Genomic DNA, 128,975 nt, shown 5'->3' with positions numbered 1-128,975 from the left:
AGTAGCTGGGACTACAGGCGCCCGCCACCACGCCCGGCTAGTTTTTTGTATTTTTAGTAGAGACGGGGTTTCACTGTGTTAGCCAGGATGGTCTCGATCTCCTGACCTCGTGATCCACCCGCCTCGGCCTCCCAAAGTGCTGGGATTACAGGCTTGAGCCACCGCGCCCGGCCTACAAAATATTTTTAAAAATGAGTGGGGAATGGTGGTACAAACCTGTAGTCCCAGCTACTCAGGAGGGTGAGGCAGGAGAATTGCTTGAACATGGAAGGCGGAGGTTGCAGTGAACCAAGATTCTGCCACTGTACTCCAGCCTGGGCGACAAAGCAAGACCCTGTCTTTAAACAAACAACAAACAAACAAAATTAGAAACAGATTGACTGCACTGTTTAGAAAACGAAGGTATTATATTGGCTTAGCTTCATTCCAGAATATACTTTTTTTTTTGGATAACTCATAAATGCTGGCATAATTCTTATGAAAACATTTGTATTCAGACAACCTCTGGGCTCATAATAATGGAGTCACAATATCCTTTATATGAAAATGGGGTGGTCACTGAGAACAATAAATAAGAGTAATAAATGTGTTTATCTGAAAGGATTGCAAAATAACCAACTTTGTCTTATTCTTATTCCACTCCGGATGAAGGATCTTGAAGCAGCCTATCACGTTACAGATATCCACGAAGCTTTGGCATTATCTGAAGTGGGAAATGACAGGAAGATGTTCTTGTTTGGAACCCACGTGACTAAGAATGGCTCAGAGATACCATCCACCATGCAAGATGCCAAAGACTTGATTGCACAGCTGGCTGCAGATGTGCAGTGACCAGGACTCAGCCCACTGTGCGGCTCACGACTGAAATGTCATCAGTGTTGAATGGCAGGCTTGAAGCCAAAGGTTTCCACTTTCAAATAAAAATTAAGCCATTTCCTATTTTCTCAATGCATGGGATGTATATAGTCAGCCCTCCATATCCATGGGTTCCACATCTGCGGATTCAAGAACTGTGGATCAAAAACATTCAAAAAGTAAACCCACTAAAGAATAATAACACAACAATGAAAATAATACATATATAATTTTTTTTTTTTTTTTTTGAGACGGAGTCTCGCTGTGTTGCCCAGGCTGGAGTGCAGTGGCCAGATCTCAGCTCACTGCAAGCTCCGCCTCCCGGGTTGATGCCATTCTCCTGCCTCAGCCTCCCGAGTAGCTGGGACTACAGGCTCCTACCACCTTGCCCAGGTATTTTTTTTGTATTTTTTAGTAGAGACGGGGTTTCACCATGTTAGCCAGGATGGTCTCGATCTCCTGACCTCGTGATCCGACCGTCTCGGCCTCCCAAAGTGCTGGGATTACAGGCTTGAGCCACCGCGCCCGGCCTAATAATACACATTTTAAAACACAATATAACAACTATTTACATAGCATTTACATTGTATTAGGTATTATAAGTAATCTAAAGATGATTTAAAGTACACGAGTAGATGTGTGTATGTTATATGTAAATACTATGCCATTTTCTATCAGGAGCTTGAGCATACACATTTGCCTGTGCGGAGCTTGGAATGAATATCCCTGAGATTACCAATGGACAGCTGCACAAAGATAGTGCTAACATATTAACAGCATCTCTATTGGATTTTGAATGTTAAAAATATTTGTAAAACAGCGTATTGAGGGGATTGCAATTTTTAATCAACAAAGGTAAAATGAACATTAGCAAGCATTTGTCCCATTTATTGTATTGCAATGGCATGAAATTTATATGAAATTTTTTTTGGGTGGGTGGATAGGGTCTCACTCTGTTGCCCAGGCTGGAGTGTAGTGGCGTGATCTCAGCTCAGATGATCCTCCCTCGTCAGTCTCCCAAGTAGCTGGGACTAGAGGTGCATGCCACCACGCCCGGCTAATTTTTCCATTTTTAGCAGAGACGAGGTTTCACCATGTGGCCCAGGCTGGTCTTGAATTCCTGAGCTCAAGCGATGTGCCCACCTTGGTCTCCTAAAGTGCTGGGATTACAGGAATGAGCCACTGCACCTCGCCTTGAATATATTTTAGTATGTTTTCTCTTTTCAAGTAAAAAACCAGGTGTCTTTCTGTTAAGTTGATCTGTTTTTAACACTATAGGAAAGAAATATCGGGACAGGACAATGAGGAACGTGAACTTTGTCAAACCCCCAGAGAAATAAACATTAACAGTATTCAGAAAGAGTTAGGAAGGGTTTCTTTTCCAGGAGTTTGTTAGACTAGATGAGGAACATTGTGGGGATTTGTTTTTAAAATTCTTAACATTTTGCTTTTACATAGATAAACTTTCTTCACTAGAAAGAGTGATAACTATATTTGCAGACACTCTGTAAATCCAACTTGTAACTATAGTGGCTTGCTTTGGTTTTAAAGCAAATTGGCAAGAGAGTTTGCTCTATAAATCCTTCCTTTTAAAATTTGGAATCTGTGGTGAAATAATGCAAATATGGGATCAGGTGTGGTGGCTCACACCTGTAATCCCAGCACTTTGGGAGGCCGAGACGGGCAGATCATGAGGTCAGGAGTTCAAGAGCAGCCTGGCCAACATGGTGAAACCCTGTCTCTACTAAAAATACAAAAAGTTAGCCAGGGGTGGTGGTAGGCACCCGTAATCTCAACTACTCGGGAGGCTGAGGCAGGAGAATCGCTTGAACCCAGGAGGCGGAGGTTGCAGTGAGCCAAGACCACACCACTGCACTCTAGCCTGGGCAACAGAGAGAGACTCCGTCTCAAGACAAATAAATAAAATAAAATTTGGAATCTATGGTGAAATAATACAAATATGGGGTCAGGCGTGGTGGCTCACACCTGTAATTCCAATACTTTGGGAGTCTGAGGCAGGAGGATCATTTGAACCTAGGAGTCTGAGACCAGCCTGGGAAACATAGTGAGACCCTGTCTCAAAAAAAAAAAAATCCAAATTTGGTGAAGACAACCCCTCTCAATATTAGCACATAACTGTCTCTAGTTTTAGGTTAAAATAGAACACAATTTAATTTATGCATGTATGCGCAAAATGATGATTGCCTTCTGAGAGATGAGACATCGGAGAGTGAGCCTTTAAGATCATTACCTTTCTCACATCACCGCTGCGCTGTCATGTTTAATGGTGTCTTATTACAGCAGCCACTCAGGTGTCTAATGTTAAACCTTCTTCTTGTCTGGCCTACGGAGGGTGGATCACACAATGATTCGGAATTGTCAGAAATGTTGGATTTTAACCTCTGCCCCAAGGATTACCGTGAATGGACCCCTGGACAAATTCCTTGACTGTCTTGGTCTTGTCCTTGTAAAAAGATCAAGTGAGATGCAGACCACTTCTAGCCCTAAACTCTGATTCTATGTGTTTGTCCCTTCCCTAGGTTTTCTAAGGTGATCAGGGACATAGACAAGTTTCTGGATGCTTATTTCAAAGAAAAGGCCAAAAGCTTTCAGGATGGGGAACAATATCTCTGTTCTTCCCTCTTTGGTCTTTTTATTCTCAGATTCTGATTTTAGATTCTGCATTTTGGCAACAAGTATTGCGGCTGGAGTTTTTCTTTCAGTGGACAGTTACGGAGTGCCAACATGGCAGTCATTGCTTGACACCAGGGTGAACAAAGCAGGGATTCTGCACTTGAGATGCTCTCAGGCAGGGACTCTGTACTTGAGATGCTCTCAGGCTAACGATGAGGGTTTGTGTCATGGGGCTTTCTAACAGAAATGGCACTAGACAACAAGACAGATCGGTGTATTGTCAGAGAGGCTGCCTGGCTGGTAGCCTGCACAATGGGCCTAATAGGGTGGCATACAACCTTGGAGAATTTACCAGAATCTGGTGTCTGTTGCCAGCCTTCCAGGCTTGAGAAGCTGAGTCATGTTAGAAAGTAGGTTTACTTAGCACATCAAGAGTGGATCTGCCTTTTCATTCAGTAAACATTTTGGGAGCACCATGTGCCAGAACTCTTTCAGTTAAAAATAAATTCAGTTAAAAGGAAATTCAGGCTGGGTGCAGTGAATCACGCCTGTAATCCCAGCACTCTGGGAGACCAAAGTAGCCAGATCATTTGAGCCCAGGAGTTTGAGACCAGCCTGGGCAACTTGGTGAAACCCCATCTCTTCAAAAAATACACACCAGAAACAAACAAAAAACTAGCCAGATGTGATGGCACATGCCTGTAGTCCCAGCTACTCGGGAGGCTAAGATGGGAGGATCACTTGAGCCTGGGGAAGTCAAGGCTGCAGTGAGCAGTGATTGCACCACTGCACTTCAGCTTGGATAATGGAGTGAGACCTTGTTAAAAAAAAAAAAAAATGGCTGGGCACAGTGGCTCAGGCCCATAATCCCAGCACTTTGGAAGGCAGAAGCAGGAGGACTGCTGGAGGCCAGGAGTTAGAGAGCAACCTGGGCAACATAGAAAGACGCTGTCTCTACAAAAAAAATTTTAAATAAAATTCAACTCGAATTTGTGCGTGCCCCCACAAAAAAGAATTTTTTTCCCCTCATCATCCTGGAAAATCTGGGCATGGGTGGATTCAGGAGTTCAGAAGTTCAAAGATAAGACCGTCTCTCCGTATCCTGGCCCTGCCAACTTCTGCTTGGTTTGATTCTCAGATTCTCTCCTTAGAGTAGCAAGATGACTGCTGTCAACACAAGCCATTCTTATAGCTCATGATCTCAGAGTAAGATGGACCCTCCCTTTCTCAGCAGACTTCCATTAAATCTCATGGAGGGATACCAATTGGCTCTTCTGGGGTTGCATATTCATCCCTGAATCAATTACTGTGGCTGGATTGGTCAGACCTGGGTTAGAAGGAAGGATCAGCCCCTTAAACTATATTGAATGAGTTCCTTGCAGAAAGGAGGGGTTCTGCCTGCCAAAGAAGAGGGAAGGGATTCTAGGCAGGAAAACAAAATGATGACAGCTATTCACAGTCGTTCACTGTGCTTGGCACAGGGAATATACCAGTGACCAGGACAGAGAATGCCACTGTCTTTAAGGAGGTTACATTCTAACTGGGGAAGTACACAAAAATAAAAAAGCAGATGAAATAATTATAAATTATGTTGAAGCAAGGAACTGAAATAGAAAATAATGGTGGGAACATTTTTAAAATTAATATGGGCTAGAAAGACCTCTTTGAATGGGTAATTTAAACTGAGCCCTAGAGGCTAGAAAAAAGCCAGTATGTAAAGAGTGGGAAGAAATGGGCTCCAGGCAGTGGGAACAGGTGTGAGAAGAGACTGAAATGGGGAAGAGCTTGACACTTTAGGGAAGAGCAGGGAGGCCGGAATGTAGTGGAGTGGCTCAAAGTAGACTAGAGAGAGAAAAAAAGACCAGAGTATGGAACACCTTATAATGCAAAGCTTGAGGATTTTAAAAAATGGTTTGGAGTGTCACGATTGGAGGTGATCAAAAGTAAAAGTCAGAAGTTCCACCAGTTCAGAGATCATTGTAGAATCCAGAGAGATGATGATAGGCCTGGGTGGCCTGCCATGACATGGTGGGAGTGGTTGTTATAAAGTGAGTCCAGCCCCTGGTGCCTCTCTGTCTTTCATGTTCATTTGCCCTTCCACCATGTTATGATGCATCAAGAAAGCCTCACCAGATGCCAGAGCCATGCACTTGGATGCTCCAGTCTCCAGAACTAAGAGAAATAAGTTCTTTATAAATGACTCAGTCTCAGGTATTCTATTACAGCAACATGAAATGAACAGACTTGGAAAAGAATTCATTCTGTGTGATCATTACTAATCTTTCCCAATAAGCAGACTCCTTGAGAAGCGAGTCATGTCAGAAAGCTGCCTGTGCCGGGTGCAGTGGCTCATGCCTGTAATCCCAGCACTCTGGGAGGCCAAGGTGGGTGGATCGCTTGAGCTCAGGAGTTTGAGACCATCCTGGGCAACATAGCAAAACCCTGTCTCTACAAAAAATACAAAAAATTAGCCAGGTGTGGTGGCCTCTGCCTGTAGTCCCAGCTACTCAAGAGGCTGAGGTGGGAGAATGGTGTGAGCTCAAGAGGCAGAAGTTGCAGTGAGTCAAGATCGCTCCATTGCACTCCAGCCTGGACAACAGAGCCAGACCCTGTCCCAAATAAAAAAGAACGAGAGAAAGCTGAGCATGAATATTTTGATGTATAGTGGTACAACATTCATAGCAAGTGGACCTAAAAGATAGGCTGTAACAATTGCAGTCTGTTGGCTTAGATCCCCTTCTTTCTGCAGTTTTTGAAAAGGCACACCCTCTATGATGCTCCTTCTGTACATTCACAGTGGGCTGAATCCCCCTCTTTCAATTGATGCGTTCTTTGGACTTTTGAAGACATTTCATGTAGCCAGGGACTACTTTTACTGATTTAAGGGCCATCCTGCCTCTTTAAGGTGGATTTACATAACTCCTACCTGATTGGTTTACAGGTTGAGTTAAAACTCTCTGAGAGTAGCTTTATTTCTCCTTGCAAGTTTTGGGGGATATTTCTTGAATTTCCATACAATATTACACACATCTATATCAAAGCAAGGTTGAAGGAGATTCCCTGATTCATATATGCATATGCTAGAATGAATCTCCTAGTTCCATTCCAGATAACATTCACAATGCAAAATATTTCTCTTCTAACTTTTCTTAGCATCTATGAGATTAAGTACATACAAGGAATACCCAGTAACGAGCCAAAGGGGTACTTGGGTTTACTATATATTTTGACAGACAACTTATTCCTTAACACCTCTAGTCCCTTCCCTTGGAAATAAACACATCAGTAAAACTCCACCACTTCTATTCCCCTCTACCAAACTGTCACCACCATGAAAATTAGCTGAAAGCACTCCTCAAGGATTGAGAGAGGGCCAGGCCACCTACGTTTTTAAAGTCTCTTGGTATTATAAGCGATAAAAAAAAAAAAAAAAAAAGAGGATGCCAAAAACAGGATTACAAGAATTGTGGTATATTTAAAAAATACCACAGTTACCAAATTAATGGACGCACCCACAAAACACGGCACACAGTTGTATTCTTCACAAGATAATTACAGCCCTTTATAAAAAGTAGCTTATAGCATACTTCAGTAGATAGTGAGCCTTGTAATGAGACACAAGTTGTAGATGAATATATTTTTCTTTTAATCCGGTCAGTGTTTCTTTGTGACTGTGTGAAGAACTTCATGTGGAGATAAAGTAAAGCATTCAAGTTTGAGACTCTTCTTGAATGTAAGCTTATGTCAAATGTTGCACTGGTGGATCCACCTCCCCCGCACCCCCCGCACCCCGCACCCACTCCATTCTGATTGTCGTGTGTTTAACTAGAAATTGATGGAAATCAGTGTTAGCAACTGAGGGCCTTAGAATATTGTCAGTCTCGGCATCCTCTCCCAGTATGATTAGGGGACAAAAGTCTGTATAGAGATTGTGTCCAGGAACCTCTGGGCACAAGCTCTATACAGATTGGCTCTGGGGTCTGAGGGGCGCCCTAACTAGATTAGAAACTGACATGTTCTACCCCAGGGCCTCCCCGAACGACAGCAGGCGAGAATCCTCGCGCCGGACACCGGCAACAGGGTCAGTATCTCGTCTCCTATCTCCACCGACGTGTCTCTGGCTTTTCCGCGCCCCGGGATGCGTCCAGAAGGTCCTGGAGAGCTGTGCGTCCCCTTGGCAACCATACAATGCGCAGGAAGGCGACGTGAGATGGGCTGAGTCCGGCCGGGGCTGGGCTGTGCGGGACTAGGGCGGGACTCGGGAGCGAGACCGGGGCGGGGCTCGGGGGCGAGACCGGGGCGGGGCTCGGGGCGGGGCTCGGGGCGGGGCTGGGAGCGAGCGGCCCTGTAGTATCGCGCAGAGAACAAACTGCGCCTAGGCAACCAGCCGGGAGGGTGAGTGCCGCGCGCCGCAGAAGCTTCTGGCGCGAATGGAGAACCAAGAGTTTCTGGATTCGTCTGAGCCGTCCGAAGTGACCGATGGGCAGGTCTCAACAGAAATATCCACTTGCTCCGAAGTCTTTCAGAAGCCCATTATGCTCAGGATTCTCGACACTCACAGCGAGCTTGGAGAGTCGGAGGATCCCGAGAAACACGAGAATCCCGAGGAGCCAGAGGAGGTCAGGGAGCAAGACGAGTCCGAGGAATGTGATGAGCCCCACGAGTCCTATGAGCCCCACGCGCCCTATGCGCCCCATGAGTCCCGGGACTCCTATGCACCCTACGAACTCCATGAGCACCATGCAGCCCCCAAACTTCGCAAGGCCAGTGAGCCCCGACAGCTCCGCCAAGCCCGTGAGCCCCGCAAGCCCCGCAAGCCCCGCGAGGCCAAGGAAACCGAATTACTTCCCAGTGCCGCAGTAATGATCTCCCCATCTCTGATCACCAGAGCCCCGCCACGGCCTCAGCTGTCTTTCCTGGGAGGTAGGTGTTCCCCTTCCCTCATCCCCTCTCCTGCTCCTCCCTTTCCCTTATTCCCCACGCGCTGAGCAACCACGCCCCATCTAGAACCGGGGGTCCTAAGTTGGAGGTTTGCATGCAAGAGCTTGCCATATTGAAAGGAACTCGTGTCATTTACCTGTTGCTTCGCAGTCATCAGCCCTTGCGTTTCAAGGGACTCAGATGGGAAATTGACACCTAATAATGAGAGAAACTGAATCTCTTCTCTTCCACTGCCACCTAATGAGCTATTGTTACCTCCTTTTGAAGCCCTTTTTCATTTGCCTCTACAGTTAGTCATTGCATTCCTCTGGGTTGCACTTTGAATGTTACCCTTGTTAGAGCACTTAAGATCTTGTATTTCACCATTCCTCTTTCTCCTTCACTAAATTTTCGTCAGTGTTTGGCATATGGTCACATGTGGAAACAAAGCATTCATTGAGCAAGTATTCAGAGTGTGCATCTACAAAGTGCTCACGATATGCTCAGTCCCCACCACCTTCACAAGGTAACAGGGCAGATGGGACTTGGGTATAAACATCCTTCGTCTGACCCCACCAGCTCATTTATGACCCCTCACTAATGACCCAATCCAAAGCAATTATTTGTCCTCATTGGACCGCCAATCTTTTGGGAAACCAATTTTTATCTCATGTTCTCACTGACTCCTCCTTACCCAGCCTGGATTCCATGGTCTGCCATTGCAATTACTCTCTTACCTCTTCCAACATTCCATTGGCTCTCTGGTTATCCACGATACTTCTGACAAAACCCCAACTCTGATTGAACCCAGCCATCGATCTTCCTACACCTCAGCAGTTGACTCTTGCTGTGCAAAATTGCGCAGTCATACTGTCTGGTTTATTTCAATTTCATCTCAATTGGTCACTTGGCACTGCCTGGCAAGCTCACTTTATTCCCCTAGTAAGTTAGTTTTCCCAGTCTCTGAAGATGACTAACTGCCTTACTCTCCTCTAAAGTTCACACCTTTGACCCCCCACCCAGCTGAAGACTTTGCCTCATTCTTTATTGAGAAAATAGAAGTGATCAATCACGAAATCCCTTATTTTCTTACAATGGACCTATTGCTTTACCTGCATCTGTACCCATGAATTCTGCCTTTTCTCATATTTCAGGGAAGAATTGTGCCTTTTTTTTTTTTTAAATGAAAAGCAAAATCCTTCACTTATGCTTTAGATAGCACTCTCATTTCCTGAAGAACTTTCTTCCTGCAGTTATCCTCTCTCTCCTACAGCATCAGTTTCTCCCTAATTAATCAGTTCCATGAGTATACTCATACTCTAGAATCTTCCATCTTGAAATAACTCTTGACCCCATGTCATTTTTCAAACTCTCCCCTTCCACCAGCATCACCACCATTTCTCTGTTGTTCTTCATTGCAGAACTTGTCAAAAGAGTTGTCTATACTCACTGACTCAATTTCTTCACCTCTCATTCGCAACATATTTGGTTAGGCTTCTTTTCTCTACTCTCCCAAAACTGCTCTGGTTTACTGCTTTTCTCTCTGCCACCACTACTATCGTCATGCATGGAGATTTCATATCCACTTGGATGATCCATTTGGCTTCTCAGTTCTTTGACCTCCTCACTTGGAAAGATCTTGTCCTTCACCCCATTGTAGGCACCCACTATCAAAGCCATTGTTAACTGCTGTACCATTTCCAGACTATTTCAAGCACTCTGATCTCTAACCATGTCTTAGCTTTCCAGTTCACTCCTCCATGAACCCTCTATCAGATTTTCAGCTTAAGGGACTTCTAATACATTGATCCTACTAACTTTTCATTATATATCACTATCTTATGTCCTGCCGTCTCTCCTCACCTTATATTCCATGGACCAACAATGGAATCACTCCCTTGATTCTCTCTCCCTCTGTCATTCTTGCCTTGTTAAATCCAACTCTTGCTTGCACTTGGAATAACAGATAATGGCAAGAGAAAGGCAAACAACTATGCCAACTATGCTAACTGACCTTTAAATCCGTGGTCTTGAACTTCAAGTGGGCTCTCAGTGCTGCTTGCCAGTCATACTGTATTTCCCCAGTCAATTTATTTTCCAACTGTCCCAGAAATTATGGTGAGTGCTCTCATTCCTCAACCTTCTGCATCCTTTCCTCCTCGCTCTTAGCTGATGATTTCACTGTTTTTCTTCACTGAGAATAGAAGAAATTCTGAAAGATCTTCATATCTTTCCACCATGAAATCTACCAAAATGCCAGCATCTATATGTATGTACTCTACTTTTTTTCCTGTTAATAATGGATGAACTGTCCTTGCTCCTATTAAAGGCCATTCCATCAATCTATATGTTGGATTTCAATCCCATCTTTCAATTCATCTAACTTCTTTAAGCTTTTTGTTCCTAAAATTAGCCTCTCTCTCCTGCATCATTGTATTCCTCCTCTACTGGATCATTCCCATCAGCATACAAACATGTGCAATGCACTGGGTACGGTGGTTCACACCTGTAATCCCAGCACTTTGAGAGGCTGAGGTGGAAGGATCACTTGAGGCTGGAATTCAAAATCAGCCTGAGCAACATAGTGAAACCTCGTTTCTACAAAAAAAAAAAAAAAAAAAATTATTAACCATGCATTGTGACACATAACTGTAGTCCCAGTTACTGGGAGACTGAGGCAGGAGTATCACAGATCACCTCAGTCTCAGCAGTTCGAGGATACAGTGAGATATGATCATGCCGCTGCACTCCAGCCTGGACAACAGAACAAGACCCTGTCTCAAGAACAAAAACAAAAACCAACTAACCAAACAACAATGACAACAGCAAAATGCACAATAACTCTTGTCTTTAAAAAAACCCCAAACCTTCCCTGAACCCCATGTGCCCATCCAGGTATCATGATTTCCTTGCTCTGCTTTAGAGGAAAAATTTTGCAATTGAATTACCTGCAAGTCGTTATCTACATGTCCTCTTTCCCCCTTTTTCCCCTTCTCTTGAGACCCACTTACATTTTCATCCCCTCCACTTAGCTGTGGTGGCTTTTGCTGAGGTCACAATGATCTCTGTCTTGTCAAATTCAATGGCTAATTCTTGATCTTCATTTTACTCATCTGACACATTAACCTCCTATTTTCTTAGAAGTCTTCTTTACTTGACTTCTGGGATGCCTCTACCTCTGTGGTCCTACCTCATTGATTGTTCTTTAGTCAGTTTCCTTTGCTGAATCCTCCTCTTCCCAGCCTTTAGGTTGAAGTGACCAATGGCTTAGTCCTCTCAGATTCATTCTTCTAGAACTTTCCTTATTCCTTGGGTGAGGTCATCAGTTCCATGGCCTTAACTATATTCTGGTAACTTCCCAAATTATCTCTAGCCTCAGTTTTTCCCCTAAACTCGAGTTTTATAACCAGTCGTTGACTTATCATCCCTGCTTGAATATCAGTTTGGCATGTAAAACATAATGTGGGCCAGGCATGGTGGCTCATGCCTGTAATCCCAGCACTTTGGGAGGCTGAGGCGGGTGGATCACCTGAGGTCAGGAGTTCGAGACCAGCCTCACCAACATGGTGAAACCCCATCTCTACTAAAAATACAAAAACAATAGCCAGGCATGGTGGCACATGCCTGTAATCCCAGCTACTTGGGAGGCTAAGGCAGGAGAATTGCTTGAACCCGGGAGGTAGAGGTTGCAGTGAGTCGAGATTGCACCATTGCAGTCTAGCCTGGGCAACGAGTGAAACTCCATCTCAAAAACAACAACAAACAACAACCAAAAAAACCATAATGTGCTCACCACTGAAGTCTTCCTGCAACACCCATACGTGCTCTTCCCTTGTTGTTTCCCATTTCAGCAAATGGCACCACCGTTCATTTATCCAGGTGCCCAAAAACCTTGGCATCATTCTTGATGCCTGTTTTTCTCTTACACTCACACTTTAAACCATTAGCAAATTGTAGCTTTGAGCTATATCCTGACTATGGCTGTTTCTTAACATTTAAAATGTCATCATCTTTGTAAGCCACTATCATCTCTTGCCTGGTCTAAGGGAGGAGACCACCCCTCATAGTGTCTTATGCCCAATTTCTGCCTCCACAGAAAGAAGTAAAAACTAAAAGGCAGAAATGAAATCCACAGACAGACAGCCCGGCGCCACACCCTGGGCCTGGCAGTTAAATATCGACCCCTGACCTAATCGGTTATGTTATCTATAGATTACAGACATTGTATGAAAAAGCACTGTGAAAATCCCTGTCCTGTTCTGTTCCATTCTAATTACTGGTGCTTACAGTCCCCAGTCACGTACCCCCTGCTTGCTCAACCGATGACAACCCTCTCACGTGGACCCCGTTAGAGTTGTAAGCCCTTAAGAGGGGCAGGAATTGCTCACTCGGAGAGCTTGGCTTTTGAGACATGAGTCTTGCCAATGCTCCTGGCCGAAAGCTGTTCCTTCTTTAACTTGGTGTCTGAGGGGTTTTGTCTGCGGCTAGTCCTGCTACAGGTCCACTGCAGTAGCCTCCAGCTGGGTTCTTGTCTTGCCCCATCCCTGGTTCATTGTACCTACAGTGGTCACAGAAGTCCCTTAGAACATAAATTATATGCAGTTCTCTTGCTCTCCAGAATGGGTTCTCACCTCAGGTAGTATGTCCTCTGAGGCAGGGATCCCCAACTTTTTTGGCACCAGGGATGGGTTTTGTAGAAGGCAATTTTTTCACTGGGTCGGGGTAACTGTTCCACTTCAGATCAATCTATCAGGCGTTAGATTCTCATAAGGACCACGCAAGCTTTACATTCGCATGCCCAGTTCACCATAGGGTTTGTGTTTCTATGAGAATGTAATGCCACCACTGATCTGACAGGAGGCGGAGTTCAGGCTGTAACGCCTGCTCGCCTACCACTCACCTCCTGCTATGCAGCCTGGCTCCTAACAGGCCACAGACCAAACCAGTCCACAGCCCGGGGGTTGGAAACCCCTGCTCTAAAGTCTTTAGCAGGCCTCCAAGGCCCCACTTGATCTGAGCCTGTCACTAACCTCACCTTGAACTTGACCTGATATGTCCATGACATCATGTTCTACTACTCCCCTGTCAGTTTTTGCTCTGCAGGCACATGGGCATCCTTGCTCTGAGCTCAGGATCATTTCACTTGCTTTTTCCTCTGCCAGGGCACTCTTCTTTCAAATACTTGTCATCTCCTTTTCATGGAGTACCAAAAAGAGCATTATTTGGCCTGCTCCTTTTCTTTGAGACACTTATCTGACTGTATATCTATTTGTTTACTTGTTTACATTAAGCTCTTATGGAGGCAGGACCTTTGTCTTTCATCCTCAGTGCCTCAAGCTTGCCTGGAACAAGTCAGGAATTAATTGTTGTTGAATGAAAGATCTCTTCATTTGACCTCTGTGTTACCAAATCCAGTGGTTTCTTCTCTATCCTTAGCATTGTCAAAGAAAGTCAAAGAGTTAATACCCATAAAGGTCTTAGAACAGATGTGGTACATTTTAAGTGCTCAGTAGATGTTAGCTAGTAGTAGTAGTAGTAGTAGTAGTAGTAGTGTAGTGTTATTATTATTATTGTTACTATTTTGAGATGGAGTCTTGCTGTGTTGCGCAGGCTGGAGTGCAGTGGTGCAATCTTGGCTCACTGCAACGTCCGCCTCCTGGGTTCAAGTGATTCTCCTGTCTCAGCCTCCAGTGTAGCTGGGATTACAGGTGTGCGCCACCATGCCTGGCTGATTTTTGTATTTTTAGTAGAGACAGCCTGGCCATGTTGGCCAGGCTGGTCTTGAACTCCTGACCTTAGGTGATCCGTTCACCTCAGCCTCACAAAGTGTTAGGATTACAGGCATGAGCCACCACGCCCGGCCAATGTGTTAGTATTATTATCTCATTAAACCTCTTGGCAGCATCTAACACAACTGGCTACTCCCTTCTTGTGGCCTCTGTGACACCATAGTCTCCTAGTTTAGCATCCACCTGACTGGTTGCTCCTTCTCAGGCTCCTTTGCTGAACCCTCTCTGAATTCTCGAATTCTAACAGGCTCTATCCTGACCCCTTTAAAAAATATTTACACTTTTACCCCTAGGTGGTCATAACCACACGCAAGAGTTTAGCATTTCTATGCTGCTGCCTTCTAAATTTTTATATTCTCTCTTCTCTGAGTCTGACACTTATATATTCAACTGCCTCCTGGACATCTCCATTTGAATATTGATATATTGCTTGATATATGCTTCTCAAATTGACTATACTTTCAAACGGAAGTCTTGATTTCCCTTCCAGCCTTGTTCTTCCTTCAGTTTCCCCCATCTGAGAAAATATCGTGAAGTTGCTCAAGCTAAAGAAAATCTACTCTTCTTCGATTTTTCTTGCCTCACCTTCAAGTACAATGCACCCAGTGAAAGTTCTGTGTTTTATCTCAAGAATATTTCCTGAATTTATTCATTTCTGCTGCTAACACACTCACTCCAGTTGTCTAGTTGTGGTCACTTCTTACCTGGATTTCTTTTTTTTTTTTTTTTTTTTTTGAGACGGAGTCTTGCTCTGTCGCCCAGGCTGGAGTGCAGTGGCACAATCTCGGCTCACTGCAAGCTGCGCCTCCTGGGTTCATGCCATTCTCCTGCCTCAGCCTCCCCAGCAGCTGGGACTACAGGCACATGCCGCTGCAACTGGCTAATTTTTTGTATTTTTGGTAGAGACGGGGTTTCACCATGTTAGCCAGGATGATCTCAATCTCCAGGCAGGCAGATCACCTGAGGTTGCAGTTCAAGACCAGCCTGGCCAACATAGTGAAACCTCAGCTCTACTAAAAATACAAAAATGAGCCATGCATGGTGGCGCAGGCCTGTAATCCCAGCTACTCTGGAGGCTGAGGCAGAAGAATCGCTTGAACCCGGGAGGTGGAGGTTGCAGTGAGCCAAGATCATGCCACTGCACTCCAGCCTGAGAAACAGAGCGAGACTCCATCTCAAAAAAACAAAACATAAGAAAAGACTACTTTAAAGCCTTCTACCTTCTCAATTTGTCTTCTAGATTTTCCTTGTCAATTCCAGTAAGTCTTCACGTTAATTCCTATAGTAAAGCTCAACAAACACTAAGTATTTTATATAATATTTACAAAACGTAGTGTAAACTTTGGGCGACAATTAGCACATCCCTGTGCCTCTACTCACTCAATAAGATTTTTTTTCACCCAACATTTATTGAGTGACTACTAAGTCACTCTTCTGTGTCCTATGGAGTGCAAAGATGAGTAAGACATGGCATTTTGGTTGTGTGCCAAATTTTTTTTTTTTTTTTTTTTGAGACGGAGTCTCGCTCTGCCGCCCAGGCTGGAGTGCAATGGCCGGATCTCAGCTCACTGCAAGCTCCGCCTCCCGGGTTCACGCCATTCTCCTGCCTCAGCCTCCCAAGTAGCTGAGACTACAGGCACCCGCCACCACGCCCGGCTAGTTTTTTGTATTTTTTAGTAGAGACGGGGTTTCACTGTGTTAGCCAGGATGGTCTCGATCTCCTGACCTCGTGATCCACCCGTCTCGGCCTCCCAAAGTGCTGGGATTACAGGCTTGAGCCACCGCGCCCGGCCGTGTGTGCAAAATTTTTAAAATTTATAGAATCAGTTCTATTATTCTGTCACCTAACAATAGTATCATCTAATCATCACTGTTATTGCTGAACTTTATTCAGCACATGCTATGTTCATGGTGTAGGTACTGAGCTGTAGATGAATAAGACGTGGATTCCTTCCTTGAAGAACTATTTATGTGGTTGGGAGGCTGAACACATCCACAACAATAACACATCCATAGCATACACAGTAAAATGTACTGGAGTATCCTACAGGACAAGCACTTCATTTTTCTGAGTTAAGTGGCAACAATAACCTCTTTTTATTTTTTACTTATTTATTTTTTGGAGATGGAGTTTTGATCTTGTTGCCCAAGCTGGAGTGCAATGGCGCAATCTCAGCTCACTGCAACCTCTGCCTCCCAGGTTCAAGGGATTCTCCTGCCTCAGCCTCCCGAGTAGCCAGGATTACAGGCCTGTACCACCACACCTGGCAAATTTTTATATTTTTAGTAGAGATGGGGTTTCACCATGTTGGCCAGGCTGGTCTCAAACTCCTGACCTCAAGTGATCTGCCTGCCTCAGCCTCCCAAAGTGCTGATGTTACAGGTGTGAGCCACCGTGCCTGCCTTAAAGTAGTGTTTTCTAAAGCAGAGTCTGAATACATTTTAGAGAGAGTCTTGTGACCATGCTACTTCAGGAAGGCCCTGACTTATCTCCCTGAAGTAGGCACCCCCTCCTTCTGCCTTACCAGCCACATCACACTGATTTATTTCCTTCTCAGCGCTTACCACTATCTAAGTTAGTTACTTGCTTGTTGTCTGTCTTTCCACCTGAAAGGTAAGCTGCGTGACCTTGGACAGGGATTTAAGTTTCTTTATCCTTCTCTATTCCAAAGCTTAAAATGAATGGGTAAACTCAGCATAAAAGTCATTCGTGGCCGGACGCGGTGGCTCATGCCTGTAATCCCAGCACTTTGGGAGGCCAAGGCGGGCGGATCACGAGGTCAGGAGATCGAGACCATCCTGGCGAACACGGTGAAACCCCGTCTCTACTAAAAATACAAAAAAATTAGTCGGGCGTGGTGGTGAGTGCCTGTAGTCCCAGCTACTTGGGAGGCTGAGGCAGGAGAATGGCGTGAACCCGGGAGGCGGAGCTTGCAGTGAGCCGAGATCGCGCCACTGCACTCCAGCCTGGGGGACAGAGCGAGACTCTGTCTCAAAAAAAAAAAAAAAAAAGTCATTCATATGGCCATTCCTGAACACTTTCTAGATTCACTCAAGAGTTACTGAGCTCATATTAATAGTAGCTTATGTTCATTGAGTGTTTTAAATATTTAATATAATCTCATTTTATCCTTAAGACAACCCTTTGAAGTAAGTACTATTTGCGTCCGCATTTTACAGATGAGGAATGTGAGACTTGGTATTTTGTCTCCATGCATATAATGGAGGACCGGCATTCAAAGCCATATCATGGGCCAGGCATGGTGGCTCACGCCTGTAATCCCAGCACTTTGGGAGGCTGAGGCAGTTGGGTCACCTGAGGTGGGGAGCTCAAGACCAGCCAGGGCAACCCATGCCAAAACCCCGCCTCTGCTAAAAATACAAAAATTAGCCGAGCGTGGTGGCGTGCGCCTCTAATCCCAGCTACTGGGGAGGCTGAGGCAGGAGAATCGCTTGAACCTGGTGGGCAGAGGTTGCAGTGAGCTGAGATCGCACCACTACACTCCAGCCTGGGTGACAGCGAGACTCTGTCTCAAAAAAAAATAACCAAAAAAACAATATAATACCTCCTGATCAGTGGTGAATGAAAAAGAGAGAGAGAGAGCGAGAGAGAAAGAGAAAGCGAGAGAGAGAGAGAAAGAAAAAGAGAAAGAAGGAAGGAGGGAAGGAAGGAAGGAAGGAAGGGAGGGAGGGAGGGAGGGAGGGAGGAAAAGGGAAAGAGAAACAAAGAAAAGAAAGAAAGACAGACAAAAGCCATATCGGTTCATCCAAAGACTGTGAACTAGTGATGAGATAGGTCAGGCCCCTTAAATGGGAGAAGAGAAGCACGTTTGCTATTTTCTCTGGAAGAGCGGGCTGGGAAACATTTTGGGGACAGAGAGTGATACTGGAATTGTATTACAGGAAAATCAGCCAATGAGGATGGATTGGAGGTGTCAACTCCTCCCTACTGCCCCCAAAGAAATGTCAGTGTTTGAACACTGCTGTACCCAGGAGTCATGGCTCCAGTTGCACCCTGGGGATTTCAATGTATGTTGCATTTCAATGTATGTTTCAAATGTATGTTGCAGCATACATTCAGTAGAGAGGAAACTTGATTCTGTTGTGAAGAACACTGGACTAGGAGTTAGGAAACTTGGGATTTACTTTTGGTTATGTCATAGCTGTGTGTCTGTTTCCTTTCTAGTGAAATGAGGTGGCTAGACTGGCCAATCACTATGAACGAATGTTGGGAGTCTATGTTTTAATACAACTGCTTAATCTGATGTAACAAGATATTGCCAAAGTACAATTACTATATATTCTTGAATATAAGGACATTTAAATGCTTTTGCCAATTTGAATATGTAAACTTTAAAAAGTAGAGCTAAAATAGACAAATGTTTATAATTGTATTACAAAAATTTAAATTAAAAAATAAAAGTAACATATTAACATAAATGGTATAATTTAGAAATATTTATCCCTAATGTCATATTTCATGGAAAACAGTTTTATTAATTTTTTCACATGCATATTTGACATCACTAGAGTCATGTTTTGAGTAATTTAACACACTTTTGAGGGCACATTATTTTTATTTCTAAGTTATTTGAGATAGAAAACATAAAATTTTTTTTATTATGGAAATTTCTTAACATACACAAAATAGAGAATATTATAATAAACCCCTATGTACCCATTACGTAGTTTCAATTATTAACACTGTTTTTGCATCTTGTTTAATCTAGGCACCCCCCAACCCTAAATTTTGGGCATCCTATAGGACAAATTTGTTTTAAAGAAACTGCCAGATACCATGTCATTTTACCCATAAATACCTCAGTATGCATCTCTAATTGCTAAGGATTTTTAAAAAGCCACATAATTATCATGTCATAATTACACCAAACAAAATTTACAATTATTCTTTCTTTCTTTTTCTATAGAGATGGAGTCTTCCTAGGTTGCCCAGGCTAGTCTTGAAGTCCTGATCTCAAACAATCCTCCCACCTCAGCCTCCCAAAGCGCCAAGATTACAGGCATGAGCCATCATGCCCTGCCACAATTATTCTTTAATGCCCACTAAATACATGTTTCCCTAATTGTCTCAAAAATGTATTTTTACAGTTGATTTGTTCAAATTAGGACTTAAACAAGAGCCTCACATTGCATTTGGGAGTTTTGTCTTGAAGGAAACCAAAATACTAATGAATGTTAAGTAAAAGACAAAGAAAACAGAGAGGAATGCTCTGCCTCAGGCTCCATTTGCCTGGCGGCGGGGATATCAACCCTTCCTTAGAGAAGGCACCAGCAGGCAACAGAGAAATCTGGGAACAGATTTTACTATCTTCCCTCATTTTCCCGACTTTAAAAAGACCAAAACTGCTTTCTCCTTTCTCTGGTCACTGTATAGCGTGTATGGCTCTTTGTTAAAATATGATTTAAGCAAAGCCCCTAAGCCACTGCCTTGAGAGAGAAATACTTTTGAACTGAGACCTCTCCCGCCCGATGGGTACAGCTCATGTTCATAAACTTCTGCTTGTTTTTCTTTTGTAAATTAAACTTTTTTTTTTTTTTGGAGAGTGTCTCAACTAAGATCCCAAAAAGGGGAAGAAAATAACTTAGGTTTTCTCCCCTACAGTCTCTATGTCTCTGTTATTCTTCATCAATAGACCTTGTCCTCTCTCCCTTTTTGAAACACCATCTATTTGTTAGGAAAATTCGGTAAAATAGCCCATATTCTGAATTTGATGCTTCTTTGTGATGTTTTTAACTTGTTTCTCTAGCTCCCCTACTTCTTGCGAATCACAGTTACAGATTATGAGGCTCTCCTCAACTCAGAATAAATTATTTTTGGCAAGGCTCTTTGATAGGTGGTTCTGAACGTGCTTTTCCTCTAACATCACACTTTGAGTAAGGTGGATGCTTCTGGCTCTCCCACTTGTGGGGAATGTAAGATTGATGAGTGGGTTCAGGTGAGGTCAGCCCTGATCCCTCAACATTAGTTCTCATCCACCTTTCACCTAATGGTTTTAACAACCAGTTTTGTTCATTGCCTAGATACCATTATTTTATTAGATTCCATTATTTTATTAGGAGTAAGACATGGTCCCTTTGAACCTGTGTTTGATGCTGTCACTGGAAATTATCACAGGCCATCAGAACTCATTCATGTCATGTAAAAGTAGGAACTATAAAAAAAAAAATTCATCCTGTAGGTGTACTTTTACCTTTACAATACAATCACTATGTGGTTTATTGTGTGTGGTTTATTGTGTTTTGTGTTTATGTTTTGCTTTATTTTTTTTGAGATGGAGTCTCACACTGTCACCCAGGCTGGAGTGCAGTGGCGCCATCTCAGCTAACTACAAGCTCCGCCTCCCCAGTTCACACCATTCTCCTGCCTCAGCCTCCTGAGTAGCTGGGACTACAGGCGCCTGCCACCATGCCTGGCTCATTTTTTGTACTTTTAGTAGAGACGGGGTTTCACTGTGTTAGCCAATATGGTCTCAATCTGCTGACCTCATGGTCCGCCTGCCTTGGCCTCCCAAAGTGCTGAGATTACAGGCGTGAGCCACTGCGCCCAGCCATGTTTTGCTTTTTAAGGTTTAGGGCTGGGCATGGTGGTTCACGCCTGTAATCCCAGCACTTTGAGAGGCAGAGGCTGGTGGTCACTTGGGGCCAGGAGTTCAAGACCAGCCTGGCCAACATGGCGAAACCCCTTCTATACTAAAAATACAAAGATTAGCCAGGTGTGGTGGTGTGCACCTGTAGTCCCAGCTACTTGGGAGGCTGAGGTATGAGAACCACTTGAACCTGGGGAGCCAATCGCACCACTGCACTCCAGTCTGGGTCACAGAGTGAGATTCTGTCTCGAAAAAAATAAATAAAATAATGTTTAAAGCTTTAGAGCAATACCCAGCATTTAGGATTATGAGATTATATGTGGGGAAAAGAAAGAGATCAGACTGTTACTGTGTCTATATGGAAAGAAGTAGACATAAGAGACTCCATTTTGTTCTGTTTTTGAGATGCTGTTAATCTGTGACCCTACCCCCAACCCTGTCCTTGCAGGAGACGTGTGCTGTGGTGACTCAAGGTTTAATGGATTTGGGGCTGTGCAGGGTGTGCTTTGTTAAACAAGTGCCTGAAGGCAGTATGCTTGTTAAAAGTCATCACCATTCTCTTAATCTCAAGTACCAAGGGACACATACACTGTGGAAAGTCGCAGGGACCTCTGCCTAGGAAAGCTAGGTATTGTCCAAGGTTTCTCCCCATGTGATAGTCTGAAATATGGCCTCGTGGGAAGGGAAAGACCTGATCGTTCCCCAGCCTGACACCCGTGAAGGGTGAAGGGTCTGTGCTGAGGAGGATTAGTAAAAGAGGAAAGAAGGCCTCTTGGCAGTTGAGATAGAGAAAGGCATCTGTCTCCTGCCCGTCCCTGGGTAATGGAACGTCTCGGTGTAAAACCCGATTGTGTGTTCCATTTACTGAGATAGGAGAAAACCGCCTTAGGGCTCGAGGTGGGACGTGCTAGCGCAATGCTGCTCTTTATGCACTAAAAAGGTTTATGGAGATGTTTGCATATGCACATCAAGGCACAGCACTTTTCCTTAAACTTATTGATGTTACAGAGATCTTTATTCATATGTCTTTCTGCCGACCTTCTCCCTACTATGATCCTATTGTCCTGCTACTTCCCCTTTTCTGAGATGGTAAAGATAATGATCAATAAATACCGAGGGAACTCAGAGACCGGTGCCGGCGTGGGTCCTCTGTATGCTGAGCGCCAGTCCCCTGGGCCCACTTTTTCTTTCTCTATACTTTGTCTCTGTGTCTCATTTCTTTTCTCAAGTCTCTCATTCCACATAACGAGAAACGCCCACAGGCATGGAGGGTAGGCCACCCCTTCAATTATATTCCCAAGAATGATTACTAAATCTGTTTTGAATTTCTTATTCCTTTCCCCTGCTTAACCTACTAATTTTGGTAGGGAGAACTCTGTATTTTTCCCATTCTAGCATATATTGAGTGTGTGTGTGTGCGTGTGAGAGAGAGAGAGAGAGAGAGGGATGGAGTCTCGCTCTGTCGCCCAGGCTGGAGTGCTATGGCCCTACCTAGGCTCACTGCAACCTCTGCTTCCTGGGCTTAAGTGATTCTCGTGCCTCAGCCTCCAGAGTAGCTGGGATTACAGGTGCCTGGCACCACGCCCAGCTAATAGTTGTATTTTTTGTAGAGATGGGGTTTCACCATGTTGGCCAGGCTGGTCTCGAATTCCTGAGCTCAAGTGATCCGCCCGCCTTGGCCTCCCAAAGTGCTGGGATTACAGGTGTGAGCCACCGTGCCCAGACCCAATACATTTTCCTTGCCCAGTTCTTTGTTGAGGAAAAAAAAGCAATTGAGAAAGTACCTCTTAAGATGGGTTCTTTTAAGAGCTTGCATATAAGGTAGACTTTACTGAAGAATAAATTTTGGGGGAAAATCATGCCTTATATTCAGTCATTTATAGTACTTCACTGGAAACTTTCTTTTTTTTTTTTTTTGAGATGAGTCTTGCTCTGTCGCCCAGGTTGGAGTGCAGTGGCACCATCTTGGCTCACTGCAGGCACCACTCCCGAGTTCATGCCATTCTCCTGCCTCAGCTACTCAGTAGCTGAGACTACAGGCGCCTGCCACCACGCCCAGCTAATTTTTTGTATTTTTCGTAGAGACAGGGTTTCACCATGTTAACCAAGGTGGTCTCGATCTCCTGACCTCGTGATCCGCCCGCCTCGGCCTCCCAAAGTGCTGGGATTACAGGCGTCAGCCACCGCGCCCAGCTACTTTCTTATGTTTTTAACTTGTTTTCATGCAATACAAATCAGGAGTAAACTTCGAAGGGAGAAAAAACGTAAAAAAAAATCGGGTTCTATTTGGCTTTCCACCGTCATCTTGTAATTTATGTTGCTCCCTGTATAACACCGGTTAAGACCTCATCCGAAAGATTTTTTTAAAAGATTTCAACATGTGTCGCAGTTCCAGTTGCTGGGCGCTGCTAGGCCAAGCCCTGCTGCCCTCCAGCCGCTGCCAACCTGCGCCCCCTGGTGACCTGGACGCCGGTGGCCTGCGCTCTGGCTCCGCAGTCTGGTGCGCCACGAGGGTGGGAGGGAGACTGTGGAGCAGTTCCAGCGCGGCTTGTGGATCTGCACAACTACCCCATCCCCTACAACACTGACCAGAAGGCTCAGCAAGGGCAGCATTCTCAACAGGAAAGCCCATCGCCGGCCTACCTTCTGTGTCCCCGAGACGATTGTCTGCAAGGTGGTGGCCAGCACGCCCGGGTCCATCAAGCCCAACCTGTGCCACTGAGGAGGGCACTGTACATGCAGACCCGCCCAGTGCAGCCGTGTCAGTGTAAATCCTACAGTCTGCGGCTGGGCTACAAATGTCTGTTGACATTTGCATGTGATTGACTAATCTATGAGAAAGAAAACAAACACAAGAAAGCCCCTCCTCCACCCTCCTCCTGAAAGATTCCAATGTTAGGAACAGCTGGTGTCTTTCTTACCTTGGTAGAATGCTCAGATACGACTATTCTAGGCATTATTATATATGCTTCCCTTATTTTTCTTTCTCTTCTCCTGACACTATTTTTCTCTTTCCTTGAGTTTTTCTTCTAAAAACAGACATATCCTATTGTAGTCTGTTTATGTAAGCAACCTCGAATCCTTCTAGAAATGGAGGGTAGAAACACATAAACCAATGAAAATACATGTGAGTACATGTTTACAAAGTAGGTTAAACATTTTAATAATTTTCATGGCTAGGCGTGGTGACTCATGCCTAGCACTTTGGGAGGCCAAGGTAGCAGGATTGCTGGAGCCCAGGAGTTCAAGACCAGCCTGGGCACCATAGTGAGACCCTGTCTACAAAAAATAAAATTAGCCTGGCATGGTGGCACATACCTGTAGTCCCACCTACTTGGGAGACTGAGGCATGAGAATCGCTTGAACTGGGGAGGTGGAGGTTGCAGTGAGTGATGATTGTGCTACTGCACTCTAGCCTGGGTGACAGAGAGACCCTGTCTCAAAAAAAAAAAAAAAAGCAATTGGAACCCTTAATAGTAAACACTTCCTTAACAATTACTTAAACATTTTTGTTTATGTTTGTTTGTTTGAGACGGAGTTTTGCTCTTGTTCCCCAGGTTGGAGTGCAATGGCACGATCTCGGCTCACTGCAACCTCCGTCTCTTGGGTTCAAGCGATTCTCCTCCCTCAGCCTCTTGAGTCGCTGGGATTACAGGCGCCTGCCACTAGGCCCAGCTAATTTTTGTTATTTTTAGTAGAGATGGGGTTTCACCATGTTGGCCAGGCCGGTCTTGAACTCCGGACCTCAGGTGATCCACCCGCCTCGGCCGCCCAAAGTGTTGGGATTACAGGTGTAAGCCACTGCACCCGGCCACATTTTTTAATTCTCAGAAATTTAAGCAGAATCTTAATTCCTAAATTCTTAGAATTAATAATGTAAAGGTAAACTGAAGCTGGAGCCAAACCGGGAACAAAGACACAAGGCAAATGGCAGTGAGAATAGCCTTTATTAGGACTCGCGGGCGAGGTTCCTCGGTCCAAAGGTACAGGCCGAGGAAGTCGAGCTGAGGGAGGAGGGTAGGGGCTTTTTTATAGCCCGAGAGGTAGGGAAGCTGGTTGTACAAACAGGGCCTGGGGGGTCTTGAAACTACTAGGGCAGGAGTCGAGTAAGGGTCATGAGGAAGGGGTCTTTGGAAACTGTTAACCGAAACTGCTGTTTACGAACTTGTGGAATGAAGGTGAGCTGCAGGTCATGGAGGAGTGTGGTTGCCCAGCCGGAACCTCTGACATATGCAAGTCTGCGGGTGTGTTCAAAGAGGAAGGGAAGTCTCGAACAAAGGGCCTGCTATGCCAGGTGGCGCCGCCATGTTGGGTCTAGATCCCTGCCTAACATTCCGACCTCTTTCTAATAAGAAAAAAGCGGCGACGTGTTCATCTGGCTGCTTCCTGCTGGTATGGGTCGTCGTGGGGTTCTTCGGAGGTCGGAACTCGGGTATAGGGGTGGAGCAGCATCTGATTGAAAGTGACCCAGGAGACTTCTTTCATGCGGTCCTGGATGAAGCGGAGGATACAGGGAGCTATGAGTAGTAAGAAGCCAGTGATTAGTAAGGGGCTTAGGAAGGGTAGGACCTACCCAGCCATGGATGACTGCCACCACCCGAGTGGGGACTCTAATCCCGAGGTTTTTTTGTGGAGTCCTTCTTGCACTTTTTCTAGAGTGAGGAGGTTGGTTTCTACTAGTCCTGACTCATTGATGTAGTAGCAGCATTCTTCATTAAGGAACATACAGGTCCCGCCTTTGTCAGCCATAAGGAGGTCGAGTGCCCTGTGATTCTGGGCTGCCCCCTGGGCAACTGAGGTGATCTGTTGTTGGAGGGAAGCCAGGGATTCTGCCGAAGCTTCAATTGCTACCTGTAATCGGGCCGTAAGGTCTTGAGAGGATCAGACAGAATGAGTTAAGGCTCTAGTTCCAAGGCCAGAGGCCACGAGGGATGCAGCTAAAGAGACTCCAATCATTAGCGGAAGGAATACTGCCCTTGCCTGGAGGGGGCGGGCAAGGGACAGAAGAGAGGATAGCTCGGCTTCACTGTACAGGGTGAGGCTGGGGACTAGGGAGATGGGAACGCATAGGGTAGTGTTGGAAGCCTTGAGAGTTTTTGACAGGGTGGAGTTGCACCAAAAATACCCGCCTGGGGTGGGCAGTGAGATTTGGAAGCGCCGATCCTGTCCGGTTGCACCAGGAAGCATTAGGGGTGGAGTAGCAAAAGGGGAGTTGTTGTTTAAGCAGGTCTTGGAACAGAGGAACTTCCCCCAGGGTTCGGCTGGGAAGGGGAAAGGAGGGGGCTAGGTTAGAGGAGTAAAAAGGGCTAGGTAAAAGTACCGCAACCAGTGGGGGCTTACTCAATGCTGCACGCAAGGAACAATGGGAGATGTTGTACACCCCGGCCATATGTACTACCTGGGCCCCTTCTCTGACTAGGGTTAGCCAAGAAAAAGGGTTACTGCTGCCCTGAGGCTCGTTGTCTGAGTTGGCTGTGTTGTCTGGGTTGGCTAGAGCTGAGATAACCTCTTCTTGTTGTTTGATATCAGAGGCCAGGCTGACGAGGCTGCTTGTGACCCTGACGTAGGCTCTATAAATCTTGAGTTGGGCTACGGGATAAGACTTGTAGCCGTGCCGGTAAAGGCGAGCCTCTATACCTGATGCCCACTGAGGGTCCCATGGGTCAGGAATGGTAAGGAAGAATGTAGGCACTTCTCCTCGTCCGTATGATCTGACTAACTGAACTGTTGATGCCGGTTGCTGCCACTTGGTGATGACATGTCAAGGTAAGTAAAATGCATGTTACAATAATGATATGGACACCCGCCATTGGTTTCTACCCAGTAATTGAGACAGTTATATTCTACCTGATCATAGAGAAAGCATATGACCGAGTTCCACCAGTCAGGGCAACTGTTAAAGGTGAAGAAGTTAAAGGTAACTTGACTCTGGCACCCTTGGGGCCGGCAGTCAACTGTGGCTAAGATGTGGGAACTTATGTGATTGTTTTGGGTCCAGGGCTCTGACAGAATCTCCAGTGGAATGGGTTGACGGGGGGAGTTCGGGCAGGAGTCTTACCTAGGCTCAGGAGAACTGGATAGCTGAGGAAGGTTAGGCAGAGGGTCGTTACTGGCATGCGTAAGTCATAGTTTAGTAGGGGCAACGGCCTGAGCCGTCCATCTGGAATCATGCTGGGTGGGTGCCTTTTTCAGCTGGGACAGATGATACCAGGAGGGAAGGCCGAGGAGCTTGGCAGCAGTGAGCGTGGTAAGGATTACAGTGTATGGTCCTTCCCACCGGGGAGATAAGGCTCGGGGCTGCAGCTGCTTGACCAGTACCAGGTCTCCTGGTGCTACAATGGCAGGATTTTTAGGGTTTAGGGAAGCGGGTGTGGGAAGACACCTGTCCGTGTGTTTTCTTAGAAGCTCCTGAAGGAGGGTTAAGTAAGGGAGGTAGGAGCCTAAGGGAGGGGAGAGGGCTGGCAGCTCCTGGAAGAGGAACGGGCGTCCGTACAGCAGCTTAAGAGGGCTGAGCCCTGTGGGGGCCCGTGGAGCTGCCCTGAGACAAATAAGAACCAAGGGAAGGAGAGTTATCCATGACAGGCGGGTTTCTAGAGTGAGTTTGGTTAGATGCAGTTTAAGGAGGCCGTTTGCAAGTTCTACCTTACCAGACGACTGCGAGTGGTAGGGAATGTGGAGCTTCCAGGTAATCTGGAGTGCGGCTGCCACCTGGGGATGAGTTTGGAAAGGAAAGCTGGACTATTGTCTGATTGGATGGTTTCTGGGAGACCAAACCTGGGGACGATGTGCTCTAGGAGAGTAGTTGCCGCGACTTCTGCAGTCTCTCGAGTGGTGGGGAAAGCCTCAATCCATCCTGAGAAGGTGTCAACTAAGGTCAGCAGGTAGCGAAATTTTTTATATCGGGGCATGTGGGTAAAATCAAGTTGCCAATCTTCTCCTGGCTGGTGGCCTCTTAGCTGATGAGTAGGCCCTGGGTGTCTGAGCCTACCTTGGGGGTTAGTGGCCGAACAGGTGGCACATTGCTGATGTACTTTCTTAATTTGGGCCTGCAGTGAGGGAAGGTGAAAGATGGGTTCTAGGAAGTTATACATAGCCTTGGGTCCTATGTGGAGAGAGCGGTGTATGTCGGTCAGTATATGTACTGCCTGAGTCTGAGGGAGCGCTATTTGGCTGTCAATGAACACCCACCCATCCTTGTTTCAGGTAACACTGGGGTGGGCCATCAGGGTTTGAAGTTCCTGGGAAGAGTAGTTGGGGGAATATGCGGGGGAAAGAAAGAGTAAAGACGCTCGGGGAGGAGAGGAAGTGAGGGCAGTGGCCCATGCAGTGGAGTCAGCTAGGCTGTTACCTTGTGACACAGGTCCTTAGAATGCTGGTGGCTTTTGCAGTGGATGATCGCTACCTCTTTGGGGGCCTGGAGAGCATCAAGCAACCTCTTTATATGTGGTCCAGTGACTACTGGCGTCCCTTTGGTGGTAAGAAACCTGCGCTCTTGCCAGAGAATAGAGTGAGCATGTGCAATAAGGTGAGCATATTTAGAGTCTGTATAGATATTAACCCTCTGCCCTTTGGAGAGAAGTAAGGCACGAGTAAGGGCAGTGAGTTCAGCCTTCTGAGAGGTGGTGCCTAAAGGCAAGGGCCTGGTTTCAACCGTTTGGGTTGCTGTTACGACAGCATATGCTGCCTGTCGGCGTCTATTGGGGATTAAGACAGAACTCCCGTCTACGAACAGGGTACGGTCTGGGTGTTCTAATGGCTGTTCGGAAAGACCAAGGCAGACGGGTGGCAGGGTGGTGAGAACTTCTGGGCAGGAATGTGTGGGGGCGGAATCGTATCCTAGAGTGGGCAAGAGGGTAGTAGGATTTACAGCGGGTGAGGTGGTGAGAGTGATGTGAGGGTTTTCAATGAATAGCAGGTGGAACTGTTGAAGCCGGGACGGGATGAGATGGCTGAGACACTTACGTGTGATGAGATCTGACAGTCAGTGAGAAGAGTAGACTGTGAGAGGATGCCCTAGGGTAAGCTTGAGGGCCTCTTGGGTAAGTTCTGTGGCAGCCGCCAGGGCTCGCAGACAAGGTTGCTAGCCCTGGACTGTGGGATCTAACTGCTTGGAGAGATAGGCCACATCCTGGTATGTGGATCCAACCGGCTGGGCTAGGAGGCCAGTAGCTACCTTCTGGCGCTCCTCAATGAACAGATGAAAGGGCCGAAGGAGGTTGGGGAGAGAGAGAGCAGGGGCAGAAAGGAGACAGTCCTGAAGCTTCTTGAAAGAGTTGGCAACCAAAGAAGGGTCGGACAGTGGTCCGGTGGGTGTCTCCTTGGCAGCCTGGTAGAGGGGCTTGGCTAAGACCTCGAAGTTGGGAATCCAATGCCTGAAATACCCTACCAGTCCTAGGAAGGACAAGATCTCTTCCACATCCTGAGAAAGCTGGAGAGTTTTGATGAGGCTCATTCTATCTGCCGTGAGGCTTTTCATAGTAGGTGTGAGGAGTATACCTAGGTAGGTGACAGTAGGGGTGCAAAGTTGAGCCTTAGCCGGGGTAACCCAATAACCTCGGTCGCCTAGAAAATTTGAAAGTGTAGCAGTGTCTGCAAGGGAGCACTCTCAGGAAGTACTACATAGCAATAGATCATCTACATATTGTAGAAGGGTGCTATGGGTTGGGGGCAGAGGAGGATGTCCCATGCCAGTGCCTGTCCGAAAAAATGGGAGCTGTCTCGGAACCTTTGAGGCAAGACAGTCCAGGTCAGCTGGGAAGAAACATGAGTGTCTGGGTCCTCCCATGTGAAGGCAAACAGAAAGTGGCAGTCTGGGTGTAGAGGGATGGTAAAGAAGGCATCCTTCAGGTCAAGGACAGTGAAATGAGTGGTGTCAGGGGGAATGCGCGAGAGGAGTGTATAGGGATTAGGAACAACTGGAAAGGTAGGGACTAGTGCCTCATTGATGAGGCGTAGGTCCTGTACGAGGCGATAGGCCCCAGAGCTTTTCTGTACAGGCAGGATAGGAGTATTACATGGTGAGTTGGCGGGAACTAGAATGTGCTGCCGGAGCAGGTGTGTAATGGTGGGTTTTAGTTCTTGTCGGTGTTCAAGGGAGATAGGGAACTGGGGTCTAGAGGGGAACTTGGAAGGGTCTTTTAGCCGGATGCGGACCGGAGTGTGGTGCTGGGCAGTGATCGGGGTGGAGGTGTCCCACACCTTAGGGTTAATGGGGACTGGAAACAGGAGTGGGGGGTCAGCCTGGAGGGGTTTGTCAGGTGAGAGAAGGTGGAAGAGGAACGCGAGGTGTGAGGAGGGGTTGGGTCGGAAGTGAACTGAGGCCCTTAGCTTGGAGAGGAGATCTCGTCCTAACAAGGGGACTGGGCACGAAGGAATGATAAGAAATGAGTGCAAGAAGAGGGAGCCATCCAGGCGGCAAGATAGAGGAGGAGTCTGGTGGTAGGTGAAGGGAGTGCCGTCAATTCCCATGACTGTGACAGTGGAGGGGTGGCTGGGGCCACTGAAGGAAGGCAAAACAGAGTAGGTAGCCCCCGTGTCCATAAGGAAGGATATGGACTTACCCGTTACCTGGAGCATAACCCTGGGCTCGGTGAGAATGAGATGGTTCCCCGAGTCTGGGCCTCTTCAATCTTCGTCGGTGTCGAGGAGCTGGAAGTTGCCTCCAATACCTAGAGGAGGGTCGTCACATGGAGGCGCAGCGACCGTCCTTAGGTTGGGGCAGTCTGACTTCCAGTGGCCCATCTGCCGACAGTTTGGACAGGGGCGAGTTGGCTCCTTTGGGTTATGGCACTGCCTGGCCCAGTGGCCGTCGTTGCTGCACTTGAAGCAGGCACCAGGTGGCGCTCAGGTAGTACCTCTTTTCTGGGAGCTCCTGGAGCCAGCCGGCCTCAGCGCTGCTACCAAGGCCTGGGTTTGGAGTTGTACCTTCTGTTTTAGCCTGGCCTGTCGTTGGGCCTCAGCTGCTTCCTCCCTGGAGTTGTAGACCTTGAAGGCCAGTTTGACTAAATCCTGGATGGGAGTTTGAGGGCCTTCCTCCACCTTTTTAAATTTTTTTTGGATATCAGGGGCCGACTGAGAAATGAAATATGAGGCCAAGACGGTTCCTCCTGCGGGGGAGGCAGGGTCAAGGCAGGTGTACTGAATAAGTGCCTCAGTCAGCCGGTTAAGAAAAACAGCTGGATTTTCATCTGCGTCTTGGACAACCTCTTTTAGTTTGTTAAAGTTGACTGATTTGTTAGAGGCTGCCTGCATGCCGGCAAGAATGCACTGAACCATTATGTCACGGTGGCAGTGACCTGCCTGCCGTACCTGGTAGTCCCAGTCGGGCTCAGCCGAAGGCACTGCCTCGATGCCGACTGGCATGGCGGGGTCAGTTAAATGAACCTGGTTAGCGTGCTGCCTGGCTGCCGCTAGGATGCGCTCCTGCTCCTCAGGAGACAGGGTTGAGGTCATAACGACATGGAGGTCATGCCAGGTGAGATCATATGCCTGGCATAGATACCTGAACTCTTTGATATAACGAGTCGGATTGGCCAAAAAGGGGCCTGCACACTCCTCAACCTTAGACAAATCTGCCAATGAAAATGGCACATGGACCTGGACTACTCCTTCGGCGCCTGCCACCTCTCGCAAGGGACACAGGAGGTCGGTCCTGGACCGAGTATGGGCTGAGACAGGTGAGGAAGGGGAGGAGGTGGAGGTAGGGGAGACAGAATCTGTCAGGTTTGGTAAGGACACATGCGGGGTGGAAGGGAGGGGAGGCATTGACGAGGACAGGGATAATGGCGGGTCAGGGTAAGGAGGAGGTTAGGCGGGAGACTGGAGGGGTGGCCGGAGTAGGGTGTCAGGAGGCTCAGAAAAAGAGGAGGAATCATCCCTCTCCTTGCTCGAGGGAAGAGACTTTGCGAGTAGGACCTGAGCTAACGAGCATTGGGCGCAGAGATCTGGGCGAGAACGCAAGTCCCAAAAGGCTTGAACATAGGGTATCTCGTGCCATTTGCCTAGTCTCTTGCAGAAGTTGTTCAGATCCGTGAGGATGTTAAAGTCTAGAGTGCCTTGTGCAGGCCACTGAGACTGATTATCCAATTTATACTGCGGCCATGCTACTGTGAAGAAGAAAATGAGCCGCTTTTGTTTTATGTCTTGGCTGAGACTTAAAGTCTGGAGATTCGCCAAGAGGCACCCCAGAGGGGATTTTCGGTCTGGTTTGGACTGGGTAGTTCCCATGGTCCTAAGACGGGCAGTCCGGAGGCAATGGGAGCGTCCTCCTACTGCCACACGGAGTGCAGGGTACGGCGGCTTCCGGGGAGGTTGGACGTCTTCTTGTCCCCGGTGCCAAGGTCACAGTTGACTGGAGGGAGCCCTTGACGTGGCCACGCCTTTCGGACAGGGACTTCCTGGAGGGGGCCTACAGGACAGGGGAAAACTTACCCAGCAGTGATCAAATTGAGTCTTGGATTTGGTGAAACGGCTCCCGGCTTGGAAAGAAGGTCCTGGCTCGGGGAGAGGGGAGCCTGCCCGACCCAGCAGGGGTCTGGGGGAGGGGGTCTCCTCCCAGTTTTCGGCACCAAATGTAAAGGTAAACTGAGGCTGGAGCTGAACCGGGAACAAAGACACAAGGCAAATGGCAGTGAGATTAGCCTTTATTAGGACTCGCGGGCGAGGTTCCTCGGTCCAAAGGTGTGGGCTGAGGAAGTCGCGCTGAGGGAGGAGGGTAGGGGCTTTTTTATAGCCCGAGAGTTAGGGAAGCTGGTTGTACAAACAGGGCCTGGGGGGTCTTGAAACTACTAGGGCAGGAGTCGAGTAAGGGTCATGAGGAAGGGGTCTTTGGAAACTGTTAACCGAAACTGCTGTTTATGAACTTGTGGAATGAAGGTGAGCTGCAGGTCATGGGGGAGTGTGGTTGCCCAGCCGGAACCTCTGACATATGCAAGTCTGCGGGTGTGTTCAAAGAGGAAGGGAAGTCTCGAACAAAGGGTCTGCTACGCCAGGTGGCGCCGCCATGTCGGGTCTAGATCCCTGCCTAACAAATAATGCCATTTATTGTGTATTTACTGTGTTTTTGGACACTATGCAGAGTTCATTCTTCGCATTATTTAACTTTCCTCTAACAACTTTTTGAAGCAAGAACTCAGTGGTGAAAATACTGAGTTGCAGAGAGCTTAAATAAACTTGCCCTAGATCATAGGTTAGAGCCAAAATTTGGTTCCAGGAACTCTGATTCCAGAGCCAGTGGTCTCAGCCATTAAATGCAGTTCCCAAACTTGTCTGCTTCAAAAAATGCTGATGCCTGTGTCCCTTCCCCAGAGATTGTGACTAAATTGGTCTGAGATGTGGCCTGGGACTTGTAGTTTGTAAGAGATCTCCAAATTTGCGGACAAATTTGGAAACCACTGTAACACTGCTTTGCTTGGGACATTAGCTAACAACAGCCACCTGAGAGCTATTTCATCCTGCCAATTAATGAGATAACATCAAAACTGTGTTTTCTAAAATAGAGGTAAAGCTTTACCTATGGGAGAAATTATAGCACAAAAGAACAATAGCAAGTTATTCATTCACATTATCAGTACTTATAGATGGTCTTTTAGGACTGATTCAGTTTTTTACTGACTTCAACCTGTGTCAGGTCATAAAGCTGAAAGGCAAGGTTGGTAATACATAAAAAGCCTATAGAATAAGTGCTGCAACTTTCATGGGTGACAGCACGGCTGGCCACGAGGGGCATTTTTGTGGACTACTCTCCCTTTTCCCTTAGGTCTGGAACAACAGAAAATATCTGAATTTAAAAGTTCCATTAACTGTTTTTGTTGAAATTCATAGCCTGCCTCCCACTGGAGCGTAAACTTTTTGAGAAGAGAGACCTTCCTCATTTGTGTTCTGTCCATACTGGCACCATGCTTGCCTATGGGAGCCAAATCACAAGTTGGCTGAATAGTTAATTGTGTTTCCTACAGTGCTCTATTTAAGCCATTGATACACTGAAGTTGTAACCAATAATTGTAACTACCATTCATCTACTATATGCAAGATTCTTTACATATATATGTAAGTGATATACATATATACACTAATCTTGTTTTGTTTATCACTAATCTTGTTTTTTTTTTTTGAGATGGAGTTGTTTCACTCTTGTCGCCCAGGCTGGAGTGCAGTGGCGTGATCTCGGCTCACTGCAACATCTGCCTCCCAGGTTCAAGCGATTTTCCTGCCTCAGCCTCCCGAGTAGCTGGGATTACAGGTGTGCACCACTATGAGCGACTAATTTTTGTATTTTCAGTAGAGATGGGATTTCACCATGTTGGCTAGGCTGATCTCGAACTCCTGACCTCAGGTGATCTGCCTGCCTCGGCCTCCCAAAGTGCTGGGATAACAGGCCTGAGCCACTGTGCCCGGCTGTTTATCACTAATCTTTACACAGACCTATTAATCCTCCTATCTGAGAAGGGGGAACTAAATCCCTGAGAAATTACCCAAGATTGTACAGTGGAGTAAGCAACAAAACTGAGGTTTGAGCCATGTCTGTCTGATGCTGTAGCACACCCACTTTTCTTTACCAAAAACATTCTAGACTCTTAGATGGGATTAAAAACTCCTAAGAAAAGACTCTGGAGTAATCCTTCATTATAAAGCCTATGGGATCACCTACATTTTTCCACATTAAAATAAAAAACAAAACAGCTTCTAAACAAGATTTTTCATTAGCTTAACCATTTCTTCTGTTTTGGACATTTCAGGATTACCTAATTTCCCACTGTTAAAGATACCACAATGAAGATTTTTCTGCATAAATCTTTGCCCACACTTGGAATTATTTCTTTAGGGTCCATTTCTATAAATAGAATTGGACTAAGGCATGTAAACATTACTGACTTACACTATCAAATTATTTTTCATAAAATATACTAATTTAGACTTTTACCAGCAGTGCACAAGAGGACTCATTTCATCCCTGCCAATATCTTTATACTTTGCAAAAAATTTTTGCCAATTTGCTAGTTTAAAGAAAAATCTCATTTTTTGCGTTGTTTTGATTACAAGCAAGTTTGAGCGTTCTCTCTCTTTTTTTTTTTTTTCCTTTCCTGTAGTGCTGATGAACTTTTACTTAACGTTTATTAGCCCTTTATATATCTTCATAATTCTGTTCTCATCCTTTGTCTATTTAATTTTGACACTTACCTTAGTGTTTTCTTATAATCTGTACATTTTTACTCTTCAAATGTTAAGACTATTAACCCTGTATCGTATTTATTGCCAAATATTCCTCCAAAGTTTTCTATCATCTTTAAGTTTTAATTGTTGACACAGAAATTTTAAGTATTTTAATCTATTTATATTGTCCTTTATATGTTTTGCCACCTTTAACTCTAGAAGATTAAAATCCAGGGATCAAGTAAATATTCTCTTATTTCCTCTAATTCAGTTTTTAAAATATTTAACTCCTTGATTTACCTGTGGTTTATTTTGGTACATAATATGATGTATGTCAGTTGGCCATTTCCTCAAATATTTCTTTTTCTAACTCCTTTCTCTTTTAATTTGTGATGCTATCTTGATCATATTTTTGATTCCTGTTGAATCTAATTTTTGCTTTTACTTTTGTTTCCTTTTAGCAAATCCTGTTTCCTGTGACTTTGTAAGGAAATGGTAAGATGTAGTTACAGTACTATTTTCACAGACCTAAACTAATAGGCCAGCCAATCTGGATGGGGCAGATTCATTTGACGTGGGTCTACCTTGGAGTTTTCAAAAAGAACATTCCTAGGCTTTCTCTTTGCCATAAGGCCCTTTTCTTTCTTTCTTTCTTTCTTTTTTTTTCTTGAGACAGAGTTTCACTCTGTTCCCCAGACTGGAGTGCAGTGGCGTCATCTTGGCTCCCTGCAACCTCTGCCTCCTGGATTCAAGTGATTCTCCTTCCTCAGCCTCCTGCGTAGCTGGGATTACAGGCATGCACCATCACGCCCAGCTAATTTTTGTATTTTTAGTAGAGATGGGGTTTCACCATGTTGGTCAGGCTGGTCTCAAACTCCTGACCTCGTGATCCATCTGCCTCAGCCTCCCAAAGTGTTGTGATTACAGGTGTGAGCCACCACGCCTGGCCCATAAGGCCCTTTTCTAATCACAGTTCCTATGGGAAGAGGAATGAAGGAAGACAGAATTACTAAGAAGTTACACTTCTGGTCCCAAGCATCTTGGATAAGAGATATTCATCCTATAGAATCATTAGGGAGAAATACGAAGGGTTCATATAGGTGAAAAGTAAATAATACCAGATTTTATTTTTATCCACTTTTTAAAGAAATGGGTAAAAACCATTCATATTTATTGTTACTGATTAGCTCATTTATATGTATGGCTATTATTTAGACTTATTAAACAGTGGGACAGAAGATTGAGATGTAGGAGAACACTTCCTTTTTCTTTTCTTTTTTTCTTTTTTTTTTTTTTTTTTGAGACAGTCTCGCTCTGTTGCCAGGCTGGAGTGCAGTGGCACGATCTCAGCCCACTGCAACCTCCGACTCCCTGGTTCAAATGATTCTCGCCTCAGCCTCCTGAGTAGCTGGGATTACGGGCATGCACCACGACACCTGGCTAATTTTTGTATTTTTAGTAGAGATGGGGTTTCACTATGTTGGCCAGGATGGTCTCGATCTCCTGACCTTGTGATCCGCCCACCTCGGCCTCCCAAAGTGCTGGGATTACAGGGGTGAGCCACCGTGCCTGGCTGGAGAACACTTCTATTCTCTGAGTTTTTCACTTGTTTGCTAGGTACTTGATTCATTACTTAGTAGATCTGAACTTTTAAGCGATTTGGGATTCTGCATTGACAATCTCGAATCACAGATTTTGTGAAGTTCCAGTTCAATGTATCCCAGTCTTCCTTGCCTCTAATTCAAATACGGTAGCTAATGACTTTTCAAGAAAGTGCCCTTTATGAAAAAAAGAAAAGAAAAATGTATATGTGTATATGTGCATATAATGCACAACAATAAATGCCTCCTGAAAACCGATGCTTACCCTTTGTTAGGCTAAGATACAGTTAGAAGAGGAGACAGAATATAGGTTGAGCATCCCTAATCTGAAAATCTAAAATCCCAAATGCTCCAAAATCTGAAACTTTTTGAGCATGGACATGACACCACAAGTGGAAAATTTCACACATAAGTACTTACCACAAACTTTGTTTCACACACAAAATTATTTAAAATATTATATATATAATTACCTTCAGGCATGTGTGTAAGATGTATGTAAAACATAAATGAATATTGTGTTTAGACTTGGGTCTCATCCCCAAGATACCTCATTATGTATATACAGATATTTCAAAATCTGAAAATATCCAAAATTCCGAATACTTCTAGTCCCAAGCATTTTGGATAAGAGATACTCATCCTATAAAATCATTAGGGAGAAACACCAAGGGTTCATATCAATGGTTCATGTAGGTGAAAAGTAAATAATACCAGATATTATTTTCATCCACTTTTTAAAGAAGTGGGTCAAAACCATTCATATTTATTTTTCATTTACATGTATGGTTATTATTTAGACTTATTTTGTATTTTATGTTTTAACATTTAGTTTTAAAATTTTATTGTGGAGATAGATCTCACTTTGTTGCCCAGGCTGGTCCCAATTTCCTGACCTCAGGTGATCCTTCTAACTCAGCTTCGTGAAGTGCTGGCATTATAGGCGTGAACCACCACACCTGGCTGTATTTACCATGCTTTCCAGTTTTTTCCCCCCTTCCTTATTCAGGCAGCAAATACTACTACCTTATTTTTGTTTAATGGTTTTCAGTTAAAAAATAGGTTTTCTCACCAGAATTCTGAAAAGTAGATAGGACAGATATATCAACTAGATTTTACTGAGAGAAAATGAAAGTCAGCAAAATTAAGTCACTTTCCCAAGGTTGTCAGGTGGCTGAGGAGTAGAGCAGGTAGAATTAACATCTACTGAATAGTACCAAGTATCCACTCAAAATACCACAGTACTTAAAATAAATAATGTATGCTGAGTGAACAAGCTTTCCTGTGACTGGATAGTTTGTGTCTGGTAAAGTTTTATACTTAAAAAGGCTGTGAGGAGTGTGGTTCCAAAAAAGTTTTTCATTATTGTTATTTCTTACTGCTTCTTGTTTCTCTCTGCTCTGTTAATTTGGAGTCATGTGAGGAAATTGTGCCATTTCTATCTGCATTATCTACCCCTGTATCCTTCAAAAAGTTTGCTTTTATGCAAATATGCTGTGCCTAATTAGCCCGGTATGGTGTCTGTAGTCCCAGCTACTCAGGAGGCTGAGTTTGGGTAGTAGTCCAAGGCTGCAGGGAGCTGTGATCATGCCATTGCACTCCAGCCTGGGTAACATAGACCCTATCTCTAACAAAACAAACAAACCAACCAAACAAATGCTGAGAGGTTATACAAGTGTGCACCCTTGGGAGCTGCTGACTATTGAGCCCACTCTCCCCTGCTGCCTCCTCCCACGGTGCATCAGTCACCACTTAATTAGGAAGGCCATTTCTTCACATAATGCCTTGTATGTGCTGTGTCAGTGACTGAATCCTACCTGACACCAGGGCTAGGGCTTATTCTAAAAGAGTTTGGAGCCTATTAAAGAGCTCAGTCAAGTGTTAGGGGGATGCTTTTCCTTATCACCTCCCTCATTATACATTGAAGCATTTCCGTTGAGGAATTCTCCTGGCCTCTTGCCTCATTCTTTAGTTAGACTTTCCATGGAGTAGGAGTGACATCTGTTTGATAGGTTTGGGAGAGAGCATTGGTCCCTTCTGGGACCCTTTTTCTTTGGGGCCTGCCTTTCCACAATGATCTGTAAGATGGTGCATCAATCTGTACAAGGATCTTTGTGATCTACTTTCTATCACATAGCAAGTTTAGCCCCTACAGGAGGAGGCCTGCAGCTTTGGGATGTCAGTTCAATTTGGGGGTGTCAGGGATCCAAACTACTCATTTCAATATGGTTTTATCAATAACAGATAGTATTTTTATTCTATTTGTCTGACTCCTCTGCCTATTTTTCAGTTGGTTTCCAAAGATGGTAGATCAAAAGAGTTGTTATATATTGGGCCCTTCAGACTCCAATCAAGGCCATTACACAGTTGTAATATGAGTCCCCACAACATAGGTGGTGTATTAGTCTGCATAGAATAGACAATGCTACATTAACAAACAAGATACAGAACTCTCAATGACTTAACACAATAAAAGTTTATTTCTCCCTCCTGCCAGAGTCTAGTGTGAATTGATTGGCCCTTCTCAACCTTGTAGCTCTGCTATCTAGGATATGTGACTTCTAGGTCCCTGCAACAGGGAAAGAGAAAAGTGGAAGAGACACACTAGCCCATATGTGATACCCAGTACTCTTGCTGAAATTAGACATGACAGTTATGTCACTCCAAACACTGCAAAGGAGGCTGGGAAACGTAGGGGAACACATAGACGCTTGGAGGGCACAAACTCTCTCTGCTACAAGTGGATTAAGAAAAATGAGGGAAGGTTCAAGGGAGCAGAGTGAGGCACAGAGGGGGTTGAGTGGTACCAAAAGTGTATTTTGCCTATTTCATAGTTTTTCCAAAGCCAGATATTCTGTCTGAAATTTGTCTGTACAATCTCTTCAGAATCCAGTGCTACAAAGCCATCTACAAATGACCTTAATAGGCTGATTGAGGTTTTTCCTGTTAAAAAGTGTGCATTTTACCTCGGGTCTTCTGGAGACAATATGTTCATTGTTTGGTTGCATAATTTATTGTCTTAATTTTATTATGTGTTATATTAGTAATTCTAGAAGTGAGAATGTTGGGTCCAAAGAATGTTTGGGTACTTTGAGCCTTTCAGTACTCTTCAAATCACATCAAATATAGCATTGGTTTTAGTTCTTCTTTTTTTCCCCCTCATATGGGATTTGAGTAGGAGTCATCTAATGTAACCATATTTCTTAAGCATTCTCTTTGAATTAATCAGCTGATATTTGTTAGTTTTTCTTCTAGGAAGAGAACCCCAAATCTTTCAAAGCCTAAAAAGCAATGGGGAACTCCAGACAGGTAAGGCAATATTATATGGTCTTGTTTGTGATGATTGTGTTCATTACATCAAATAGGTAAGTATTATTTATCCATCCACCTCTACAGATCCTCTGAACCAATATTATCACCTCATTGTAGTCAGCATGTAAAAAGCTAACCCTTGGTCAGTGGTTCTTAAATTTGGCTGTACATTGGTATCACCTGGGGAACTTTAGTAATGGCTGAGTGCTTTCCCCAAAAATCCTGATTTAGTCGATATGGGGTGTGCCATAGACTTTGGGAGTTAAAAGCTCCCCAGATGATTCTGTAGGCAGACAGACTTGAGAACCACTGCTCAAGGGTGTGACTCCACACCGCTTTGAAACTTTTTGTGCATTTTCCAAGTCCAGCTTTGCTGCCTGTATCTCTAAGGCTGCTATTACTAATCTTGATACCGCTAAACCTCTTATTAGAGCACACCTGTCCTCTGGGTCTCCAGCAAGCTAGACCCTCAGTCCTTTCATACTTGGCCAAGGGACTCTTCTTTTTCTTCTTTGGCTCCTGAGTCAAGCTTGAATATTTTTTGGATCTCCTACTGCTTTTTTTTTGAGGCAGGGTCTCACTGTGTTGCTCAGGCTGGAGCGCAGTGGTGCAATCATGGCTCACTGCAGCCTTGACCTCCCAGGCTCAAGTGATTCTTCCACCTCAGCCTCCTGAGTATCTGGGACCACATGTGCCCAGCTAATTTTTAATTTTTTTTTGTGGAGACAGGGGTCTCCCTATGTTTCCCAGGCTGGCCTCAAACTCCTGTGCTCAAGTGATCCTCCCATCTTGGCCTCCCAGAGTGTTGGGATTACAGACGTGAGCCACCATGCCTGTCCTATTGCTTTTTAAACAAAATTAATAGACTTTAATTTTTAGAGCAGTTTTGGGTTTACAGAAAAATTAAGCAGAAAGTACAGAGTTCCCATGTTTACTACCGTTCCCCCTAGTTTTCCCTACTACTAACATCTTGCATTATTTTGGTACAATTGTTAAAATTGATGAGCCAATATTGATACATTGCTACTGATTAAAGTCTGTAGTTTACATTAAGGTTCACTTTTTGTGTTGTGCGGCTTTATGGGTTTGATAAATGCATAATGTATCCACCATTATAGTATCATACAGGATAGTTTCACGGCCCTAAAAATTATCTGTGTTCCAACTATTCGTTTCATCTTTCCTCCCTTTCCAAACCCTTGGCCACTGCTAATCTATTTACTCTCTCTATAGTTTTGTCTTTTCTAGAAAGTCATATAGTTGGAAGTGTACAGTATGAAATCGTTCAGATTGGCTTCTTTTACTTAGTAATATGCATTTAAGATTCCTCCATTTTTTTTGGCTTGATAGCTCATTTCTTTTTAAGATTATATTCTATTGATGTGGTACTATTTAGTTGTATAGGTGTATCATATCCATATATACCATGGATATAGGTATATCCATTCATCTATTTAAGGGCATCATGGTTGCTTCATAATTTGGCAATTATGAATAAAGCTGTTATAAACATTCATGTGCAAGGTTTTTGGTACATATAAGTTTTTAGTAATTTGGGTAAATTGCTGAGTAATATGGTAAGAGTATATTTAACTCTGTAAGAAACTGCTAAGCTCTTGTAAGATGACTGTACCATTTTGCATTTTCACAAGCAATGAAGGAGAATTCCTGTTGCTCCACATCTTTGTCAGCATTTGGTGTTGTCAGTGTTTGGATTTTAGCCATTCTAATAGGTGTGTAGTGGTATCTCATTGTTTTAATTTGCAATTCTCTAATGAACTGATGTTGAGCATATTTGCTTATCTGTGTAAGGTATTTGTTCATATCTGCCCATTTTTGCTATTTGTTATTGTTGAGTTTTAAGTGTTCTTTGTATGTTTTGGATGCCAATCCTTTATCAGATATTAGTTTTGCAAATATTGTCTCTCAGTCTATGGTTCAGCTTTTCATTCTCTTAGTGGTGCGTTTCACAAAATAGAAATTTCAATTCTTATGAAGTTCAACTTACTGGTTTTTTCTTTTGTGAATCATGCTTTTGGTGTTGTTTCTAAACTCATTGCTAAACCCAAAGTTACCTGGATTTTCTCCTGTGTGTTTTTCTATAAAACTCCTGAAAGTTTTATATTTTTGTATTTTATGTTTACATCTAGACACATTTTGAGTTAATGTTTATGAAAGGTGCAAGGTCTGTGTCTAGATTATTTATTTTTGCATGTAGATGTCCAGTTGTTCCAGCACCATTTGTTGAAAAGACTATCATTTCCTTTTTTTTGGAGATGGGATTTCACTCTTGTTGTTCAGGCTGGAGTACAATGGCGCAATCTCGGCTCACTGCAACCTCCGCCTCCCGGGTTCAAGCGATTCTCCTGCCTTAGCCTCCCGAGTAGCTGGGATTACAGGCAGGCACCACCACGCCTGGATAATTTTGTATTTTTAGTAGAGATGGGGTTTCTCCATGTTGGTTAGGGCTGGTCTCGAACTCCCGACCTCAGGTGATCTGCCCACCTCAGCCTCCCAGAGTGCTGGGATTACAGGTGTGAGCCACCACTGCACCTGGCTGAGACTATCCTTTCTTGATTGGATTGCCTTCAGTCCTTTAGCTATATTTGTGTGGATCTACTTACAGGATCTGTATTTTATCTCACTCATCTGTCTCTTCTTTCACCAATACCACACTGCCTTGATTACTGTAGCTTTATAAGTCTTGAAGTAAGATAGTGTTAGTCCTCTGACTTTGTTCTTGAATATTATGTTGACTATTCTGGGTCTTTTGTCTTTCTATATCAACTATAGAATCAGTTTGTCAATATCCATGAAGTAACTTGCTGGGATTTTTACTGGAATTGCATTGAATGTATAAACCAAGTTGGGAATAATTGATATCTTAATATTGATTCTTCCTATCCATGAATATTGAATACCTATCAATATTTATAACTCTTTTTTGATTCTTTCATCAGAGTTTTGTAGCTTTCCTCATGTAGATCTTATATGTATTTTGTTAGAATTATGCTTATGTATTCCATTTTTTTCGCAATGCTAATGTAAATAGCATTCTGTTTTTTATTTCAAATTCCAATTGTTCCTTGTTAGCATATTAAAAAATCAGTAGACTTTTGTATATTAATGCTGCATCTTGCAACTTTGCTATACTCTGAAGACTAAGTTTTAAGAGGCTTAAAACTAAAAATATAGTATGCATTGAATTCTCTCTTACTCGTGGATAGGAACACACACATATATATTGAGTAGAGGTATACACTGATAAGAGATACGTTAATGAATATTACTAGAACTGTCAAAATCTTGGAACACTCAACCCACCCTATTTGCAACCAATAGAAAAATTGGAGACATTATTTGATTAGGGAATAAAGTTTAGAAAAGTTAAGTAAGTTACCCGATTCAACTTGGATTTGAATCTATATCCGTTGCCCACAAAGCCCATTTCTTTCCATTATATCATCCTGTCTATTTTAGAAAGGCACAGTTCCTTTGATGGCATGGAATACCAGAGGCAAGAAGATAATTTGGGGTTATTGAAATAATGCAGGAGAGAAATAATGATAGCCTATCCTAAAACATTGGCCTTAAAGGTTGAGACAAAGGTTAGAGTCAAAACATAGATGGACAGAACCTAGTGACAAATGAATTGTAGAAGTCTGAGGAAGGAGTAAAATATGATTTCTAGTTTTGTGTCTTTAGAAATAAGGTAGAGAATACTATTATAACTGCGAGGGAAAATACAAGAGGGAGATAGGTTTGGGAGGAAGATACATTAGATCATGCAGATGATTTTCAGACATTCAATAAGTATCTGGAAATACGGATTTAGCACTCAGGAGACTACTTGAGAATAACTGGAGAGACTTATTCGGGAATTGCGTTTAGTAATAATAAAATAATATTGAGGATGGGCGCAGTGGCTCACGCTTGTAATCCCAGCACTTTGGGAGGCTGGGATGGGTGGATCACTTGAGGTCAAGAGTTTGAGAAAGCCTGGTTAACATGGCGAAACCCCATCTCTACTAAAAATACAAAAATTAGCAAGGCGTGGTGGCACACACCTGTAATTCCAGCTACTTGAGATAGGTTGCGGCAGGAGAATTGTTTGAACCTGGGAGGTGGCAGTTGCAGTGAGCCGAGATTGCGCCACTGCAATCCAGCCTGGGTAACTGAGAGACTCCATCTCTAAATAATAATAATAATAATAATAATAATAATAATAATATTGAAGAGATTGGAAGCCCGGAGCACGTGCCATTGTTTGAGTTGTAAAAGAAATGCTACCTAAAGAAACAGAGAGAGGCCGGGCGTGGTGGCTCATGCCTGTAATTCCAGCACTTTGAGAGGCCAAGGCGGGTGGATCACTTGAGGTCAGAAGTTTGAGACCAGCCTGGCCAACGTGATGAAACCCTGTCTCTAACAAAAATACAAAAATTAGCCGGGCATGGTGGCACGTACCTGTAGTCCCAGCTATTTGAGAGGCTGAAGCAGAATCGCTTAAGCCTGGGAGGCTGAGGTTACAGTGAGCTGAGATCATGCAACTGCACTCCAGCACTGGTGACAGAGGTGACAGAGGGAAACTGTCTCAAAAAAAAAAAAAAGAAAAAAAAAAACAGAAACAAACAAACAAAAAAGAAACAGAGGAAGCTGCTAGAAGAGAACCAAGAAAGAGAGAGTCTCAAAGGCCAATGAAGAAAATTATTAAAAGAAAGATGGCTCCTATGAGGAAACATTACAAGAATTTGTGGTTGGCTAGACTAGACTGGCAAAGAAAGTTTGAAGACTGATTTCTAAATTCAAAAAGTCCATAAAGCATTTTAAAGAGATAAAAGCTAAATAAGTATTTGTTATGATGGGAGAGATTATAAGAATTTCAGAACAATACAACTCTGGAAATGGACTGATGAGAGCTGTTTGGTGTTTTCTAAATCTGGAAATCTGAAACAGACTAGAGTTTTAGCTGTGCAGAATGGGGTGATTGAACACTGAACCCCCCAGAATCCTTCTAGTTCCATTATTCTAGAATTCTGTGGGTAATTGTGATGGTGTCAGACTTGGTTCTGTTTCATGGATACATCAGACAGGTGTGGTATGGATAAAGATCCTATACTCTGTGGTCAAGTTCTGGATATGGACCATAGAAGATTACATTTTTATTTTCTTGATATTACTAGCCATGTAACTGCTAAACAGGTAATTTCTAAAATGCTGGCAGTACAGTGGTACATTATCTGTATATAATACGCTACTTTAGCCTGTTGGTTAGCCTCCCCGCTTCCTGATGAAGTTTACCTCCAAATTTTTCTTTTTTTTTTTTCTTTTTGAGATGGAGTTTCTTCCCGTCGCCCAGGCTGGAGTGCAGTAGTGCGTTTTTGGCTCACTGCAACCTCCACCTCCTAGTTTCAAGTGATTCTTCCGCCTCAGCCTCCTGAGTAGCTGGGATTACAGGCATCCACCATCATGCCCAGCTAATTTTTGTACTTTTGTAGAGACAGGGTTTCACCACATTGGCCAGGCTGGTCTCGAACTCCTGACCTCAGCAGGTCCACCTGCCTCGGCCTCCCAAAGTGTTGGGATTACAGGCGTGAGCCACCATGCCCAGCCACCAAATTTTTCTTGACTGTGGAGTCTCTGCTCTTTCTCATCCCACTGGTCTTTTCCTTCTAACTTTAAGCCAAATATCCTGCTTTATATATTATCCTCAATGCCTTTTGTTCATACTCTGTTTTCTAGTTCTTGTGGCCAAAATTTTTGTTTTATTTTTTTAAAAAATATATTGTGGGTACATAGTAAGTTTATATATTTACTTGTGGCCAAAATTTTTAAGCAGCTATAATCTCATGAGGGTTCAGTTCTTGGAGCGCATCATTCGGACCATATTTTATGCACTTAATTTCATTGTTGTTTCTAAGGTAATTTTTGCTCTGAATTTGAAACTGGGTGCAAACCCAGTATATATATACACATCACCTCAGCTTCCTAATCCCTGACTCTTCTAGCCTCTCTCCATCTGAGCTGTTATATTTACCCCTATCCAAAGACATGTTTTTCACTCTGTTATTACCACTGATAATGGCCTGGCCAAATCCTATTGTCTTTTGATTTTTTTCAGAGCTTATCCTTTTATGATATCTAAGTTATATTTGATGCTTTTTGATATATTTTATTGTTTATCAAAATATACTTGGTTTGATATATTTTATGCATCCTTCTTTCAAACTCTTCCCCTCTTTGTCTTCTATTACGTGGTTCTCTCACCTCTACCCACTACTTCTTTCTTTTTTTTGAGATGGAGTCTCGCTCTGTCACCCAGGCTTGAGTGGAGTGGCGTGATCTTGGCTCACTGCAGCCTCCACCTCCTGGGTTCAAGGGATTCTCCTGCTTCAGCCTCCCAAGTAGCTGGGATTATAGGCATGTGCCACCATGCCTGGCTAATTTTTGTATTTTTAGTAGAGAAGAGGTTTCACCATGTTGGCCAAGCTGGTCTCAAACTCCTGACCTCAGGTGATCTGCCCGCCTTGGCCTCCCAAAGTCCTGGGATTACAGGTGTGAGTCACTGCACCCAGCCTGCCCACTACTTCTCTCTTTGGGAGCCTAGTTACTGTCTTCCCCATGTGGATCTCCCTCCTGTGGCCCTCTTCACTTGAGGTCTAAACATCGGCATTTGCTTTTTATTCTGCCTGTGGTTATTCTTTCCTCTCTAATATGTGCTGCATGTCACCATCAGGTGGGTCCCCAGTTTTCACCATTCATTCATTCATCGAACCACTATGTGATTTTTCTTATAGTTTTTTTTTTTTTTTTGACAGTCTCACTCTGCCACCCAGGCTGGAGTGCAGTGGTGCTATCTTGGCTCACTGTAACCTCCACCTCCCAGATTCAAGCAATTCTCCTGCCTCAGCCTCCCGAGTAACTGGGATTACAGGTGCATGCCACCATGCCCGGCTAATTTTTGTATTTTTAGTAGAGACGGGGTTTCACCATGTTGGCCAGGTTGGTCTTGAACTCTTGATCTCAGATAATCCACCTCCCTTGGCTTCCCAAAGTGCTGGGATTACAGGAGTGAGCCACCGCACCCGGCCTTTCTTGTGGCTTTTAAAAAAATTGATCTCATGTACAAGGAACTAGCATGGTTTCTTTCACTGTGTAGATGCCTCACATAATCCATTCAAGGAAGATCACTTAGTCAATTTAACAAAACCGATATCCTTCGCATACTGACGGAAACACTGACAGTATGTATGGAGGCCATATTTCCACATCAGGCCGTGCTGGCTTGAACAGACTCGATGAGAGCAAGATCCCTGCCCAAATTTTTGCAAGTGGCTCCAGTAGAGTTTGATGAGACAAAAGGCCATCAAACAATATTGAGTACCACTTCTGTACAACACTAAACTATGCAAGGAAAAATCCCCGAAAGACTAAGACATGATCTGAAAGAATAGATAGGCTGGAGTGGCAGACACTCTTGACTTGATCAAGTTTGCTTTTAGAAAGATCACTCAGGCAGTGGCGTAGAGAAAGGCGTGGACATAATGGGAGTATGGACAAAAGAAGGAACAGTGGGAATGAGGAGAGATGGACAGATTTGAGCCGTATTTAGAAAATGGATTGGGAGGCCGAGGCGGGAAGATCACGAGGTCAGGAGATCAAGACCATCCTGGCTAACACAGTGAAACCCCGTGTCTATTAAAAATACAAAAAAAATTAGCCGGGCATGGTGGCAGGCACCTGTAGTCCCAGCTACTTGGGAGGCTGAGGCAGGAGAATGGCGTGAACCCGGGAAGCGGAACTTGCAATAAGCCGAAATCGTGCCACTGCACTCCAGCCTGGGAGACAGAGGGAGACTCCATCTCAAAAACAAAACAAAACAAAACAAAAAAGAGAAACAAAAAGAAAATGGAATCAGCAGAAGGTAGGGAGCAAGGATATTAATTCTTGTTACTAATAATAATTCTGACTGATGTTTACAGAGCAGAGAAAGAAAGATTATATCTAAAAATATAAGCAAAGCTGAAAAAAGAAAACCAGGGGTCTTTTTAAAGGGTTGACTCAATTAGTTGGGCAAATTTAATTATGTGTGAAGTCATAACAAGTGTACGGAGGTTTTTGTTTGTTTGTTTGTTTTTTGAGACAGGGTCTTGCTCTGTCACACTGACTGGAGTGCAGTGGTCTGATTGATCTTGGCTTATTGCAGCCTCGACCTCTCAGGCTCAAGCAATCTTCCCACCTCAGCCTCCAAAGTAGTTGGCACTACAGATGCTGCCACCATTGCTGGCTAGTTTTTTGATATTTTTTTGTAGAGACTAGGTTTCACCATGTAGCCCAGGCTGGTCTCTAACTCCTGGGCTCAAGTGATCCTCCTTCCTCCTGCCTCGGCCTCTCAAAGTGCTGGGATTACAGGCGTGAGCTACCACGCCTGGCCTGTATCTTTTCTTACTCCTCCATCTCAAGGCCTTCTCCTGCCCTCCTTACCCATTTCAGCAATGTTGCTTCATTACCTCCCAATGTGACATTCTACTTCCCCCTAAATATTCCTGGTTCAAGCCTTGGTCATTTCCATTTCCCATTGTTATCCCAACGTGGAATGTACCTCATTTCTGGCAATCTGTGCTTTTTACTTTCTTCCATGAAGCCTTTTCAGGTTAATTCCTTAATGATTTCTCCTTTTCTGTTCATCCCATGTTCAGTAATCCTCCCAATTTCACAGGGCTGTTGAGACTAAATGAACTGATATCTGTAAAGTACTTAGCACAATGCCTGGCAAAGGTTAAGTATTCCACAAATTATAGCTATTAATACTATTCTGTTACTATTTTATTTTCTAACCACCCGGTACAGGACTTCACCCAAAACAGGAGGCTAGTGTAGATAGTTAGAATGCTCATTTTATGCCAACCTGAGTATAAACCACAGGGTTTACTTGATGGCAGAAACAGAACTATCTCTAGTGGGTTCATTTTTGGTCACCTCATTTTAAGACAATAGGTTAAACAGTAATAGTTTAACTTCCATAAATATTATATTCATTTCAGATCCTTGAAAATAATAAAATTCTGTGATATAGTTCTTAAAATGAAGTAAAGTCAGTATAAAAGCCATCAAGAGCCATTTCTGGCCAGGCGCGGTGGCTCACGCCTGTAATCCCAGCACTTTGGGAGGTCAAGGCAGGTGGATGACTTGAGGTCAGGAGTTTGAGACCAGCCTGGCTAACATGGTGAAACCCTGTCTACTAAAAAATTAGCCAGGTGTGGTGGTGCGTGCCTGTAATCCCAGCTACTCGGGAGGCTGAGGCATGAGAATCACTTGAATCCGGGAGGCAGAGGTTGCAGTGAGCCGAGATCGAGCCGCTGCACTCCACTCCAGCCTGGGCAACAGAGCGAGACTCTGTCTCAGAAAAAAAAGAGTCAATTTTTAGATTTTCATTAGCAATCAATTTTTTTTACCATTTTATTTGTATGTTTCTTAACAGAAAACTGTTTTGGGGAAATCAAGATCCTATTCGCCCTGTTTCCCAGGGTGCTTTGAAGGCTCAACTGACCAAAAGACTTGAGAACCTTGCCCAGCCCAAGCAAGTTTCCTGCCTCTATGTACCTAACAGGTTAGTGTCTGTGTGTTATCATGTTACTTTATCAGGAGGTTTTTTTGTTGTTGTTTTTTGTTTTTGAGATGGAATCTCAGACTGTCACCCAGGCTGGAGTGCAACGGCGTGATCTTGGCTCACTGCAACCTCCACCTCCCAGGTTCACGTGATTCTCTTGCCTCAGCCTCCCAAGTAGCTGGGATTACAGTCACACACCACACCAGGCTAATTTTTTGTATTTTTAGTAGAGACAGGGTTTCACTATGTTGGCCAGACTGGTCTCGAACTCCTGACATTGTGATCTCTCTGCCCTGGCCTCCGAAAGTGCTGGGATTGCAGGCGTGAGGCACTGCGCCCGGCCTTTATCCTGAGTTCTTAGGGAAAATGGACATAGAACTTTTATCTAAAAGCCACAAATTGTTCAACGTGCAGTCAAAATTCACTGAGAATTAGGGATTCTATATCTGTTTCCAATCTGATGCTACAAGTAAGCTTTTCCAGAGCAAAATCTAGTATTTAACTATTGCAGACTTGTAATCTATTATAATGCTTTGATTTATGAGGATTAAAAAAATAATAAAGTGAAGGTGTTATACAAGGATACTTCCAGAGTTAGGAAGACATATCTTCAAGATATCTTTGAAGAATTCTACAGAAGCCATTATTTTTTCAAGTTAGGGTCTCCAATTTTAGAATGAAAGACACTGTAGAAGTTCAGGGGATACTGAAATCACCTGTTGCGACTCTTGCCGAGGACTGGCCACTTCCTTCTCTAAGTTCTCCTCCTCTTGGCTTCAGTGATACTCTCCGCCCTGGCTTCCCTCCCATCTTCTTCACCTTGCCCTCTCAATATCCTTTGTGGGTTTCTGTTTCTTTGCCATTGTTGCCCACTGTCTTGTCCCTGGATGCTTTCTCTTCCTGCTCTAAACTCTTCCCAAAGGTGGAGTTGTCCTCATAGGAATTTTGCTTCCATTCCTGTGGTGGTGACCTCCAACTCCTGTTCCCAGCCTAAACCTCTCTCCTGTCTCAGAATTATTGACTTCCCCTGTAAGAAGGTGCTACAGGAATCTCCAACTCAACATGTTTGTATCATTTTTTTTTTTTTAATTGAGATGTTGTCTTGCTATGTTGCCCAGGCTGGTCTCGAACTCCTGGGCTTAAGCAGTCCTTCTTCCTTAGCCTTCCAAAGTGCTGGAATTACAGATGTGAGCCACTGTACCTGGCCAGCATATATGAAACTGAATTACTTTTTATTTTTTTGGAGACAGAGTCTTGCTCTGTTACCCAGGCTGGAGTGCAGTGGCCTGATCTCAGCTTACTGCAACCTCCACCTCCTGGGTTCAAGTAATTCTCTTGCCTCAGCCTCCCCAGTAGCTGGGATTACAGGTGTGAGCCACCATGCCCAGCTACTTTTTGTGTTTTTAGTAGAGAGGGAGTCTTGCTATGTTGGCCAGGCTAGACTCAAACTCCTGGTTTCAAGTGAGCCCCCCACCTGGGCCTCTCAAAGTACTGGGATTACACACATGAGCCATGGCGCCTCGCCAGACCTGCTTTTTAATCTAATGTTGAGGTGGATACTTGCTTCAGAATGATATTTACAGGCTACAATCATTGTTGTATTTGTTTACTTGTAAAAGTTTGTTCAAGAAGATGAATTCAATAATATTTTCAAATTTCTTAGTGAAGATCACTTCATTTTTTTTAACACAAGAATACCAGTTGTACATGATTAATTTTATCTTCTTTCTAGAAAATACAGAAATGATCTTTGCATGTTTGGTGACATTTTATCATTATGTTTGGTGGCATGTTACTGTTAAATTTAATTCAGCAAATATTTTGCTACAACAGAATACCTGAGGCTGGGTAATTTACAAAGAGAACAGGTTTATTTAGCTCACGGTTCTATAAACAGAGAAGTATAAGAAGCATGGTGCTGGCATCTGCTGGGCTTCTGGTGAAGGCTTTTCATGCTACTTCATAACATGAAGAAGAAAGTCAAAGGGAAAGCAGACATGTGCAAAGAGGGAAAACTGAGGGGCATCTGGTTTCATAACAACCCATTCTCATGGGCACATTCCTGTCAAAACTAATCCCGGCTCAAGAGAGTGAGAACTCACTCACTACCGAGAATGGCACCAAACCATTCATGAAGCATCCGTCCCCATGACCCAACACCTCCCATTAGGCCTCAACTTCCAACACCACCACACTGGGAATCAAATGTCTTTTTCTTTTTTTTTTTTGAGATGGAGTCTTGCTCTGTCGCCCAGGCTGGAGTGCAGTGGCGCGATCTTGGCTCACTGCAACCTCCGCCTCTGGGTTCAAGCGATTCTCCTGCTTCAGCCTCCCGGGTAGCTGCGATTACAGGTGCCCACCACCTCGCCCAGCTAATTTTTGTATTTTTAGTAGAGATGGGGTTTCATCATGTTGGCCAGGCTGGTCTCGAACTCCTGACCTCAGGTAATCTGCTTGCCTCGGCCTCCCAAAGTGCTGGGATTACAGGCATGAGCCACCGCACCCGGCCTGGGAATTAAATTTCAGCATGAGCTTTGGTGGAGGCAAACAAACATATCCAAATTATAGCACAGGGGCAAAGGCAAGTAAGACACTATTACTGCTTTTAAGGAGTTTATCATCTATTATGGGGGATATACAAGGTCGATTAAAGTAATAACTAAGAAGCCTTTGGAGTTCAATAAAGAAGAGATTATATTTAGTTGGGAGGGATCAAGGAGGAGAAAAAAGCTGAATTTTTCCTTTCCCTAGTCTATCTTCCTAAAAGTGGCCTAAATTTTCTCATGATTTCTTCCAGAAAAAATAAATAAAATTATGCATATATGTATCTTTTGCCCTTTAAAAAAAAAAAAAAGCAAAAGGAATCTTTTGTGTGTGTGTATGTTTATATGTGGTTTCTTTCTGGTAAAATCCTTGATCTTCTCTCCTTTAAAATGTGTTCCCCAGACTTAAGCCATCAATATATTATCTTCACAAGCTGCCGTATTTGTGTATCATTAAATTATTTATTCAGTATTTGTATTTAAATGACATGTGTCTAGTACAAGTCTTAAAATACCACTCATTCCCTCTAAATTCACTCAAGTGCTACCTAACACCATTTGCAATACCATTTGCGGTATGTGTGCATCACATTTGCTTCATATTATTTTAGACTTTTCCCTTATATCTTTATTTTACTTAATTCTGTACTGTATAATAAGAATATATTTTAAAAGGCAACAAAAATCTACTGTAGGCTTACAACTCAGAGAACTAATTTTGTCATATTCTAGTCTGTTTTTTTTTTTACTATGGGTGTATTTACATATATAGCCTACTTAAAGAGTTAGAGATAATAAATATATAATTTATATAGTGCTTTTTGCGCTTAAAAATCTTTCTAAACTTTTAAGGAAGAGTAGATAATTTATTAAGCAGGTAATTCTTCTATTGTTAGAGATACAGTATATTTCCAATTTTTATAGCATATGTAACATTGTTGTGAATGAACTTGTTCGTGCATGAAATTTTCATGAATTTTTAATTATATACATGGACTTGATTGCATGAGTTAATTACTGCATCTAAAGCTAAGAATGTTGTTAAGGCTTTTTTTTTTTTTTCTTTTGGAGGCTGGAGTGTAGTGGTGTGATCTTGGCTCACTGCAACCTCTGCCTCCCGGGTTCAAGAGATTCTCCTGCCTCAGCCTCCTGAGAACTAGGACTACAGGCACACGCCACCATGCCTGGCTAATTTTTTTCTTTTTTTTTTTTTTTTGTATTTTTAGTAGAGATGGGGTTTCACCATGTTGGCCAGGCTGGTCTCAAACTTCTGACCTCATGGGATCTGCCTGCCTCGGCCTCCCAAAGTGCTGGGATTACAGGTGCGAGCCACCACGCCTGGCCTGCTGTTAAGGCTTTTGATGCTCGAATTTGCTTTTGGTGCTTGCTGGTTGGATGATTAAAGCTTTCTGCTAAGTTAGCTCTCTGAGGAAAGACTGTTGGAGGAGGGGAAGGAGACGGGTACAGGCAGTGAGGGAGTTTAAAGTAACAAGAAAAGGATGAAGATACTATTATTTACCTGAAGTCTGGTTTTAGATAAAATACTAGTTTAAGGTGGCCATTTCTCTATCTCTTTCAATATATAACTTTAACAAAAAGTTAACGAACTTTTTCTGGAAAGGGCCAGATAGTAAAGTTAGCCACACAGTCTTTGTTGCAACTACCCAGCTCTACCATTATAGCACCAGAGCATCCATAGACATTATGTACATTGAACATATACACATTGTATGTGATGCAATACAGCTTTAGAATTCTTGCATCTATGTCCATGAGGGATATCGGTTTGTAGTTTTCTTGTATTGTCCTTGTCTGGTTTTGGCGTTATGGTAATGGTGTCCTCATAGAATCACTTGGAGAGTATATAGACTTGGTATTTATTGGTATTTATATAGTGGAATTCTCCAATGAAGTCATCTGGGCCTGGAGTATTTTGGTGAGGTGGTTTTTAAACTATAAATTTATTTTATAGATACAGGGCTATTCAGATGACCTATTTCTTTCTGAGTCAGCATTGGCAGTGTGTGTCTTTCAGATAATTTATTAATTTTGTTGAAGCCGCAATCTGTGGAATTTTTTTTTTTTTTTTTTTGAGACATAGTCTTGCTCTGTCACCCAGACTGGAGTGCAGTGGCATGATGTCTGCTCACTGCAATCTCCACCTCCCAGTCTCAGGCGAACCTCCCACCTCAGCCTCCGAAGTAGCTGGGACTACAGGCATGGCACGCACCACCATGACCAGGCTAATTCTTCGTATTTTTAGTAGAGAGGGAGTTTCACCACGTTGATCTGGTTGGTCTTGAACTCCTGACCTCAAGTGATCCACCCACCTCAGCCTCCCAAAATGCTGGGATTACAAGCATGAGCCACTGCACCCAGCTCATTTATTAATTTCATCTGTTTTAAAATTTATTGGCATAAAGTTGTTCATACATTTTCTTACTTTTGATAGCTATGCAACCTCCTGTGATGATCCCCCCAACCCCTCGTTTCTGGTATTAGTAGGTTGTGCCTTCTCTCTTTTTTTGCTGACATTCTGGCTAGAGATCTGTCAGTTTTTGGTTCCATTGATTTTCTCCATTATTTTACTGCTTTTTATTCATTGATTTCTCCTCTGATCTTTATTACTTCCTTTTTTCTGCTTACTTTTTATTTTATATGCTTTTCTTTTTCTAGTTTCTTATGATGGAAACTGAGATTGTTGACTTGAGACCTTTCTTATTTTTTCTAATATAGTCATTAGTGGGGTACATTTTCCTCTAAGTGTTGTTCTAGATGCATTCCACAAATGTTGATACATTGTGCCTTAATTTTCATTTAGTTGAAAATACTTTCTAATACCCTTTTTGATATCATGTTTCAGCCATGTATATCAGATGTATATTATTTAGTTTTCAAAACATATGGGGGATTTTCCAGATGTCTTCCTATTGATTTCAAATTTAATACCACTATGGCTAAAGAACATATTTTGCATTATTCTAGTCCTTTCGAAACTTCTTTTATGTCCCAGAATATGATCTATCTTGATAAATGTTCGATGTGCACTTGCAAAGAATGTGTATTTTGCTCTAATGGGTAAAGTGTTCTATAAATGTCACTTAGGCCAAGTTGGTTGGTAGTCTTGTCCAAGTTTTCTACACCCTTACTGATATTCTGTTTACTTACTTGTTCTATCAGTTATCATGATGGAATATTGAAATTTCTGACCATAATTGTGGATTTGTCTATTTCTCCTTGCAATTCTATTGGTTTTTACTTTATGTACTCTAAGCTCTGTTATTAAATGCATAAAACTTCAGAATTACAGTTGAGCATCCCTAATAAAAAAAAAATCTGAAATCCAAAATGCTCCAAATCCAAAACATTTTCCATGTTGACATGACTGGAAAGTTACACACCTGACCTCGTGTGATGGGTCATGGTCAAAACACAAGCACACAACCCATAGTTTATTCATCATCCATAAGGGAAAGTAGACGCATTCCTCTTTCTGCACTCCCATGCAAGGACATCCATGAAAGTTAATCAAATGGTTCAGTGTATACAAAGTTTGTTTCAGGTAGAAAATTATTTAAAATATTCTATAAAATTACCCTCAGGCTATATGTATTAGGTAGATTTGAAACATAAATGAATTTTGTGTTTAGACTTGGGACTCTTTCCAAGATATCTCATTATGCATATACATATTTATTCCTCAATCCAAAAAATTAAAAATCCGAAACACTTCTAGTCCCAAGCATTTTGAATAAGGGATACAGTTAACCCCTTTATTATTACAAATTGACCCTTTTTATCATTGGTAACATATGTTTTACTCTGAAATCTACTTTGTCTGTTGTTAATACATCTATGCCAGCTTTCTTTTCATTATTGTTAGCATGACATATATTTTTTATCCATTTACTTTTAACCTATTTGTGTCTTTACATTACAAGTACATTTGTTATAGGCAAATGTTGTTTTTTTATCCAATCTGATAATCTCTGTTTTTAAATTGAGGTATTTAGATCATTTACATTTACTGTGATTACTAATATGTTCAGATTTAAAGCTACCAACTTGCTGTTGTTTTCTGTTTAGTCCATCTTTCTTTCGTTCCCCTTTCCCCTCTTTGTTGCCTTCTTATGTATGTATGTATGTACATATGTATGTATGTACATACGTATGTATGTATGTATGTATATATTCGAGATGGAGTTTTGCTTTTGTTGCTCAGGCTGGACTGTGGCACAGTCTCGGCTCACTGCAACCTTTGCCTTCTGGGTTTAAGCAATTCTCCTGCCTCGCCTCCTGAGTAGCTGGGATTACAGGTGCCCACAGGTGCCTGGCTAAATGTTGTATTTTTAGTAGAAACAGGGTTTCACCGTGTTGGCCAAGCTGGTCTTGAACTCCTGACCTCATGATCCACCTGCCTTGGCCTCCCAAGGTGCTGGGATTACAGGCATTAGCCACTGTGCCCGGCCTGTTGCCTTCTTTTAAATTAATTGATTTTTTATTATTCCAACTTATCTTCCTTGTTGGTTTATTCACTATAAATTTTTTTGTTCGTTTTTTAGTAGTTACTTTAGAACTTATAATGTACATCTTCAACTTGTCACAGTCTATCTTTCTATCTTTAATTAATTAATTAATTAATTAATTTTTTTATTATGCTTTAAGATCTAGGGTACATGTGCACAATGTGCAGGTTTGTTGCACATGTATATATGTACCATGTTGGTGTGCTGCACCCATTAACTCGTCATTTACATTAGGTATATCTCCTAATGCTATCTCTCCCCTCTCCCCCGACCCCACGACAGGCCCCGGTGTGTGATGTCCCCCTCCTGTGTCCAAGTGTTCTCATTGTTCAATTGCCACCTATGAATGAGAACATGTGGTGTTTGGTTTTCTGTTCTTGCGATAGTTTGCTGAGAATGATGGTTTCCAGCTGCATCCATGTCCCTACAAAGGACATGAACTCATCCTTTTTTATGGCTACATAGTATTCCATGGTGTATATGTGCCACAATTTCTTAATCCAGTCTGTCACTGATGGACATTTGGGTTGATTCCAAGTCTTTGCTATTGTGAATAGTGCTGCAGTAAACATACGTGTGCATGTGTCTTTATAGCAGCATGACTTATAATCCTTTGGGTATATACCCAGTAGTGGGATGGCTGGGTCAAATGGTATTTCTAGTTCTAGATCCTTGAGGAATCACCATACTGTCTTCCACAATGGTTGAACTAGTTTACAATCCCACCAACAGTGTAAAAGTGTTCCTATTTCTCCACATCCTCTCCAGCACCTGTTGTTTCCTGACATTTTAATGATCGCCATTCCAACTGGTGTGAGATGGTATCTCATTGTGGTTTTGATTTGCATTTCTCTGATGGTGAGTGATGATGAGCATTTTTTCATGTGTCTGTTGGCTGCATAAATGTCTTCTTTTGAGAAGTGACTGTTCATATCCTTTGCCCACTTTTTGATGGGGTTGTTTGTTTTATTCTTGTAAATTTGTTTGAGTTCTTTGTAGGTTCCAGATACTAGCCTTTTGTCAGATGAGTAAATTGCAAAAATTTTCTCCCATTCTGTGGGTTGCCTGTTCACTCTGATGGTAGTTTCCTTTGCTGTGCAGAAGCTCTTTAATTAGATCCCATTTGTTAATTTTGGCTTTTGTTGCCATTGCTTTTGGTGTTTTAGACATGAAGTCCTTACCCATGCCTATGTCCTGAATGGTATTGCCTAGGTTTTCTTCTAGGGTTTTTATGGTTTTAGGTCTAACATTTAAGTCTCTAATCCATCTTGAATTAATTTTTGGATAAGGTGTAAGGAAGGGATCAGTTTCAGCTTTCAGTTTTCCCGGCACCATTTATTAAATAGGGAATCCTTTCCCCATTTCTTGCTTTTGTCAGGTTTGTCAAAGATCAGATGGTTGTAGATGTGTGGTATTATTTCTGAGGGCCCTGTTCTGTTCCATTGGTCTGTATCTCTGTTTTGGTACCAGTACCATGCTGTTCTGGTTACTGTAGCCTTGTAGTATAGTTTGAAGTCAGGTAGCGTGATGCCTCCAGCTTTGTTCTTTTGGCTTAGGATTTTCTTGGCAATGTGGGCTCCTTTTTGGTTCCATATGAACTTGAAAGTAGTTTCTTCCAATTCTGTGAAGAAAGTCATGGGTAGCTTAATGGGGATGGCATTGAATCTACAGATTACCTTGGGCAGTATGGCCATTTTCACGATATTGATTCTTCCTATCCATGAGCATGGAATGTTCTTCCATTTGTTTGTATCCTCTTTTATTTTATTGAACAGTGGTTTGTAGTTCTCCTTGAAGAGGTCCTTTACATCCCTTGTAAGTTGGATTCCTAGGTTTTTTTTTTTTTTTTTTTTTTTTGAGTCAGAGTCTTGCTCTGTAGCCCAAGCTGGAGTGCAGTGGTGTGATCTTGGCTCACTGCAAACTCTGCCTCCTAGGTTCACGCCATTCTCCTATCGCAGCCTCTCAAGTAGCTGGGACTACAGGAGCCCACCACCACGCCCGGCTACTTTTTTTTTGTATTTTTTTAGTAGAGAGGGATTTTCACCATGTTAGCCAGGATGATCTGACCTCACGATCCACCCGCCTTGGCCTCCCAAAGTGCTAGGATTACAGGCGTGAGCCACCGTGCCTGGCCAGGTATTTTGTTCTCTTTGAAGCAATTGTGAATGGGAGTTCACTCATGATTTGGCTCTCTCTTTGTCTGTTATTGGTGTATAAGAATGCCTGTGATTTCTGCACATTGATTTTGTATCCTGAGACTTTGCTGAAGTTGCTTATCAGCTTAAGGAGATTTTGGGCTGAGACGATGGGGTTTTCTAAATATACAACTATGTCATCTGCAAACAGGGACAATTTGAATTCCTCTTTTCCTAACTGAATACGCTTTATTTCTTTCTCCTGCCTGATTGCCCTAGCCAGAACTTCCAACACTATGTTGAATAGGAGTGGTGAGAGAGGGCATTCCTGTCTTGTGCGAGTTTTCAAAGAGAATGCTTCCAGTTTTTGCCCATTCAGTATGATATTGGCTCTGGGTTTGTCATAAATAGCTCTTATTATTTTGAGATACGTTCCATCAATACCGAATTTATTGAGTGTTTTTAGCATGAAGAGCTGTTGAATTTTGTCAAAGGCCTTTTCTGCATCTATTGAGATAATCATGTGGTTTTCGTCTTTGGTTCTGTTTATATGCTGGATTCTGTTTATTGATTTGTGTATGTTGAACCAGCCTTGCATCCCAGGGATGAAGCCCACTTGATCATGGTGGATAAGCTTTTTGATGTGCTGCTGGATTCAGTTTGTCAGTATTTTATTGAGAATTTTTGCATTGATGTTTATCAGGGATATTGGTCTAAAATTCTCTTTTTTTGTTGTGTCTCTGCCAGGCTTTGGTATCAGGATGATGTTGGCCTCATCAAATGAGTTAGGGAGGATTCCCTCTTTTTCTATTGATTGGAATAGTTTCAGAAGGAATGGTACCAGCTTCTCCTTGTACCTCTGGTAGAATTCGGCTGTGAATCCGTGTGGTCCTGGACTTTTTTTGGTTGGTAGGCTATTGATTACTGCCTCAATCTCAGAGCCTGTTATTGGTCTATTCAGGGATTCAACTTCTTGTTGTTCTTTGTTTTTTAGTAGTTACTGTAGAACTTACAATGTACTTCTTCAACTTATCACAGTCTATCTTTCTATCTTTAATTTATAATACTTAATGTATCGTGTAAGAGTTTTTTTGTTTTTTTTGTTTTTTTTTTTGAGGCGGAGTTTTGCTCTGTCATCCAGGCTGGAGTGCAATGGCGCAATCTCAGCTCACTGTAACCTCCGTCTCCCAGGTTCAAGCGACTCTCCTGCCTCAGCCTCCCAAGTAGCTGGGATTACAGGCATGCGCAACCACACCCAGCTAATTTTTGTATTTTTAATAGAGTTGGGATTTCAGCATGTTGGTCAGGCTGGTCTCGGACTCCTGACCTTGTGATCCACCTGCTTTGGCCTCCCAAAGTTCTAGGATTACAGGCACGAGTTATCGTGCCCGGCCTAGTGTAAGATTCTTATAATGGTATATTACCATTTCCTTACTTCTGGCCTTTGTGCCACTGTGATCATACATTTTACTTCTATAAATCTTACAATATATTATTGTTATTTTTGCTTTAAACAGTCAAATCTTTTAAGGAGATTTTTAAAATAAGAAAAAGTGTTTTATATTTACCTGCGTTCTTACCATTTCCCATACTCTGCATTCCTTTGTGTAGATCTATTAAATCTATACATTTCATTTTGTATTTTTCTTCTTCCTCGAGGGCTTTCTTTAATAATAATTTTTTTTTTAATTGAGATGAAGCGTCGCTCTGTCACCCAGGCTGGAGTGCAGTGGTATATTGGCTCACAGCAACTTCTACCTCATGGTTTCAAGTGATTCTCCTGTCTCAGGCTCCCAAGTAGCTGACATTACAGGTGTGCACCACCATGCCTGGCTAATTTTGGTGTTTTTTATTTCATTTGTTTATTTATTTATTTCAGTAGAGACAGGGTTTCACCATGTTGGCCAGGCTGGTCTCGAACTCTTGACCTCAAGTGATCCGCCTGCCTCGGCCTCCCAAAGTGCTGGGATTACAGATGTGAGCCACCATGCCCAGCTTATACTTTTAGTTCAGGCCTGCTGCTGCTGAATTCTTTCAGCTTTGCATATCTTAAAATTCTTTATTTCACTTACATTTTGAATTGTATTTTTGGTGGGCGTAGAACTCCAGATGGACAAATACTGCCTCACTATCTCCATTATTTTTGATGAGACTTCGACTGTTATTTTGCTTTAATTATTTTTCTCTTTGTCTCTGTTTTTTAAAAATTTGATTATAATATATCTTAATGTTTTTTTCTTAACGTTTCTTCTGTTCAGGGTTCATTAACATTGGATCTTTAAATTTATGATTTTCATCTAATTTGGAAGACTTTCAGTTATTATTATTTTAGATGTTTTTTTCTGGGCTCTTTCCAGGCTCTAGTTACACATATTAGACTGCTTGAAGTTTTCCCACAGCACATTGAATGTGTTTCCTCACCTCTGTGTTTTATTTCTCTCTATGTCTTCATTAATCTTTTCTTCTACAGTGTAATATTTGTCTCACCCAGAGTATTTTTCATCTCACCTACTGTAGTTTTTAATATCTAGAGGTTCATTTGGGTATTTCTATATTTTATCTCTACTTAACATGCTTAATCTTTTCTTTGCCTTCTTGAAAACATGCAATACAGTTACAATAGCTGTTTTAATGTTCTTGCCTACTAATTTTATAATATATCATTTCTGGGTCTGTTTCTAATAATTGATTTTTCTCATTATGGGTCATAATTTACTGCTTCTTTGCATACCTGATAGTTTTTGATTGGGTACCAAATATTGCGAATTTTACCTTACTGGCTCCTGGATGTTTTTGTATTCCTATAAATATTCTTGAGCTTTGTTTTGGGATGTAGTTACCTTATTTCTAAACAGTTTGATCTTCTGAGGTTTTCTTTTTTTAAAAAAATTAGCTTTATTGTGATTAATCCACTTACCAAATAATTTGCTCATTTAAGGTATATAATTTAATATAAAAGTATAGTGGCTTATGCCTATAATCCTACATTGGGGGGCTGAAGTGGGAGAATCGCCTGTGCTCAGGAGTTAAGACCAGCCTGGGCAACATAGACCCCATCTCTGTACTGAAAAAAATTAAAAATGAAAAATTAAAGTGTATAAATCAGAGTTTGGTAGTATATTCACAGGACTGTGTAACTATCATCAAAATCTAATTTTAGAACATTTTGTCTTCCCTAAAAGAAACATTAAACTCATTAGCAGTCAATTCTTATTCCAACGTCTCCAAGCCCTAAGCAACCACTAATCTATTTTCTGTTCCTATAAATTTACCTATTCTGGCAATTTTATATGAATGGAATCTTACAATATGTTGTTCTTTGTGACTGTCTTTTTTGCTTAGCACAATATTTTCAAGATTCATCTGTGTTGTAGCATGTATAAGTACATTTGTTTTTATGGCTAAGTAATCTTTAATTGTATGGCTTTGCCACATTTTATTTATCAATTCATCAGTTGTTAGACATTGACCTCTTTTTACATTTTGGCAAAAGTAATGCTGCTATGATCATTTGTGTACAAGCTTTTGTGTGAATTTATGTTTCATTCCTCTTGAATATATAGCAGCAGTTGAATTGCTGTTTCACATGATAACCCTATATTTAACTTTTTGATGAACTGCTAGACTGTTTTCCAAAGTGACTGTGTCATTTTATAATCCCACCAGTAATGAATGAGAGTTCCAATATCTCCACATCCTTACCAACACTTGTTATTATCTTTTTGATACAGCCATCCTCCTATGTGTGAAGCAGTACTCATTGTGGTTTTGATTTGCATTTCCTTAATGATTTTTGATGTTGAACATTTTTTCATTTGTTTATTGGCATTTGAATACCTTCTTTGGAGAAATGTTCATCCAAATCCTTTGTCCATTTTTGAGGCTTGCTTTTAAGTTTTTTTTTTTTTTTTTTAAACGGGACTGGTGGCTGGGTGTGGTGGCTCATGCTTGTAATCCCAGCACTTTTGGGAGGCCCAGGTGGGTGGATCACTTGAGGTCAGGAGTTTGAGACCAGCCTGGCCAACATGGTGAAACCCCATCTCTACTAAAAATACAAACAATTAGCTGGGTATGGTGGTGAGCACTTGTGGTCTCGGCTACTTAGGAAGCTAAGGTGGGAGGATCACTTGAACCTGGGGGGTCGAGGCCATGATTGCCTTGCTGCACTCCAGCCTGGGTGATAGAGTGAGACCCTGTCTCAAAAAAAAAGTTACTGGGCCGGGCGCGGTAGCTCAAGCCTGTAATCCCAGCACTTTGGGAGGCCGAGGCGGGTGGATCACGAGGTCAGGAGATCGAGACCATCCTGGCTAACATGGTGAAACCCCGTCTCTACTAAAAACACAAAAAACTAGCCGGGTGTGGTGGCGGGCGCCTGTAGTCCCAGCTACTTGGAGGCTGAGGCAGGAGAATGGCGTGAACCTGGGAGGCGGAGCTTGCAGTGAGCGGAGATCGCGCCACTGCACTCCAGCCTGGGTGACACAGAGCGAGACTCCGTCTCAAAAAAAAAAAAAAAAGTTACTGGAGATATCTTTATTCTAGGGATAAACCCAGTCCCTATTATTCTATTATGCCTGGAAGTGGAAGTCTCTTGTAAGCATTTTAATTTACCAAAGTATTTACTTTAAAAATACTATCATTTGTATTTCATGACCCAAGGATTTATGCTGTAATACTAAGTGAAAAATTTGAACATAAAACTGTATATATACTGTGATCCTACTTTTATTTTAAAATGTTTATTCCTTAAGCATACCAAGATATTTCCCATCTCAAGGCCTTTTTCACATTTTCTCCTCTGCCTAGAAGGCTTTCCCCATTTTTAAGTCACTAAGATGTTTTGATCCTTTAAGTCTCAGCCTAGGTCTCAGCTTTTCACAGAGACCATCCCTGACTATTCTCTTCAGCACAACTTTCAACATTCTCACAAACCTACCCAGGAAGCCTCTATCTCTGCTGAATAGTTGATGCCTTCACAGTATTCACCACAACTATTTACAGTTATGTGTTGCTTAATGACAGGGATATGTTCTAAGAAATGCATTGTAGGAGATTTAGTTGTTGTACAAACATCATAAAGTGCACACAAACCTAGATGGTATAGCCTACTACACACCTGAGCTATGTGGTGTAGCCTGGTGCTCTTGGGCTACAAAGCTGTGCAGCATGTTACAGAATACCGTAGGCAATTATAACACAATGGTAAGTATTTGTGTATCTAAACATATCTATACATAGAAAAGGCACAGAAAACTATGGTATAAAAGATAAGAAATGGTACACCTGAATAGGACATTCACTAAGAATGGAGCTTGCAGGACTGGAAGTTGTTCTGGGTGGGTCAGTGAGTGTGTGGTGAGTGAACGTGAAGGTCCAGGACATCACTGCATGTAGACTTTATAAACACTGTACACTGAAGTTATACTGTTTATGAAAAATTTTTTTCTTTAATAATATATTCACTTTAGCTCACAATAAGCTTTTTTTTAAAAAATTTTATTTATTTATTTATTTCTGAGACAGGCTCTTGCTCTGTCACCCAGGCTGGAGTGCAGTGGTGCAATCTTGGCTCACTGCAACCTCCTCCTCCCGGGTTCAAGTGATTCTCCTGCCTCAGCCCCTCAAGTAGCTGGGACTATAGGCATGCGCCACCACACCCGGTTAACTTTTGTATTTTTAGTAGAGTCAGGGTTTCACCATGTTGGCCAGGCTGGTCTGGAACTCCTGAGCTAAGGTGATCCCCCGCCTCAGCCTCCCAAAGTGCTGGGATTACAGGTGTGAGCTACTGTGCCTGGCCTTTATAAGCTTTTTAACTTAAAAAACAAACAAACAAACAAAACTTTTTGACTCTTTTATAATAACGCTTAGCTTAAAACACAAACACATTATACAGCTATCCAAAAATATTTTTTCTTTATATCCTTATTATTATTTTTTAATCCAATGGACTCTACTTGATATATACCCTTATAATATAAGCTTTTTTTTTTCTATTTTAAAATATTTTAAACTTTAAATCTTTTTCTTTTTTTTTTCAGAGAAGGTCTTGCTCTGTTGCCCTTACTGGAGCGCAGTCATACTGCTCACCATAACCTCAGCCTCCTGGGCTCACGCGATCCTCCCACCTCAGCCTCCCAAGTAGCTGAGACTACAGGTGTGCGCCACCACACCTGGTTAATTGCTTTGGATTTTTTTGGTAGAGACAGGGCTTTGCCATGTTGCCCAGGCTGATCTCAAACTCCTGGGCTGAAGCAATCCACCCGCCTGGGCATGGTGGCTAGCACCAGTAATCCCAGTGCTTTGGGAGGCCAAAATGGGAGGATAATTTGAGGCCAAGAGTTCAAGAACAACCTGGGCAACATAGTAAGACCCCCACCTCTAAAAAAATAAAAAAAATTATCTGGGCATAGTGGCACATGCGTGTAGTCCTAGCTACTCAGGAGGCTGAGATAGGAGGATTGCTTAAGCCCAGGAGTTTGAGGCTGCAGTGAGCTATGATCACACTGCTCTCTAACCTGGGTGACAGAAAAAGAAGGTACAAATAAAGATTAGCCTAGGCCTACAGAGGGTCAGGATCATTCATATCACTATCTTCCACCTCCACATCTTGTCTCACTGGAAGGTCTTTAGGAGCAAAACATGCATGGAGCTGTCATCTCCTATGATAAAATGCCTTTTTCTGAAATACCTCCTGAAGGACCTGTCTGAGGCTGGTTTTTTTATAAGTAGAAAGAGTACACTCTAAAATAACAATAAAAATACATAAACCTGTAACATATAGTAAATACATAAACCAGTAACATAGTTGTTTATCATCACTATCAAGTATTATGTACTGTTTAAAACTGGATTTTACAGGGAAGTAAAAAAAAACGTATTATGTACTGTACAGAATTGTATGTGCTGATGGGTTTGTTTACAGCAGCATAACCATAAACATGTGAGTCATACATTGTGCTATGATGTTATGATGGCTACAACATCACAAAGCAATAGGAATTTTTCAGCTCCAGTACAATCCAGTATAATTGTTGTATAGGTGGTTCATTGTTGACTGAAAGGTCATTACACAGTGCTTGACTGTATTTTACATTTGGTATTCTCCGCTTGACATAGGGAACAAGCTGCAAGAAAGCAGTGATTATCCTATTCTCCACTCTCTTCTAGTGAGTGCTCCTAACACAGCACCTGGTGCTCCATAAGTATTTTTTGAGTGTATAAATAGAGGGAAAAAAGACTCAAATTATTCCAAGATATTACCCGTTACTATCTCTGAATAGTGGACTACTGTATGCTTTTTGTTTCTCTCTCTTAAACTTTATTTTACAAGTTTTCTATACTGAATATTTGTCCCTTTTACAATGAGAAAAATGCAGCATACTCTATATTAAAATAATATTTGAAGCTGGGAGTGGTGACTCACACCTGTAATCCCAGCACTTTGGAGGCTGAGATGGGCAGATCACCTGAGGTCAGGAGTTCGAGACCAGGCTAGTCAACATGGCAAAACCCTGTCCATACTAAAAATACAAAAATTAGCTGGGGGTGGTGGTGTACACCTATAATTCTAGCTACTTGGGAGGCTGAGGCAGGAGAATTGCTTGAACCCAGGAGGCAGAGGTTGCAGTGAGCCGAGATTGCACCATTGTACTCCAGCCTGGGTGATGGAACAAGACTCTATCTCCAAAAAAAAAAAAAAAAATTGAGTACCTGCTCCGTTGACAGCACTGTGAAACTTGGATGCGTGGATGACTCTGGGAGGAGGAGAGGTACACAAGGGCAGCAACAGTACATTCTGTTAATATGCAGCATCTATAAGGAAAAGATATGCAAATATGAAATTAAAAATCAATATAAAAGTTGATTAATAGAATCATTTGAATAGTGCTTTGTGAATTATAAAATAACACACACTTCTCTTGTTTAGCCTTCATAAAACCATACATTGTTTATTTTCTCCATTTTATAGAACACCTATGTACTTTTAGGTGTTGGCAGCATAAGGCATAAGTATTACGGTCAGTACAGATTTTCCTGGCATTTGTTGGTTGCCATTCCCACCTGAGAGTATGTTGTGTAGCAGATTTGTCTTTGGTGTCTTCTCTTTTTTTTTTGTATTTCTCACTCACTGCTTGGGCCTCTCCCCTCAGGTCTACTCTCCAAGCACATCTTGCCTTTGTGCCGCTCATTGGCTGCATAATCACCTTCTTCCCAACCACTGTGGCCCCCCTTGCCTGAGTCTAAGGTCTCCGCAGTGTGCCCCATTGTTCAAAATCACACTTCCTTCTGTATCTCTAATTCCCAAACTGAACTGCCATTTCCTGCAAAAGTCTAATCCCAGGTAAGGGCTGGAGATTTCCTGCCTGTTTAAGCTGGGCTCTGTGTGTGTGTGTGTGTGTGTGTGTGTGTGTGTGTGTGTGTGTATTGGTGAGTCAGTGCAGTCAGGCAGTGGAGTCAGGGTTGGGCAGCCTCCAGCCCCCTCAAAAGATGTGTGTGATGGTGTAGACAGGCCTCAAGACTGGGGGGATAAAGACTTACATGCAGATTAAGGCTTACAAGTCACCATTTCAGCCTAGATGTAAAGGATATTTACAGCTGCAACCAGCAGACAGAGGCTTGGGCAGAGGGATGCAGATCTGTATCTGTGAACGTCCTAAAGAAACAGAGGTCCTTATAATACAAGCAAAAGTGGGACTGCAATTTGAGTTAACATCAGGTCTGGGGTTAGTCATGTCACTTCCTTTTCCACTGATGATATATTTTGTTAAGGAAAGATTGAAGGGTACGGTGGATAAGAAGAACAATGGTGGCTGGGTGTGGTGGCTCATGCCTGTAATCCCAGCATTCTGGGAGGCTGAGACGGGAGCATCACTTGAGCACAGGCATTCAAGGCTAGCCTAGATAATATAGCAAGCCCCCATCACTACAAATATAAAAAGAAAGCTCAGCATGGTGATGCAAACTTGTAGTCCCACCTACCCAGGAGGCTGAGGCAGGAGCATTGCTTGAGCCCAGGAGTTTGAGGCTGCCATGAGCTGTGATTGTGCCACTGCACTTCAACCTGGGCAACAGAGCAAGATCCTGCTTCTAAAAATAATAAATAAATAGACAAAAGAAGAACAATATTATTACTTATCCTAAAAAATCATAGTTAACAAGCCCCAGTAATGATTATTCTGTGCACATCATCAAGTAGAATGTATTCCTAAACTCAGTTATCTAAAAAAGTATCAATACAATTCATCCTATAAAATAGATATGTAAAAATTTTTATTTATATATAGATGCTAAAGGAAGTATTTGGTTTTAAAAGCAAATTTTCTCTTCATCTGTGTATCTTTTGGTCTATTTGGAAAATGTAATTGCCAGGCATGGTGGCTCATGCCTTTAATTCTAGCACTTTGGGAGGCTGAGACAGGAGTATTGCTTGAGCCCAGAAGTTCAAGACCAGCCTGGAGAACATAGTGAAACTCCATCTCTACAAAAGAATTTTAAAAAGTTGCTAGGCATAGAGGCATATGCCTGTGATCCCAGCTACTTGGGAGGCTGAGGTGGGAGGATCACTTGAGCCCAGGAGGTTGAGGCTGCAGTGAGCCGAGTATGACCCTGTCTCAACGAAAAAAAAGAAGATGTCGGCCAGGCGTGGTGGCTCCCGCCAGTAATCCCAGCACTTTGGGAGGCGGAGGCGGGTGGATCACGAGGTCAGGAGATCGAGACCATCCTGGCTAACACGGTAAAACCCTGTCTCTACTAAAAATACAAAAAACTAGCCGGACGTGGTGGCGGGCGCCTGTGGTCCCAGCTACTCAGGAGGCTGAGGCAGGAGAATGGCGGGAACCCGGGAGGCGGAGCTTGCAGTGAGCCGAGATTGAGCCACTGCACTCCAGCCTGGGTGACAGAGCAAGACTCCGTCTCAAAAAAAAAAAAAAAAAAAAGAAAGAAAGAAAAAAAATACGTCATTTATTTCAGAAAACTATCTGTTTTGAGTATAATAGAGGCCAATTGAAAACTTGATGGGTGTAACTATTTCTAAAGTAATTTCTCCTCACGTGGAAAACAACTCATCAATAATAAACCGTCATACCTGCTCCCCTAGGCCTGGGGATCAATGTTGGAAACTACTATGATAATTTGAAATCATGCTTGTTTCATTTACTTCTTTTCTCTTCTACGACTTGCAGGGCTCAATATTACTACAGCTGTGGAAGAGAGTCTGTAATTTGGGAGATCACTCCTCCTGCGTTGTTTAGACAACCCTCCAAAAGGATCCAGAGGCTGTCACAGCCCAGTGGATTCAAAAGACAGTGTCTACTAAATAGGTAGAGTATCTTGAGAATCTCTGTGAATCCTAATCTAATTTGGCCAGATGTCTCAGTATTTTTTTTCTAGTTTTAGTGTGTGCAATTTCATGAGCTAAAAGTCCACTTGTGTTCCAAAGCATCAGGTAAAAAAAATCAAATATTTGCAGCAATTGTAGGTAATGAGAAGATCATCTTCAGTAATTACATTTGGCTCAAATTGTGGTGAAACTAAAATTTATACTCAACCTTACCATTGTTAGCCAGTTGAAAGGAATTATGCAACTAAAACACCACAGGTTTTTGCAGTTTGTGGAATTTGTTCTCCTATATCTCTCTGACTTTGAGGATACTTTTTCTTCCTTTTACTTTGAAGGCTGAATTTCTTCTTGTCTTTATAAGACCACTAGGTGGTGCATTTTCCATGGGAGCTAAGATTGTGATATGGTTGTTGGAAAAGCTAATTCAATGTTAGGTTGCATTAGTGGAAGATATACAGTGCACAGTTATGGAGAGCTGATAGTGCTACTGTGTGCTACTTTAGTCAGAACACACTGGGCATGTATGTGCAGTTGTGGATGTTATACCTTAAGAAATGATAATACACTTGAGACTATTCAGAAGGTGGGAAATGAGATATTGGGCTTCTGGAAACTATGTTGTGTGAAAAATAGTTAAGAGAAATGACATGTTTAGTTTAAAAAAGAGAATAAGAAAGTGGCGACAGCTGTGTTAAAATATTTAAAAGGGTTGGCAACTGGAGGAGGAAGAAGAGGTGAACGTGAAATTACTTTATATTAATCCTAGAACTAGAAGTAGAACATTGACAGGGCAGCAGACGTCAGCTTAGGGTAGGAAAATCTTTCTGACTAGCTATCAGGTAATGGAAACTGTCCAGTAACGGAGGGTGAACAGGCATTCCACCCTAATCCCGGAAAGTTTTCAAGCCACACTGGAATTGTGACTTTACATGGATTTTAGAAAAGGTTCCTGCATTCAGAGAAAGGTTGAACTAGACAGCTTGAGTCTTTTCCATCATGGAATACTGTTAAAGAAGGCCCAATTCTTCCCACAAAGTTTCCTCAATTACTTATTTATCAATTCGTTCAATAAAATCTGCTGTATACCAAATACATAAAATTTGGTAGTTATGTATGCACATAAATTTGGTAATGTGTCTATTGTTATAAACAAAGGAATACTTTATTGCCACTTCTTGAGAGACCTCAGTTTGATGTTACATGTAAATAAAATGCCCTTTAGTGTTAAAACATTTTGTATTTTTTTAAGTTTATATTTCCCTGCTTTTCTAAGTAGACTTTTCTGCTGCTTGAACATACATGTAACCGTTGTTCATTGGCTTAAGCTCTTTATTATGAACATCAACTATTTTATAATACTTTAATATAGAAAACTTCTCAGGAGCTGTTTAAATATAAAGCCAAGATTTTCCTTAGGCTAAATGGTCTGACTTCCATGCTTTCAAATTATGAGATGTTTGCTTCTCATAATTATTTCTGTCATTTCTCTTTTTGTCAAGGGAATAGTCTCTAACCAACCACTTTTTAAGTCTTCTGTGAACTGGAAACAGATCACCAAGTTTGTTATAACTATGTGAAGGAAAAAAGCAAGTGCTTAGTGAAGACATGCAGGGCTGTCCAATAGATGACAGATATGAGCCTGGGCTTTGTGACATATATTTTAGTTGATTAACTAAAGGAGCTCAACTGCATATTTGAGCAAGTAGAAAAAGTAATCAGCAAACTTGAACACAGGTCAATTGAGATTGTCAAGTCTGAGAAACAGAAAAGAAAAAGAATGAAGTAAAATGAACACATCTTCCGAGACTTGTGTGACACTTTGAAGAGTATCAATGTAGCTGTAATGGAAATTCCATAGCAGAGGAGAGAGATCAAGCAGTGGGAGAAATATTTGAAGAAATAATGGGCCAAAATCTCCTAAATTTGATGAAAAATATTAAACATCCATGAAACTCAACACACTCCAAATAGGATAAACTCAAAGAGATTCAGAACTTGACACATCGTGATCAAACTGTTGACAGCCAAAGACAAAATCTTGAAAGCAGCAAGAGAAAAACAACTCATTTTATACAAATGATTTGCAATAAAGTTAAAAAGTAATTTCTTATCAGAAACCATGAAGGCCAGAAGGCAGTGGTATGCCATATTTAAAGCACTGAAGGATTGACCAGGTGTAGTGGCTCACACCTGTAATCCCAGCACTTTGGGAGGCCAAGGTGGGTGGATCATCTGAAGTCAGGAGTTTGAGACCAGCCTAGCCAACATGGTAAAACCTCATCTCTACAAAAAATACAAAAATTAGCCAGAAGTGGTAGCTCATGCCTGTAATCCCAGCTACTCAGGAGGCTGAGGCACAAGAATAGACTGAAAGTAAAAAAATAGACACAAATAGACTGAAAGTAAAAAAATGGAAAAAGATATACCATGCACACCAACCAAAAAAGACCTGGATTGGCCAAACTGATATCAGACAATATAGACTTTATGACAAACATTGTTACTAGAGACAGAGAAAGGTCATTTTATATCATAAAAGAGTTAGTCCATTAAAAAGGGAGGTGGAGGTTGCAGTGAGCAGAGATTGCACCACTACGCTCCAGCCTGAGCTAGAGAGTGAGACTCTGTCTCAAAATAAATACATAAATAAAATAAAGCACTGAAGGAAAAAGACTGTAAGCTAATAATACTCTTTTTAGCAAAATTATCCTTCATAACTGAAGGGGAAATTACAGTATTCCCAGATAAGCAATAATTGAGAGAATTCATTGCTGGCAGACCTGCTTTACGAGAAATAATAAAGAAAGTCCTTCAGGCTAAAGTGAAAGGACAGTTAGCCTGGGCAGTATAGTGAGATCTCATCTCTACTGAAAATAAAAAATTTAGTGGGGTGTAGAGGTGAATGCCTGTGGTCCCAGCTACTCGGGAGGCTGAGGCAGGAGAAATTGCTTGAGCCTGGGAGGTTGAAGCTGCATTGACTGTGTTACTGCATTCCAGCCTGGGTGACAGAGTGAGACCGTGTCTCAAAAAAAAAACCAAAAAAAGACATTTGGCAATAACTCAAATCCAAATAAAGGGCACAAAAAGAGTTAACTACATAGGTAAATATAGAATGTAGCACATTTTATATAGTACATTATAATTACATTAAAATGTAAATATGTATATATTTTTGTTTGTAACTCTTTTTCTTCAGCCTGACATGAAAGACAACTGCCTAAAGCAGTAACCTTTTTTTTTTTTTTGCTCTGTCACCCAGGCTGGAGTGCAGTGGTGCGATCTTGGCTCACTGCAAGCTCTGCCTCCCGGGTTCACACCATTCTCTTGCCTCAGTCTCCCAAGTAGCTGGGACTACAGGCGCCTGCCACCATGCCCGGCTAATTGGTTTTTTTTTTGTTTTTTTTTTGCATTTTCAGTAGAGACGGGGTTTCACCATGGTAGCCAGGATGGTCTTGATCTCCTGACCTTGTGATTTGCCCGCCTCGGTCTCCCAAAGTGTTGGGATTGCAGGCGTGAGCCACGGCGCCCAGCCAAAAGTAACTTTTATGCATTAAAGGACACTACCAAGAGAGTGAAAAGACAACCCACAAAATAGGAGAAAATTTTTGAAAACTGTATACCTGATCAGGGACTAATATTCAAAATATATAAAAATAATCCTGAAAACTGTACCATAAAAGACAACCCAATTTTTTAAATGGGCAAAGGATTTAAATAGACATTTACCCAAAAAAGATATACAAATAGACAAGAAGCATATGAAAAGATGCTGAGCATCATTTGCCTTCCTGGAAATGCAAATTAAAATCACAATGAGACACCAGTTCACACTTACAAGAATGGTAAGGATGATGATAAGAAATAATAAATCAACAAAACAATAACATATCATTGAGGATGTGAAAAAATTGAAACCCTTATACATTTCTGGTGGGAATGTAGAATACTGCAACTGATAAAGAAAACAGTTTTTCAGTGCCTCAAAATGTTAAATATGGAGTTACTATATGAGCCAGCAATTAGACTCCTAGACATGTACTCAAGATAATTAAAAACATACGTTCACACAAAACTGGTACACAAATATTCCTAGCAGCATTATTCATAATAGCCAAAAACTGGCAGCAATTCAAATGTTTGTCAATGGATGATGAATAGATAAACAAAATGTGGCAATCATACAATGGAATATTATTCAGCCATAAAAAAGAAAGAAGTGTTGATATATGAAACTTCTAAACATGCTAAGTGAAGGAAGGCAGACACAAAAGGCTACATATTTGTATGAGTCTATTTATTTGAAATTCCTGGCCTGGTGCGGTGGCTCACACCTGTAATCCCAGCACTTTGGGAGGCTGAGGTGGGCAGATCACTTGAGGTCAGGAGTTCGAGAACAGCCTGGCCAACATGGTGAAACCCCATCTCTACTAAAAAATACAAAAATTAGCCAGGCATGGTGGCGTGTGCCTGTAATCCGAGCTACTTGGGAGGCTGAGGCAGAAGAATCACTCGAACCCAGGAGGCGGAGGTTGCAGTGAGCCCAGATAGTGCTACTGCACTCCAGCCTGGGCGACAGAACAAGACTCCATCTGAAAAAAAAAAAAAAAAGAAACTCCAGAATAGGCCAATCCATAGATCCAAATCCATAGAGACTGAACGTAGATTATTGGTTCCCAGGATTCTGAAATTAGATAGTGGTGATGGTTGCATATCTTTGTGAATATTTTAGAAACCACTGAATTGTATACTTTAAAAGGGTAAATTTTATGGTATGTTGATTGTATCTCAGCAAAAAAACAAATCCCAAACTAATAGCCTACCCCTGGAGAGTAATCATGTTTTTATTTGAGAAAAAAACATTTTCCATATTAGGCTCGTAAGTTTGTCATTTAATTGGTAGGTTTTTGATTAGGAAAAGAAATATGTGGGGAACAGCCTATGAAAATTGGCCAAGTGGCTGGCAGTTATGACCAGCACTATCTCAAATCATACTGCAGAGGAGACTGACCATTGCAGAGGGTGGCTGGAATTTTTATTTCAGAGATTTAAGAGGAGGAATTGTTATAAAATGAAGTGTTTTTCATAATGCAGGTCACAACTCATTCATAACAGATCATAAAATCAGTTCCAGTTTTTTTCATAATGAAATTAAATTAAAATTTAAAAACTGGAATGCATTGTATAGGGTATTATTTCATAATAATTTTCGTTTCAGATACACAAACACACATTTGCATGTACTGTATCACAATATAAAATATACTGTTTTTTTTTTTGAGACTGGGGTCTCTCTTTGTCACCCAGGCTGGAGTGCAGCGGTGCAATCTTGGCTCACTGCAGCCTTGACCTCTTGGGCTCAAGTGATCCTCCCGCCTCAGCCTTACAAGTAGCTGGGACTACAGGTACATGCCACCACACCTGGCTAATTTTTTAATTTTTGTAGAGACAGGATCTCACCATATTTGCCTGACTGGTCTCAAACTCTAGGCCTCAAGCAATCCTCCCACCTCCACCTCTCAAGGCAGAGGGATTACAAACATGTTGGGATGTCTGTTGGGATTACAGACATGAGCCACTGTGCTGGCAAAAATGTACTTCTTACTGTTGATCAGAGTAAAAAAATTTTAAGAAACAACAATCTGATAGAAAGAGCATGACTGTGGGATAGATGTTCCTAAGATAGAAGCAGTGTATATAATTGATTAGAAGTTGATCTTAGCAATGGAAAATCCAATTGTTGTTTCTCCATCCAACAGTTGTAATATTTCATGTTTCCATTTGCATATAGACCCTTCAGTGATAACTCAGCAAGAGATTCTCTTCGAATCTCTGATCCTTCTCCCCGGATATTACAACTCTCAGTAGCCAAAGGCACAGACCCAAACTATCATCCTTCAAAAAAAGTAAGTGTGCCCATGTGGAAGAAACAGTTCCTGATTGACTTGTAACATGCTACCTACCCTCTTTTTCTACATATGTTTTCCTTTCTTCCTGCTTATTTTTCCCTCTTATCAAATGAACTTTTCTGACTCTTTCCTCCATGCCTAAGGTATCAGTCAGGATTGCATCAGAGAAGCAGAACCACTATGGGTGATGTAGAATACAGGATTTATTATAGGAATTAGCCCTTCAGCAATTGTGGGAACTGGTGGAGAAGCCTGTGGAAGCCTGTTATGGCAGCTGGGACTTGAGTCTGGTTATACATCTAGAAGCAATGAGATATAATAGGGGCAAGTTGGCAGTTCCCTGGAATATGTCTATGATAGGGGAAGCCTCTATGGGTTCTTTAGGCAAGGAGGGTCTAACCTCTTCAGATGGAGGAAAGATTGATTCTAATAGCAAGGGAGGCTCAGCAGTATTTTGGTGTTTAAAGTCTCCAGCTTCATTGGAATCTGCCCATATATCCTCATTCCAATGTTCAAGGCCCCACTCTTTTCCAATCATTGCCCTAACTTTAGCATAAAAGACTGTTCAAATTTGGAAATTCAATTTTCACTGTAATTCACCCACTCACAAAATTAGATTCTGGGTCTGGTTTTCAGAATGTTCAGCCCTATGCAGTTAGAAGATAAGGCTTTCAAAATTTTAGGGAAGTCATAGGAGCTTTCTGATTCTATATGTGGACATTACTGTGGAATTTTATTTTTTTAATTTTTTTTTTTTTTTTTTTTTTGAGACGGAGTCTCGTTCTGTCACCCAGGCTGGAGTGCAGTGGCTGGATCTCAGCTCACTGCAAGCTCCGCCTCCCGGGTTTACGCCATTCTCCTGCCTCAGCCTCCCGAGTAGCTGGGACTACAGGCGCCCGCCACCTTGCCTGGCTAGTTTTTTGTATTTTTTTTTAGTAGAGACGGGGTTTCACCGTGTTAGCCAGGATGGTCTTGATCTCCTGACCTCGTGATCCGCCCGTCTCGGCCTCCCAAAGTGCTGGGATTACAGGCTTGAGCCACTGCGCCTGGCCTATTTTTTAATTTTTTTAAGACAAGGTCCCACTCTGTCACCCAGGCTGGAATGCAGTCATGTGATCACAGCTCACTGCAGGTTTGACCTTCCAGGCTCAAGTGATCCTCCTACTCCGGCCTGAATAGTTGGGACCACAAGTGCATGCCACCACAATCAGCTGATTTTTACATTTTTTGTAGAGACAAAGTTTCCTTATGTTGTTTAGGCTGGTCTTGAACTCCTAGGCTCAAGCGATTCTCCCACCTTGACCTCCCAAAATGCTGGGATTACAAGTGTGAGCCACTGTGCCTGTCCTACAGTTGTATTTTAAAGGCCTGAGATTACCATTTTCTTTTCTCAAAGTTCTTCAGTTCACTTAGAAGCAACCAAGCAATCCTACTGTACTTATTTATTTCACTAAAATGTTTGCCTGCAGCAACTGCTTCATCACCCAAAGCCTTTCTTTCTGTTTTGCCACTGCATGCCATGGACTATGGTGTATTTTTTTTCACCACTAGCAATAGGATCATTAATGCCTTTAAATCTAATCAGTTTGGAAAACAAACTCCAGATAATCCAAAACCAATACAGAGAACCCAGCCTTAAAGTTCTCATCTAGGTGTCTGTTGCTTTATGCCAAACCATCCCCAAACTTAGTGGCATACAACAACAATTATTTTATTATGCTCAAGTATTTTATGACTGAGAAATTCTGACTGGGCAAGCAGGTATGGCTCTTCTCTGCTCCATGATGTCTAGGGCCTCAGCTGGGAAATCTGTAATGCCTTGGGTGTCTGAAATGGTGGGGGACTGGAATCATCTGGAGGCTCCGTTACACTTGTCTTAGTCAGCTTGGGCTGCTGTAACCTAAAACCATCGTCTGAGTAAATTAAACAAAAGACATTTATTACTCACAGTTCTGGAGCCTGGGAAGTTCAAGATTAAGATACTGGCATATTCTCTTCTTGGTGAGGGCCTACTCCCTGACTTGCAGACAACCACGATTTTGCTGTATACTCACATGACCTCTTCTTTGTAGGTTCTCAGAGAGAAAGAGAGAAAGATCTCTGGTCTCTCTTCCTTTTCTTATAATGACACTAATCCTATTATGGGGGCTCCAGTCTCATGACTTCATCCAAATCTAATTACTACCCAAAGCACCCCACCTCCTAATTCAATCACTGGGGATTTGGGCTTCAACATGTGAATTTCGGAGGGACGCAAACAGTCAGTCCACAATAATACCTGTGTGTGGTGCCCAGGCTGGGATAACCTAAAAGCTAGATAGACTCAGTTGAGAATATCTATAGGAGTTCCTTCATATGGTCTCTCCATGTGGCTTAGACCTTTCTTGTCATGAGAGCTGTTCTGAGAAGGAATATACTAATATGGAGTGTCTCAAGGGTGAATATTTCAAGAGAACAAGTGGAAGCTGCATGGTTTTTATGGCTTGACCTTAGAAGTCACATAACGTTATAGTAGACATGCTCTGTTTATTGATGTAGTTACAAGTCTGGCCAGATTCAAGGGGGCAGGGACACAAACCCCACCTCTCAATTGAGAGAAGTGTCAAAGAATTTATAGGCACTTAAAAAAACCTGCCACACCCAATGATGTAAGCTTTTTAGGTATCCTTGAGCATGGATTTTATATGCAGAAAAGACTGTTTAGAGGTATGCTATAAATAATCAATAGTCTCATTTTAAAATTTTCAAATTTAAAAGTTGATTTTTCTTAGGCTTTTAAGTTTGGCTTGCAAGTTTATTATTTTATTTATAATTCCAGCAGTTTTTAACAATTAATTTTAAGAGCCCTAAATATTCTTTTTTACATAGCTGCCCCTAAAATGTTTATTTTATAAATTTACCTTTTACACTTTATTTTCATTCAACTTACTCATTTTACAGTGCATAAAACAATTGTACTTTATCCATTCTTCCTTGGTCCATTGATTGATTGATTGATTGATTTCTTCATTCAACATTTTTCTTTTTTTGTGATTTTTCCATAAGTTATTGAGGTACAGGTAGTATTTGGTTACATGAGTAAGTTCTTTAGTGGTGATTTGTGAGATTTTGGTGCACCCATCACCCGAGCAGTATACACTGCACCATATTTGTAGTCTTTTATCCATCACCCCCCCCCACTCTTACCCCCAAGTCCCCAAAGTCCATTGTATCATTCTTATGCCTTTGTGTCCTCATAGCTTAGCTCCCACATGTCAGTGAGAACATACAATGTTTGGTTTTTCATTCTTGAGTTACTTTACTTAGAATAATAGTCTCCAGTTTCATCCAGGTCACTGCAAATGCTGTTAATTAATTCCTTTTTATGGCTGAGTAGTATTCCATCCTATACATATACCACAATTTCTTCATCCACTCGTTGATTGATGGGCATTTGGGTTGGTTCCATGATTTTTCAATTCTGAATTGTGCTGCTGAAAACATGCATGTGCAAGTATCTTTTTCAAATAAGGACTTCTTTTCCTCTGGGTAAATACCCAGCAGTGAGATTGCTGGATCAAATGGTAGTTCTACTTTTAGTTCTTTAAGGAATGTCCACACTGTTTTCCACAGTGGCTATACTAGTTTACATTCCCACCAGTAGTGTAAAAGTGTTCCCTGATCACCGCATCCACACCAACATCTGCTGTTTTTTGATTTTTTGATTATGGCCATTTTTGCAGGAGTAAGCTGGTATCGCATTGTAGTTTTGATTTGCATTTCCTTGGTCATTAGCAATGTTGAGCATTTTTTCATATGTTTGTTGGTCATTTGTATATCTTCTTTTGAGAATTGTCTGTTCATGTCCTTAGCCCACTTTTTAATGGGATTGTTTGTTTAATTCTTACTGATTTGAGTTCGTTGTAGATTCTGGATATTAGTCCTTTGTCAGATGTATAGATTGTGAAGATTTTCTCCCACTCTGTGGGTTGTCTCTTTACTCTGCTGACTGCTCTTTTGCTGTGCAAAAGCTCTTTAGTTTAATTAAGTCCCAGCTATTTATCTTTGTTTTTATTGCATTTGCTTTTGAGTTCTTGGTCATGAAATCCCTGCCTAAGCCAATGTGTAGACGGGTTTTTCCAGTGTCATCTTCTGGAATTTTTTTTTTTTTTTTTTTGAGACAGAGTTTCGCTCTTGTTGCCCAGACTGGAGTGCAATGGTGCGATCTCGGCTCACTGCAACCTCTGCCTTTCAGGTTCAAGCAATTCTCCTTCCTCAGCCTCCCAAGTAACTGGGATTATAGGCATGCACCACCACACCAGGCTAATTTTGTATTTTTAGTAGAGATGGGGTTTCTTCATATGGGTTAGGCTGGTCTCGAACTCCCAGCCTCAGGTGATCCGCCCACTACAGCATCCCAAAGTGCTAGGATTACAGGGGTGAGCTACCGTGTCCGGCCATCTTCTAGAATTTTTATAGTTTCAGGTCTTAGGTTTAAGTCCTTAATCCATCTTGAGTTGATTTTTGTATAAGGTGAGAGATGAGGATCCAGTTTCATTCTCCTACTTTTGGCTAGCCAATTATCCCAGCACCATTTGTTGAATAGGGTGTCCTTTCCCCACTTTATGCTTTTGTTTGCTTTGTCGAAGATCAGTTGGCTGCAAGTATTTGGGCTTATTTCTGGGTTCTCTATTCTTTTCCATTGGTCTACGTGCCTATTTTTTTTTTCTTTTCTTTTTTTTCTTTTTTGAAATGGAGTCTTGCTCTGTTGCCCAGGCTGGAGTGCAGTGACACAATCTCAGCTCACTGCAATCTCTGCCTCCCAGGTTCAAGTGATTCTCCTGCTTCAGCCTCCTGAGTAGTTGGGATTACAGGCGCCCACCACCACACCTGGCTAATTTTTGTATTTTTAGTTGAGACAGAGTTTCACCATGTTGGCCAGGCTGGTCTCGAACTCCTGACCTCAAGTGATCCGCCCACCTCGGCCTTCCAAAGTGCTGGGATTACAGGTGTGAGCCACTGTGCCCAGCCCGTGTGCCTATTTTTATACCAGCACCATACTGTTTTGGTGACTATGGCCTTATAGTATAGTTTGAAATCAGGTAGTGTGAGGTCTCCAGATTTGTTCTTTTTGCTTAGTCTTGCTTTGGCTATTCAGGCTCTTTTTGGTTCCATATGAATTTTAGAATTGTTTTTTCTAATTTTGTGAATAATGCTGGTGTTATTTTGATGGGGATTGCGTTGAATTTGTAGATTGCTTTTGGTGGTATGGTCGTTTTCACAATATTGATTCTACCCATCCATGAGCATGGGATGTGTTTCCATTTGTTTGTGTCATCTATGATTTCTTTCAGTAGTGTTTTGTAGTTTTCTTTGTAGACGTCTTTTGACTCCTTGGTTAGGTATGTTTCTAAGGGTTTATTGTTGTTGTTGGGGTTTTTTTGTTGTTTTTGTTTGTGTGTGTGTGTGTGTGTTTATTTTTTATTTTATTTACTTTTGTTTTTTGCAGCTATTGTAAAAGTGGTGGAGTTTTTGATTTGTTTCTCTGCTTGGTCACTGTTGGTGCATAGAAGAGCTACTACTGATCGGTATACATTAATCTTATATCTGGAAACTTTGCCAAATTCTTTTAGTAGTTCTAGGAGCTTTCTGGAGGAGTCTTTAGGGTTTTCAAGGTAAATGATCATGTTGTGCAAACAGTAACAGTTTGACTTCGTCTTTACTGATTTGGATACCCTTTATTTCTTTCTCTTGCCTGATTGCTTTGGCTAGGACTTCCAGTACTATGTTGAAGAGGAGTGGTGAGAGTGGGCCTCCTTGTCTTGTTTCAGTTCTCAGAGAGCTTTCAACTTTTCCCCATTGAGTATTATGTTGGCTGTGGGTTTGTCATAGAGGGCTCTTATTACATTAAGTTATGTCCCTTGTTTGCCGATTTTGCTGAGAGTTCGCTGGATTTTGGAGAGTTTTGGAGAGTTTGTCAAATGCTTTTTCTGCATCTATTGAGATGATCATGTCATTTTTGTTTTTAATTCTCTTTGTGTGATGTATCACATTTATTGACTTGCATGTGTTAAACCATTCCTGCATCCCTGGTGTGAAAACTAGATATTAAGTTCAAAATTATGCATGGCTAAAAGGTTCATTCAATGTGCAAGGTAAGCAAATAGATTTTAAGGTAATGGAGTATAAAAAGTTCATTCACATAGTTTCAAATGGTACTTTTTGCAGCTACCATTTAAGAAACTAGCATTTTTCAAGTTGTAGTATCAAGGAAGAATATCCACAGTTATTTGAAAAGACCCTTGGGCTCAATCCATCCTCCTTACCTCAGCCTCCCAAACTGCTGATGTCATAGGCATGATCCACCACACCCAGTCTTACGGTTCTTTCTAAGTTGAAAATTACATTAAGGAAAGGAACTGTATCTTATTATTCCTTGTTGTGTCTTACATACTATAATTGCCTAAGAAATGTTTGTTTAATAAATTGAATATGTAAATGATTAAGTCTTTTTAGATCATAAGCTTTAATTGAAAGCAATGGTTGTCATATATTTCTTTCATTTTCCCAGAGCCTGAGAGGAAAGAAAGCTTTATTCATGCTTAAAAATGCTTAAAATGCTTAATTAGTACTTTGTTGTGTTGTACAAAGAGGTAGGCTCTTCAGTTTGAATGTTCTCTACCTCTTACTATGTAAACTTAAATAAATTAATAAATCTCATAATACCTTGGTTTCTGTCTTAGAGAATTAGAAATAAAAATGATGCCCGAGGTGAGGAATAAATGATTCAATATGTTATGGTTTGATTTGTGTCCCCACCCAAATCTCATGTAGAATTATAATCCCCAGTGTTGGAGGCGGGGCCTAGTGGGAGGTAATTGGATCATGAGGGTGGATTTCCCCCTTGATGTTCTTGTGATAATGAGTGAGTTCTCAGGAGACTTGGTTGTTAAAAGTGTGTTACACCTTCCCCTTTGCTCTCTCCTGTTCCCACCATGTAAGATGTGCTTCCCCTTTGCCCTTCCACCATGATTGTAAATTTCCTGAGGCCTCCCAGCCATGCCACCTGTACATCCTGCAGAACCATGAGCCAACAAGCCCTCTTTTCTTTACAAATTACTCCATCTCAGGTAGGTCTTTATAGCAATACAAGGATAGACTAATACAGAAAACATGTGTATTATCATCATCATAATCTTCATCATCAATTAAATAGCACAAGAAGGAATTTGACTAATACACCAAACATGTAAAATTTGACTAATACACAAGACTAATACATGAAACATGTGAAACACCATCACTGTTAGTATAATCATAATCATCATCATAATCATCATCAATTAAACAGCACAGGAAGGAATTTTAACCCACAGTTAAAACCCCATTTTATTTCCAGTTATTGATTATATTTTCCTTCAAAGTTTTATGGTAAGCTTTGATTTTGAATACAAGTAATTTAAATAGAAGACCATATAATTTGGACAAATTTCCACAATTCAGATAGTGAAGAATAACTTGGGAGTCTAGTGGGGAGATGTGTGGTTCTGCTTTTCTTCTTATTGGCTTTGGCTTCTTTTTCTTATCTAGTCCAATTAGAAGGGAGACACTTAAATTCACTTTAAGCATGGTGATTTGTGATAATATAAGCCCCAATTCCCACAGGGCAAAAATAATTAAGAACAAAGCTAAGTCACCCTTTATAGCAGGGATCCCCAGTCCCCAGGCTGTGGACCAATACCAGTCCATGGCCTGTTAGGAATCAGGCAGCACAGCAGGAGGTGATTTACTCATTACTACCTGAGTTCCACCTCCTGTCAGATCAGCAGTGGCATTAGATTCTCATAGGAGCATGAACCCTATTGTTAACTGTGCATGCAAAGGATCTAGGTTGTGCTCTCCTTATGATAATGTAATGGCTGATTATCCAAGTTGGAACAGTTTCATCCCCAAACCATCATTTTTCCAACACTGTCCATGGAAAAATTGTCTTCCATGAAACTGGTCCCTGGTGTCCAAAAGGTTGGGGACCACTGCTTTATAGTATTCTCATTTGGTGGGGCTGAGCCTGGCGTCCTGGCTGAGTTTATCAGCCCACAAATCAGCATTACCATTTATCTCTGAATCAGTATGTAACATTATTTGCTATTGCCTCAATGTCTTTAGTTAAACAGTTAAGTTCTTGAAAAGCCACGTTGGAATCCATGCAATCTAGTTTGAGAAAGATAGAAATTGATCCTTTCAACTGTGATTATAGGTTACTGCAAGATTCCCACCCTTTCTACTGGAGTGTTGAGAAGTCTGGCCCCGAGGTCAAATCATACTTCGTAATCTTGAACTAGATAGTGTTTATTATTTGATGCTTACAAGTACTGTTCTATTTTTTCCCCTAGATGCAAACCCCGATTTCACTTTCTACCCTGAGTGCGATTGCAACTCCAAGAATTGTAGACCTCGCCCACCCAAGGATCAAGTTAGAGGGTCTGTGCTATGAAAGACAAAGAAGTGAACTGCCCATCCGTCCTGTAAGCCATCACTACCTTGGTATCCTTCAGCTCACTTTCTGGCTGCTCCTAGGGTGCTATGTTGCCTCTACAGGACATAGCCCAAAGTCACTGGAAAAGAGAATCTGGGAAGAGTGGTCTGTGGCAGGAAGAGAGACCTAGCTACATGATAGGGAGAAGGGGAAAAGAGTAGAGCACCAAGAGCATGGGCTTTGGAGTTCAGTTTTAGAGCTGGATTCAAATCGCAGCCTCGTCACTCCAAGCTCTATGATGTTGGGACAACTTTCCTGAGCCTTATTCATTCAACAAATATTTGGATGCCTACTGTGAGCAAGGCAGTGATCCCAGTGAATAACTTGGAGCTCTATGCTAATCAGGGGAGACAGACAATAAATTAGTCGATAGATAATGTCAGATCATGCTAAATGCTATGAAGAAAATAACATAGAAAATGAATGACTATGGGTTGGGGTAGTAAGATACTTTGCCTGTGGTAGTCAGTGAAGGTCTCTCTAAGGAAGGAACATTTGAGCTGAAACCTGACTGATAAGGAGTTAACCAAGTGAAGATCTAGAAGAATATTCCAGTAAAGGGAAGATTACATGCCAAAGTACTAAAGTTGGGATGCACTTGAAGTTGGGTAGAGCAAGGTGAGCTAGGGAATTCTGGAGATAGCCATCCTCACTGATACGTCTGCTGTGTTGAGCAGTAACAGGTAAGTCATGGCACTCAGCACAGAGCCTGGAACCTTCGATGGCTTCCCTCCTTCTTCATCCTTGACATTCCCCACCATCAACTGCAGTGCCAACTTGATGCCCTATTCCAGTTGGGTTTTCAAAAAATATCTAATGATCCTGTTGCCAAAAGAGGTGGGACTAGTTTCACCCTGTTTCAAGGAAACTGAGGATTTGATATGGAATTCTGTTAGGAAAGAAAACCATTCTGGGAATCAGAAACCCTTGGAAGAGTCTCTTAAGTTTACTGAAGTGACTCTCAGGCAAATGACTTTATTCTCAGTTTTTTGGTATGTAAAAATGGAAGTAAGGCAGATCTTTCTGTAATTGCTAGGATTGTTTGGGTTTGTTTTATTTTTTAAGATCTTTAGAAAAAAGGAATACCACTGCAGAAAATCATAGTCTTAGAACCTGAAACAAATCTGCACCAGTGCAATGCAGAACACTTTCGAGACTACTGAGAGTGGTGTTAGCTGGCCACCCTAATTGTTTTCTTTTGTGTGTGGGTGTGTGTGTGTGTGTGTTTTTTTTTTTTTTTTTTAAAGACAGTGCTTTGCTCTGTCATCCAGGCTGGAGTGCAGCGGCATGATCATGGCTCACTGCAGCTTCAACCTGCTGGGCTTAAGTGATCCTCTCACCTCAGCCACCTGAGCAGCTATGACTACAGGCATGTGCCACCACACCCAAGTTTTTAAAATTTTTTGTAGAGACAGGGGTCTCACTATGTTGCCCAGGCTGGTCTGGAACCCCTGAGCTCAATTGATCCTTGTGTCTCAACCTCCCAAAATGCTAGGATTATAGGTGTGAGCCATCATGCCTAGCCCCACTCTAATTCTTTTGAGTGAGCATTTAAAAGAGAATAGTAGATGTCGTCCTAGATATTTTACCAATAAAGCAACATAACAGAAAGGCAATCTGGTAGATGTGGTTTTCAAAGTAAGACCAAAAGGAGTCAGTCAATATATGTTTATTCAGCACCAACTATGTGCCAGAGCCAATTTTAGCTTTCAGCAAACAAGTAATTCCCCTTGAGCAGCTTATATTCTAATGGGGAGAAATACAGACAAAGTGAAATAACAAAGTGATAAATGCGCTGACGTGGGTGTTGACATGTGCTATGAAGAAGATTAAGTAAGTCCTGCAGAAGAGGGTAATTAGGCTGACTTGTCTTGGCTGGTCAGGGAAGACCTCCTTGAAAAATGTGATGTATGAGTCTAGAGACTTGAGTGAGGGAGAGGCAGCCAAGCCAAGGCTGAGGGAAGTTTTTTTAAGGAGAACTAGCAAGTGCAAAGGTCCTGAGAGGGAAGGAGCTGGTCCGGGGGGCTGTGTGGCTGGAATCACAGGGATCAAGGGGAGGAGGGGAGGAAGATGAGGTCAGAGGGCAGATCATGTAGGGCCTTGTAGGTCACAGAAGGAGCCTAAGTGATATGGTCTGGCTCTGTGTCCCCACTCAAACCTCACCTTGAATTGTAATAATCCCACATGTCAAGGGAAAGACCAGGTGGAGATAATTGAATCATGGGGTTGGTTTCCCCCATGCTGTTTTCCTGATAGAGAGTGAGTTCTCATGAGATCTGATGGTTTTATAAGGGGCTTCCCGCTTCACTGGGCTCTCATGCTCTCTTGCCCGCCACCATATAAGACGCGCCTTTGCTCTTCCTTTGCTTTCCGCCATGATGGTGAGGCCTCCTCCCAGCCACTCCCCAATGGAACTATGATTCCATTAAACGTCTTTTTCTTAAGAAATTACCCCATTTCAGATATTTCTTCGTAGCAGTATGAAAATAGAATATACTAAGTGGGTATATGTATGTATGTGTATATATATATGCGTGTGTGTATATGTGTGTGTGTGTCTATATATATATATATATATTTTTTTTTTTTTTTTTTTTTAGATCGGATCTGACTCTCACCCAGGCTGGAGAGCAGTGGTGCTATCACAGCTTGTTGTAGCCTTAACCTCGCTGGGCTCAAGTGATCTCCCACCTCAGCCTCCTGAGTAGCTGTGACCACAGACATGAACCACTATGCCCAGCTAATTTTTTTTGCTCACAATTATTATTTTTTCTTATTTTAAAATTTTTTTCACTTTAAGTTCCAGGATACATGTGCGGAATGTGCAGATTTGTTATATAGTATACATGTGCCATGGTGGTTCGCTGCACCTATCAACCTGTCATCTAGGTTTTAAGCCCCACATGCATTAGCTATTTGTCCTAATGCTCTCCCTCCCCTTACACACCCCCTGCCCCTAACAGGCCCTGGTGTGTGTTGTTTCCCTCTCTGTTTCCATGTGTTCTCACTGTTCAACTCCTACTTATGAGTGAGAACATGCAGTGTTTGGTTTTCTGTTCCTGTGTTAGTTTGCTGAGGATGATGGCTTCTAGCTCCATCCATATCCTTGCAAAAGATATGATGTCATTCTTTTTTATGGCTTCATAGTATTCCATGGTGTGTATGTACCACATTCTCTTTATCCAGTCTATCATTGATGAGCATTTGGATTGGTTCCAGGTATTTACTATTGTGAATAGTGCTGCAGACACTTCTCAAAAGAAGACATTTATGTGACCAACAAACATATGAAAAAAAACTCAACATCACTGATCACTAGAGAGATGCAAATCAAAACCGCAATCTCACACCAGTCAGAATGGTGATTATTAAAAAGTCAAGAAACAATAGATGCTGGCAAGGCTGTGGAGAAATAGGAATGCTTTTACACTGTTGGTGGGAATGTAAACCAGCTAATTTTTGTTTTTCTGTCTTCTTTTTTTTTTAGAGATGGGGTTTTGCCATTTTGCCCAGGCTAGTCTTGAACTCCTGGGCTCAAATGATCTGCTCACCTCAGTCTCCCAAAGTTCTGGGATTGATTATAGGCACAAGTCATTGTGCTTGGCTCAGCCTAAGTATTATTTTTAGCAAAATGGGAAACAATAGGATGGGTTTATTTATTTATTTATTTGAGACAAGAGTCTCACTCTGTTGCCAGGCTGGAGTGCAGTGGTACGATCTTGGCTCACTGCAACCTCCGACTCCCTGGTTCAAGCAATTCTCCTGCCTCAGCCTCCTGAGTAGCTGGGATTACAGGCACATGCCACCACGCCCAGCTAATTTTTGAATTTTTAGTACAGACGGGGTTTCACCATGTTGGTCAGGCTGGTCTCGGACTCCTGACCTCATGATCCACCAGCCCTGGCCTCCCAAAGTGCTAGGATTACAGGCATCAGCCAATGCACCCGGCCCAGGATGGGTTTAAAGCCTGGTAGTGACATGATCTGATTTGGGCTTTAGGAAGTACTTAGCTCATGAAGTTGTTGTGATGATTGAGTGGGAATGATTTAGGTAAAGCTTACAACACTGTCTGGCTCACAGAACATACTCATTACATGTTCATTCTCTCCCTCAGTAACTGTCATGGAAGGCCCCATTGTATAGGAGCAAGGATAGAAGCAGAGAGACCAGTTAGGAGTCTGTTGCAGTAATCCAGAAGAGAAATGATTGTGACTTAAGTAGGGATACAGCTGTAGACATAGAGAAATGTAAAATTTTGGATATATTTTTGTGTCTCTTTGTTTCCACTATAGGTAACTCCTGCTGCCATGCTAGCTAAACCTAGCCCCCGAACAATAGCTCTAGCGAAGTCCAAGTCTGTTCATCAAGATTACCTACCTGACCGCGATGCCCACTGGCCAGTATCTTACGCTGCTACTCATTCGAAAGCATCACCCAGGATTCAGGAACTAGCTAATCCAAATAAGAGGTATGTCAATTTCAGGCTAAAGTGAGACAGGAAAGGCTGGGGTTCTGGTGAGAGGGAGAAAGTTGACCTAATAAGGCAAATGGAAAGAGTTGCAGAAATACAAAAAAAATATTCAAAAACATCTTACTTAACAAATTACATTTATTATTGACACATCTATGGTCTTCTTACCCTAAACATAGGCTACAGTTAAAAGGTTAGTGGACTAGGTATTGCAACTTAGATCTAGGATGGGGCAGGTGGATCACACCTGTAATCCCAATGCTTTGGGAGACCAAGGTGGGAGGTTAGCTTGAGGCTTGGAGTTGGAGACCACCCTGGGGAACATAGTGAGACCCCGTCTCTACAAAAAATTCTTTAAAAAATTGTCCAGGCATGGTGGCTCATACCTGTAATCCCAACACTTTGGGAGGCAGAGGTGGGAAGATCGCTTGAGCCCAGGAGTTTGACACCAGCCTAGGCAACAAAGTGAGACCCCATCTCTTCAAAAAATACAAAAAATTAGCCAGGTGTGGTGGGATGTGCCTGTAGTTCTAGCAACTTGGGAGGCTGAGGCAGGAAGTCATTGCTTGAACCCAGGAGTTTGAAGCTACAGTGAGCTATGATCTATAACACTGCACTCCAGCCCAGGCAACAGAGTAAGACCCTGGCTCTAAGAAAGAGAAAGGAAAAAAGAAAAAGAAATTTAAGATCTAGGAGACAGTCCAATCAGTATGTGTATGGAATTATTTATCTAACATATATTATTAAGTGAAACAAGTTCTAGAGCACAGCATGTAATATGTTGCAATTTGTGTAAGAAAAAAAGACATGGGCCATATATTTGTTTGCATATGCCTATAGTATCTCAGAGGGTATACAAGAAGCTAGTAACAATGGTTGCCTTTGGGGTCCTAGGGAACTGGGATAGGAGGAAGACTTATTTTTCAGTAAATAGGCTTTTGTATTTTTCCAGTGTTTTGCATCATGTACTTGTATGGCCTAATTCAAATAGATAAGAATATATAGTTAACAAAGAAAAACATTGCCTCTCATTTCTGTTTATTTTTTGGAGGACCTCTTAACTTGCCTGAGCCTCAATTAATTTTGTTACCTTGACGGATAACATCTGATCCCTCTTTTAAACCATCATTAGCAAAACCCAGGAGAGGCAGAAAAAGTTGTGGAAGTCTTGAGCTCAGGGAAAAGGAAATATGCTAGTCATATATAATGACATTTTTTAAATGCTATAATGTGTTTATCCTTTAAAAAAATAAATTTGCCATCAGATGAAATGAAGCTCATTCTCTGTTCATTAAAGAGAAGAGGCTGGGTGCATTGGCTCACACCTGTAATCCCAGCACTTTGGGAGGCCAAAGCAGGCGGATCACTTGAGTACAGGAGTTTGAGACCAGACTGGGCAACATGGTGAAACCCCGTCTCTACTAAAAATACAAAAAAATTAGCTGGAGTTGTGGTGCACGTCTGTAGTCCCAGCTACTCGGGAGGCCGAGGTAGGAAAATCACTTGAGCCCAGGAGGAGGAAGTTGCAGTGAGCAGACATCGCACCACTGCACTCTAACCTGGGTGACAGAGTGAGACCCTGTCTCAAAAAAATAATACAATACAAAAAAATAAAAAATAAAGAAAAGAGAAGAATATGATCAAGTGCATTATCAAAGTTTTATCCTGGTGACAAAATTATTATTTTGTGGTAAGGTGCTGAGAGTGGCCAACTTCAAAAATTTTATTTTCTTAAGTCTACCAGAGAACGATCTGGCTTGTTTTAACATTGCCAAATTATGTTATGGTAAATGATACACAGGGGATACAAACTCAGGCTTGTTTGATTCCAAAACTCAAGTTCAAGACTGAGCAACTTCCTGAATTTACTTTCTGGGGAAAGAGAAAAGGTTTTGGAGTCTGAGAGACATGCAAATCTGGTGTTGTCCATAGATCATTCATTTAACTTCTCTGAGTCTTGATTTCCTCATCTGTATAGTGGAGGTCATGAAAATAAAAATGGGATAATATCATAGTACATAACATACAGTGGATGCTTGAGAAACATTAGTTGCCTTCTCTGTTCATCTTATTTCAGGTTGATTTCTTTTTCCCCTATTTCAGGGCTCCTGTGCATATTGTGTATTATGATCCAGATGTCTTTAAAACCAAGCCAGCTGCTTTGAAAGCACGGTGTTCTCAAAGGATCCGGGAGTTGTCACAACCTCTTACACGTTAAATACAGAAAGCCACAACAGTCAGACCCTGGTTATGTATCTAGAACACATATTAGATGACTTAGTTCCCTGCTGTGGTACTGTCAGTTTACATTCACCCCTTGCTTCCCCTCCCACAAAATGAGACCTTTAGGGAAAACCACCATGATCATTAAATAGCAGTTGTTGCTGTTACCTGTCACTGAATCTTTAGCAGATTTGAAGACTCCAGCATGCAATAAATGAGAAAATGAGAGACTGCCTTATTATCCTTACTGTTGCCTCACAAGCATCTTGGCTGCCTCATTGCTGTAGCTGACCTGAAGAAACACTCTTCCTTATATTTGTGGGTTTTGCTTTTCCTTTCCCAGTGAGTTCCATGTTCCCCAATAGCTGATCCTGCCGCAGTCCCTTCTCCAGTAAGTCCTGGGAAATGAAATCATTCTTTGTGTCATTTCAGCATCCCCTTATTACTCAGAAAAAACACTGAAAAAGTGAAGCTCTTTTGGAAAAATTGAAATACTTTTTATAATCTATAAATACAATTTATAATTGAAATTTAGGGAACAGGTTACCTTAAATGATGATGTCACCAATCTCTTCCTTTACTCATGCCAGAGTCACGTACCATAAATGAGAGAAAAAGCAAGATGTTTGGTAAGCATTAAAATTCTCTGTAAAATTGCATCTGCCCAGAGTTTTATTCTCTCCATAGATCAGTATTTTACAAATTAAACTAACTTTTACGGGGCATATCTAGATTTGCATGAAAATGAACTTACTTGAAAGCCAATTTTACAGATGAATGAGCTCTGCCTTTAAGGTCTTTGTGTTACAGAGGGGTAGTACCACTTAGTAGTTTTGAACTTGAGTTTTGGAATCGGATAGAACTTGAGTTTGTCTCTGTCATGGATTATTTACCAGGTATGTGACCTTAAACAAACTTCCTAGCTCCCTGTGCTGCAGTTTCTTTATGTAGAAAATGGGTTCCTGAATATTCTTGTAAAGATTAGATGATAAAATGTATATAATAAAGTACGAATTTGAAACAGAAATTTTTATTTAGAAATTTAGCTGTGACTGGGCACAGTGGCTTATGCCTGTAATCCTAGCACTTTGGGAGGCCAAGGCGGGTGGATCACGAGGTCAGGAGTTCAGGACCAGCCTGACCAACATGGTGAAACCCGTCTCTACTAAAAATACAAAAATTAGCCTGGTGTGGTGGTACATGCCTGTAATCCCAGCTACTCAGGAGGCTGAGACAGGAGAATCGCTTGAACCTGGGAGGCAGAGGTTGCAGTGAGCCAAGATTGCACCACTGCACTCCAGCCTGGGCGATACAGCGAGATTCCATCTCAAAAAAAGACAAGACAAGAAATTTAGCTGTGTTTCACATGTTTAAAGCAGCACAATTCACAATTGCAAAAATATGGAACCAACCTAAATGCCCATCAGCCAACAAGTGGATAAAGAGAATGTGGTATGTATACACCATGAAATACTACTCAGCCATAAAACAAAACAATGGCATTTACAGCAAGTTGGATGGAGTTGGAGGCCATTATTCTAAGTGAAGTAACTCAGGAATGGAAAAACCAAACATTGTATGTTCTCACTTAAAAGTGGGAGCTAAGCTATGAGGATGCAAAGGTATAAAAATGATACAATGGACTTTGGGGACTCAGAGGGAAGGCTGGTAGGGGGATGAGGAATAAAAGATTACATAACGGGTATAGTGTACACTGCTCAGGTGATAAGTGCACCAAAATCTCAGAAATCACCACTACATAACTTATCTATGTAACCAAAACCCCCTGTACCCCCAAAACTATTGAAATTAAAAATAAGAAATTTACCTGTGTTAGCCTTCTAAGGGTACAGTGGCATAATTCATATCAGTGGGGAAAATATGCCTTGATTCTTACATTAAATGAATTCTGTTGAGTGTCTTTGCTTTACCAGGCCCTGTGCTAGACACTGGAGACAACATAGTGAACCAAACAGATACAAGTTCTGCTCTCATGGACTCTCTAGCTTATTGGGAGAGATGATTTCATTAGAATATTCACCAATAAATGTAAAATTACAACACTAGCAAGTGCTATGAAATAGTGTTATGAAATAACAAAATAGGCCGGGCGCGGTGGCTCACGCCTGTAATCCCAGCACTTTGGGATGCGAGGCGGGCGGATCACAAGGTCAGGAGATCGAGACCATGGTGAAACCCCGTCTCTACTAAAAATACAAAAAATGAGCCGGGCGCGGTGGCGGGCGCCTGTAGTTCCAGCTACTCGGGAGGCTGAGGCAGGAGAATGGCCTGAACCCAGGAGGCGGAGCTTGCAGTGAGCCAGGATCACGCCACTGCACTCCAGCTTGGACGACAGAGCAAGACTCTGTCTCAAAAAAAAAAAAAAAAAAAAAAACAAAATAGAGAACTTTGATCCCACAGGAAGGTGAGAGAAGGCTTCTCTAATGAAGGAACAACTGGGTTGGATGCTGAAAATTGAGTAGGACTAACTAACCAAAGAGGATACAGGAAGGCATTCCAGGTAGTGGGAACACATGTTAAGTGGACATTTGTTGATTTTTGGATCACTCTGAATTCATTCTTCCTCCATCTAATAAGAACTGCTCATTTTCTCTTGGAGAATTACTTTCTCCTCATTGTTTAAAGCTTTATGGGGATTTTTATTCGAGGTTTCCTAGCCAAGGTATGGACATGTAACCTAAGTCAGCCACACCCATTGAACTGTCTTCTGGGACTGTGGATCTTAAGCATAGTGTGGCAAGGGTGATGGCGGGGGAGGGTAATTGGAGCTGATATTTCCCATTATAGGTGCCCTGACGAGACTTTTATTTTTCTTCTACTACCTGTGTCCCTGGCGCTGTTCTGACTCTTACCCTGGTGCTTCAGCTATTCCTTTGACGCCGGAGCTGCCTTCCAGTAAATCCCCTGAGGCGGATGGAAGGATGCATCAAGGACTGAAAGATTGCGAGTGTGGCCCAAACAGCAAGAAATACGAGGTTGTGTGAAGCAAGAGGAGGCTGAAGAATGGGAACCAGACCAGAGTACGTAGGGCACTGGAGGGTGGGTTGAGGATTTTTAGTCTTCATCCTAAAACCAAAGGGAAGCTATTGAAGTAATTTAAGCATAGGGATGATGTGATCAGGGTTGGCTTTTGAAGAATTGGTTACGACAAATAAATTGGGAAGGGGCAGTGGAGCTGGGTAGGCCAAGTTAGGTTATCTAGTAGGTCATTTGAAAGGTGAAAATAGTTTGGTGGTACCATGGTGGAGACGGTAAGAAGTGACAGGCTCAAGAGAGATTTGAGAAGGTAGATTTATGGGATTTGATGATGGGTTATACATGGGGGGTGGGAGAGGAAAGAATTCAAGATAACTTCTGGATTTCTAGGTTATGAAATGGGATAGAGAGTGCTCTGGTTTGAATGTGTCCTTCCAAAATTCATGTTGAAACTTAATCCTCAGTGCAGTAGTATTAAGAGGTGGGGCTTTCAGGAGGTAATTGGGTCAGGAGGACTCTGCCCTAATAAATTGGATTAGTGCCCTTGTAAAAGGCTTGAGGGAGTGAGTTCATCCCTTTTTCTCTTTTTGCCATGTGAGGATGCGGTAAGAAGGTGCCGTCTTGGAAGCAAAGAACAAGCCCTTACCAGATACCAAATCTATTGGCACCTTGATCTTGGACTTCCCAGCCTCAACTGTGAGAAATACATTTCTGTTCTTTATAAATTAGCCAGTCTTTGGTGTTTTGTTATAGTAGCCCAAGAAAATTGAGGCAGAAAATTAGTACCAGGAGAGTACTGTGTAACAAATACCTAAAAATATGAAAACAGCTTTGGAACTGGTAATGGACAGAGACTGGAACAGTTTGAAGGAGCAGGTAGAAAAAGCCTGTATTGACCTCAGTGGAGCATTAAGGGCGATTTCTGGTGAGAACTCGGAAGAGTTGCAGAGAAACCCTCAATCTTCTTTTTTTTTTTTTTTTTTTTTTTGAGAGGGAGTCTCGCTCTGTCGCCCAGGCTGCAGTGCAGTGGCGCGATCTCAGCTCGCTGCAAGCTCCGCCTGCTGGGTTTACGCCATTCTCCTGCCTCAGCCTCCCAAGTAGCTGGGATTACAGGTGCATACCACCACGCCTGGCTAATTTTTTGTATTTTTAGTAGAGATGGGGTTTCACCGTGCTAGCCAGGATGGTCTTGATCTGCTGACCTTGTGATCCACTGGCCTTGGCCTCTCAAAGTGCTAGGATTACAGGCGTGAGCCACCACGCCTGGCCAAAAACCTCAATCTTCTTAGAGATTACTTAAGTCATGAACCAGAAATTTGGCAGAAATATGGACAGTAACCTGAGCATGGTGGCTCCCGGCTGTAATCCCAGCACTTTGAGGGGCTGAGGTGGGAGGATAGCTTGAGCCCAGGAGTCCAAGGTAGATGTATTTTTAAAAAATGTTTTTTAAAAAACTAGCCAAGCATGGTGGTGCATGCCTGTAGTCCCAGCTACTCAGAGGCTAAGGTAGGAGAATTACTTGAGCCTGGGAAGTTGAGGTTGCAGTGAGCCATGATTGTGCCACTGTATTCTAACCTAAGCAACAGAGTGAGACCCTGTCTCAAGAAAAAAAAAAAAAAAAAAAAAGGAAACATGGACAGTAAAGGCCATTCTAGTGAAGTGTCAGATGGAAATGAGGAATAAGGCAGTGGAAACTAAAGAAGTAAGTAATAAGTGGCAAAAAGAGAGAGAGAGAAAAAAAACCTTGGTTACATTTTATTCATGTCCTGGTTTCTCTTATATATGATATTTGCAGGAGAAATCTCTAAGCAAAGTGTTGAAGGAGCTGCTTGGCTTCTCTTTACTGCTTGTAATAAAATGTGAGAAGTGAGAATTGAATTAAAGATGGAATTTATAATTAAAAGAGAGGCAGAACTTAAAGATTTGGAAAATTCTCAGCCTTGTCAAGTTGTAAAGAATGAGAAGCTTGGTGGGGAGAGAACACCAAGAGTGTGACCAAGAGAATGTTTGGTAAGGAGATTAGTATGGCTAGAAGAAAGTCAGATGCTATTAATCAAGACAATGGAAGAATGACCCTAAAGGTATTTTGGAGATCTTCAAGGCTGCCACTGCCATCACAAGCCTAGAGTGCCAGGCCCTTGAGGACAGAATGATTCCAAAGCAGGAGCCCAGGGCATCTGTGGGCTTCCTAGTATTGCCTCACATTTCTGCTCCACAAATTCTGGTGCAGTGCCCCTCAGCCACCCCAGGTATGGCTCCAGTGGGCCCAGGTACAATATAGTTGGCAGAGAGTCTGCATTAGGACAATGTCTAATAGAGCCATGAGAATAGGGCCACCCTTGTGACCCCAGATTGGTAGAGCCACCAGCATGCAACATCAACCTGGGAGAGCCACCGTCACATGACTCCAAACCCTGCTGACCATGGGTTGTGCCCAGGAAACCTATGGGGGTGAGCCCACCTGGGTGAACCCTAGTGTGTTCAGCAGATGGGACATGGAGTCAAAGAAGATCATTCTCAAGCCTTAATAGTTAATGTTTGCCTTGTTGGGTTTTGGACTTACTTGAGACCTGTTACTCCCGCTTCCTACTTCTCCCTTTTAGAATGAGAATGTATATCCTATGCTGATACCACTATTGTCTGTCTTTCTTTCTTTCTTTCTTTCTTTCTTTCTTTCTTTCTTTCTTTCTTTCTTTCTTTCTTTCTTTCTTTCTTTCTCTTTCTTACTTCCTTTCTTCCTTTCTTCCTTTTTTTTTGAGACAGAGTCTTGCTCTGTCGCCCGGACTGGAGTGCAGTGGCGTGATCTCAGCTCACTGAAACCTCTACCTCCCGGGTTCAAGTGTTTCTCTGTCCCCTGAGTAGCTGGGATTACAGGCACCCACCACCACGCCAGACTAATTTTTGTATTTTTAGTAGAGGTGGGGTTTCACCATGTTGGCCAGGTTGGTCTCGAACTCCTGACCTTGTGATCCGCCTGCCTTGGCCTCCCAAAGTGCTGGGATTACAGGCATGAGTCTCCGTGCCTGGCCACTATTGTAATTTGAAAGCACATAACTTGTTCAATATCACAGGTTCACAGCTGGAGGGGCAGTTTGCCTCAGACTAATGGTTCATTTATATGTGATTTACATGATACTTAGGTGAGACTTTGGATTTAAACTTTAAAGTTGATGCTGGATTCAGTTAAGACTTTTGGGGCTACTGGAATGAAATGAATGCATTTTGTAAGTAAGAAAAACATGAATTTGGGGGAACTGGGGGCAGAATTCTGTAATTTGAATGTTTGTATCCTTCCAAAATTCATGTTGAAACTTAATTTCCAATGCAAAAGTATTAAGAGGTAGGGTCATTAGGAGGTGATTAGGTCATGAGGGCTATGCCCTCATCAACAGGATTAGTGTCCTTAATACAGGGCTTGAGGGAGTTCATCCCTTTTTCCATTTTTAGCCATATGAAGATGCAGCAAGAAGGTGCCATCTTGGAAGCAAGCAGCCATCAATTGATGTTAAATCTTCCAGTGCCTTGATTTTGAACTTCCCAGGCTGTAGAACTGTGGGAAATAAATTTCTATCATTTGTGAATTATTCAGTTCATTGTATTTTGTTGTAGCAGCCTGAATAGGCTGAGAGAGATAGTGAGAGTCAAACAAATGGAAGCACATCCCATGCTTATGGATGGGTAGAATCAATATTGTGAAAATGACCATACTGCCAAAAGAAATTTACAAATTCAATACTGTTCTCATTAAAATACCACCATCATTCTCCACAGAATTAGAAAAAGCAGTCCTAAAGTTCACATGGAACCAAAAAAGAGCCTGCATACCCAAAGCAGGACTAAGCAAAAAGAGCAAATCTGGAGGCATTGCATTATCTGATTTCAAACTATACTAAAAGGCCATAGTCACCAAACAGCATGGTACTGCTATAAAAATAGGCACACAGACCAATGGAACAGATAGAGAACCCAGAAATAAACCCAAATACTTACAGCCAACTGATATTTGGCAAAGCAAACAAAAACATGAAGTGGGAAAAGGACACCCTATTCAACAAGTGATCCTGGGATAATTGGCAAGCCACACGTAGAAGAATGAAACTGGATCCTCATCTCTCACCTTATACAAAGATCAACTCAAGATGAATCAAGGACTTAAATCTAAGACCTGACACTATAAAAATTCTAGAAGGTAACATCAGAAAAACCCTTCTAGACATTGGCAAAGATTTCATGACCAAGAACCCAGAAGAAAAGCAAATGCAACAAATACAAAGATAAATAGCTGGGACTTAATTAAACTAAAGAGCTTTTGCACAGCAAAAGGAACAGTCAGCAGAGTAAACAACAACCCACAGAGTGGGAGAAAATCTTCACAATCTATACATCTGACAGAGGACTGATATCCAGAATCTACAACCAACTCAAATCAGTAAGAAAAAAAAAAAAAAAATCCCATTAAAAGGTGGGCTAAGGATATGAATAAACAATTCTCAAAGGAAGATATACCAATGGCCAATAAACATATGAAAAAATGCTCAGCATCACTAATGATCAGGGTAATGCAAATCAAAACCACAATGCGATACCACCTTACTCCTGCAAGATGGCTATAATCAAAAAATAACGGATGTTTGTGTGGATGCAATGGAAAGGGAATACTTCTACACTGCTCATGGGAATGCAAACTAGCATAACCACTCTGGAAAACAGTGTGGAGATCCCTTTAAAAACTAAAAGTAGAACTATCATTTGATCCAGCAATCCCACTACTGGTTATCTACCCAGAGGAAGAGAAGTTGTTATACAAAAAAAGATGCTTGGACACACATATTTATAGCAGCACAATTCGCAATTTCAAAAATGTGGAACCAACCCAAATGCCCATCAATCAATGAGTGGATAAAGAAACTGTGGTATATGTATACGATGGATTAACACTCAGTCATAAAAAGGGATAAAGTAATGGCATTTGCAGCAACCTGGATGGGATTGGAGACTATTATTCTAAGAAGTAACTCAGAAATGGGGTGTATGTTCTCATAAGTGGGAGCTAAGCTATGAGGATGCAAAGGCATAAGAATGATACAATGGACTTTGGGAACTCAGGGGGAAAGTGTGGGAAGTGGGTGAGGGATAAAAGTATACTGCTTGGGAGATGGGTCCACCAAAATCTCACAAATCACCGCTAAAGTACTTATTCATGTAACCAAATACCACCTGTTCCCCAAAAACCTATGGAATTAAAACATTTTTTAAAAAAGGAGAAAGAGTCAGAATATACAAATGAACAACAGCCAGGCCACATATGGCAACAGAATTCTGCCTCACAACCTCTGCAGCAACCATGTCAGGAAGCTAAACCACAGCCTCTGCAACAATAATGCCAGAGTGGTCAGAATTGGCTCAATGGTCCTTTATTGGTGCCTGTGTTTTTGCCCCCACTTCTACCTCAGGACCAACCAGAGAAAGCCAAATATGCTCCCTAAGCCAATCACGTAAGACCCCCTAGTTCTAGTTAACCCCCTTCAACTTCCCCATGCAAGCAACCTCCAGTCAGAGCATATCCAAAGCCTCCCCACACCCCTGCTGCTGTAAAGCTTCCCCTCTCCCCTAACTGCCTTTGAGTCTCTGTCAAATGCAAGTGACTGTGGCTGACTACCTCGCTTTCGCCAGCTCTAAATATGTAGGCTGTGCATGCTCCTATTTGGTGGTCTTTGTTTATTTTCACAACAATGAGCCCTTCACTGATGTAGGGGACACTGGGTGAGGACCAGAAGAGGAGCGTGGAGAAGCATGTGTTCAATTCTGGACACGTAGATTAGAAGATGCCTTTGAGACACCGAAAAAGAGATGTCAGGTACAAACTGCACTGTGACTTTAATGGACCCAAGGCACTTTTGCTTTCCTGGATAATTAATTTCTTCCTTAAAATAATATTAAAACTTACATTTTATGACTTTGTTGGTATAAAGATGGACATGTTAATTTATACTAAAACATTTTTTACCCAAACATTTCTTTTTTCCTTTTTTTTTTTTTTTTTTTGAGACTGAGTCTCACTCTGTTGCCCAGACTGGAGTGCAGTGGTACGATCTCGGCTCACTGCAAGCTCTGCCTCCCAGGTTCAAGCGATTCTCGTGCCTTAGTGACTATAGGTGTGAGCCATCACGCCTGGCTAATTTTTGTATATTTAGTAGAGACAGGGTTTCACCCTGGTGGCCAGGTTGGTTATTATTATCTTCTTGCTTACTGAATTGTTTACTCTTTTTTTTTGAGACAGAGTCTCACTCTGTCGCCCAGGCTGGAGCGCAGTGGCGTGATCTCAGCTCACTGCAGTCTCCACCGCCCAGGTTCAAGCAATTCTTCTACCTCAGCCTCCCGAGTAGCTGGTCTACAGGTACGTGCCACCATGCCCAGCTAATTTTTGTATTTTTAGTAGAGATGGGGTTTCAGCATGTTGGCCAGGCTGGTCTCGAACTCCTGACCTCAAGTGATCTGCCCACATTGGCCTCCCAAAGCGCTGGGATTACAGGAGTGAGCCCCCACTCCTGGCCTGTTAACCTTTTTAATTGCTGGTTGCAGAGCCTAGCTAGGTGCCTGGAATGTCCCAGGCATTTTGAAGGGACTCAAAATCTTTCCTTTATTTCCATGCTTGGGGTGCCCAGCAAGCCCCTAAGCAGAGTCCCTGCTGCATCTCATCACAGTCAGGCCCATAAGGATCCCAAGCTGTCTTCAGTGGTTAGCCTTTCTTCTCCCTTATGTAACTCTTCCCCTTCTTCCCAAAGGGTTTTACTTCCTAAGGGCCTGTCTGAGGAGGTGCTGGCCCACGGCCACCCTTGGTAGCAGAGACACGTTACAGGCAGTAAGGGGAGGGAGCCTGAAGACACATATTCTGTTATAGTTTGCATTGCTTTTACTTTTCCATCTGCAAGGGGTTGCCAGGTGCCTTCCCCACCCACCAGCTGCATGCATCTGCCTGCCTGCCTGCTCTCTATTGCCAAGGTGTGGTCTGCTAGAACTTCCAGAATGCTGGGCACCCTTGGCAGGATTGCAAGACAGGGCAGGCATCGGGCTGGGTATGGAGAAAGGTGGTTTGGTATGTGGGGGAGCAGAAAGAAGCTGTAGACTTCAGTGTTCCCCCCTGCAGATACCAGGGACATAATGGTGGTGGGTGGGCAGCTGCTCTGCGGAAAGGCAAGGGTGGCTGTGACTCAGGCAGGTGGACATCAAAGAAAAGCAATAACAGACCTCAGCTAGCACACCTCTTTTTGTATAATGATCTCAGCAGGCAGGAATGTCCCGGAGCTTGGATCATTGGAAAACACCACACTCCTGGCTTCAGGAAACTTAAAACTTGGCCTAAGTCAGGCAGCCATTTCAAATTCCAGCTTCTCTGGGATTATTACCCCATGGTTGACTATAGGTGGGGAAAGAAGAAGTGACTCTGCATCATATGATTTCAGATGTTCAGGGAAGGCAGTGTAGACATGTGACTAGAATTGTACATTCTGGAATGAGAAAGGATTTGAACGCAGGACCTACCACTTACTTGATTTGTGTATTTGGATAAATTAACTAACCTCTCTAAGCTTCAATTTTCTCACCTGTAAAATGGAAAGAAGAATAGCCCTGTCAGTGCTGGCTCCTCAAGGCACCACCACATAGCCTGTGGATGAAGCAAAGCTGAGTTTGTAGCTTACTGAGGTAAGAGGGCTCTCGCTGTCTCAGTGGAGCCCTGGTAGCATTTAGTCAAGGGGAGGGCCGTGTAGGATATTTATGAGATTTCGAGGGGTCCGGTCTAGGACTGGTCTTTCATTGGGAGAGCTTGAATAGGACTGGGCAAGAGATTGATAGACTCTATAAGGAAACGATTTCCAACAGAGCCTTGGAAAGTTGATGAGACTGGTGGAATACTTTCAGGATAGTAACAATAAAGGTTATTTGCAACTTCATCATCCTGGAGAAGAGTTTTCTAAAGTAGTGAAGGCTGTGGAAAAATGTTAAGTCATGTTCATGTACATAGTACAGTGTGAGGTGGATGTGGTAGGTTCACGTTCTCTTATCTTGGCTAGGCATGGTGGCTCACACCTGTAATCCCAGCACTTTGAGAGACTGAGCCGAGTGGATCACTTGAGGTCAGTTCAAGACCAGCCTGGCCAACATGGGGAAACCTCGTCTCTACTAAAATACAAAAATTAACCAGGAGTGGGTAATCCCAGCTGCCCCAGAGGCTGAGGCAGAACAGCTTGAACCCAGGAGGCAGAGGTTGCAGTGAGCCGAGATCATGCCACTGAACTCCAGCCTGGGCAACAGAGCGAGATCCATCTTTAAAAAAAAAAAGTTTTCTCTGATCTTGCCTCCAGCATGCTTGTGAACATTAAGGGAGACAATGGGTGAAATGCTTCTGAGTACAGGCATTTCTGGCACAGGGTGTACACTCAATGATTGTTATCATTGCTATTTTTATTTTTCTGTCAAAACCCTCTCTCTCTTGCTAGTTTGCTAACTCATAAAAATTCCACCTCCAGAGTTGTTTCCCCACCACCTAAGGGTTTATCTCGTTTTTAAATGCCTCTACTAAAATACAAAAATTAACCAGAGGCCGGGCGCGGTGGCTCAAGCCTGTAATCCCAGCACTTTGGGAGGCCGAGACGGGCGGATCACGAGGTCAGGAGATCGAGACCATCCTGGTTAACATGGTGAAACCCCGTCTCTACTAAAAAATACAAAAAACTAGCCGGGCGAGGTGGCGGACGCCTGTAGTCCCAGCTACTCGGGAGGCTGAGGCAGGAGAATGGCGTGAACCCGGGAGGCGGAGCTTGCAGTGAGCTGAGATCCGGCCACTGCACTCCAGCCTGGGTGACAGAGCGAGACTCCGTCTCAAAAAAAAAAAAAAAAAATTAACCGGAAATGGTGGCACACAACTGTAATCTCAGCTTCCCCAGAGGCTGAGGCAGAACAGCTTGAACCCAGGAGGCAGAGGTTGCAGTGAGCCGAGATCATGCCACTGAACTACAGCCTGGGCAACAGAGCGAGATCCATCTAAAAAAAAAAAGGTTTTCTCTGATCTTGCCTCCAGCATGCTTGTGAAGATTAAGTGAGACAATGGATGAAACGCCTCTGAGTACAGGCATTTCTGGCACAGTGTATATACTCAATGATTGTTATCATTGCTATTTTTATTTTTCTGTCAAAACCCTATCTCTCTTGCCAGTTTGCTAACTCATAAAAATTCCACCTCCAGAGTTGTTTCCCCACTACCTAAAGGTTTATCTCTTTTTAAAATGCAAACACAGCAGAAAAGGTACCTTATTAATCCCTATCAGGCATTTACACCTCAGCATGGATGTTTATAAAATCCTAAATGAGGAGCCCCAGAAGCTTAGAATATAAGCTTTACTAACCCCTTAGGAGAAATAGCACAATACATCCTTATGCTATGCGGGAGGGGCATTGCATTTGCCCAGTTCCACATGAGGCAAAAGGACAGCAGTGCCGGATCCAGAATTCCTAAATTCCTCTCCCAATCTGATGAGTCAGGCTGCTCTGATTTGTGACAATGCCTTTACCTCCTCAGCGTTGGTGCTTCCCAAGTCACAGAAGGAAGCTGAGGATTTGCAGGTGGAGGAAGAATGCTTCGTTACCTCTAGAGAAAAATATCCAGTTTGTTCTTGAAGGCACACATTACTAAAGAAGCTCCTTAGGCTAGGGAGGTAGTAAACTGCCTCAGTTTACCCCAAAGTACCTGCAATCAGTCATCTCTTCTGTAGGTTTCTACACTATGCCAGCAGGCACTAAATCAGGGTATGGCAACCCTGCCTGCAACTTAGAGTCAACAGAGGAGCTTTAAAAAATACTTAAGCTGGCTGGGCGTGGTGACTCACATCTGTAATCCCGGCACTTTGGGAGACTGAGGCAGGTGGATCACCTGAGGTCAGGAGTTCAAGACCGGCCTGGCCAACATGGTGAAACCCCGTCTCTACTAAAAAGTACATAAATTAGCTGGACATGGTGGCGAGCGCCCATAATCCCAGCTACTGGGGAGACTGAGGCAGGAGAATCACTTGAACCTGGGAGGCAGAGGTTGCAGTGAGCTGAGATTACGCCACTGCACTCCAGACTAGGCTAAAGAGTGAGACTCTATCTCAAAACAAACACACAAATAAACAAAATACTTAAGTCTAGTCCACCCTTGCAACCCCTGACCAGGCAACCCTTGACCAAGTGAATCAATCTCAAGGTGAGGCTTATTTCAAAAGTTGCCCAGGTGACCCTAATGTGCAGCCAAGAACCACCACTCAGATGAGTGCTGCTCAAAATTTACCTGCACAAGAATCACTCAAAGGATTTACTAAAACACAAGTTCTGGGGTTTCATCTCCTGGAGATTTAGTAGATCTGAATTGGGGCTTGAGAGTGAGCATTTCTAAGGTGCTCCCAGGTGATGCTAGAGCCATGGATTAATTTGCTAGGGCTGCCGTCATAAAGTGCCATAGTCTGGGTGGCTTAAACAACAGACATTTATGATCTCACAGCTCTGGAGGCTGCAAGTCTGAGATCAAGGTGTTGGTGGGGCTGTTTCCTTCTGAGATCTCTGTCCTTGGCAATCTCTGTGTCTTTATTTAGTCTTCCTTTTGCTAGTGCATCTGTGTTCAAATTTCCTCTTCTTTAAAGGACATCAATCATATTGAATTAGGGCTCACCTAATGACCTCATTTTAACTCAATTATTTCTTTAAAAGCCCTGTCTCCAAATACAGTCACATTCTAAGGTACTGGGGGTTAAGACTTCAACACATGAATTTTGTGGAGACACAAGTCAGCTCCTAACAGGCTGCCTGCTGGGCGTGTGGACCCCACCACCTTGAGTAGCAAATATCAAAGAACCAGTGTGGGTTCACCAGGTAAGTAATTTATAAAAAGTATGATCTTGTATGGCTTCTTTTATTTGTCCCTTTAATATTGACGAAATCCTTGAGTTCTCTTTCCTTTTCCCTCTGGAGCAAAGTGAGCTAGTGGACAGTGACAGATGGCAGTCAGAGAAATAGCCAGGAGCCAGGGCTGTAGACCGTGGTGAGGACTTTTCACACAAGAGGCCCACGGGGGCGCTCTAACTTCAGACTCTCTGCTGAATAATTCCAAGGTGCGGGAGTCATTCCTTTTTTAAGACCTTCCTTTATTAGCCTTCATCTGCCAACTCAGGTGTTCAATGCAAGGTGTCTGTATTTTCCTGTGTTCATGTTCCTGTGTTAATCTACATAGTTATTTATTTTATTTTATTTATTGTGGTTAGAACAATAAACAAGAGATCTACCCCCTTAACAGATTTTGTAAGTATACAATACATTATTGCTAATTTTAGTAGTCCCTCCTTGTCCGCAGGGGATACCTTCCAAGACCCCGAGGGGAGCCTGAAACCTTGAATAGTACAGAACCCTATGTATACATCATGTGTCACTTGGTGATAGGGATATGCTGTGAGAAATGTGTCACTAGGTGATTTTGTCATTCTTGAACATCATAGAGTGTGCTTGCACAAACCTAGGTGGTACAGCCTATTGCTCGTCAACTACAAGCCTGTATAGTTACTGTACTGAATTTTGTTACTATACTGAATATTGTAGGCAATTTTAACACCATGTTAAGTATTTGTGGAGCTAAACATAGAAAAGGCAGTGTAGAAATACAACGGGACCACTGTCGTATATGTAGTCTGTTATTGACCAAAATGTTGTTGTGCAGCACATGACTGTACTATGTTTCTTCCTACTACCTACCTACCTACTGTTGTGGGGTGGCAATGACTACCTGAGCCAGTGGTAGTGAAACAGGAAAGGGCCTCTTGTCCCCCTTGCAGGGCATGCAATGGGGGTGTGGCTCGCTTCTTCAGTGCCCCACTGCTCAAACCTTTAGGGGAGCATACAGATGGGCAGGCTGTTGGGCTCTGACCCCATGGCAGTGTCTAGGGGTGATGTTTACAGCTGAAGCCCCAGTGGGCATGTGTTACAGGGTGCTCTTTTTGTTTAGCTGTCCATAGACGGCTTGTGTTAACCAGCTCAATCAGGCCCCCTTCCTTATCACAAGGACAGAGGGATTTCTGTATCCCTGGGTTCTTGCCTTGGTGTACCAGAAGAATCGATCACATGTGGGCTTGAGAATGAACGCAAGGTTTTATTGAGTGGAAGTAGCTCTCAGCAGATGGGGCAGCCAGAAGGGAGATGGTTTTTCCCTGGATTCGGGCCGCCTCTGACTGCTGCGGCCAAATTCCGCGTCCTTCTGCTGGTCAATGGCTTGCCAGTGCCTGTCGGCATGCTCTTCCACCAGTATGTTCTCGACAACCAGATGCTTGTGTCTTCTTCTGCCTTGTTCCTCACGACATCCAGCTGCTTGTGTGTCTGCCTTGCTAGGGTCTCAGGCCTTTATAGGGCCAGGGCGGACTTGGAAAATGTAACATTTGGATGGAAAGGCAGAAGTGCCTGTCCTCACTGAGGTCCCTGAGGGTAGAGCCCTAGCCAGGGATCACGCCCTGCTCTGCCTGGCATTTCCCTTCTCCACTTTCATATCATTTAAAGGGACCATGCTCTTCCCTTCCCAGCACTCCTATATCAGTAGGGGATAAAAGAATTTACCAAGACAGTTGTAGATACGGCGGATTTATTAAGAAAAGTATGAAAATACATTGCCAGGAGGCAGCAGGCAGAACCAGCACAAGAAGAGCAGACTGCAAGGAAACGAAGGTGTATTAGTCCGTTCTCACGCTGCTAATGAAGACATACCCAAGATTGGGTAATTTATGAAGGAAAGAGGTTTAATTGACTCAGTTATTCAGGGCTGGGGATGCCTCAGGAAACTTACAATCAGGGCAGAAGGGGAAGCAAACATGTGCTTCTTCACAGTGTGGCAGAACCCAAAAGTGCCAAGCAAAAAAGAAAAAGCCCCTTATAAAACCATCAGATCTCGTGAGAACTCACTCACTATTGCAAGATCAGCATGAGGGTACCGCCCCCATGATTCAATTACCTCCCACTGGGTCCCTCCCACCACACATGGGGATTATGGGAACTACAGTTCAAGATGAGATTTGGGTGGGAACATAGCCAAACCATGTCAAAAGGCTTGCTGAGGATTTTATAGAATGGAACTGGGGCTGATCGATAACACCAAGGCAATAGGGAGCTTAACTTGCATTCTTCTGCCAATTGGGGTGTTTGATAAATTGAAGCATTTGATGGTAAGCAGGAAGTTTGAGAGTTCTGTATGCTCTCTGTGCAGGAGGGCCATATGTCCTGGGATATAAAGAAAAGCAGCCCTGTAGCTTATCTGCTTCCTGTTTTTGTTTATATGTTCTGGACCACGAAGAAAGGCAGACATATAGCTTATTTGCTATATCTCTTAGCTTTCCCCTGGTCCTACAAGCCTGACTCCTTTTCCCTAATTAGGACGCCATGCCCATGATAAACTTTAATTTATAAATAAGGCACTGTAAGAGATGAACAATGATAGCTAATAGTAAAATAGAACAATTGTGATAATATACTGTAATAAAAGTTATGTGAACGTGGTTTCTCTCTCTCTCTGTGTCAAAATATTGCATTGTACACTACTCACTTATTTTCAGACTGTGATTGACCTTGGGTAACTGAAACCTCTAAAAGCAAAACTGCAGTTAAGGGGGAACTATTGTACAGGTATAATGTGGCAGATTTCTAGAGTTTATTCATCTGGCTTCACTGAAACTTGATGCCTGTTGTTAGTAACTTCCCATTTTCTTCTCCCCCCAGTGGCTGGCAACTACTGTTCCACTCTTTGATTCTATGAATTTGACTGTTTTAGATACCTCATGTAAGTGGAATAATACAGTATTTGTCTTTCTGTGACTGGCTTATTTCACTCACCACGATGTCCTTAAGCTTCGTCCATATTGTCGCATGTGGCGGGATTTCCTTCTTTGTTAAGGCTGAAGAATATTCTGTTGTATATATATATATATATATATATATATATATATACCACATTTTATTTATTTGTTCATCTGCAGATGAACATTTAGGGTACTTCCACATCTTCACAATATAACATCAAAAGCATAGGCAACAAAACTAAAAAAATAAGTAAGTGAAACTACAATGAACTAAAAAGCTTCTGCGCAGCAAAGAAAATCAGCAGAGTGAAAAGGCAACCCATGAAGTGGGAGAAAATATTTGCAAACTATTTGATAAAGGGTTAATCTCCAACATGTATAAGGAACTTCTACAACTCAACAGTGAAGAAAAAAAAAAAAAAAAGAAAAGAAAAAAACTAGCTTATATAGCTTTAATCTCCATGGAGCAGCTGTTGTAGGATGGTCTGCAGGTCTGACCTGAGGAAGGTCTACCAGTGCAGCTCTATCAGGCACTGCAGAGTCACAGCTAAGGCTGGCTAACTGGGACGCGGCAGCATCTACATTTACCTAAACAGGCTGTTTCAAAGCCTCTCACTGGGCATCCCTTCAGCAGCGAGGCTGTAAATCCTGCGTGGGAAATGCTAGACCAGGGCCACAGCCTTGCCTACAATCTGCAGTCACTTCACAAGGAAAGGAAAGTCAGGACCCAAGAATCAGACTGTGGCTTGCACAGCCAGAATGAAACCTCTCTAAATGAGTTACTGTTGTCCAGCTCTTTGGAAGTTTTTTATGTTGAAAGGAAACAAGACCCCAAACTTATGTTCCAAAAGAGATTTTTGGTTTATTTGGATGATAAGGAAACTTCTAGTTTTTTTTTTTGTTTTTTTTTTTTTGAGACAGAGTTTTGTTCTTGTTGCCCAGGCTGGAGTGCAACAGCATGAACTCAGCTCACTGTAACCTCTGCCTCCTAGATTCAAGCGATTCTCCTGCCTTGGCTGGCCGAGTAGCTGGGATTCAGACATGCGCCACCATGTCCAACTAATTTTGTGTATTTAGTAGAGATGAGGTTTCTCCATGTTGGTCAGGCTGACCTCGAACTCCTGACCTCAGGTGATCTGCCTGCCTCCTAAAGTGCTGAGATTACAAGCATGAGCCACCTTGCCCGGCCTTCTTCTAGTTGTTTTTAAGGTGCATGCAGTTCAGCGGGGCCAGCTGAAGGCTGCATGCATTCTGCTGTGGAAATACTTTAAATACTATTTAAAGTAATGTAATGCAGCATGATATAAAAATATTAAGTCTCACTGTAAGGAAGTGACTTGTAAACTGTTCTCTTTTGCTGCCTAGCATGTGAGAGTGCCCCTTCAGTTAGCAGACTGTAATCCTCTTCATTCTCCATGTCAGGAGAACCATGGTTATTCAAAGACATCTGAAATTCTATGAGTGAGGTTAGTATTTATTATATTGTTATTCTAATAGCGACTGTTACTATAATTTGAAAGATTTCACAAATCTTATAAAAATGTCATTCAAGTGATGAGGTCGCTAAAACTGGATTGAAAAAATACAACCCTAAATCAGAAAGTCCAGCATGAAATTTAGATATGAGAAAATGGTATGAATAATGCTAATTATTACTCTACTATTAATTTAGGAGACTGTCCTATAGGAAAAATTAAAAATAGTGCTAAAAAATGAAAAACAGCATTAAAACAAAAATGTGCTCCGATAGTTATAGATTTTTGTGCCCCCAGAATGCATCTCTCATACTCTCTATTCCTATGGAAAAATGAATCTTGAATTATGAGAGATCTCCATAAACTTGTTCTTTGAAGAAAAATGACCCTCTCTGTATGACACCATTTAGTTCACAAGAATCAAATTGTATGGCAGTGTCAGTTGTTTATGTTGAAGAGCTAGAACTTAAGCAAACATCTCATAACTGTAGGTGATTTATCCTGAAATCACCAATGTATGCTGAAAAATCATAGCAAGTATAAGGTAATTCATCCTCAGACATTATGCAAGATAAAAGATGATATGTGTGTGGACTCTGCTTGTACATAGGAATAAATCTATGAAGTGATGTTGATTGAACACAATTAGAATTGAAAATAATATGCACAGTTATAGCTATGGAAAAATATAAACTTGCCTACTGATAAAGATAGAGACAATGTAAACTGGTGTAAAAGGTTAGATATACAATGTAAATGTGTATTCATTGGATTCTCATTTCATTTGCTGTATTAATAAAAGCAAATAGGAGTGGCTGCCAGGGCTGGAGCGGGCAAAAGGAGAGAGGAACGAATAGGTGGATCACAGAGGATTTTTTTTTTTTTTTTTTTTAGCATGAAGATTGTTTTTTCTTTTTCTTTTTTCTCTTTTTTTATTTTTTTATTTTATTTTTTATTATACTTTAAGTTCTAGGGTACATGTGGATAACGTGCAGGTTTGTTACATATGTATACCTGTGCCATGTTGGCGTGCTGCACCCATCAACTCGTCAGCACCCATCAACTCGTCATTTACATCAGGTATAACTCCCAATGCAATCCCTCCCCTCTCCCCCCTCCCCGTGATAGGCCCCGGTGTGTGATGTTCCCCTTCCCAAGTCCAAGTGATCTCATTGTTCAGTTTCCACCTATGAGTGAGAACATGCGGTACTTGGTTTTCTGTTCTTGCGATAGTTTGCTGAGAATGATGGTTTCCAGCTGCATCCATGTCCCTACAAAGGACACAAACTCATCCTTTTTTATGGCTGCATAGTATTCCATGGTGTATATGTGCCACATTTTCTTAATGCAGTCTGTCACTGATGGACATTTAGGTTGATTCCAAGTCTTTGCTATTGTGAATAGTGCCGCAATAAGCATACGGAGCACAGAGGATTTTTAGGGTGGTGAAATTACTCTGTGCGATACTGTAATGGTAGAAACATGCCATCATACATTTATTCAAACCCATAGAATATACATCACAAAGAGTGGACCCTAATGTAAACTATGGACTTTAGTTAATAATAATGATCAGTATTGGCTCATCAATTTTTTAAGAGAAATTGGGGGGCAAGGTAGGGAGCAAAGGTATATATGGGAACTCTGTATTTTTTGCTAAATTTTTCTGTAAACCTAAACTGCTAAAAACGAAAAGAAAGTCTATTAATTTTTTTACAAAAATAAATTAGTGGAAGAAGAGACTGGTGCAGGATAGCTTCTTGGGGAAATCTTGACTCATCCACACAAATCAGGTTAAAGCATGCTTGAAGTTTATTTTGCATGAGGCAGCATTATTTATTTTGCAAAGGCAATAAGGAATAAGAACCAAAGGAGAGCAATAAAAATACCTTGCACCCATTGCCAAAATAAGCTTTCTCATTTGGTTGACTATCATGAACATTAAATCTATCCAGATGAATGTATTTCACCCTTTATAGGCAAAGTTCCAAATCTCCCTTGGCTTATTTATTAAGTAAACACTGTATCTTAGCAATTCTCACTACAGGATTCACCATATCAACAAACATATATGAAGGTGTTTAACAAAGTGCTTTATTGTTAGTATCTTGTTGATCAGCAATAACACATTTCTTTTTTTTCTGAGAACATACAGGTTTTGCTCAGGCAGAGAACCAAGTCTTCAACTTCCTCCCTGTGGTGGGAGTTTGGCTAATCCAGGAGAACTCAAACTGACTCTCCACAATCAGACTCCAACCTCCTCCAGCCCAAGAGCCACCTACATCCTTCTCCCCCGTGCCACACACTGCCTTCTCTGCCTTGAATCATGGCTGTAAACTCAGGTCTATGAAAAGCATGACTTTATTCTCCATAACTCAGCTTGCTTTCTGACTTTGAGCCTTTTTCCCCCCGCACTCAGCTGGTGGAAAAACAGTCTCATACCTTTCTGAATTTTCAGGAGCCTCCCAAGTGCTAAGATGTTGAGTGGTGGGGCTGGAGGGCTGGGGTTAGGGGATTATGGGAGGGAAGGTGGATCGGGATGATCCTCTAGGCTCTGGTCCACATGGGTTACTGCTAGGATGTGTTCTTCTCTTGCGTATGTTCCGTTTGGGTCCTCCAACTTCCTGCTGCCTTTCTAGCCTGCCCAGGATGTGGGAGCCTTTGACGAGGCTCCTTTAATTCTTTCTGCTTAGACACAGCCATTTTCTCTCTAGGGTTTTCTTTTCTAAGTAGTGATCATGTTGCAAAGCCAGGCACAATCCTTTCCACTCCTAGAACCCACGGCCTCTCCTTTTTTCTTCTTTACCCCTACCCATGGAAAACTCTTTCCAGTCTGGGGATGACACAGGTTCTTTTTCTTTAATTTCCTTCACAGTGCCCCACCCCTTGGACTCCCTATGGGTGTAAGCTTTTGGAACAAGGAGCAAAAAACCACTTTCAAGCTTTATCTGTGTTCTCCTTTGCTACATTCCTTCCCCAAGGCAATGAGGCCAAGAGCCTTCTTGGAGGAAGGGAGAGGAGCCCTACAGAGAGTAAAAGAAAGAAATCCACATTTCAAAGTATTATTTGGTCATGATATGGTTTGGCTGTGTCCCCGCTCAAATCTTGAATTGTATCTCCTGGAATTCTCATGTGTTTTGTGAGGGACTCAGGAGGAGGTAACAGAATCATGAGGGCTGATCTTTCCTGTGCTATTATCGTAATAGTCTGTAAGTCTCATGAGATCTGATGGGTTTATTAGGGGTCTCCACTTTTGCTTCCTCCTCATTTTTTCTCTTGCCGCTGCCACGTAAGAAGTGCCTTTCACCTCCTACCATGATTCTGAGGCCTCCCCACTCATGTGGAACTGTAAGTCCAATTAAACCTCTTTTTCATCCCAGTTTCATGTATGTTTTTATCAGCAGCATGAAAATGGACTAATACAGTAAATTGGTACCAGTAGAGTGCAGCATTGCTGAAAAGATACCCAAAAATGTGGAAGAAACTTTGGAACTGGGTAACAGGCAGAGGCTGGAACAGTTTGGAGGGCTCAGAAGCAGCCAGGAAAATGTGGGAAAGTTTGGACTTCCTAGAGACATGTTGAATGGCTTTGACAAAAATACCGATAATGATATGGACAATGAAATCCAGGCTGAGGTTGTCGCAGATGGAGATGAGGAACTTGTTGGGAACTGGAGCAAAGGTGACTCTTGTTATGTTTTAGCAAAGCAACTGGCAGCATTTTGCTCCTGCCTTAGAGATTTGTGGAACTTTGAACTTTAGAGAGATAATTTAGAGTATCTGGCAGAAGAAATTTCTAAGCAGCAAAGCGTTCAAAGGTGACTTGGGTGCTGTTAAAAGCATTTTGTTTTAGAAGGGAAAAAAGAGCATAAAAGTTTCAAAAAGTTGCAGCCTGATGATGCAGTAGAAAAGAAAAACCCATTTTTTGAGGAGAAATTCAAGCCAGCTGCAGAAATTTGCATAACTAGCAAGGATCCTAATGTTAATCCCCAAGACCATGGGGAAAATGTCTCCAGGCCATTTCAGGGACCTTAATGGCAGCCCCTCCCATCACAGGCCTGGAGGCCCAGGAGGAAAAAGTGGTTTCATGGGCTGGGCCCAGGGTCCCCGTGCTATGTGCAGCCTAGGGACTTGGTGCTCTGTGTCCCAGCCTCTCTAGCCTTGGCTGAAAAGGGCCAACACAGAGCTCGGGCTGTGACTTTAGAAGGTGGAAGCCTCAAGCCTTGGCAGCTTCCACATGGTGTTGAGCCTGCGAGTGCACAGAAGTCAAGAATTGAGGTTTGGGAATCTCCACCTAGATTTCAGATGTATGGAAATGCCTGGGTGCCCAGGCAAAAGTTTGCTGCAGGGCAGGGCTCTCATAGAGAACCTCTTCTAGGGTAGTGTGGAAGGGAAATGTGGGGTTGGTGCCCCCACACACAGAGTCCCTACTGGGGCACTGCCTAGTGAAGCTGTGAGGAGAGTGTCACTGTCCTCCAGACCCAGAATGGTAGATCCACCAACAGCTTTCACTGTGCACCCTGCAAAAGCTGCAGACACTCAATGCAAGCCTGTGAAAGCAGCCAAGAGGGAGGCTGTACCTTGCAAAGCCACAGGGGTGCAGCTGCCCAAGACCGTGGGAACCCATCTATTGTGGGTGACCTGGATGTGAGACCTAGAGTCAAAGGAGATCATTTAGGAGCTTTAAAATTTGACTGCCCTGCTGGGTTTCAGACTTACATGGGGCCTGTTACCCCTTTGGTTTGGCCAATTTCTGCCATTTAGTATGACTGCATTTCTAAAATGTGTGTACTCCCATTATATCTAGGAAGTAACTAGCTTGCTTTTGATTTTACAGGCTCATAGGAGGAAGGGACTTGCCTTGTTTCAGATGAGACTTTGGACTGTGGACTTTGGATTAATGCTGAAATGAGTTAAGACTTTGGGGGACTGTTGGGAAGGCATGATTGGTTTTGAAATGTGAGCACATGAGATTTGGAGGGGCCAAGGGTGGAATGATATGGTTTGGCTGTGTTCCCACCCAAATCTCAACTTGAATTGTATCTCGCAGAATTCCCACAGGTTGTGGGAGGACCTAGGGGAGGTACTTGAATCATGGGGGCCAGTCTTTCCCGTGCTATTCTCATGATAGTGAATAAGTGTCACAAGATCTGACAGGTTTATCAGGGGTTTCCACTTTCGCTTTTTCCTCAACTTCCTCTTGCTGCTGCCATGTAAGAAGTGCCTTTCGCTGGGTGCGGTGGCTCACACCTGTAATCCCAGCACTTTGGGAGGCCGAGGCAGGTGGATCACGAGGTCAGGAGATCGAGACCATCCTGGCTAACATGGTGAAACCCCGTCTCTATAAAAATACAAAAAATTAGCCAGACATGGTTGTGGGCTCCTGTAGTCCCAACTACTCGGGAGGCTGAGGCAGGAGAATGGCATGAACCCGAGAGACGGAGCTTGCAGTGAGCCGAGATCGCGCCACTGCACTGCACTCCAGCCTGGGAGACAGAGCAAGACTCTGTCTCAAAAAAAAAAAAAAAAAAAAAGAAGTGCCTTTCACCTCCTGCCATGATTCTGAGGCCTCCCCAGCCATGTGGAACTATAAGTCAAATTAAACCTCGTTTTCTTCCCAGTTTCAGGTGTGTCTTTATCAGCAGCATGAAAACAGACTAATACAGGCCATATATTTTATTTGTATGTAGGTCTTATCTCCCCTAGTAAAATTTCAGCTTCCAGATAGCAGGATTTATTTCTCAACAGAGTGAAGTCAGAAGGTGTGCTTCCCTGACAATCTCTGGGGTTTCTGCAAGAAGCTTTCAAAAAGCCCTGTGGCTACCCTGTGGGTTGGCCACAGTGGTCCCTGCTGCTAAGTCATAAGACTTTCCTTCCCAGCCGATACCAACCATTACATGTGTGGTCACCTTTGGAGACATTGGATACCTCTCAACACAGTTCAGCAGAGAGGAAACTGAAAGAATGAGACATAGGACAGATAAGTTTTGATGGAAGAAGATGAAGATAAGGAAAAGGCCATAATCTCCCATGGGTGACTGGGATGAGAAATAAAATATGAAAGTGAAACTGCCTTTGTAAAAATTATAACAGAAAAATATGACAGTAAAAGAGATCTGACCTAACCAAGTCCATCTTGACCTTAACCTCCAAATTGTCCTTGGTCATTCCTGGGCATGGGCCAAGCTAATTTTGGGAGAAATTTAGTTTATTGTGTAACCTTAAAGCAAGGATAATAATAGCCCTCCCCCAAACTAAACTTTCTTTGTAAAACTAAAGTCTGCAAAGTTAAGATTACAAGACGGGCTTGAATTCTGCTAAGATGTATGTATAGTTAAATGATAACCTACCATTGTTCCAGAGGTCAGATTTGTAACTTCCCCAATTACCCCTGTAAATGACATCAGTATTGTAGAACCTAAGATTTGCCTTTTGAAGTGTCTTTTCTGACTTTTGCATTTCTGACAACCTGATGAATCCACTCATGACTCAACTAGTCCTGTGACCCCTCCGCAAAAGCAGACTCAGGGCAGGAGGACTATTTCCACACCCTATGAGTGCATCCCCAACCAATCAGCAGCACCCATTCTCTAGCCCTCCACCCACCAAACTATCTTTAATCCTAGCCTCCAAATTTTCAGGGAGGTTGGTTTGAGTAATAATAAAGCTCCAGTCTTCTGTTTAGCTGGCTCTACGTGTATTAAACTCTTTCTCTATGCAATTTCTATCCTAATAAATTGGCTCTGTCTGGGCAGCCAGCAAGATGAACCCATTGGGTGGTTACAAAAAGACCTCGGAAACCAGTCCAAAATTTATAATTTTGTCCAAGATAGGCCCTGTTTCTGTGGAAAGGGGATTGTGTGAGCCCATTGACTTTCTTTTTTGTGAGTTGTCTGATGAAACCTTTATTCAATCTCTACTCAACTAAGCAGGGGGGCCACAGTGGCAGTATTCGGCTCCAGGGTTTCCCATGTGGGCTGGAGCCCCAGGGCCCAGCTGGGTGGCCCACTGCTGGGAGGTGCCATGCCCATGGAGAAGAAGGACAATGACAACAAGCTCTTTGTTCCAGTGTCCATTCTGTTCACCACTCCCCTCTTGCTTCCACTGCTCAGGACTCAAATGTTCTCCACAGTTCCTTGCAGCTCTAAATCTTTTCAAAGTCATTAACAGTCTTATTGTCAGCCTTTCTAGTCCTCTAGCATTTCCTATATAAAGAGAGGACAATATGTCATCTTAGCCTCACAGCTGGGCCTAGATAAGCTGTTTGGGTGCCCAGCATTCTGTTACCCACTGGAATGGAAAGTGCAGCAATTGGCAGGGGGAGGTAGCCTTTCCCTCTCCACCTCCTGAGTAAGTGACTCTAAGATGTGTCCTGATCTCAAAATGTTGTGAAAATCAATTAAGGAGGCTCTGCAGGGATGTCTCATCACAGGGTGAGCTTATACGCGTCAGGTTTTACACCTTTAAGCATGGAAGGCCAACACCCTTTTTCAAACCACATCTGAGCTTCTGCTTGATCCTTAACCTGAGTTCAGTTCTGAAGGTACATGCAAACTTGGAGAGCAATTGTACTGTATAAGACAGACATACATGGCCCCTGGGAAATCTGCTTAATTCTGGAGCTGGATGCTAAGTAAACCCATCTAGTGAGAGCAGGGTCAAGGCCTCATTCGTCTCTGGACCCCAGTGCCCAGCCCTTTGTCTGCCACCTTGTAGCCACTCTGGCAATGTTTACTGTACTGAAATGAAACGCATTTAGTCCATATTTGTGGAATTTGGATCAACTTTATCAGACTTTTTAATATCCCCAAGTAAGTCCCAGGCTCTAAAATAAACAAATAAATAAACTAGCTTCATTAAACGACCCAGGGATTCTAATTCTTTGGCTTTGCTTTTCTTATTGCTCTCCACATCCCCCAAGCATTAAGGAGTGCAGAGCACAAAAGAGGAGAGATTGAAGGGAAAGTCCCTTCTGATTGTCAGGCTAGAGACTCATGTGCTTTTATGGAATAAGTATTTTGTACCAGGACTGGACAACATAGTATATTCCTCATGAGAGAAGATGAAAGGAATGACAATGTTGGCCAGAGCAGGAAAAAAATACCAAAGGTTCGCTCTCCTTCTGGCTAGCTGTTCAGCTTCTTAAAGCAAAACAATCCTTCTCTCTGGCATACTTGTTAAATCTAGCCCTACTGTGGCTTTTTCCCCCAACAGTGTAAAGCAAGTTCCCTGATTATTATCCTTGTTTAGGCTCAGCTAACCCTATAAACAGGACCTGTTAAGTTGCTGCTATTGTTTTGAAGCTTCCTTGGCTTTGGAGATGGTCTACAACTTATTTGCTAATTGCAGAATCTAAAACTCTTGGTGGGGTTTTCACTCACAATTCTCAATTGTTGGTACAAATAGGGCAACTTATGTCAAAAGATAAAATTATGACACATTTAGTTTAAAAATCTAAGTGAATTTTATTTGCTATTCTATAATTGGGCAACACTTCAATCTATAGAATAGAATGAGTGTTCTCCTGGGCATGACAGAATAGATTTTGTAAGTGGGAACAAGGAAACAATAATGTTTAAAAAGTTTTTTCAGAATGCATCACTGGAACAGAGGAAACAATAATTTTAAAAAGTAGATTGGTTAACACAAGCTTACTACAGTTCATTTCTTATAAGGGTTAAAGCAGAGGGGACTTCCTTATTATGCTGACTCAAGCAAACTCGGCTTTTTCTGGTTGCTGTGAATCTCCTGCTTTCAGGAAAACACTGGTCCATGTGGGGATGTACCTGTTTCAGTTAACATAAGCTTCAGACTCCATTTTGGTTTGGTCTGGTTTGCTGGAGCCTAGTGCAGGAGACTAGTCCAAAACAATGCCTTCCTATAAATTTTGTTTAACACCTAATTGAAAAGGAATTGAATTATCTAAACCTCCAAAAGATTCCAAATGGTTGCCACTTGACCTTGTGATGTACAACATGGATGGGTCTTGAAAATATCCTGACATGAGACAATGTATCATATGATTCTATGTATATAAAATATCCAGAATAGGAAACTTCACAAAGACAGAAAATAGATAAGTGGTCGGGGGTTCAGGGGAGGAGAGAATGGAGACTGCTAATAAGTATAGGGTTTCTCTTTGGAGTTGTCTTAGTTTGGGCTGTGTATTAGTCCATTCTCACACTGCTATAAAGAACTGCCCAGCAGTAATTATAATTTATTAGGAAAGAAGTTCAATTGACTCACAGTTCCACAGGGCTGGAGAGGCCTTAGGACACTTACAATCATGGCGGAAAGGGAAGTGAACACGTCCTTCTTCACATAGTGGCAATGCTGAGCAAAGGGGGAGAAGCCTCTTATAAAACCATCATATCTCACGAGAACTCACTCACTATCATGAGAACAGCATGGGGTAGCTGCCCCCATGATTCAATTACCTCCCACCCGGTCATTCCCCCGACACATGGGAATTATGGGAACTGCAATTCAAGACGAGATTTGGGTGAGGACACAACCAAACCATACTGGGCTGTGATATGGTTTAGATGCTGTGCCTAAATCTCATGTTGAATTGTAGTCCCCAGTGTTGGAGGTGGGGCCTGGTGGGAGGTGTTTGGATCATAAGGGTAGATCCCTCATGAATGGCTTGCAACCATCCCCTTGGTGCTAAGTGAGCTCTCTCTCTGAGTTCACATGAGATCTAGTCATTTAAAAATGTGTGCCACCTGCCCCCTGAACTCTCTTGCTTGCTCCTGCTTTTGTCATGTGATGTGCCTGTTCCCCCTTTGCCTTCTGTCATAACTGTAAGCTTCCTGAGGAAGCTTACAATTACCTGGAAGCCAGGTAGATGCCAGCACCATGCTTCCTGTAAAGCTTGCAGAACCATGAGCCAATTAAACCTCTTTTCTTTAAAAATTACCCAGTCTCAGGTACTTCTTTGTAGCAATGCAAGAATGGCCTAATATAGGCCTGCTATAACAAATTAACATATACTGGGTGCCTTAAACAACAAACATTTATTTCTCACAGTTCTAGAGGCTGGGAAGTCCAAGATCAAGGAGCTGGTGGATCTTGTGTCTGGTGAGAGCCCACCTGCTGGTTTGTAGATGCTGTCTTCTCATTGTATCCTCATCTACTAGAGAGCAGAGGGCTCTTCTGTCTCTTCCTTGTAAGAGCACTAATCTCATTCATGAGGCCTCCACCCTTATGACTTAGTCACCTCCCAAAGGCATCTCCTAATACTATCACATTGGGGGTTGGGATTTCAACATATGAATTTTGGAGGGACACAAATGTTTAGTCTACAGCAGGGGTGATGGGAATGTTCTGGAATTATATAGGAGTGATGGTTATATGACATGATAAGTGGACAAAAAAAATCAGTAAATCAAATTTTAAAATGGTGGATTTTGTTATGTGGATTATATCTCAACTTAAAACATTTAAAATTACTATTACCAGTACAACACATATTTATTGAATGTTTAGTAGCCTGTGAGGTGCCCTGCTGGGTCCAGGTTCTAGAATCTAGAGTAGTGGTTCTCAACTTTGGCTGCACATTAAAATCACATGGGAGTTTTTAAGAATCCTGATGCCCAGGCTACACCCAGACATTTAAATCAGAATCTCTGGGGTGGGATCCAGGCCACAGTGGTTTTTAAAGCTCCCCAGGTAATTCCAGGATGCAACCAAGGTTGAGCACCACCAGCCTAGAGCATCATGCCTTCTTAACAGGTTGGGGTTACTTGAGAAGTGACTGCTCTTTTTCCCTGTCTACTTTTACCCAAGAACAGCTATCAGCAAAGACAACATGCCCTCAAGAACAGACTCCCCTTCCAAGTCAAAATGGCTCCTTAATTTCTCCTGTTTAACTGATACTTTCATTTTTGTGGGTGACTCAGAAATGTTCAGTAGTTTAGCTTTACAGTTTTTTTTCTCCTTTTGGATTAGGTTGATTCAACCGTGGGCAGAGATTCATTCATTCCACTTTGGAACAAAAATCAGATTCTGTCCAAATATGTTGGCATCTCTGCTCTGAAAAACCTGAATTTTATCATTTGTAAATTTCTGAGTGAAAAATTAAGATACAACATACATGTGAGGGCTTTTACACACGTCTGTGCTCTCTCTTCTGTATTGATCATCCAACTTTAGCAGTTCATTTAACTGTCTTTAATCTTGGCCTCCCAGCTTTGGTGCTCTAAATCCTCCATTGTTAGCAGCTCACCACATTGCTTTGCTGCCACATTGACTCTGTTTGATAAATCTATGTGGGATTGTGTCCAAAACCACAGCAGTCCTAATTAAATCTACCAACCAAAGTGGAACATGTTTTCATTCATCCCCAGAAGCTGGAGCCAATTTATGAAAAAGATGGAAATGGGCAAATAAATAGAAATGGAAGATTTTAAAGAGTCATAAAGAGTAGCAACAGCAGATGGGCACAGTGGTTCATGCCTGTAATCCCAGCACTTTGGGAGGCCATGGTGGGTGGATCACCTGAGATCAGGAGTTCAAGACCAGCACAACCAACATGGTTAAACCCCATCTCTACTAAATACAAAACATTAGCCAGGCATGGTGGCATATGCCTTTAATCCCAGCTATTCAGGAGGCTGAGACAGGAGAATCACTTTAACCCAAGAACTGGAGGTTGCAGTGAGCCAAGATCACACCGCTGCACTCCAGCCTGGGCAACACAGAGAGATGCCATCTCAAAAAAAAAAAAAAAAGAAAGAAAGAAAGAAAAAGAAAAAAGTGGCAACAGCTACTTCAGGTTATAAAAGGGCCAAGCATGCAGAGTTCTAGCTAGTTAGTGACCCAACCTTGCTCCCTTGGTTGGAGGCAAAGGGGGTGGATACAGAGGATCGGTTTGGGTGCTGCTCACGGCAACTGCAAGGAGAGGAAACTCTAGAAGAAAACAGAAGAGACTGGCAGCCACAAGAAATGTCTGGCAAGTATGTAAGAACACAAAAAAACTATAGAGGCCTGTGGAGTGGAAGAAATTCAGACAAGAAAGGGTGGGGAAGTAACAAGCATGTGTTTTTAGATCTGTCTTTTGATAGCAATGGAATCCAGCCATCTATCTGGAATTACAGTACAATGCACAAATCTTAAGAGTACAGTTCAATGAATTTTTACACAAATACACCTCTGAGGCCACCAGCCAAATCAAGATTTATCAATAGAACATTTCCATCTTCCCAGAAAATTATCTCATACCCTGTCCAGTTCAAATGCCCCCTCCCCTCACCTATAAGTAGCTCTTCTTCTTATTTCTCACCACGGGTTAACTTTGCCTGTTCTTGAAGTGCATATGAATGGAATAATACAGCATATACTCTTTTGCAGATGGCTCTTCTTGCATAACATGTTTTTGAGATCCATCTATATTGCTACATGTATCAATTGTTTTCTAAATGATTGCTATATAGTGTTGTATAAATATGTCATAAATTTATCCATTCTTCTGTTGCTGGACAAACCCAGAAGGGTTGTTCTGAGTTTGCTGCTATTATGAATGAGCTGCTATGAACATTAGTGTCCATGCCTTCTTGTGGATGTACACATTCAACTTTTCTTGGGTATATAGCTAGATGTGGAATTGCTGAGTCATGGAGTGGGTACATATTTAACTTTAGTAGATATTGCTGAACAGTTTTCCCAAAGAAATTGTATCATTTTACACTTTCATCAACAATGAGAATTCTAGTGGTCATTTTTGAGATGAAAAGAAAGTCAATGGCTACCTTAACCTAGGCCAAGTCCTGGCAGCATGAAATTTGCAAGGACCTGTGAGATATGGAGCCAGTAATGCTTTGCAGCTGACTGATGAAAGACAAACAATAAAAACAGAGGTGAGAGGGGAAGCCTGTAACTGTCTTACCCCAACCAGTGCCAGCAGGAAGGAAACCCTAAGCTATTTTTAGGCAGTTTCCTAGCATGGACATTAGCTAGTTAAAAGGGAAAGGGATCTGATGGAATGGGAGATGCTAAAATTGTTTTCAATTAACTTACTGAAAAACACAGGAGCATAGGCAAGGTAGGCAGCAATATTTCTCATATTTCACTGGACATCAGAATGTTTGGGGAGCTGGTTAAAAATATAGATTCCCAAGCCCTACCTGGAGAGGTTCTAATTTAATAATTCTAGTAGTAGGGAAAAAAATTTGTATTTTTAACTTTTTTTTTTTTTTTTTTTTTTTTTTGAGACAGAGTCTTACTCTGTCACCCAGGCTGGAGTGCAGTGGCGTGATCCATAGCTCACTGTAACCTTGAACTCCTGGGCTCAAGCGATCCTCCCACCTCAGCCTCCTAAGTAGCTGGGACTACAGGTGCATGCCACCATGCCTGGTTAATTTAAAAATTTTTTTTTTGTAGAGACAGGGTCTTGCTGTGTTACCCAGGCTGATCTTAAACTCTTGGCCTCAAGAGATCCTCCCACCTGGGCCTCCCAAAGTGCTGGGATGACAGATGTGAGGCACTGCATCTGGACTACCCGACTCATCTTTAGATGGTTCTGGATGTCCTGGAAGAGGGTGTGGCCGCCAAACTGGTTTTGCAGTTTCAAGAGACACTGGGCACCCTAGTGCTTCTTCTCTGCCAATTTGTGGAAGAAGTAGGCCAGGTGCTGTGGCTCATGACTATAACCCCAGCACTTTGGGAGGGTGTGGCAGGAAGATCACTTGAGCCCGGGGGGTTTGAGAGCAGCCTGAGCAAGACTCACTCTCTACAAAAATAAAACAAAAAGTTATCCGGGTGTGGTGGTGCACACCTGTTGTCCGAGGTACTCGAGAGGCTGAGTCGGGAGGATCACTTAAGCCCAGGAGGTCAAAGCTGCAGTGAGCTATGATTGTACCACTGCCACTGCACTCCAGCTTGGGTGACTGAGGGGACCTTGTCCCCCCCCGAAAAAAAGTGACCCACGCCTTCCAGAGCCACATCATCAAGGTTGAAATAGAAGCCCAGAGAGAAGTAATTGTAGGAAGACCATAGATGGAGTTGATGGCTGCCTCCACATATGTGGAATAATTCTGATAAATCTGGGAGCTCATGGTTGGTTGGTCAGCAACAAGGAGCTAACCACAAAAATGGTGTGGCTGGTCCTAACACAGTCAGGTGGGAAGGGTTGCCAGAAAAACTCCAACTAGCCCGTGCACTACGGTGGAGCCTTGAGGAGTTCACACAGTTTGTAGCAGGGAAGAGTCTGGCCCCTCCTCTTTCTGTGTGGAACCTGGGATTCAAACTGGGAGGGGGGAAGCGCACCAAGAGGAACTCTGGCCTTTCAGAGAGTCTCTGTTCCCTCCTTTTTTCCTTTTCACCCAATAAAGCTCTGCTTTACTCACCCTTCAAACCGTCTTCGAACCTAAACTTTCGTGGCTGTGGGACAAGGACTCCCATCTTTAGCTGAACTACGGAAAAGTCCTGCAACAGCCCCAGAAGCAGGAGATGGTGGAGAAGGTGATTCTGGAGGTTGCAGGTGGAGAGGAGATGGGAGGGCAGTCAGAGGCTGGAAGAGAGGGAGTCCCGGGTCTGTTTTATCCACACATGGTTGAAACTAGAGACAGATCCACAGACCAACAAACGCGCTAACAAGTGTCCTTTTAAACACATGAAAATTGAGGGAAAGTTTCCACCATCCACTTTGTCCCCTGGAGTTCTTAGTCCCACTCACAGGTTAAAAAGCGAGATGCAGGCCGGGCATGGTGGCTCATGCCTGTAATCCCAGCACTTTGGGAGGCTGAGGCGGGCAGATCAGCTGAGGTCGGGAGTTCAAGACCAGCCTGGCCAACATGGTGAAACCCCATCTCTACTAAAAAATACAAAAATTAGCCCGCGTGGTGGTGGGCGCCTGTAATCCCAGCTACCCGGGAAGCTCAGGCAGGAGAATCACTTGAACCCAGGAGGCGAAGGTTGCTGTGAGCCAAGATCTCACCATTGCACTCCAGCCTGGGCAACAAGAGTGAAACTCCGTCTCAAAAAAAAAAAAAAAGTGAGATGCAGTGTTTGTCCTACCTTCCTTTTTGCCAAAAAGGTCAATCACAATACATAATTCTCAGCCCTTCTTTTTAAGGGATTTATTGTCAATGAGAAAAATAAAATCACAAGCCTCCAAAATGACTGAACGGACTATTTCTTGGCCAACGGGACTCCAGTGAAGCCTTGGAAGCTGCGTTCTAGGCCAAGACTGACTGGGGAGGTCGGACAGGCCTCCTTAGAGCATAGATTGGTTCTGTCCAGTCTATGCAGAATGCGCAGTGAGGATTTCTATGATCTTTCCTCCACCTTTTGACTTCAGAGGGTTGAAAACTCCATTCTTGGGCCTGGTGCGGTGGCTCACGCCTGTAATCCCAGCACTTTGGGAGCCCCAGGCGGGTGAATGGCTTGAGGTCAGGAGTTCAAGACCAGCCTGGCCAACATGGCGAAACCCCATCTCTACTAAAAATACAAAAAGTGGCCAGGCATGGTGGTGCATGCCTGTAATCTCTGCTACTCGGGAGGCTGAGGCAGAAGAATCGCTTGAACCTGGGAGGCGGAGGTTGCAGTGAACTGAGATTGCGCCATTGCAATATAGCCAGGGTGACAAAACCAGACTCCGTCTCAAACAAATAAACAAACACCCCATTCTTGTATCAATGCTAACACCACCATTTTGGGAATGTGGGTCCCATGGAGAGGCATGAAGCTCAGTTGCACATGCGCATGTTCCTCCTTTCATAAATATTCATCACTCCTCCTATACCTCATTGAATATATATATTTGGCCACCCTGCTGAGCATAAATTTCAGTCTTATTCTTTCCACCGTTGAAGTGTCTGTTTCCAGGCCCTGGCTGGATGCTATGCCTCCCGACTCATAAGAATGGCCACCCTGCAGGATGCAAACTTTTAAGAGAAATAAAACTCTCCTTTCTGAATTATGAACTTCACCATTCTTCTATTGACATTTGTTTCTATGTTGAGCTATGAAGTGATATCAAAAAATTACTAATATAGTGTAGGGGAGAAAACACAATTTCTTTTTTTTTGTTTTTGTTTTTTTTTCTCCATTTTTAGGTTCTTAGTTGAGACACTCTCCTGAAAACAAAAATCAGATTAAAAAGAGGAACACAAGCAGAAGCTCATTAGTGGATGCTGCACCCACCATGCAAGACAGGCCTCAGTTTAAAAGTATTTCTCAAGCCAGCTTGGAGCCTAGATTAAATAGCATATTAACAAAGAGCCATAAATCCTACACAGTGACAAGACAAAGGAAAGAGCGGCTCCAGTCTTTTAAAAGACAGGACAATGTGGGAAGATCGTAAAATCCGTTCCCTGAGTCTTCTGCTGCCCGCTGATGCCCTCTTTGGACCCATAAGCAAGTGCTGTCCCCAGTAAGGAAGGAAGGGGTTGCCACCAGGCAAATGGAGGCTGGGGCAGAGCGTTCCTCTGTGTTTTCAGTGTCCTCAACACTTTGTTTCAGTGTCTTTGACTCCTCAAAATTTGGGGAAGAAATATTTTAGGTTTTTTCAATGGCATTACAAAGTTCAAGCTATTTTGACATTTAGTAGGTACTCAATACATGTTGGCAGAATTATGTTTATTTCAGTTTTTAAAAGTGTCTTAAGTGCCTATTATGTTACAGACACTGTGCTAGGTCAAGAAACAGCATGGTGAACAAGACAGAGGAGATTTCTACTTTCAATAAGTTTTTATTCTAATGAGGAACTGTATTCATTAGAGTTGGACAACGACCATAACAAAAACACAAATACTCAATTCTCAGTGGCTTAGCACAATAAAAGATGCATTCTTCACCAATGTCATCTTAGAATAGCGTGGATTGCTGAGAAGACAGGTATTCTGTTCCACGCAGTCGTTCATGATCCCAGTCTCCTTCCACATTTTTTTATGTCCACAAAGTCTTCTCCATTAAGCCAGCAAATTAAGAAAGAGAAACCCAGGAGACTGCACGGGTAGTTTTTATGGCCAAGCTTGGAAGTGGTATACACTACTTTACTCACATTCCGTTGACCAGACTGAGTCACACGGCCACACCTAACTGCAAAGGGATTGAGAAAGGTAGCACAGAAGAAAAGCAAACAGGATTTGGTGAACAGCCTGTACTGCAGAAGAGAATAAGTGGATATAATCCAGTGTAGTAACTGCTGTAACGTGGGGAGGTAGAGTGCATGATAACACAGAGGAAGGATACCCAACCCAGATGGGGTTTAGGCAGGGGGAATATCTACGCTAACTGATGTCTAAACCGGAGCAGGAAAAAAAATGTTCATTTCTCTTTAGAATAGTGTAACTTGTTCGCTAATGAGATACCCCTTGCATAAACAATTTGTTTAAATCCCAAAACATTTTTTTTTTTACAAAGTAACCATTAGAAAACAATAAGCCCTTTTAATGGGTTGCTCTGGTTCCCTGCTTTAAGAAATAGCATAATATGGCATACACTATTGACTGCCCAATAGCCATTCCTTCCTTCTTCCTTGATAAGAAAATGCCAGTTTTCTTCAGCCATTAAGCAACAACGTGTTCTAGGAAAATGAGCTCTAGGAAATCGTCTAAGCCAACCATGGTAATCCAATTCACCTTTCATTCATTCAACAAAAATGTAATAAGCTCCTGCTACGTGCCAGTCTGTTCCAAGTGCTGATTGTGTTCACCAATTATAGGCATGGAGTGGGCATGTGGTCCAACTCCAGAAGGGAAGACTCCTAAGGAGCTTCTGGGAAAAGGCTTTTCCTCTGTGATAAAAATAAAATGAGAGGTGCCTGATAATTTAAGCCAGGACCTTTCCTGTGTTTGGATGATGTCATGTGGAATGCGATGCTTGGAACTGGAGCAATCATCTTGGGACCATGAGGAGAAAGAGAAGAAAATTCCAGAAGGGATGACAGAGCTCTGGCCTACTTGGGCTGTTGGATTAACGGAACCTGGAATGGCCTACAGAAAAACAGAAAACCTGATATGCCACTTTCACTTGACTATTCAGTCACTTGTAGCAAAAAGCATCCTAACAAGTACGCATGATTTTGGATCATCCTAACAAGTATGCATGATTTTGGATTTTGTTTTCATTGCTTGTTGTGAATTAGAATGGGTGAAGTTTTCTTTTTTCTTTTCTCTATTTGAGATGGGGTCTCACTTGGTCACCCCGGTCAGAGTACGATGGCATGAGCTCGACTCACTGCAACATCTGCCTCCTGGGCTCAAGTGATCCTCCCACCTCAGCCTCCCCAGCAGCTGGGACTGTGTCTGGAATTCGTGGGTTCTTGGTCTCACTGACTTCAAGAATGAAGCCGCGGACCCTTGCGGTGACTGTTACAGTTCTTACAGACCGTGTGTAGGAAGTTTGTTCCTTCAAATGTTCAGATGTGTCTGGAGTGTCTTCCTTCCGGTGGGTTTGCGATCACACTATGAGGAATGAAGCTACTGACCTTCTTGAGAAGTGTTACAGTTCATAAAAGCAGCATGGACCCAACAACTGACCATCAGCAGGATTCACTGCAAAGAGAGAAAGAACAACCCTTCCACAGCATAGAAAACGACTTAAGTGAGTTGCTGCTGGCTAGCTGCCGCAGTCTGCTTTTATTCCCTTTCCTGACCCCACCCACATCCTACTGATTGGTTCATTTTACAGAGAGCTGATTGGTCTATTTTACAGAGTGCTGATTGGTCCGCTTTACAGAGAGCTGATTGGACCACTTTGACAGAGTGCTGACTTGTGCCTTTACAATCCTTGAGCTAGACACAGAGTGCTAGACAGACAAGTTCTCCAAGTCCCCACTAGGTTAGCTAGATACTAACTAATCAGAGTACTGATTGGTGTATTTACAAAGCTTGAGCTAGACACAGAGTACTGATTGGTGTATTTACAAACCCTGAGTTAATACACAAATACAAATTGGTGTATTTACGATTCTCTAGCTAGACATAAAAGTTCTCCAAGTCCCCCTCAGACTCAGGAGCTCAGCCGGCTTCACCCAGTGGACCCCGCCCTGGGGCTCCTGGTGGAGCTGCCTAGCAGTCCCGAACTGTGCACCCGCACTCCTCAGCCCCTGAGCGGTCGATGGGACCGGGTGCCACGGAGCAGTAGGCTGCGCCCCTGGGGGAGGCTCAGGCCGCGTGGGACCCCACTGCAGGGGGGAGCTCAGACATGGCGGGCTGCAGGTCCCAAACCCTGCTCCGCGGGGAGGCAGCTAAACCTGGCGAGAATTTGAGTGCAGTGCCCGCGGGCCGGCGCTGCTGGGGGACCCGGCACAACCTCCGCAGCCGCTGGCCCGGGTGCTAAGTCCCTCACTGCCGTGGGCCGCCAGGCGCTGGCCCGCCGCTCCATGTGCTGGGCCCGCGGAGCCGCGCCCCCGCTCTCCGGAACTCGCGCTGGCCTGGATGCGCACAGCGCCGGTTTCCGCCCGCGCCTCTCCCTCCACACCTCCCCGCAAGTAGAGGGAGGCAGCTCCGGCCTCAGCCAGCCCAGAGAGGGGCTCCCACGGTGCCGTGGTGGGCTGAAGGTCTCCTCAAGCCCTGCCAGAGTGGATGCCGAGGCCGAGGAGGTGCTGAGAGTGAGGGCTGCTAGCACAGTCACCTCTCAGGACCACAGGTGTGCACCACCACACCCAGCCAACTGTTTTTTTTTTCTTTTGCATTTTTTGCAGAGATGGGGTTTCTCCGTGTTTCCCAAAGTGGTCTCCAACTCCTGAGCTCTGGAGATCCACCTGCCTCAGCCTCCCAAAGTGCTGGGATTATAGGCATGAGCCACCATGCCCAGCCTTGGTGAATATTTCAATAAATGGATGAAGAATCTGACTTCTTCATTTTCTTCCTAGCTGTGTTGTTGATCCTACAGGAATGTCTGTCCTAGGCATCTTTGTGATAAACAATCATATTCCATTATCTTGTTGGCTGCCCCTTTGGCCACTTCAGATTCCCCGTTGGGAGCTGGTGTGTTTGGAGCAAAATCACACTCTCTATTCTGGATGAGGTTATCCTTCTCTAGGTCCCCTACCTGTGGCCCCTCAGGGAGGACTTCCAAATGAGGCTTTTTGTCTGTTTGCTTTTAATGTAGAAGAGGCGTCTCCTCATTTGAAGAGTTATCTTTCTTTCTGTGAACCTCATAAGCATCCCTCTCTCTTCTCTCTCCTCTTCTTTCTTTCGTTCTTTTATTTATTTATTTTTCCATGCAATGAGTTGGGCTGTGAGCTACACTTTGTGGTCAGTGAGGAGGTTTTTGGAAGCCTTCCTGAACCTTGTGTCCCCTCTCAAGTCTCATCTTGAATTGTAATCCCCAGGTGTTGAGGGAGGAACCAGGTGGGAGGTGATTGGATCATGGAAGTGGTTTCCCCCATGCTGTTCTCATGATAGTGAGTGAGTTCTCATGAGATCTGATGGTTTGGTAAGGCAGTTGTCCCTGTTCTTGCTAGCTCTCTCTTATCTGCCCCAGATAAAAAAAGGTCGTCTCTTCCCCTTTGCCTTCCACCATGATTGTAAGTTTCCTGAGGTGGCCTCAGTCATGTGGAATT

General features: G+C 42.7%; 2 protein-coding genes across 2 annotated transcripts in view; both read left to right on the top strand.

Moving 5' to 3' along the window:
* ARL9 (ADP ribosylation factor like GTPase 9) overlaps positions 1–939 on the top strand; it is a 19,913-nt gene extending 18,974 nt beyond the window's left edge. The window contains exon 4 of the mRNA XM_025386281.1: positions 652–939. Coding sequence (XP_025242066.1) covers positions 652–831 — 180 coding nt within the window. The 3' untranslated portion in view covers positions 832–939. The remainder of the gene's footprint in view (positions 1–651) is intronic.
* Positions 940–7,851: 6,912 nt separating this feature from the next.
* On the top strand, positions 7,852–90,127 carry THEGL (theg spermatid protein like). Its single transcript, XM_025386359.1, has 9 exons — positions 7,852–8,412; positions 35,419–35,452; positions 39,802–39,867; positions 49,349–49,477; positions 68,860–68,997; positions 74,806–74,920; positions 83,296–83,427; positions 87,731–87,906; positions 90,013–90,127. The coding sequence occupies exons 1-9, from the start codon at positions 7,920–7,922 to the stop codon at positions 90,125–90,127; spliced, it is 1,398 nt and encodes a 465-aa protein (XP_025242144.1). The 5' UTR covers positions 7,852–7,919.
* The last annotated feature ends 38,848 nt before the right edge of the window (positions 90,128–128,975 follow it).

Source organism: Theropithecus gelada, chromosome 5 (assembly GCF_003255815.1).
Source record: "Theropithecus gelada isolate Dixy chromosome 5, Tgel_1.0, whole genome shotgun sequence".
Classification (NCBI taxonomy): Eukaryota; Metazoa; Chordata; class Mammalia; order Primates; family Cercopithecidae; genus Theropithecus; species Theropithecus gelada.
Note: the sequence above shows the minus strand (reverse complement) of the source record. Positions and strands in the feature narration are given on the sequence as shown.

Excerpts from the sequence above, each read along its gene's own strand:
- THEGL (XM_025386359.1), top strand. The coding sequence starts at position 7,920 with ATGGAGAACCAAGAGTTTCTGGATTCGTCTGAGCCGTCCGAAGTGACC. Across the intron at positions 68,998-74,805 it reads AGACAGTGTCTACTAAATAG|ACCCTTCAGTGATAACTCAG; the intron begins GTAGAGTATCTT and ends ATTTGCATATAG. Across the intron at positions 74,921-83,295 it reads ACTATCATCCTTCAAAAAAA|ATGCAAACCCCGATTTCACT; the intron begins GTAAGTGTGCCC and ends TTTTTCCCCTAG.